General features: G+C 38.9%; 6 protein-coding genes, 1 long non-coding RNA gene and 1 pseudogene across 7 annotated transcripts; 6 read left to right on the top strand and 2 right to left on the bottom strand.

Moving 5' to 3' along the window:
* The first annotated feature begins 6,087 nt into the window (after window positions 1-6,087).
* Window positions 6,088-8,967, top strand: LOC140168771 (uncharacterized). The gene has a single exon (XM_072192181.1). The coding sequence runs from the start codon at window positions 6,088-6,090 to the stop codon at window positions 8,965-8,967; it is 2,880 nt and encodes a 959-aa protein (XP_072048282.1).
* A 348-nt stretch (window positions 8,968-9,315) lies between these two features.
* LOC140168770 (uncharacterized) lies at window positions 9,316-9,723 on the top strand. The gene has a single exon (XM_072192180.1). The coding sequence runs from the start codon at window positions 9,316-9,318 to the stop codon at window positions 9,721-9,723; it is 408 nt and encodes a 135-aa protein (XP_072048281.1).
* A 5,734-nt stretch (window positions 9,724-15,457) lies between these two features.
* LOC140168769 (uncharacterized) lies at window positions 15,458-17,076 on the top strand. The gene is made up of 2 exons (XM_072192179.1): window positions 15,458-16,000; window positions 16,042-17,076. The coding sequence occupies exons 1-2, from the start codon at window positions 15,458-15,460 to the stop codon at window positions 17,074-17,076; spliced, it is 1,578 nt and encodes a 525-aa protein (XP_072048280.1).
* A 168-nt stretch (window positions 17,077-17,244) lies between these two features.
* LOC140168768 (uncharacterized) lies at window positions 17,245-19,634 on the top strand. The gene is made up of 2 exons (XM_072192178.1): window positions 17,245-17,747; window positions 17,789-19,634. Exons 1-2 carry the CDS (start codon window positions 17,245-17,247, stop codon window positions 19,632-19,634), a joined length of 2,349 nt encoding a protein of 782 aa, XP_072048279.1.
* A 9,419-nt stretch (window positions 19,635-29,053) lies between these two features.
* Window positions 29,054-29,156, bottom strand: LOC140168805 (small nucleolar RNA U3; annotated as a pseudogene).
* A 13,308-nt stretch (window positions 29,157-42,464) lies between these two features.
* LOC140168767 (uncharacterized) lies at window positions 42,465-44,963 on the bottom strand. The gene has a single exon (XM_072192177.1). It carries the CDS (start codon window positions 44,961-44,963, stop codon window positions 42,465-42,467), a length of 2,499 nt encoding a protein of 832 aa, XP_072048278.1.
* A 10,166-nt stretch (window positions 44,964-55,129) lies between these two features.
* On the top strand, window positions 55,130-62,478 carry LOC140167898 (uncharacterized). The gene is made up of 4 exons (XR_011861087.1): window positions 55,130-55,530; window positions 58,940-59,019; window positions 60,796-60,963; window positions 62,424-62,478. It is a non-coding gene; the product is annotated as an uncharacterized lncRNA (long non-coding RNA).
* Window positions 62,479-76,237: 13,759 nt separating this feature from the next.
* LOC140167166 (uncharacterized) lies at window positions 76,238-118,769 on the top strand. Its single transcript, XM_072190538.1, has 4 exons — window positions 76,238-76,351; window positions 86,547-86,895; window positions 111,378-111,532; window positions 115,661-118,769. Exons 2-4 carry the CDS (start codon window positions 86,624-86,626, stop codon window positions 116,944-116,946), a joined length of 1,713 nt encoding a protein of 570 aa, XP_072046639.1. The 5' UTR covers window positions 76,238-76,351; window positions 86,547-86,623; the 3' UTR covers window positions 116,947-118,769.
* The last annotated feature ends 20,449 nt before the right edge of the window (window positions 118,770-139,218 follow it).

Here is a 139,218-nt window from a genome sequence, read left to right as displayed (position 1 = left end):
TTTAAGCACTTCCCAGCAAGTCTTGCGGTTAGCCCAGCTGTGTGAGTGAACATGACACCACTGCCCGCCCACTGCATTACACACGTGCATAGTTAAATTTGAATTTGGACAGATATATTTACAATAAAAACACCTTCAAAAGGTTGGTCGATTTCACATTTTATGTTATCTACAGAAGGTGTGAATTATCCTTCATGCATACATCACTTTAGATCTGAAATCGACCAAGTAATAATGACACACGGGCAATTCTAAAACAACATCTTTTGCACAGATGGGATTTGAAAAGTAAAGTGGCAGTTGAAACTCTAGTGATAACACTTTTACAGTGCATGATGGGGCTTCCTTAAATCATCCTCTGAGTTCTGACAAACAGTATGTCAATGGATATATGACAAACAAATTATGTGACAAATTAAGACCCGTAAAGAACATATCCCAACCCCTGCAATCTATATATGCACCACATCTACCCCCATATCATACACCAACTACAAACCTTCACCTAACAAAACAACACGCAAGCAAACATGCACATTATATAAAGAGTTGAAACATTACATCAATGCTTGCCTATATATGTTTGACATTAAAAACAAAATTTAAAGACACAATCTTAACCACTTCTGAAAATAGAAATTGGTGAAGAAGTCAATGTCATATGCACACCTTGTTACAAATGACAGTACAAAGTTAAAACAATCAATTAGCTGCATATTAATACCACAATGAGTTCATTATGAGTAAAAGTTGAGTTATGGGATTTCATATTTCCCCTACCCAATAATTTTGCCTTATTTTCTTGATTTTACGCTATTACACATCCATGTATAAAATGATCTGTAGAAAAATAGTGATAAATATAGCCCCTCTGTGGTCTTGCTCCGTGACTATATAAAGACGATCAGTGAACTAGGGACTACTTTACACTAATAGCCAGACTAGAGTCAAGTGACTCGATCTCTAAGTGGAATAAATTATCACTGACTCTCAAGAGTCACCCGATTGTCACAGGAGAGTCAGTTGACGCTACTTGTGGAGTCAATTGACTCTACATTCCGAGTCGTCGACAGAGTCAAGAAATTTAATACTCTTCAAGAGAGTCAGACTCTGGAATAGTTTGGCTGTTGACACCATGGAATGTATATTCTCCCATTCCTAAGGGATGGTGGTTCAGCCTAAATTTCTCCATCCTGTCGTCTGACGATCGCCTATATGGCGTGAAACGCAAAGTAAAGTCTCCCATTCCGGTAGGTATACACTTTTAATTTTTATCTTGATGTACATCTATGTGTATCATTATTTAGTGCTATTTCCGAACTGTCGGAGTGACCCTGTAATGGAGTTAGGCTAACTCTATAAATGGAGTCTGGGTTACTCTAGAAGCAGAGTCCAGCCATTACGCGACTCTATGTCTAAAATGACTCCATATTGGGAGTCAAATAAAGGGGGCTGTATTTTTTATTCTAAATGTGGGGGCGGGGGTCCGTGAATATACTGGCGTTCATAAAACTTTTATACCAAAAATAGGGGGGTCATCATATTTAATACCAAAGATGGGGGGTATAAAATCATTAAGGGCTGCTGACTCAAAATCTTTAATTATACAGGGTTCAAAAGAAATACCCCCCTAAAATTACAAAACATTTCTTTGAATAACCTGACATACATTTTGTTGATTTGAAAAATTCAAAAAGCTGTGAATACAGAGATCATTTTTTCACCCTCTCAAAGTTGTTTCATTTGCAAAAACAATATTTTTGGTCAAAAATAATCACATTTTCCAAAATTGATGCATTCACAAAAAGTTGCAATTTACCACATTATGTACAAAACGTTCTTGATATTACAGTTAAGGTTGATATAGTTCTTATTTTTATACTTCAACTCTCTGTCTCTAATCCTTCAGGCACCCATGCAACCATCATTCAGTGCAAAACAAAGATTTGCTGAACTTAATTTTGACGTAAAATGAGATTTTTCTTTGAAGTTTTTAATCAGCAGTTGTTTCAAAAAGAAAAAATCACTAGCAAGGAGAAATGTGCTCTCCACGCATACATTTGAAAAAAAAGGTGAACATTTACCTGTATTGGGTCGGTTGAAGCATCTTGCATTTTGATTTAAAGGTGTAACACTCATGATGTGACCGAGAGATTGGCTGCTGCAGTTAATTGGCTGGATGCTGACTTCCAACCTCCAATCTCTGTTGGCCATTATTTTCTTCTTTGTCATATACGCCTTTATTGAAGAGAGCCATTGCTTTATATCTTTGCAACTATTTCAGTGTACAATTTGCTTGTAAATTTTTCATCACTACTAGCCAACGAAACAAATAAGCATCACACTACAAACCTTATTTCTACTGCTAGTGATTTTACCACTTTTGAAATACCGACTGAAAACCCATGTCAAAATTCATGTCAGTGAATCATTGTTTTATACTGAAAGATGATTGCATGGGTGACTGGTTAATCGGATACATGAAATTTAAGAAAATAAACTAATAATTAAATCACTTAAAACATTGATCACGTTGATATCGAGAACGATATCGATATCGAAAAAGAAAATTGGGAGGGTAGCAAAAAGGTTCCTCTATTCACAGTTTTATAAATTTTTCATATCAACTAAATGTATGTCAAGTTATGCAAAGAAATGTTTTGTAATTTTAGGGGGGTATTTCTTTTGAACCATGTACAATGCGAACTTTGCGTGCGCTTTCAAATTTTTTGCACACTCCACGCCTGTTATAGTTCAATATTATATTATAAGTGTAACGTCCAAAACACCTTTTTGACTTTTAATGGTGTCCTTCGCCTCTTGGAGGCTCGTTCACGATTTGTTTATTTGCGACTGGTAAAAAAGACTGTTGGAAAATGGCAGCTTACAGCAAAGTTGTGTGACACGATAACGTTCTTACGAAATTGCTTATTTTAGCTGATTAAAGAACATTGTTGCAAAAAGAACCTGAAATTCGTGCAACGGAGTGAGTATAGTAATGAGTCATCAATAAGCTAATGTTATGACATGTCGTGGAGCCAAGATATAGAGCGTTTCCAACCCGGCCTTGCCGTAAAATTGAACTAAGATCCCTGTGTATCTTACAGTAAGAACGTACGCGTGCATTACGTATTTTGACAGCCAGTCGATGAGGGCGGTATGCGAATGTCAGAATTCGTCTCAGACGGTGCCGGACCCGATTTGAACTTGCTGATTTCACAATCAACTCTCAAGTGAACTTCAAAGTCAGAATTTGCCATGGTTTACAGAACACTTTGAATTGTTTCAAGTAACATTCTGACACATCAGGAGTAGCATGATACCATTTAGACTAGCTGAATAGGCGAATTGGAAAGACAACAGAAAGATTAAAATAACTGGATGAAATAATTGTGAGTGATAGTGTAGACCAGCAAAAACTGTTTCTCATCCTCATCTATAAATCTTGATCACCAAACCAAGTCTTGAAAGTATCTACGTGGTAAACTAAACTAAACAACGACAAATAAACCGTACCAGTATTTGATGATCAAGTGGCACGGATCAACCTCAAACAAACAAAAACACCATTGCGTTGTCATTAGTCCAGCCTGTGGCCCAACACTTGTGCCGGCTCATTGGATGTGGAGATCCGGGAAGTCGGGGTGTAGCACTTGCTAATGACAACTGTTCGTGAAATTTGGTTTGACACAGTCGTAAGTGAGTGACGTGTTGGAAACTAAAAGTATGAAGCCATGAAATTGTTCCAGAAACAATTAAAGAGACACGGTAAACAATAAGTGTTGACCGTTGCGTTGTCATTAGTCCAGCCTGTGGCCCAACACTTGTGCCGGCTCATTGGATGTGGAGATCCGGGAAGTCGGGGTGTAGCACTTGCTAATGACAACTGAAGTTGAAATTTGGTTCGACACAATCATAAAAAGTGACGTGTTGGAAACTAAAAGTATGAATCCATGAAGTTGTTCCAGAAACAATTAAAGAAACACAGTATTTCACACAATAAGATCTGACATTAGTCCAGCCTGTGGCCCAACACTTGTGCCGGCTCATTGGATGTGGAGATCCGGGAAGTCGGGGTGTAGCACTTGCTAGTGTTCAGAATTATCCAGTATAAAGCTGAACTGTGTTATCAAGAAAGAATTATTGACACTGAAAACAGTTTATAGTAAACAGAGGATTTATGTGATACACAAATCGTGAAATGGATCCAAGAAAGATCAGTATGGCGTCAGAACCTGAAAGTAGGCCTATAGCCAGCAGAACAAGATCAAAATATGAAATGTATTCTCAGGTGAATCCAGATGCTATGTTACAACAAACAGTAATGTCACCGTATACAAAGGATGAGAATACCCTACCAGATGGGACACTTGAAGAAATTCAAGAAGCTGTTCGAAAGATGGAAGAAGAATTGAGCTTTGCCAAAGAAAGAGCACGCCGTGCACAGCAGAGACAGGAGCAGAAAGATGAAGTTAACCCAGATGACAGTGCCTCCAACATTTCATTACATTCGTCCACATCTTCTGTGCAGAAAGCAAAGGTGAAGGAAATTGAGTTAGCAGCAAAAATGGCAAACATTAGAAGAAGTAATGAAATCAAAGAAAGGAAGCGTCAACTACAGCGAAGACTTCAAGAGGCTGTTATACAACAGGAACTCGAAGCCGCAGCTTGTAGAAACAAAGGAAGAATTGAGGTTAGCACAACAAAAGGCAGACGAAATGAATTTACGCAAAGAAATTGAGGAAGAAGAGGAACGCTTGAGCTGCTTAGAACAGGAAATGGCTATAACAACAGACTGGGAAGCGGCGAAAGCAACTACATACGCACTTGGAAGCTGCTCGTCTGAAGTTACCAGCATTGGAACCAGAAACTCAATTTACCAAGCCAGTGATAGAGATAGGTCTCCAACCGTGACAGCACCACCACAGTACATGTATGCCGCTGGTATGCATACATTTAGTACGCCTACAGCTGAGGATGGTTTCATGTATAGGCCAGCAACTTCAAAGCAAAGATTGGAGAAAACAAGTGATGCGATACAAAGACGAACAGATACAACTGAAGAAAGGAAACCAGATACAAGGAATCAAGAGGGAGCAAGAGTCAGTGGAGAAACAAAGTCAAATTTAGCCAAGCCTACTGTAAACACAGACACAGAGAGTAAAGATCTGTTAGTAACATTGCTGGATAAACTGGTGACTTATCAGCGAGAAGCAACACTACCACCAACAGAAGTGGAGTGTTTTGATGGTTCACCGATGCAATACAGCCGGTTCATGAAGAACTTTGAACATGCAATTGAGAGAAATACAGACGACACTTCAAGGAGACTTGAAATGCTTATCAACCATACATCAGGTGAAGCCCATGATCTTATCAAGAACTGCAGATTGATAGAATCACCTGAAGAGGGGTATAAAACAGCCATGCAGCTTCTGAAACGTGACTACGGGCAGCCAGCGCTCATTGCAGCATCATTCAAGAAGGCTGCACAAAAGTGGCCAAACATACAACCAGGTGACCGCACAAGTATAAGAAAATTCTCTGTCTTCTTGATCAATTTACTGAATGCGAAGCATGGGAACCCAGACATGACATCTCTAGACGGGAATGAATTTGTACGGGACCTAGCCACGAAGCTACCCACCCCAATCCAACAAAGATGGATAGGACAAGTTGGGAAAATAAGGGAAAGGGATATGAGATCCCCAACACTACAGGACTTTGAGAACTTTGTAGGCAAATTATCCAGAGATGAAAACGACCCGTGGGTCACGGACTGGGTTACCAGAAGAAACACAACACAAGTGAAAGAAATCAAGCACAGTGCCAAAAGGAGGAAATAAAAGGAGTGCCTTTGCAACCTCAGTGCAGAAAACAGAGACAAAAACTCCAACAAGCAGCAGTTACCAGAATGGCAGACAACCTAACACAAACAAAGTAAAGCCATCATGTGTATAGTGTGGCCCAGAGACAAAACACACACTACAAGAATGCAGAAAATTCAGGTCAATTCAACCTGAAGACAAGTCCAAATTTTGCAAGGAGAAAGGACTCTGCTTCTCCTGCTTGAGATCTGGACATAGAATGATTAAATGCAAGAATCGTGAAAAATGTGGCATTTGTGGAAAGCAACACCATACCGCACTGCATGATGACTCAAGACTACAGGAATCTGTCAGCAAGCAAGAAGTTTCAACAACAAAGATGACTTCAGGCTGTGTGAATGGAGAATGTGCATCCACGAGAATGACCATATTACCAGTGACAGTGACATCCGCAGGAAACCCGTGCATCACCACATATGCCTTTATGGATGATGGCTGTGGAGGCGTTTTCATGTCACCCGAGCTCTGCAAAAAACTCAATCTGAAAACAAAGAACACAAAATTAACCCTGAAGACCCTGTCAGATGAAACCACATGTGATACAAAGATGGTTTTAGATGAACTGCAAGTGGGAGATCTTAAAGCACAATCCTTTGTTGACCTTCCCACGGTGTATGTCAAAGAGATGCCGGTTACAGGGAATGATATCCCCAAACAGACAGAGTTGGAAAAGTGGAGTCACCTGAGGGACATCAAGTTTCCGGATTTGACACAAGAACCATCAAGGCATTGTGTCCCCAGAGTGAGCTTGATGATAGGAAACAATGTTCCGGCCGCATCACAGCCGATGGAAGTCAAAACTGGCAAAATGGGAGAACCCTTTGTAATTAAATCCACCATAGGCTGGAAGATCCATGGTTTAGTGTCAGAAGAAACTCGCGAGCATCTAGCAGCCCATTTCTGTACAGCGGTTGAAACCAGCAATCAAAGGCTCGAGGAACTGTTCAGGAGCTACATACACAAGGACTTTGATGAAATAGGAGATGAAATCAAACCTTCGGTAGAGGACAAAAAATTTCTACAGAAAATGAAAGACACTATACACCAAGAACCAGATGGCCATTACACTACAGCACTTCCTTTTAGAGATGCAGCTGCTGTGATGCCAAATAACAGATCACAAGCAGAGGCTTATGCTAGCAACCTCAGGAAAAGACTCGCCAAAGACAGCAACCTGTGTGAACAGTACACCCAGTTCATGGAAGACTTAGAAGTCGGTGGATACAGCGAGAAGATTCCAGATGACGAGCCAGAACGAGGAGATGGTCGCTGTTGGTATATTCCCCATCATGGTGTGTTTAATGTGAACAAACCAGGAAAAATCAGAGTAGTGTACAACTGTCCTGCCATGTACAAGGGCACGTCCTTGAATGCCCAGCTATTCCAGGGTCCTGACCTTACAAATGGATTGACTGGTGTGCTGATGAGGTGGAGGAAGGAGCCGGTAGCTGTGCAAGCGGACATAGAAAAGATGTTCTATCAAGTTAGAGTAGCTGAAGGAGACAGAGATATGCTAAGATATCTGTGGTGGTCAGGTGGTGACTTAAACAGTAAATTACAGAGCTACCGCATGAAAGTACACGTGTTCGGAGCAGTGTCATCACCAAGCTGTGTGAATTATGTGATGAAACACATAGCCAATTGTGAGAGTACAAAGCCCAAAGCGTCAAATACTATTTTGAATGCATTCTATGTTGATGACATGCTGGACTCATTTGCCACTGAAGAGGGGGCTATACATGCGTCAGAGTGTATTCAAGAAACACTCGCAGAAGGGGGCTTTCACCTTACCAAGTGGCACAGCAACAGAAGGAGAGTAATAGAAGCTTTCCCAGAAGAAGAGAGAGCCAAAGATCTCAAAGAGATAGATATTAATGTGGACAACCTTCCTTCAGACAGAGCATTAGGAGTAAGATGGGATGCTGAAACTGACAAGCTTGGATTCTTCTACAATGAAGACCAGAAATGGAATGTAAACAACAGGAGAAGCATGCTGTCAATTGTAAGCAGCATATATGATCCCATGGGCATGGTAGCACCGTATGTTGTCAAAGCAAAGATGATACTTCAGACCCTCTGTCAGCAGAAGATAGGTTGGGACGAAGAGATTCCACACCAACAAGCCCATGAATGGAACCAATGGACCAAAGAACTTCCAAAACTCCAGGAGGTAAAGCTAGACAGATGTTTGAAGCCACCAAGATCTGATCAACCTACAAACATTCAGTTCCACCACTTCGCAGATGCCAGCGAACAGGGATATGCAGTGGTGAGCTATGTGAGGTACATGTACGGAACACAAATACATTGTTCCTTCTTGTCAGCAAAAGCCAGAGTAAGACCACTAAAGAAGGTGACAATACCACGACTGGAACTGACAGCTGCTGTCACTGCTGTAAGAGTGGATTGTAAACTAAGAAATGAATGGAAGAAAGGCAGTGAAGACGAGGAGATAGAGAGTCATCTTTGGACAGACAGTATGACAGTCCTAAAGTACATAGAGAATGAAACATCCCGTTTCCACACCTTTGTAGCCAACAGGGTGGAAGAAATAAGGGAAAAATCAGACCCGTCACAATGGCATTATGTGCCATCTCAAGAAAATCCAGCAGATGACTGCTCCAGAGGGCTCACCATAGAGAAACTGTTGAAATCTGAAAGGTGGTTTAATGGACCACAGTTCCTTTGGAAGCCAAAGAGCGAATGGCCAACAAGCCCAGACAAGACAGAAGAAATATCAAACCAAGATCCTGAAGTCCGCATCAAAGTTGGAGTTGGACTAGTTGAATGCTCTGATGGAGTACAAGACCCTATCACCAAGGTGGTAAATCACTGTTCTGACTGGATGAAGGTAAAGAGGATAGTAGCATGGCTGCTCCGCCTGAAACGAATGCTTCAGCAAAAGGCCCAGAAGAAATGTGAAACCAGAAGTGAGTCCATGGAACTCTCAGTGGAAGAACTGCAGCATGCTGAAGAAATCATAGTAAAGAAAGTTCAGCAGCAAGCTTTTCCAGCAGAAATCACAGCCTTGCAGAAGTGTAGAGTGTCGACCCAGGAAGATGCCAGCAGTGAAGAGTAAAAAACAAAAAGAGCTGAAGTCAAACTACAGAAGGAGATTCACAGTAAGAGCCCAATACTGAACTTGGATCCTGTACTACAAGATGGACTTTTAAGAGTAGGTGGTAGACTTAGTGCAGCAGCAATACCTGAACACTCCAAACATCAGCTGATCCTACCGAGAACCCACCGAGTCTCTGACCTGATCCTACAGCATGTGCACATCCAGAGCAATCACCAGGGCAGGAATCATGTTCTTGCTGTACTGAGAGAGAAATACTGGATACTGGGGGCCGGCGTGACAATTAAACAGTTGATGAAGAGATGCATTGTGTGCAGAAGACAACGTTGTAAACTAAATGAGCAAATGATGGCAGACTTGCCAAGCAACCGTGTCAAGCCAGATGATCCGCCCTTCACCTATACAGGTATGGATTATTTTGGACCCTTCAACATTAAGCATGGAAGATCCATAAGAAAGCGCTATGGTGTACTATTCACCTGCATGAACAGCAGGGCAGTCCACATTGAGATTGCGGACTCGATGGACACCAGCTCTTGTATAAATGCGCTAAGAAGATTTCTTGCCAGAAGAGGACATGTGAAAGAAATCACATCCGACAACGGAACCAACCTAGTGGGCGCTAGCCATCAACTAGTTGAAGCCATAAAGGAGCTGGATGAAACAGCCTTGCAGCGATTTGCATCCAGCCATGAGATTCAGTGGAAGTTTAACACACCTCCGCTTCCCACCATGGAGGAGTGTGGGAGCGCATGATCCGCACTGTCAGGAAAATACTACAAGCCTTACTTACAGAACAGCACATCAAAGTAGCAAGATCAGATGATGAACTGCACACACTGATGTGTGAGGTGGAGAACACCATCAACAGCAGACCACTGACAAGAATGTCGGAGGACCCAACAGACCTGTGTGTACTGACCACGAACCACTTGCTACAGCTGCAACCCAGAAACGCTCCCACCAGGAGTATTCACAGAGAAAGATGCCTACTCCAAAAGACGTTGGAGACAAGTACAATTCCTAGCCGACCTATTTTGGAAAAGATGGGTTGCAGAATACCTACCAATGCTCCAAACACGTCAAAAGTGGCTGAAACCCAAGAGAAATCTTCTAGTCGGGGACATAGTGCTTGTGGTAGATAATTCAGCTCCACGCAACTCTTGGCCGATGGGTAGAATAGAGAAGATTCATGTGGGAAACAAAGGCCTAGTGCGCAGTGTGACAGTGAAGACACAATCGACCACCCTGGATCGCCCTGTTAACAAACTGTGTCTTCTTCTTGAACAGGATAACTAAAGAAGTTACAGTTACAGTATGTGAGAACTATAAACTAATCAACCCACTGAAATGTAGCCGGACAAGTATCATCTCAATGTATTGACACTTCTACGGACAGAAAACTACTGAAAATCAGCCTATAGCCCTGCCAAGTTGAATAATTATTGACGTCATGTTGTGATGAACAATGCCAGTAATGAACCACACATATTTTAGTGTGCACACATCAAGTGAAGTTAGGTGCCTGTGCACACATCAAGTGAAGTTAGCTGCCTGTGCACATATCAAGTGAAGTTAGCTCCCGAGTTAGCTACCTGTGCACACATCTAGTGAAGTTAACTGCCTGTGCACACATCAAGTGAATCTAACTGCCTGTGCACACCTCTAGAGAATCAGCCCTTGTGAACCACATAAAGTGAATTTCAGCCTGTGGTAAACTCATCGAGTGAATTCAGCGTGTGTGATGGAGCCAGACTGTGCAAGAATCAGCATGATGGACAATTTGACATTGAACTTCTACAGCTTGAGCAATAATATAATGTGCCTGATATGAACATTTGCGGTGGACTTTGCACCTGTCTGTATTGTTGGAGCTACATTGTGATGTGACTGATTGTGAGACCTGAGCGAACCAGATGACAGCAGAATTGGCAGTTAAAGCAACTTAATAACCAAATTTACCAAAACAAATCATGCTGGTAACATTTTTGATGGTTGAAAACTGCCATGGTACATGCGCTGGCAGTCCAAATAGTGTAAAATTTATGTGAGAAATTTGATCAATCTAAAATTCAAGATTTGCTAAAGGTTACTAATTATCTGAAAGAACAGTTTCATGATTGAAATTTTTGATTACCAAAACTGGTTTACAATCCTAGTATGACACTCACATACCAGCTATGTTTTTGATCATTCATTATTTGAAGGAAAGTAACTTCATTATTGATGCATGCTAGTTAAAACATTTCTTCATTCAATATTTTATATTGCAAGAGCATGTATTCAACCAATTTGTTTTGATTCAAAGTGCCAAACCAGCACTTATAGTTAATAGTGATTAGACAACTTACAACCAAATGTGCCAGGGAGCACAATGAACATTGTAAATTTGAACTTACTGAAAGTCCTAACTGATTGACACTTTAAAAACAAAGGACACTTTGAACATTTTAGTTTTCATGCCAAAGAAGCATTGACTTTATTGATATTACATGACAAGTTTTATGACTTGTGAAGTTTAGAACATTGTTGTGTTACACACATTGCATTCCCAAAATTTAGGTACCAAAAATATAGGTTTTTTGGGAGGTGTGTTTTGAACTTAGATTATTTATCGTCGATAAGATCCTCGACTGGGGGCCGGGATGTAACGTCCAAAACACCTTTTTGACTTTTAATGGTGTCCTTCGCCTCTTGGAGGCTCGTTCACGATTTGTTTATTTGCGACTGGTAAAAAAGACTGTTGGAAAATGGCAGCTTACAGCAAAGTTGTGTGACACGATAACGTTCTTACGAAATTGCTTATTTTAGCTGATTAAAGAACATTGTTGCAAAAAGAACCTGAAATTCGTGCAACGGAGTGAGTATAGTAATGAGTCATCAATAAGCTAATGTTATGACATGTCGTGGAGCCAAGATATAGAGCGTTTCCAACCCGGCCTTGCCGTAAAATTGAACTAAGATCCCTGTGTATCTTACAATAAGTATGTAATGAGAGTTGATCTTTGAACCCATATATTGAATATTTAGATGGGATTTCTTTATGATCACATAAAGACTGTATCTTTATCTTTCAAACCACACGTGTTAATGATACCATATACTTGATTACGTAACAGCATTAACATAAAATCAATAGACTGGGAACACTGCTTTTATTGAGGATTTAGAACAGGTTCCGTGGGGTACGGTTGAAGACTCGGATGACCCCGGCTTGGCATGGGGCATGTTTGAAAGTTTATTTATTCCCATCTGCGATGTTCACGCCCCATTTAGGCAGCTTAAAATTCCAAACAATCCTCCTCAGTGGATTGATGATGATTATATTGCGTGCAGACAAGACCTTGTGCGTACAAAATCTCATGCCCAAAATACCTGCTCTGAGGTTGACTGGGATGCTTTTAGGTACCTCAGAAACAAAACTAACAATCTTGCTACCAAGCTCAAGCGGAATTTCTTTGAGTCTTCAATCAATGAAGCTGGAACAAACTCACATAAATTGTGGAAAACAGTTAAAACTGTGCTTCCCGGTTCTAAACAACAATCAATCAACAGCATAAGAATAGGTGATGAAATTGTCAATGATGGTAATTTAATTGCTAATCCATTACTCGTTGATGGTCGATACACGTCCCAATAAATCGGACTTAGTCACCGGTCAGTTCTACAGCATAGATATCCATGGCTAACGATGGTTAACCATGGTTAACTATGGAAACATGTTAAAGGACATCAAGAAAATTTTCTAAGTTATTTATTTTGAGCTCTTTCGAGACGAGTAATGGATATATTCTGTAGATTTAGGTTTTGTCTGTGACTGCTAATGTGAGGCCGTCGTAGGTCGTACGGGGCTCAAACTCGGTGGGTGGGTGTAGTTCTGTCCTGGCAAGAAGAAGTTTATGTTCGTTAAGTCATCCGACCCCAGGGCCCCCTCCAAGGGGTCATTTGAGGTCAAATGACTAAAAACTGCCATATGGGCATGAAACTAGGTCCTACAGGACTCAAACTCGGTGGGTGGGTGTAGTTCTGTCCTGGCAAGAAGATGTTCATGTTCGTTAAGTTATCCGACCCCGGCCCCCTCCCAGGGGTCATTTGAGGTAAAATGACTAAAAACTGTCATATGGGCATGAAACTAGGTCGTACGGGGCTCAAACTCGGTGGGTGGGTGTAGTTCTGTCCTGTCAAGAAGATGTTTATGTTCGTTTTAAAGTCATCTGACACCGGGGTCCGCTCCCAGGGGTCATCTGAGGTCAAATTACTAAAAAGTGTCGTATGGGCATGAAACTTGGTAGGTACAGTCAACATTTAAAACAACATTTTTTGAAGGTCATTTTGGGGTCATCCAAGGTCACCACGGTCATCTGAGGTCAAATTAGTAAAAACTCATATATGGGCATGAAACTTGGTGGGTACAGTCAACATTTAGAGTTATAAGTTTAGATCATTTTGGGGTCATCCAAGGTCACCCAGGGGTCATCTGAGGTCAAATTACTAAAAACTGTCGTATGGGCATGAAACTTGGTGGGTACAGTCAACATTTAGAGCCAAATTTTTGGAAGGTCATTTTGGGGTCGCCAGGGGTCATCTGAGGTCAAATTAGTAAAAACTGTCATATGGACATGTCACCATCAGCCTGGTAATCGCGCCCAGCCGAGAACCGCCAAATATGGTAACCGCCTAGTCTATTTTAAAACTGATGCATCAATGACTATGTTCATCATGTCATTATTGTATCATTCTCACATACATTAGGAAATGAATTTGGAGAATAGAGGCCTTGCATGTGACATATCATCCCGTAAATAAAGTCTCAATTTTTAATTTAAATTTATTTGATAATTTTCTAACCTATATTTTCTTTAGAGCAGGGGCAAATATTTCCCCTTTTATCCAATTTGGCCGCTAAATAAGAATGTACTTCTTTTATTACTGATTTAATTCCGCGATTTGTTCCATTCAGCAATATCAAAGATTAATGTCAAGCATCTCACGACAGATATTTAGTTGGCTTAGTGGTTTTGCACAGTGCTTTTTAACCGGGAGGTACCGAGATCGATTCCCACCTCTGCCTGCAATTTTTTTTTCAAGACTGGGAAATAATAACCTGACATTCGCCGCTGACATTCGTACTGCAGAAGCGGAGTTGTAACTTGTTAAACTTTGCTCCTTCTGTAAAAGGGAACATTATTTTGGCACTACATTATTTCATTTTTTTCCACATTGCTGGTAGGCCCTATTAAATATCAAATGGTCATAATTGGCGGTCACTTCAAATCATCGCCAACTGAACGAGGTTCAGGAATGTACTCTCATTGTTAATTGTTGGTTAATCCACCACTTGAACAGGACTTAACCAAAGCAAACCAAGACTTAAGCTTTTTTACGAATGCTATAGGCCTACATAAGTATAAGCTTATTATCCTCTTCAACAATAGGATTAAAGATTGGTGCTTGACTGGAATTACGTGCTAGTGTCATTGGTTATTGTTAAAAGGCAATAAGGTGTGTAATTGCAATATTTCCTCTGAATAGGAAAGACTCTCTACATCAAACCATGGAAGTAAGAGACATGGAAGCTGGTCAAATACTACATCAAAGTGAGTATCATACTTGCCGCGATACTGAACAAAAGAAGTACAGGTGGAAGGGGAACAATTGAGTCAACGCATGGTCAACGTGTACCATGTCTAAAATCAAAGTTCCCGCTTAAAAATCAATAGCAGTACGAAGTCGTGTACTAAGTCCTGACAATGGGCTGTGTTATATTGCCGCAGTGCATGACTAGTTTTATGAACACAAACAGATTTGATAAAATCCCTACGTAATGATCAGTATGCTATTAGTTTAATTTATACAATTTTATTAAAGGTATGTAATTATGTAAAAACCTACCGATTAAATGTATATATATGCAACCAGGTGACCGCACAAGTATAAGAAAATTCTCTGTCTTCTTGATCAATTTACTGAATGCGAAGCATGGGAACCCAGACATGACATCTCTAGACGGGAATGAATTTGTACGGGACCTAGCCACGAAGCTACCCACCCCAATCCAACAAAGATGGATAGGACAAGTTGGGAAAATAAGGAAAGGGATATGAGATCCCCAACACTACAGGACTTTGAGAACTTTGTAGGCAAATTATCCAGAGATGAAAACGACCCGTGGGTCACGGGACTGGGTTACCAGAAGAAACACAACACAAGTGAAAGAAATCAAGCACAGTGCCAAAAAGGAGGAAATAAAAGGAGTGCCTTTGCAACCTCAGTGCAGAAAACAGAGACAAAAACTCCAACAAGCAGCAGTTACCAGAATGGCAGACAACCTAACACAAACAAAGTAAAGCCATCATGTGTATAGTGTGGCCCAGAGACAAAACACACACTACAAGAATGCAGAAAATTCAGGTCAATTCAACCTGAAGACAAGTCCAAATTTTGCAAGGAGAAAGGACTCTGCTTCTCCTGCTTGAGATCTGGACATAGAATGATTAAATGCAAGAATCGTGAAAAATGTGGCATTTGTGGAAAGCAACACCATACCGCACTGCATGATGACTCAAGACTACAGGAATCTGTCAGCAAGCAAGAAGTTTCAACAACAAAGATGACTTCAGGCTGTGTGAATGGAGAATGTGCATCCACGAGAATGACCATATTACCAGTGACAGTGACATCCGCAGGAAACCCGTGCATCACCACATATGCCTTTATGGATGATGGCTGTGGAGGCGTTTTCATGTCACCCGAGCTCTGCAAAAAACTCAATCTGAAAACAAAGAACACAAAATTAACCCTGAAGACCCTGTCAGATGAAACCACATGTGATACAAAGATGGTTTTAGATGAACTGCAAGTGGGAGATCTTAAAGCACAATCCTTTGTTGACCTTCCCACGGTGTATGTCAAAGAGATGCCGGTTACAGGGAATGATATCCCCAAACAGACAGAGTTGGAAAAGTGGAGTCACCTGAGGGACATCAAGTTTCCGGATTTGACACAAGAACCATCAAGGCATTGTGTCCCCAGAGTGAGCTTGATGATAGGAAACAATGTTCCGCCGCATCACAGCCGATGGAAGTCAAAACTGGCAAAATGGGAGAACCCTTTGGAATTAAATCCACCATAGGCTGGAAGATCCATGGTTTAGTGTCAGAAGAAACTCGCGAGCATCTAGCAGCCCATTTCTGTACAGCGGTTGAAACCAGCAATCAAAGGCTCGAGGAACTGTTCAGGAGCTACATACACAAGGACTTTGATGAAATAGGAGATGAAATCAAACCTTCGGTAGAGGACAAAAAATTTCTACAGAAAATGAAAGACACTATACACCAAGAACCAGATGGCCATTACACTACAGCACTTCCTTTTAGAGATGCAGCTGCTGTGATGCCAAATAACAGATCACAAGCAGAGGCTTATGCTAGCAACCTCAGGAAAAGACTCGCCAAAGACAGCAACCTGTGTGAACAGTACACCCAGTTCATGGAAGACTTAGAAGTCGGTGGATACAGCGAGAAGATTCCAGATGACGAGCCAGAACGAGGAGATGGTCGCTGTTGGTATATTCCCCATCATGGTGTGTTTAATGTGAACAAACCAGGAAAAATCAGAGTAGTGTACAACTGTCCTGCCATGTACAAGGGCACGTCCTTGAATGCCCAGCTATTCCAGGGTCCTGACCTTACAAATGGATTGACTGGTGTGCTGATGAGGTGGAGGAAGGAGCCGGTAGCTGTGCAAGCGGACATAGAAAAGATGTTCTATCAAGTTAGAGTAGCTGAAGGAGACAGAGATATGCTAAGATATCTGTGGTGGTCAGGTGGTGACTTAAACAGTAAATTACAGAGCTACCGCATGAAAGTACACGTGTTCGGAGCAGTGTCATCACCAAGCTGTGTGAATTATGTGATGAAACACATAGCCAATTGTGAGAGTACAAAGCCCAAAGCGTCAAATACTATTTTGAATGCATTCTATGTTGATGACATGCTGGACTCATTTGCCACTGAAGAGGGGGCTATACATGCGTCAGAGTGTATTCAAGAAACACTCGCAGAAGGGGCTTTCACCTTACCAAGTGGCACAGCAACAGAAGGAGAGTAATAGAAGCTTTCCCAGAAGAAGAGAGCCAAAGATCTCAAAGAGATAGATATTAATGTGGACAACCTTCCTTCAGACAGAGCATTAGGAGTAAGATGGGATGCTGAAACTGACAAGCTTGGATTCTTCTACAATGAAGACCAGAAATGGAATGTAAACAACAGGAGAAGCATGCTGTCAATTGTAAGCAGCATATATGATCCCATGGGCATGGTAGCACCGTATGTTGTCAAAGCAAAGATGATACTTCAGACCCTCTGTCAGCAGAAGATAGGTTGGGACGAAGAGATTCCACACCAACAAGCCCATGAATGGAACCAATGGACCAAAGAACTTCCAAAACTCCAGGAGGTAAAGCTAGACAGATGTTTGAAGCCACCAAGATCTGATCAACCTACAAACATTCAGTTCCACCACTTCGCAGATGCCAGCGAACAGGGATATGCAGTGGTGAGCTATGTGAGGTACATGTACGGAACACAAATACATTGTTCCTTCGTGTCAGCAAAAGCCAGAGTAAGACCACTAAAGAAGGTGACAATACCACGACTGGAACTGACAGCTGCTGTCACTGCTGTAAGAGTGGATTGTAAACTAAGAAATGAATGGAAGAAAGGCAGTGAAGACGAGGAGATAGAGAGTCATCTTTGGACAGACAGTATGACAGTCCTAAAGTACATAGAGAATGAAACATCCCGTTTCCACACCTTTGTAGCCAACAGGGTGGAAGAAATAAGGAAAAATCAGACCCGTCACAATGGCATTATGTGCCATCTCAAGAAAATCCAGCAGATGACTGCTCCAGAGGGCTCACCATAGAGAAACTGTTGAAATCTGAAAGGTGGTTTAATGGACCACAGTTCCTTTGGAAGCCAAAGAGCGAATGGCCAACAAGCCCAGACAAGACAGAAGAAATATCAAACCAAGATCCTGAAGTCCGCATCAAAGTTGGAGTTGGACTAGTTGAATGCTCTGATGGAGTACAAGACCCTATCACCAAGGTGGTAAATCACTGTTCTGACTGGATGAAGGTAAAGAGGATAGTAGCATGGCTGCTCCGCCTGAAACGAATGCTTCAGCAAAAGGCCCAGAAGAAATGTGAAACCAGAAGTGAGTCCATGGAACTCTCAGTGGAAGAACTGCAGCATGCTGAAGAAATCATAGTAAAGAAAGTTCAGCAGCAAGCTTTTCCAGCAGAAATCACAGCCTTGCAGAAGTGTAGAGTGTCGACCCAGGAAGATGCCAGCAGTGAAGAGTATTTGACAAAAAGAGCTGAAGTCAAACTACAGAAGGAGATTCACAGTAAAAGCCCAATACTGAACTTGGATCCTGTACTACAAGATGGACTTTTAAGAGTAGGTGGTAGACTTAGTGCAGCAGCAATACCTGAACACTCCAAACATCAGCTGATCCTACCGAGAACCCACCGAGTCTCTGACCTGATCCTACAGCATGTGCACATCCAGAGCAATCACCAGGGCAGGAATCATGTTCTTGCTGTACTGAGAGAGAAATACTGGATACTGGGGGCCGGCGTGACAATTAAACAGTTGATGAAGAGATGCATTGTGTGCAGAAGACAACGTTGTAAACTAAATGAGCAAATGATGGCAGACTTGCCAAGCAACCGTGTCAAGCCAGATGATCCGCCCTTCACCTATACAGGTATGGATTATTTTGGACCCTTCAACATTAAGCATGGAAGATCCATAAGAAAGCGCTATGGTGTACTATTCACCTGCATGAACAGCAGGGCAGTCCACATTGAGATTGCGGACTCGATGGACACCAGCTCTTGTATAAATGCGCTAAGAAGATTTCTTGCCAGAAGAGGACATGTGAAAGAAATCACATCCGACAACGGAACCAACCTAGTGGGCGCTAGCCATCAACTAGTTGAAGCCATAAAGGAGCTGGATGAAACAGCCTTGCAGCGATTTGCATCCAGCCATGAGATTCAGTGGAAGTTTAACACACCCTCCGCTTCCCACCATGGAGGAGTGTGGGAGCGCATGATCCGCACTGTCAGGAAAATACTACAAGCCTTACTTACAGAACAGCACATCAAAGTAGCAAGATCAGATGATGAACTGCACACACTGATGTGTGAGGTGGAGAACACCATCAACAGCAGACCACTGACAAGAATGTCGGAGGACCCAACAGACCTGTGTGTACTGACCACGAACCACTTGCTACAGCTGCGCAACCCAGAAACGCTCCCACCAGGAGTATTCACAGAGAAAGATGCCTACTCCAAAAGACGTTGGAGACAAGTACAATTCCTAGCCGACCTATTTTGGAAAAGATGGGTTGCAGAATACCTACCAATGCTCCAAACACGTCAAAAGTGGCTGAAACCCAAGAGAAATCTTCTAGTCGGGGACATAGTGCTTGTGGTAGATAATTCAGCTCCACGCAACTCTTGGCCGATGGGTAGAATAGAGAAGATTCATGTGGGAAACAAAGGCCTAGTGCGCAGTGTGACAGTGAAGACACAATCGACCACCCTGGATCGCCCTGTTAACAAACTGTGTCTTCTTCTTGAACAGGATAACTAAAGAAGTTACAGTTACAGTATGTGAGAACTATAAACTAATCAACCCACTGAAATGTAGCCGGACAAGTATCATCTCAATGTATTGACACTTCTACGGACAGAAAACTACTGAAAATCAGCCTATAGCCCTGCCAAGTTGAATAATTATTGACGTCATGTTGTGATGAACAATGCCAGTAATGAACCACACATATTTTAGTGTGCACACATCAAGTGAAGTTAGGTGCCTGTGCACACATCAAGTGAAGTTAGCTGCCTGTGCACATATCAAGTGAAGTTAGCTCCCGAGTTAGCTACCTGTGCACACATCTAGTGAAGTTAACTGCCTGTGCACACATCAAGTGAATCTAACTGCCTGTGCACACCTCTAGAGAATCAGCCCTTGTGAACCACATAAAGTGAATTTCAGCCTGTGGTAAACTCATCGAGTGAATTCAGCGTGTGTGATGGAGCCAGACTGTGCAAGAATCAGCATGATGGACAATTTGACATTGAACTTCTACAGCTTGAGCAATAATATAATGTGCCTGATATGAACATTTGCGGTGGACTTTGCACCTGTCTGTATTGTTGGAGCTACATTGTGATGTGACTGATTGTGAGACCTGAGCGAACCAGATGACAGCAGAATTGGCAGTTAAAGCAACTTAATAACCAAATTTACCAAAACAAATCATGCTGGTAACATTTTTGATGGTTGAAAACTGCCATGGTACATGCGCTGGCAGTCCAAATAGTGTAAAATTTATGTGAGAAATTTGATCAATCTAAAATTCAAGATTTGCTAAAGGTTACTAATTATCTGAAAGAACAGTTTCATGATTGAAATTTTTGATTACCAAAACTGGTTTACAATCCTAGTATGACACTCACATACCAGCTATGTTTTTGATCATTCATTCTTTGAAGGAAAGTAACTTCATTATTGATGCATGCTAGTTAAAACATTTCTTCATTCAATATTTTATATTGCAAGAGCATGTATTCAACCAATTTGTTTTGATTCAAAGTGCCAAACCAGCACTTATAGTTAATAGTGATTAGACAACTTACAACCAAATGTGCCAGGGAGCACAATGAACATTGTAAATTTGAACTTACTGAAAGTCCTAACTGATTGACACTTTAAAAACAAAGGACACTTTGAACATTTTAGTTTTCATGCCAAAGAAGCATTGACTTTATTGATATTACATGACAAGTTTTATGACTTGTGAAGTTTAGAACATTGTTGTGTTACACATTGCATTCCCAAAATTTAGGTACCAAAAATATAGGTTTTTTGGGAGGTGTGTTTTGAACTTAGATTATTTATCGTCGATAAGATCCTCGACTGGGGGCCGGGATGTAACGTCCAAAACACCTTTTTGACTTTTAATGGTGTCCTTCGCCTCTTGGAGGCTCGTTCACGATTTGTTTATTTGCGACTGGTAAAAAAGACTGTTGGAAAATGGCAGCTTACAGCAAAGTTGTGTGACACGATAACGTTCTTACGAAATTGCTTATTTTAGCTGATTAAAGAACATTGTTGCAAAAAGAACCTGAAATTCGTGCAACGGGTGAGTATAGTAATGAGTCATCAATAAGCTAATGTTATGACATGTCGTGGAGCCAAGATATAGAGCGTTTCCAACCCGGCCTTGCCGTAAAATTGAACTAAGATCCTGTGTATCTTACAATAAGTATGTAATGAGAGTTGATCTTTGAACCCATATATTGAATATTTAGATGGGATTTCTTTATGATCACATAAAGACTGTATCTTTATCTTTCAAACCACACGTGTTAATGATACCATATACTTGATTACGTAACAGCATTAACATAAAATCAATAGACTGGGAACACTGCTTTTATTGAGGATTTAGAACAGGTTCCGTGGGGTACGGTTGAAGACTCGGATGACCCCGGCTTGGCATGGGGCATGTTTGAAAGTTTATTTATTCCCATCTGCGATGTTCACGCCCCATTTAGGCAGCTTAAAATTCCAAACAATCCTCCTCAGTGGATTGATGATGATTATATTGCGTGCAGACAAGACCTTGTGCGTACAAAATCTCATGCCCAAAATACCTGCTCTGAGGTTGACTGGGATGCTTTTAGGTACCTCAGAAACAAAACTAACAATCTTGCTACCAAGCTCAAGCGGAATTTCTTTGAGTCTTCAATCAATGAAGCTGGAACAAACTCACATAAATTGTGGAAAACAGTTAAAACTGTGCTTCCCGGTTCTAAACAACAATCAATCAACAGCATAAGAATAGGTGATGAAATTGTCAATGATGGTAATTTAATTGCTAATCCATTACTCGTTGATGGTCGATACACGTCCCAATAAATCGGACTTAGTCACCGGTCAGTTCTACAGCATAGATATCCATGGCTAACGATGGTTAACCATGGTTAACTATGGAAACATGTTAAAGGACATCAAGAAAATTTTCTAAGTTATTTATTTTGAGCTCTTTCGAGACGAGTAATGGATATATTCTGTAGATTTAGGTTTTGTCTGTGACTGCTAATGTGAGGCCGTCGTAGGTCGTACGGGGCTCAAACTCGGTGGGTGGGTGGAGCTCTGTCCTGGCAAGAAGAAGTTTATGTTCGTTAAGTCATCCGACCCCAGGGCCCCCTCTCAAGGGGTCATTTGAGGTCAAATGACTAAAAACTGCCATATGGGCATGAAACTAGGTCCTACAGGACTCAAACTCGGTGGGTGGGTGTAGTTCTGTCCTGGCAAGAAGATGTTCATGTTCGTTAAGTTATCCGACCCCAGGCCCCCTCCCAGGGGTCATTTGAGGTAAAATGACTAAAACTGTCATATGGGCATGAAACTAGGTCGTACGGGGCTCAAACTCGGTGGGTGGGTGTAGTTCTGTCCTGTCAAGAAGATGTTTATGTTCGTTTTAAAGTCATCTGACACCGGGGTCCGCTCCCAGGGGTCATCTGAGGTCAAATTACTAAAAAGTGTCGTATGGGCATGAAACTTGGTAGGTACAGTCAACATTTAAAACAACATTTTTGAAGGTCATTTTGGGGTCATCCAAGGTCACCACGGGTCATCTGAGGTCAAATTAGTAAAAACTCATATATGGGCATGAAACTTGGTGGGTACAGTCAACATTTAGAGTTATAAGTTTAGATCATTTTGGGGTCATCCAAGGTCACCCAGGGGTCATCTGAGGTCAAATTACTAAAACTGTCGTATGGGCATGAAACTTGGTGGGTACAGTCAACATTTAGAGCCAAATTTTTGAAGGTCATTTTGGGGTCGCCAGGGGTCATCTGAGGTCAAATTAGTAAAAACTGTCATATGGACATGTCACCATCAGCCTGGTAATCGCGCCCAGCCGAGAACCGCCAAATATGGTAACCGCCTAGTCTATTTTAAAACTGATGCATCAATGACTATGTTCATCATGTCATTATTGTATCATTCTCACATACATTAGGAAATGAATTTGGAGAATAGAGGCCTTGCATGTGACATATCATCCCGTAAATAAAGTCTCAATTTTTAATTTAAATTTATTTGATAATTTTCTAACCTATATTTTCTTTAGAGCAGGGGCAAATATTTCCCCTTTTATCCAATTTGGCCGCTAAATAAGAATGTACTTCTTTTATTACTGATTTAATTCCGCGATTTGTTCCATTCAGCAATATCAAAGATTAATGTCAAGCATCTCACGACAGATATTTAGTTGGCTTAGTGGTTTTGCACAGTGCTTTTTAACCGGGAGGTACCGAGATCGATTCCCACCTCTGCCTGCAATTTTTTTTTCAAGACTGGGAAATAATAACCTGACATTCGCCGCTGACATTCGTACTGCAGAAGCGGAGTTGTAACTTGTTAAACTTTGCTCCTTCCGTAAAAGGGTACATTATTTTGGCACTACATTATTTCATTTTTTCCACATTGCTGGTAGGCCCTATTAAATATCAAATGGTCATAATTGGCGGTCACTTCAAATCATCGCCAACTGAACGAGGTTCAGGAATGTACTCTCATTGTTAATTGTTGGTTAATCCACCACTTGAACAGGACTTAACCAAAGCAAACCAAGACTTAAGCTTTTTTACGAATGCTATAGGCCTACATAAGTATAAGCTTATTATCCTCTTCAACAATAGGATTAAAGATTGGTGCTTGACTGGAATTACGTGCTAGTGTCATTGGTTATTGTTAAAAGGCAATAAGGTGTGTAATTGCAATATTTCCTCTGAATAGGAAAGACTCTCTACATCAAACCATGGAAGTAAGAGACATGGAAGCTGGTCAAATACTACATCAAAGTGAGTATCATACTTGCCGCGATACTGAACAAAAGAAGTACAGGTGGAAGGGGAACAATTGAGTCAACGCATGGTCAACGTACCATGTCTAAAATCAAAGTTCCCGCTTAAAAATCAATAGCAGTACGAAGTCGTGTACTAAGTCCTGACAATGGGCTGTGTTATATTGCCGCAGTGCATGACTAGTTTTATGAACACAAACAGATTTGATAAAATCCCTACGTAATGATCAGAATGCTATTAGTTTAATTTATACAATTTTATTAAAGGTATGTAATTATGTAAAAACCTACCGATTAAATGTATATATATGCTAGACTCTCAGATAGCAGTTTTAAAACAGAAAATGAAATGAAATACAATTTATTTTACGCAGAATGTAAAAATAATACCCGACCCTGGAACATTCTGGTCAACAGCAATTTCGGGCAGGCCCGGGCACACAAATAGATGCTGGATTAATTTTATAATGTAACGCATGTGCCAAGTGCGCATATCAAATTTTACGGCTAATTAGCGGTTTAGAAGTAAATGCATGATTTCCAAAATTTTGAAATTTAAGAAAATCTGTAAGTATAGGGTTGAACTCGATATTTTGATTGGATTTCTGTAACTATGGATTACAAATCTAACATCCTGTGAATTTTTTCCGAATATAAACAACATACTTGAAACATAATCAAGAAAAAACACGATTTTTGCTCATAATAATAAACCTGTAAAAAAACGAACTGGCAATAAAGGCGGCAAGTATGATCCACATCAAAGACACGCTGACTACATTGTTATCACAATAGCTTGATACGTACCATCTATAGAATGTTACGTAAATAATTCAATAGGTGTTGGATCGACCAGCTTCCATGTCTCTTACTTCCATGATCAAACCATGGATGCTGGTGGTTCGAATTAAGCCCGATCCTGACTCCACTTCGCAGCGGTATGCGATGCTGCGATGCTTTTCAAACATCTCAGCATCCCGCGATGAAATTAAAATGTACAGGTGGAGTCAGTATCGGGCTTTAGGAATAAAAACCCAATTCGAAATGATGCGCTTGAGAATTCAACAATATAAATAATGGTAGCTCTATTATAATACACATTAATGATAAAATTCCAAAATATAATACGTTTTCTGTCTTTGCTTGTCACGTGGTAGCGATTATATTTTTAAATAAGTTTCAAATGAATAACAACAAGACTTAGTGGCCGAGTGGTCTAAGGCGCTAGGCTCATAGAGTACTAAGCGTTGCGCCGTGAGTTCGAACCCCGCCTCTGCCAAACTTTAAAAGAAGTAAATTAAAATTTGACTTTTTTTAATTTCATATTTGGGAAATGTGACTGGGAGAATTTATGTATGGTGTGGAGTGGTGTGATAGGGCATGTACTTTATTGGGCGTTTTATCGGCAGTCAACGAGTAATGCATTTCAATGTTTTCTTCTCAAACATAGGTCAAAATCTAGCCGATGCCATTTGTTCCAACCAAACCCCTATGAATGTCAATCTACCTTGCACTGAAGAGACGATACCGGAGGAGAGTCCTTTTATTTTCTCTAAGATATCTGAGGAGGATGCTCTTAAGCTTCTCAAAGGTATTGATAGTAAGAAAGCCACTGGTCTGGACAATATCAGTCCAAAACTCCTCAAAATTGGGTACGTGCAATTATGTAGGCCACTAACCTACATCATGAATCTTAGTCTCTCCACCGGTGTCGTACCTTCCGCATGGAAGAAAAGCAGAGTTTCTCCAATATTTAAAGAGGGTGACCACATGGACACTAGCAATTATAGGCCAATATCAGTCATACCGGCCTGTATGAAGGTGTTTGAAAAGTTGGTCCATGGCCAGCTTTACAGCTACATCACAGATTGCAATCTTTTGTCTCCTAACCAGTCAGGCTTCAGGGCCATGCACTCTACTCAAACATGCCTTCTCGGTGTTACCGACTACCTTCTCGACAATTTTAACTCTGGTTTTTTTACTGGTGCTATCTTTTTAGACCTAAAGAAGGCGTTTGATACGGTGCACCACAACGTCCTGATTAACAAACTTCATAGCATAGGTGTGCATAGCACTGAACTTGACTGGTTTGGATCCTACCTTAGAGATCGCCAACAAGTCACTAAAATTGGTGATGTGGTTTCCAGTCCTGCTCCAGTAAACTTTGGAGTCCCGCAGGGATCTATACTGGGGCCCCTCCTCTTTACCCTGTACATCAATAATTTATCAAGTGTTATTACCCATCCTGACTCCAAGGTAGCATAATATGCTGATGACACTGCTATTTTTGTCAGAGCTAAAACTATCAGGGCCATTAATGACATTCTGAACTATGAACTCACCCATGTTGCTGAGTGGCTAAACCACAACTTCCTCACACTCAATGTTAAAAAAACCAAAGGGATGATTTTAGGTACTGCCCAAAAACTTGCTCGTAAAGACATGGAGCTTGAGGTTTACATCAATGAGTCTGTCATCGAGAATGTTGAGAAGTTCAAATACTTAGGTGTTTGGCTGGACCCGTCCCTCACTTGGTCTTCTCACATTGAGAAGATTTCAAGCTCCGTTTCTAAACGTAATGGTTTGTTAAGAAGGCTGAGAAACATCTTGCCCAAGGAAACTCTCATTCTTTTGTATAAAACGCTCATCATTCCGCAACTTGATTATTGCGATACTGTGTGGGGCAACGCTGCTAAGACATCCCTCAGTAGACTTGATAAACTTCAAAATGCAGCTGGTAAGATCATTCTGGGGCTCCCACGCAGATATCCCACCGAAGTACTTCTCAACAACCTGAAATGGGATAAACTGGATTGCCGCCGTAATTTCCATCTAAATATAATGGTGTACAAAAGCCTTTGAAACCTACTCCCCTGTGCAATATATTCCACACAGTTGCTTCGAGTCACAACCACCTGACTAGAGCAGGGTCACAAGGTAATCTGGTCATCCCACTTAGTAAGAGCGAGTCGGCTAAGCGAAAATTTACATCCAGAGGCGTGGTCTCTTTTAATTCATTGCCAACCCAGGTTAAAGTACCATTACCTCATACACTAGGCCGTTTCAAAGCGATGTGCAATTAAATTATTAATTTATTCAGGTTGTTGCATGATGGTCGGCTGCAGTGCGGACTCTGTCTGCGGGCTGTCTTAGAAGCCTGCCGACATTGCTGCACTGCAGCCGACCTGCACAGATGTGCTTCCTTGGTGTGTTCATATATGATGTTATTTGTTAAATTCATGGTATGTAATTCTTTTGTATGTATTTCATTTGTATTTTTGATGTATTTTGTTTGACCCCTGGGCCAGACTGGAAATCAGTGTGGACCACTGAGTTTGTTCACTAGGCAAAATAAGATCTAATAAAATAAAATAAAAAATAAAATAAAATAAATCAGTCACGCAAAAGGCGGGCCTTTTAAATTTTGGGCAGCAATTAGGTCTTGGGTGGAAATGGGACGTGTTTGAACTTCAACAACTTAGCACTTGAAGGGAAGCAACATTATTCTGCAACAATGTACCACTACTCTTTGTATAAATGCAACAAAATATGGTGGGGAAAAAATGCACTTTTGGGACTAAAAATGGCCAAATATAAGGTTAATTGGTCAGAAACCCACATACAGGCACGGCGTCAACATTGGAGGATGATTGCATGGACCATCCCATCTGGCAAAATATGGGGAGATTATCCCCCATCCCCCCGGGATCTACGTTTTTGGTTTTCCTTCTTTTCTGTATGTTTTATCCCACTTTTTGTTATTCATTGGCACATAATGTTTTCTGTTTTTGTTCTCCTCTCTTCCATTTTTTCTTTCTTCCTTCTGTTTTTTCCGCCCATTTTCATCTTCCTTTTCTCCCCCCGTTTCTTCTTTCTTTTGCTGGTCGCAAAAGAAGTAGAACTTAACTCAACATACTTCGTCATACGTACCTCTTTGGAAAATCCGATATTAGGTGATCACTAAAGGTATACTACGCACAAAAAGTAACACTTAAAATAAACGAAATATCTGAAATACACTAAGCCTAAATTTACCAAATGAAGTAATCAATTATAGATTTAGCATTTTGTTCTGCGTATTTTGATACTTCATTTCCTCAAGTTTTACCAATTTGAATAAGAAAGAGAATATTTCAAAAATAAGAACTTTTACCCTCGAAACACGCTAATTGACTGTTATTTTATGCGTACTGGTCTTAACTTTATAGATCTGAATAGTGATGACGTCAGGCATTTTTGAGCAAAACCCGAAATCGTACGATACTTACATGCCGTAGGGTAGATTTTGGATTGTTGATCGAAGCAGCAAAAAAAAAATTTCATTATCGAAATCAATATATATATATTATTATAAATAACACGTTGATGTTTTGCAAAAGTTCAATCAACAAACCATATACTTTGAAACCTTGCTTGATTTATTGTTGTTTATAATGAGATGAACGTTTAACAAAAAATTTTTGTTTCAGCCCTCATTACAACATAACGCAGGAACCACAAGACCTACGTTATTTGAATTATTCTACACGCTCGCTATATTTGAATGCGTACGTTTTCAAGATTTTGTACACGTTGGACTTTGGAACTTTGGATTTGAAGGAGTCCGCAAAGTACCTGAACGCGTAAGTACGCGTGTTTTGTGCGTTAAAGTAAACCCTGCTTATACCGTGGGCTTTACTAAGGTTAGCCAAGAAAGAAATTTATATGATTATTGCCATTTAAGATTTTGTTGGTTTTGTACAGGATGCGTGATTTTTTCCTCCAAAGATTGCGCTGGCTTATGCAGATTACTACACTGTAAATTAAAATGTTTAGATAATCTAAACATCCCCATGCGTTCCATTGTTACATTTTTAAACACTACTCCGTGGTTAGTTTCAAGATGGATAAACACCATGTGTAATCTATAAACACATCAATGAGTTTAGATTATAGAAAATCATGCTTAGACAATTAAAAACACATTTAAACATTCTGATTAGACTAACATCAATACATTTATTGAAATAAACACTTCAATTCATTTACGAACTAAACAACTCCAGTTACAAGTTGTAATACTTTTAAAACACTTTTGTAAGTTACTGACATTTTCTAAACACTATGTTTATACTGGCACTTTCTAAACACTTAACTATGTCTATACATCGTGGTGTTGGAAAGCCATCAAGTGTGCTTGATAGCATGGTGAAACGTACTCTAGAAATGATCTTTAAAAGTACGGTCTTAAATGAATGGGCAGAAAATTCTAGTGTATTTGTTTGAACATATTAAATCCATGGTGTAAAATGGCGTTTGCCATGCGTTCTATCATTCGTGGTTTTGTTTCAATATTATTTCATCTGAGTATATATAGGATTTAGGGAACGTCCTCCAAAGACATGCAGAGCAGTCTATCCAAAGACTAGAAAAGATCGCTGATCAAAACGCTTGAAGAACACGTCAACTTAATTTTGGTCACATGTTGGTTTCTTTAAGCATGGGGAATTTACAAGCTGTAAACACATTAAGGGTTTAAAGACGCGTTTAATGCGTCTTGCTGAAATTAAACACATGTTTAGGTATTATTCTTAGCTGTAACCGTTAAAGGGCAGGTCTATTGCAAAAACAAGTTTATCTCTATTCGAAGAGAATAATTATTACATTACAAGTTGACACTCGTTGCAATTTATGCGTATTCTCCTGAAAAAAGAGAAATTGTGTGGGTAAAGTTCGGGCTCGTAAGTTTTCTTCCTCCGTTTGAAGCGAAATTAATGTTCAAGGCCGGCAGCGGGCTGATGATGTAAGTAAATGAAGCGGATACTATATCATGCTCTCATTTACTTGTGTGATACAATTCCAATCACTTTGACTAGTTTGACATTAGCAACAATGAGTTGTACTATTATTTACCATAACAATGCTGCATAACAAAATGCAGACAATTGTTCTCATTTGGGAAACAAAGGTTCATAATAACCATAAATATAGCATTGCAATATCGCACAGGGAAATCAGATACATGAGTTTGTGGACTTAACACGGTTTATATGCTAGTCTCAGATTGATCACGCTGAAACTCTAAGCTCAAATTTTTTTTTTTCCAAATATTTCTCCTGATATTGATATACATATGAATTGTAATATCACATTATTTACTAATATATAATAAAGAAGCGGCTGATTCTATCCATATGTTTAAAAACCATTAAATATGCAATTCTTAATTCAGAGTTTTTTCTGTGAACAACAGCAGTATACGTTCTGTTTATTGAGAATGTTTATAGTCCCATCTCGCAAAGCAGGTACAGTCATTTCATGAGGTCAACTTTTTCTAGGTCAAATCTGTCTCGTTTGAAGGAACTCATCGCTTAAGTTGTTTTTTTGCGGAATATCAATTTTAAACGTCTTATTTTCTCCAAAAAAAAAGAGTCATTTTCATTGTCCTCATAATATTAGTTTGCCAATGATATGATGTTGTCCGAGCAATATATTTGACCTTTAAATTTAAATTGATTTGAAACATGCCAAGTTGAGTGATTTTAATGTTTTGTAAAATTGTGATTAAACCCGGATTACCATTTACATTTTAGTATCAAGAGTTTTCAGAGATATGAAACCTGGTAAAATCTTGGTAATTAAAATATCCCCTGCAGGATGAGCTATGTGTTTATCATGGTATCCTTTGCAATACGCTATTTTTTCTATTTTTGTTTTTCTCCATATTTTGTGAGAAAAAGAAAAATCTTAATTAAACACATATGTTTATATATATCTTGGCAGATTCTGAACAGAGATAAACACAGGCATTTAAGTTCTACGCACTTGTATATCACTTAAACACTATTATAAACACTTAAACACCTAAACACTTCAATTTACAGTTTACTCATAACGGGATATCCAAAGATTGACTACAGCACTTATATCTAAGGTTCGCTATGTCGAAATTCGTTTCGCTATGTCGAATATGAAAACACGTTCGCTTTGTCGAATCTAACCCTAGCCCTGGATCATAACTCTAACCCTTAGCTACCCTAACCATATCCTTATCCCTAACCATAAACCCAGCGACCCTCCCAAGTTCGACATATATAGCGGGCAGACACCGAAACATTTCAATGATAAACTTTGATATTTTGTGATTTTCACTGGCGACATTGTTTGTTTTGTTTGTTTGTTTTGTTTTATTTTTTGGGTGGGGTGGGAGGGGGGGTGGGAGGGGGTGGTTGTGGGAGGGTTGAGGTTGGCACCGTCACTGGTGATTTTGCCAAAAATTGTACTGTGGTTTACCTATTATTTCATTGGGTTTGCAGGAAAACGACAAATGCGCGGACAAATGCGCGGGTTTTGCAGGAAAATTGAGTCGTGAAACCCCCTTGCCACTAATTTATACAGTTTATATCAATTTGTAAGCAACAAGGACTAAATTCAGCATGCTGATTACCACAAACGTGGTTGGTAACACTCCTGGGCTACTGTTGCAAAAGTCCGAAGAGCACGTGCATATTGAACCAGAGAGCTCTTCTTCAAAACCAAAATCAAAGCTCAGCTGTGTTGACGAAAAATCGTTGAAACCTTTCCACCAGTTATCAAATGCAGTGCCAGAGAAACAGCTACCGACTGCAGGAACGTCTTGCGAACCACCTCCCAGCGAAAGATCATCTGTGCATGTCCTTAGGATCGCTGTTACAGTGCTTGTAACACCTGAAAGTTGGTCAAAATATACAAAACAAATAATTGTAAGATTTTCGATTATTGACTCTATCGTTCCGTGGGGAATGGTTGAACTTTATACAGGGTCAATTGCCACTAGTCATAAGGATTTAGATAATGCATTGTTTGACCTAACTACGACATACCATGGGTGGTTCAAAAACATGAAAATGCTTTGACGAAAGCGGTGTCAAAATGTTTGTTTTGGTATAAAAAATAGTTTGCACATAATCTAGAATGGTTTTTTTACCAAGATAAACGCAGCACAATAGGTCAAGATAATAGACCTTAATAACATGATGATCTTGAAACGTCCCTTCATGACACCCTAAGTGGACGGCTGATTATTAAGATTATTATCGATTTCTGATCCACGTCTCATAGTCGAGTAGACGCCTTTTCCTTTCCCTTAGTGTAAAGTTGCGTATGACTAACATTTTCTTGTTTCAAGTTGATGGCTGAGAGGTCAAAAGTTCTAGGTCAGTGCCCAGTGGGCACTCTTGAGCAATAAAAGAAATATGATGTCAAAGGTTATATAGGGTCAAAATTCAACATTGCTCCAATGTGGTTTAAATTTATACCAAAATATTCCTCAGGTCACAAGGGTTCAGAAAATATATAAATATCTCAAAAAAATAACTGACCCCCTTAAATAATGACTATTATTCAAAAATCTGTAAAATTCGTTGGAAGCAGAAGTTATTTCTGCACATTTTGACACCTCATTTGTAGCAATTGACTAAATATTGACGTCACAGCGTACATTTAAATCAATGTAACCCAAGATTTGAAAGTTGCAGTAAATTGTATTGATTTTGTATTCAGTGTAATGGAAGGAAATCTGTGTAATGATATCTGAGTGTTTTTATTGTAAAAATTTGTATGTAAGTGCAACTTTCAAAATCTGCACCTCGCTACATTAAATTGGCTGGTGTTTTATTGTTTTCTGAGCTATCGTATCAAATGAGGTGTCAAAATGCGCAGACATAAATTCTGCTTCCAACGCATTTTACAGATTTGTAACACAATAGGCCCTTTTTGAATAATGGCCATTATTTAAGGGGGGTTAGTTACTTTTTTTGAGATGTTTAGTTTGACCTACCTACGACAAATCAGGCTGTATTTATTAGTAAAAATGGCAAAGGTTGAAATTTGGGCTCCGTAGGGGTCAGACACATGAAGTTTATCCGATTTTGATTTTTTTTAAATGGTCTCAAAATGTTTGACAGGTTATATGTGACCCGGCAGCACAAATGAGCCGAAAATTCCTATTCTGAGTTTCGGTGTAAAATGTGTACGAAGGTCGTATTCATCCGTAACTTAAGCTGGCCCGACATCCTACTCATTTTGAAAGTCAAAAACTAATCAATAATCCTATTGTTGAAGTGGATAATAAGCTTCTACCTTAGATGGCTATAGAACTTTTAATAGCTCTGGTCTTTGTTTGCTTTTGCTAAATCCTGTTCAAGTGGTGGGTTACCAGGCATTGTATTTTGTACAGGTATGCATAACCAACAATTAGCAATGAGAGAACTTTCTTAAACCTCGTTGACTTGGGGATGATTTGAAATGACCGCCAATTATGACTGTTTGATACTTATTGCCAGCAATGTGGAAAAAGAGACACATAAAAACGTAAAAACTTATAATTTTGTTGAAGGACCAAAGTTTAACAAACCATAACCCCGCTTCTGGATATCGTTTGAAGTCAAATGATATACCATTTTAAGTTTATGATGTTTATTTTTAAACAGGAAATAAAACAAAATTGACCGGGGGAGGAATTTACGGCTCATTCGCCGTGGACTGTCACATATTAATTCAGTAAAAGAATAGTTGCACATTTCGCTATCTCCGAAATACGCGGGAAAATACATCAACCTCAATTGGACTCAATGGGTGATAACTCCCTGTGGTGTAATGTGTTACCAAGTCGTCTGCACAGTTTTTGTATTTTGTAAGTATATGCAAGGTTAGTGAGAAACTGATCATTGAACCCATTGCTTTAAAAAGTACATAATGACGAATTACCCTTAAACGTCTAGTCGAAATCTGACAAATTTCACTAACATTTAAGTGTCTGTTGAACCTTTCGATAATTTTTTTCTCAAATAAAACAGGTTTTATTTTGAAGTCATGTCAGGGAGCTCAAGTAAGCTCATGAGTAAGCAGTAGGACAACCGTGTCTTAAAATTATGGATATTATCGAAACCTATACTATGATACTTACTTAATCTGTATTTGCTTTTACCAACATATCTAAACAACTAGAATTCAGATTTTCATCAATTAACTTTGACTTTGTAGCCTAGATGTAAGAGTATACTCATGGGTAATTTCAATATCCAGAGATGTTATGATGGAGGTAGAACTTTTTGAATGGCCATCGTAAGTACGTATTTTCTTACTCACTCACTCACTCACTCACTCACTCACTCACTCACTCACTCACTCACTCACTCACTCACCCACCCACCCACCTCACTCACTCACTCACTCACTCACTCACCCCCCACTCACTCACTCACTCACTCACTCACTCACTCACTCACTCACTCCCTCCCTCACTCCTCTCCTCACTCATTCACTCACTTACTCACTCACTCACTCACTCACTCACTCACTCACTCACTCACTCACTCCTCACTCACTCACTCACTCACCCCCACTCACTCACCCCCCACTCACTCACTCAGTCACTCACTCACTCACTCACTCACCCACTCACTCACTCACTCCACTCACTCACTCACTCACTCACTCGCCAGCGAGCAACTGCCCGCAGGCGCAGCCCTGGGGCATGAGGACCCAGACCCAGCACTAACTTACGATGAGAAGAAACTTTCGTTGACTTTAGGAGCGGCGTTGATTGGAACAGCCGTCGTATATTTTTTGAGGTAAATAAAATGACCGATGAAAAAAAAATCAAAGCGGAACTTGCTAAAACGAAGGGCTTGGAAGGATCCTTCACAGAGCCCCCCAGTGAAAGGAAGAAGCTCGTAGAAGAACGAGAAAAAGCCGCGCACAATGCGAAAGTCGATCTTGCGTTTACTTTTGTGTGGATAGCCTGTCTCGCGGCAAAACTTTGGTGGCTGAAGTAGGGAGCAATTTTTTACACCCGCGGCAGGTTGCCGTAAATTTTTTTTTTTTAAATTTCCTTCGCAGAAGCGTACACAATTCCGCCGACGGCAAGAGCAAATACCCAAAGGTGCTCGGCAAGAAATCCGGCCACGGATCCTGCGGCTTTCAAAACGAAGTTCACGACGGCTCCGATGATTGCCGGCAACGCGACCAAAGCTTTGTCCCCGAGTTTTGCGAGAAGACTCGCGATTTTTTGCAGCTGAGCTTTGAACCAATCCGACCAAGTTTTTGGCTCTGGCGGCTTTGGAGACGGACCTGGTTCTGGCGGACCTGGGTCTGGCTTTGGAGGCGCTGGCTTTGGCGCGGCTGAAACTGCCGATTTGGTAGCCGCAATTATCGACGCGACGATTGTCGATATTGCCAGTCCGATGGCTGTGATCAAAGATCCGATTGTGACTCCCTCTCGTCGAAACAACGCGCTGATTCGATCGCGCAAACTATCGTCGCTTTCGATGAAATTTTCGATAGATTGCCGCAAACGCTCGAGAGAATTTCTGACTTTGGCATCTTGGTCGGCTATGGCCTGGTCAAATGTTTTGATTTCCTCTTCCAGTTCTCTAGCTTTCTCGGCATCTTCTTCGCTTACGGGCAAAGGGGTTCTCCTTCGTCACCTTCGTAGGTTGGGTTAACGAAGCTAACGGAACTGCGACCTTGGGATTTCAGATTTGCTAACTCTTTCGCTTTTTCGTCTCTTCTTTTCACCAAGTGCTCGTAAACAGACTCTTAAGACGTCCCTGCGCATCCAAAAAAATCCTGACTTCCTCTTGGTTAGCAACGGGATCACTCGCAAGGTCTACTCCCAGCCCCTCCATGTCGGCATTCGCCATTTGTAGCCCTCGCAACGCTCGAGCCGTGCCTGGTCTCCCCGTTGGAGTTGCCTGCAAGGCGTCTCTCGCACTCGTCGACGCCCTTACCGCTTGTTGTTGCGTTTTCTTACTGGTACTTTTGTAATCCGCAACTCCCAGCGTCTTTCGTAAAAACAACGAAGCTCCCTGCCCATATCTTCCTTTAATAGTTTGAAGAGCGAGAAATTTTCGCGGATTTCCTTCTACGGTAAGCCTAGTTCTTTTACCCCCGCGTTCGACAAAAATAGTATCATCTTTAAGCGACCAGATTGTGTCCTTGCGAAACGTATCCCCTTCTCTCGCAACGTCGTCGAGAAAGAATTTTTGCATTTGACTCTCGACATACTCTTTCCAGCGCGTGGAAAGTCTCGCGTTAATATCTACCTGTGTTCTAATGTATATTGACGTCTCTGGAATTCCTCTTTCAATAGTACTGGCGCGAATAGATTTGAGTCGGCGTTCTAAACCTGCCACGCTGTTTATGTCATCTTCAGTAAGATTATTTTCCCATTCGACGCTTCCTCTGCGTCTGGTTTTGATCCTCCCGCCTCCAAAGTTCGCCTCTTCCTCTGTCAACCCACCAACTGCCCCAGTTGTTTCACCGACCGTTGACTCAAACTGATCTTCGTCAATGCGATCCATCGGTATGTCTTCACCGCGGGCCGCCATTTTTTGCTTTCTTTTTTTATTGAAAGAGCAATTTAAAAATAAAGATGGCAACAAATTTCGGATATAAACTAGACCCACATCGCCAGCTTCGCGAAACGCGAGGCGTCAAAGGAATTCGGAGAACGATGCGAAATACGCACGTTCCCAGCGAGATCGACGAGAACGAACTTCTCACTCACCGTGCGATTCCCTAATCTCGGAAGCAACGATGTTATCGTGCCCGGGACCAGCAAGCTCTCTTTCAAGGTGGACCTGTCTTCGACCGGTGGAAACGCGGACGCGAACAGGAAGATCGTAAATAACCTCGGAAGAGCGATCGTGAGCAAGATAGAAGTGAAGCTCGAGGGACAAAGCGTCTTCAGTCTGAACGACGCGGATATCTTCCTGTGCTACCAGGACCTCTGGAAAACTTCCAAGGAGCGGGAGAATGCGGCTTACCAAGGCATCCAGTCGGAGGCCGTGCGAAAAATCAGAATCAACGCGGGGGACAAGGGGGCAATCGCCGCCGACGTCGCGATCGGAACCGCTCTGGGCAATATGTTCTTCATCCCTCTCGACTTCGAAATGCTCTCCTCCCACAACCCCTTTTTCCAGTATGAATTGAAAGACCGACTCTCCTACGAGCTCACATTCAATCGCTACGGACGGGTTGTCACGAGCACCGACACGGAGGCTTCGTATTCGGTGAGCAACATCCATCTGGAGTTCGAGGTAGTGAGCTCTTCCGAGCTGGCCACGGCGATATGAAACCGGTACAACGGAAAAAGCAACATCGTGTACGACAGAGTCGTTAGACACAGCAAGGAAAGCCTGAACAAATCGGACACCATTTGGAATATCAACATGGCCCCGCGTGCCCTATCCATGAAGGGCATACTCATTCTTTTCGAGGATCCTGCCGACGGTGGAGCGAGTTACGCTCGGGACTCGGAGAAATTTTACAATCAAAAAATCAAAAAAGTTTCCGCGATGATTGATGGAGTCCCGAACCAAATCTTCGCTAGTGGGATGCTTCCTCATCAGCACTTCGAGGAAATTCAAAAACATTTTGCCGATGGGAAGCATCGCACGACCCCGCACTTCATCAAGGAAGCCGAGCTGTCGGACGTGACCCTTCCCGAGTACCTCACCACGAAATATGGGCTCTCGATCGACATGCGCTCGAGCGATGATGATTCCCTTCATGGGTCCGGTAGAAAGGTTGAAGGAGTCAGCCAAAGCATTCAAATCGAGATGGAGAGGGATGCCGAGACTGCCGGCGCGCTGAATGCCTACGTTTTCTACGTCCAAGATGCCCAGCTGAACTTTGAGAATGGTCGGCTGATGAAATGCGTGTTCTAGTGGGGGGCAAGCCCCCATTCAGGACGCGTGCTTGGGCATTGAAAACGGGAGACTGGTCGACGTGGCATTCTAGCGGTAAAAATAAAATGTTTCCTAAGAAAGCGCACTCCGCGATAATTTGCGGAGCTACCGGCTGCGGCAAATCCGAATTCGTTTTGGACTTGCTCGAAACGGAGTACAGAGGATTCTTCGAGTATATCATCGTTATCTGCCCCCACCTGGATGCACAACAAAGCGTATTTGAACAGGCCTTGGTTTTCCAAGGATGATTGCGTCATTCCGATGGACCCCAGCTGGGTTTCTGGGAGCGACTGGCTGAACGATTCTTTGAAATTTGCTTACGAGACGTTTGGGATTCAAGACGGTCACGTTCTTTTTATGATCGACGACTGCAGCGCCGACCGCTCGATGACCAGAAAAAAACAGATGCTGTCGGAACTGGCTTTTTCCGGCAGGCACATGGATTGCTCCGTTTGGGTTCTCACTCAAAAGTACAATTCCGTCCTGACCGATCTCCGAGAGCAAACCAAATGGACGGCGTTGTTTTACACGAAGGATCGCGACAGTTTCATCGAAACTCTGAGAGAAAATGACGTGATCTCAACTTCGGAAGAAAAAAAAGAAATTCAAAAAAAGCTAGCTCAGCACAAGCATTCCAAACTGATTCTGATCACGGAGCAACCCACGGCGTACTTTTGGCAAGAATGTGGCTAGAGTATCTCACGAGCGTCACGAGCGTCATCGCGAACGTAACGATAATCCTATCGGCAACTTGGGTGTATCTTAAAATAAAAAGAACGATGACAACGATCGACGAAATAGTTAAAGCCGCTGTGGCGGAACCTCCCCCGCCGGAAACCGCCCAAGAGACCCAGTCAGATTTGCGCGAGCGTTTAATCGAGATAGCCGTAGCGGGAAAGATCAGAGAGTACCTCGGAAAAATTATAACGTCGGATATAAGGGTCGCCGCTGGGAAAGAGCTTGCCGCAAAAAACAAAGAAAGGGCAGCCAAGCTAAAAGACTTCGAAGAAAGCCATGCGGGGGCCTCGCCCCCGCCCCCGCATTCAGAACCCGCGGCGGATTCTAGCGTGAGTTGGACAACTGTCGCCGGGCTTGGTTTCGCCGTTGTAACAGCCGGGGGCTATCTGGCGTATCAAAAACTGTCGTCGCGGGTTCCAGAAGTGGCAGCGAAGAAATCGAATATACGTCAGGCTGAAGTTAAAGAAAAAACATTTGACTTTGACGATTTCTAAACGCGCGCAAACTCTCGCTACGGATTATCCCGGCGCGGATTTTGAATTCGTAACGACCGCTGCCGCGGGGGCTGATTCCTAGCCCTACCTCTTAGATTTCCGGCTTCATTTTCGCGCGTGCTTTTTTTCTCGAGTTTGAAAATGAAAAGTTCGGGAATTCAAAACGCGCGCAAATTCTCGCTACGGATTATCCCGCGCGGATTTTGAATTCTAGGTATAAATAAAAGAAAAGATGTCGCAATCGGATGACACCGCAAAGATGATCGTCAATGGCGTCTACCACGCTGGTACGCTCAGCGTCTTGACATTCGCCAACGCGATGGCGATGAAAAAAATTTTGAAAATGAAGCCGGCAAATCTAAGCCAGCTCGATCTCAAAGAGTTCGCAAAACTGGCTGGAAGTCTATGGACGTCCACAATGCTGAGAGACTGGCTCGTCACGCAGGGTTGGCTGCCTGAGAATATTATGGCCGACGCGTAAAAATTTTTGCGCAAAATAAAAGGACTATGGCTTCGATACTTATGTTAGCTGGCGGTGCTCTAGTAAACGCACTCGCATTTTCTGGCTCGAATTATCTTTTCAGCACTCTCTCGAGTTCTGCCGAGCGCAAGCGGCACAATCTAGCCTTGGAGCAAGTTCAACACGATCGTGATTCTTGGAACCAGGCTCGTCTTCAGCGAATAGACTACATTAATACTCAGCTTAAAAAACAGGATCACGCGGATCGCACCTTCGCGGACGTCGACGACGCGATGCGACAGTATTACAATCTCACCGGGGTACTCCTGGACCCCCTACCGCCTGAACCGCATTTGTACGATTATCTCGACGAGGGGCAGACTGAGTCCATCAAGAACGGAGAATAGGCCTTGGTCGGAGTTGGCATGCTCGCGACTGGAGTTCTCGCGTATAACTTTGCGTAAGGGGCTACGCCCCCTACCCCCCGTAGAAAAAAAAAATCGCGTAAGTGCGAGTTTTTTTTTAGATTTTAGCCACCAGGGCTCGTTCGTGAAATACAATTCCGATTGAATGACGCCGCTGTCCAAGCATGTAGGCATGTCATCAACAAGAGCGAGACTGCAAACCTTTTTTTCCGCGCTGTACGCGAATGGACGGTACTTTTCCGCAATTGCAGCGTCGTACTCACGCCTGTAGTAGCTTCTTACAGGCCTGTAGTCGTAGGCGATCCTGTAGAATGTTTCCGGGCTTAAAATATTGTACGCGAGTTTACGGAATTCTTTCAAAGGCACTCTCTCTCTCTCTCCAAAGTCGCAAAACGAAGGGTCGCGATTTGCGATTTACGGCAAAGCGAGCAATCGTTTCGGCTCGCGCAAACGCAGCCCTTGCACATGATAGCGTTTTTACGTTCAAAAAATTCCCTCGACACTCGAGGGACTTTTTTTGGCAGTTCTTCGAACAGACGTCGAAAGGGGGCCCGCCCTCATACCCGGCCGAACTCTTGAGCGCTTGGCTCTTTTTTTGGCCCTGGTTTTCTCTTTTCGCAAATATCACAAGCGCACCCGCGCGGGGGACTTTTTTTTAGCAGTTCTTCGAACAGACGTCGAAAGGGGACCCCGTTCCCATTGTAGGCCGAACTCTTGGGCGCTTGGGCTCTGGTTTTTCTCTTCTCGCAAATATCGCAAGCGCACCCGCGAAAATTTAGTTTCTCAGGCATCCCAGTCTTCTTCATCGGACCCGAAGTCAACTCTAGATTCTTCTTCGGATTCTTCCTTGGGTTCCCAGACAATGTCGACCGAGTAATACGGTTGCCCCGCATTTTTTTTTTGACGCAAAGAGTCCGTTTGACATCATATAGCAACGTGAGTGCCGAAATTTTACCCTTCCTTTTTTAAGATCTTTTTGCTGCGTAGACGGCGCCCAAAATTCACGGCCATCCGCGAGCTCAATTACACACGCTGAGTCGTCGAACTTGGTTGCGATGTATTTGAACCCCTTGATTTCGACAATTTTGCCTTGTTCCAAGTCGCGCCATTTCAAGATGCTCGATTTCTGCTCTTCGCGCAGTTTTTCGAATTTTTCAAAATTCATTTTTCCGCTTTTATTTTCGCTCTATTTTGCAAATTCACAAGCCGATTTTTTTCCGCCTCGCGAGCTAAGTTGTACTTTTCCAGCGCTTCGGCTATGCGCCTGGCTTCCATCCTGATTCTTCTTTCCGGGGTGTCTAAAAGACACGCGGCGCATACCCAAAATGCGACGATCATGTTTGTTTATTGTAAATAAACCGACGAAATGGGCGATTCAATTTATTTTGAGCTAGCCGACGACGAAATCTTCGAACAGCTGGAAGATACGTCCGTGAGCGATTTTTTCGCGTGGAACGGGACGAGTCTCGGAAACCTGCGAGCGGGTACAACGGAAAGAAGGTAAGAGTTCAGGCGCACGCCTTGCTGCTGTGCTTTGCCGCGTGGTACAAGGATCGATACAAAATGAGACTGTGCTTGAGACCGCCTTGGATTTTCCCGGGAAGAACGGAAGAAATTCAGATTTTGAAGAAAACGCTCGATTTTCTTCGGGAAAACTCGGTCGATCGGCGAGATATAAACCACTGGAAGAATACGCCGAGAAATTCGGGCTGCTAGAAAAATTTCGCGAACTCGCGTGAAAATAAAGAAAATGGAAGGCAAACTTTCAAAAAAGGAAGGGAGTTCATGGGAAAAGTAAACGAACTCGTGAAAAAGCATAACGTCAGCGTGCGGAGAGGAGAGCCCGGTCAGCATAGGGCTCAGGCCATCGTGGAAAGATTCAATCGAACTTTGGCCGAAAGATTGTTCGGTCACCAATATTCCCAGGAAATCTTGATAGAAGCTAGAGGCGGAAACGCGAGGAGCACAGAGTGGGTAGCTAGGCTGCCGGAAGTTATCCGAGCGGTAAGCAACGAAGAAACGCGCCTCATCGGAATGAAACCGTCGGACGCGATCAAGAAAGAAAAAGTCGAAGCCTCGCACTCGGCGCCGCAGCGTTGGAAAAATGAAGTTCGGCTTCCATCTAACGTAGCGGTGAGGTATCTGTACAGACCGGGAGAGGACGAGGGGGGAGAGCGAAGGAGAGCTACCGATCCCATCTGGTCTATAGAGACGTACGGGGTCGACAGCGGTGTCGAAACTCCCGGCGACCCTGTCCTGTACTACCTATCCGAAGGCGCGCCAAAAAGAGCGTTTGTTCGGCAAGAATTGATGATCGTGCCCGATGACACTCAGCTGCCTCCGGATTCGGTGCTATGACATCTTGGTACTCTCACCAATTACGAGATATTTCAAAAATGAATTATTTACTTTTCGAAGCTTTCTCAAAAATTATTGGCATGGAATGCAAAAGTAAACTTCATTACGCCATCGATTACGCCGGAATGTCCACATCTAAATGTAAAAAATGTGGAGAACTCATCGGCAAAGGGCTTCCAAGGATGTACCGAGTGAAGCACTGGTCCGACGTCTACGGACGCAAGAAGGATTATAAAAATTTTTATCACGCTGTCTGTTTGAACGAATATCTCTCTACGGCGAGAAGCAACGTTTTGCAAATTTAGAGCGTCGACGACATTCACGGCTTTCATCGCATGAAAACGATCGATCAAGAATTTGTATGCAATCTATGGGGATCTCTGTAATGACCGTGCGCCAGAGTGTGGATTTTATCCGGCAAGACGATTCTCTTGCCATCATTCGCAGAGAGCGCGATCTTGTTGACCTCTTCGGTGTAAACTTCATGTTTGTAACTTCGAATCACGTTCATTCTTCTCATCTGGGGCTCGCCGCTTAGAAGGCATTTTTTGTAATCGTCGAAAGTAATTTTCTTTTTGACGACGGCCTTCTTCACGCCTTTGCATTTTTTTTCTTCCGAGCCCTTGTGCATTCTGAAAGCGTACAGCTTCGCTCGAAGACCGACAAGCTCCGCGATCTGCTTGCCGCCAGCCTCGTCCTTGAACTTGCCTAGCACTTTCTTGTTTACGCCGGTTCGAATCCCGGACGGATGGTCGGCCGAGTAGTTCGAAGTATCGAATCGAGCGTCAAGATCCGGGGCGATGTCTCGGTAGAAATCTTCGGTTCGAATTTCGTACGCCAGAGAATCCGTGTCACTAAAAAGTAGCTTAGCCCTGTCGCCGTACATTGGCTTGACGTACCCGTAGTGGAAATCGTATATCGTCGTCTTGGAAATGTCGAGGATAGACATGCCTAGGTAGATCGGCTTGGTCCTCTTCATGTGAATGGCTATCAAGTTTTCGTCAAAAATCGTGCGCCGCTCGAAGTTTGGCTTTGCCGCGAGCTTTTTAGCTTTCTTTCTCGAATTCACCAGGTGAATGTCGACCCTATTCCGAATGTTTTCCATCGTCTTGCCGAACACGGAGTTGTTCATGAGCTTGAAGAAGTCCTTCTCAAATTCGTTCGCGGCTTCCTTGCGAAGTCGAGTGTTCAGGTCGATGTACCCCTCCATGAACGCGCTTTCCTCGAACCGAATCCCGCGATGAATTTTCTCGAGTCGAAGTCCCAAGCTCAAATACTGCTTCAAAGCCGCGTAGTGAATCACGTACTTTTTTTTGCCCCGCAGATTCGGAACGAGCTTTTCAGCCTTGTCGATGACGAGTTTTTCAGGCGCGAGCGGGTAGTCGTTATGGAGGTCGTGAAGTTCCTTCGGATACTCCAGGTCAACCTCAACGATGCAAGGCCAGAGTCGCCAGTCTCGCAGCTCGCTGGCGGTCATCCACTTGAATCCTCCTGTCGGCAGAGGCTGGCTCATCGCGTGCCCGTAGAGATTGTTGGCGTCGAGGTACTGGATGAATTTTGAGGGCTTCGTCGGGTCAAAATCAGGGCCCATGTACTTGTTGTTCGCCTCGGAATGCCGGGTGCTTATCATCGAGACGCCTCCTCTGATCCCCTTCTCGATCATTTGCATCATGTCAACGTCGTGCAGGAGCTCGAGCCGCGCGCCAGTCTTTTTTAACATGGCGTCGTAGGCGAGTCCAGGCGCCGTGAAGTACCAGGCCGGGTCCAGCTCGTAATTGTTTTGACAAACTTCTCGAAAACTTTCGAATACGTCCGCCAGCAGGAGAACATCCGACTCAAGATACAGGTCGTGGTACTCTCGAAGGGTTTTCATTTCGAAGCTTTCCCACACACTTTGAGCGTGCTCGTAATCTTCGTCGGAAATGCTCTCTTCGTTGAGCCTGGAGTAGAAAGCTGCCTTCGGCGGAAGACAAGTTTCCTCCAGTTTTTTCAAAGAGTCGACGTGATCGTACGGGTAGACCCCTTTTCTTACGAGAAGTCTTCTTTTTTCTTCGCTCGGGAAGAATTTTTCCATCGTCGGGAAGTTGGAGAGATTGTCGACGAGCTTGGATAGGCCCGACGCCATAAACTTGAAGCTGTCGATGAATCGAAGATCGCGCTTGACCTCGACTTCTTTCCCCTCTTTGTTAACGAAGGAGTCGACGACGATCTGCTTGGTGAAGGAAATGTACTTTTCCTCGTTGTTCGGAATGCAATCGATTTTCCCTTCGGTCTTGCCCAAATTTTTAACGAACAGGTGCGCGTCGTAGCCGGCGAGGTTGTGGAAAATCACGGGGAAGAATTTTGGCTTCCTGTACCGCAGGTTACACTTGTTGTGCGCCGCTCCTCGAAACTTGCCCGTAAAATGGCAATGATCTCGAACGGTGCGGTTTTCTTCGTCTAGAGGGGTCAGGGGCTTTTTGCAAATTTGGCAATTGCTCGACTCCGCGAAGATAGCTCGTTCCCGCTGGTCAAAGACCATATTTTGGGGGAATTTAAACCGTCGGTAAATGCGTCGAATGTCTTCCTCGAGGCGCTCCACAAAAATCTGAGCCACGTCCTCGTCTTCCGATCTTTTGGTATACACGACCGGGTCTTGCCTGTACAGCGAGTCGTCGAAGCATTTGATGTAGTAGCAAAATCCCGAAGGGTCGTGCTTCTGGTACTTTTGCGTGTAGCTGCCGTTAGGATCGGGCTGACGGGTGTGGATGGGCTTCGTGAAGGACTCGAAGTCGGCGTAGACGACAAAGGGAACATTTTGCGATCTGAAATGGTTCTTGAACTCCTGAACGGAGCCCTTTTCGGACATCTCGATCCTCACCGATTCGTGCAAGCGGCAGAGATCGATGTGCACAGCCAGTCGCTCCTTGGAGGTGTAGGACGAGTAGCACCGCCTGCAAAAGTGGCGAGCGTGTCCCTTTTTTGACACTTGTGTGCTCAACAATCTGCTCAAACTTTTCACGACGCAGTAGTGTTGCTTTTCTTCGTCGGATATGAGAAGCAAATCAACCTCGCGTTGGCAATCAAGATCGCTGATCCGAAGAGGGTAAACTTTATTCTGTCAAAACCGTGCACGTTCACCGAAATGGTCGGATTCCTTCTCTCAAATTTGCCGATGTCGGAAAGGGGAGTCGGAAATGTCACGCCGTCCCAATTCAGCTCGGCGGCTTTTTCTCGAAGGGCCTTATCGATTCGTTCCAGGTGCACGCCAACCATGTGCGTCGCCCTTGTGACGGCCCACTTGAAGCACGCGTCGTCCTCGTTTTTGAGATTGACGATCGCTGTCTTTTTCGCTAAAAACTCCGGGAGAGGGATGTACGAGGAGCCGCCCAACGGCTCGTACTCCACCGTGTGAAGCTCAAGGCTCTGAATCGACTCAAACACCCACCCGCTTCCTATGTTTATAAAGGTAGAAATGTTCTCGAGAATTCTGGCCGACCAGGTATCGTAGACCTCGACAAGGTCGGTAGCCTCCAGAATAATCGTTTGTTCAGAATGAAATCACGGTTGTTTGATGTATATAGAATTGGCTTCATTATTAACTAAATGCAAACTATAGATGGCGCTATTTATCCTAAATCATATTATATTGATTTGCAAGGTTAGGTGATCAATACTGCCTTTAAAACAGATGAAATAGGTGAAACAAGCAGCAAAGACATTTTATTAACATATTTCTTCAAAAAATAAAAGAAATTGTTTGCATTAAAAGCTTAAAAGAGTAATTTTCAGTAACTAAATAGCGCCACCAATTTTGTCATAAATAGATACATTTTATATCCGAAAAGCTTTAAAAAATGCGGTAAAAGTGAATAATTTTGTAAAAGAGGGGAAATTTAAAGTTGAAAATGACTCAAAAGCATCTGTATACATTAGCATGATATCGCTTTTAGCTGTTTAAGCCTAAAATTGGGTTTTTCATGATGTTTTGTTTGAAAAACTAATAAATGATCACATCGAACAGCCGTGAAATACGGCTTCCTTTCTGACTTCTAGCCCAGTCTCAAGTCTGGTCTTCACCATCCAGCAGCGAAGAATCATCTTCGCTTTTATCCCGCGGTTTTCTACAAGGACACCAAGGACAATTAGTAAAACATCTCCGGCGCAAAGCCAGGCAGCCCCGGCACCGTGTACTGAATCGCAAACCGTCTTAGCGCGGACTCCGATTCTTCAATATCGAGTAAGTCAAAAAACTCCTGCTCTGGGTTTAAACGCTCCGGCGCTGGGTGGAGACTCCGATATATCGCGTACTCGATAGGCTCCTGATCCAAGTCAAAAAGCTCCTGCTCTTGGCGTAAAAGCTCTGGATCTGGGTGTACAGGCACCCAATCTATCGGGTAGTCGAAGGGCTCCTGCTCCAAGTCAAAAAGCTCCTGCGCTGGGTGTAAAGACTCCCGCTCTATCGCGTAGTTATCTCGCAAAAAAGTGCTCAACAATCTGCTCAAACTTTTCACGACGCAGTAGTGTTGCTTTTCTTCGTCGGATATGAGAAGCAAATCAACCTCGCGTTGGCAATCAAGATCGCTGATCCGAAGAGGGTAAACTTTTTTTCTGTCAAAACCGTGCACGTTCACCGAAATGGTCGGATTCCTTCTCTCAAATTTGCCGATGTCGGAAAGGGGAGTCGGAAATGTCACGCCGTCCCAATTCAGCTCGGCGGCTTTTTCTCGAAGGGCCTTATCGATTCGTTCCAGGTGCACGCCAACCATGTGCGTCGCCCTTGTGACGGCCCACTTGAAGCACGCGTCGTCCTCGTTTTTGAGATTGACGATCGCTGTCTTTTTCGCTAAAAACTCCGGGAGAGGGATGTACGAGGAGCCGCCCAACGGCTCGTACTCCACCGTGTGAAGCTCAAGGCTCTGAATCGACTCAAACACCCACCCGCTTCCTATGTTTATAAACGTAGAAATGTTCTCGAGAATTCTGGCCGACCAGGTATCGTAGACCTCGACAAGGTCGGTAGCCTCCAGAATAATCGTTTGTTCAGAATGAAATACGGCTTCCTTTCTGACTTCTAGCCCAGTCTCAAGTCTGGTCTTCACCATCCAGCAGCGAAGAATCATCTTCGCTTTTATCCCGCGGTTTTCTACAAGGACACCAAGGACAATTAGTAAAAACATCTCCGGCGCAAAGCCAGGCAGCCCCGGCACCGTGTACTGAATCGCAAACCGTCTTAGCGCGGACTCCGATTCTTCAATATCGAGTAAGTCAAAAAACTCCTGCTCTGGGTTTAAACGCTCCGGCGCTGGGTGGAGACTCCGATATATCGCGTACTCGATAGGCTCCTGATCCAAGTCAAAAAGCTCCTGCTCTTGGCGTAAAAGCTCTGGATCTGGGTGTACAGGCACCCAATCTATCGGGTAGTCGAAGGGCTCCTGCTCCAAGTCAAAAAGCTCCTGCGCTGGGTGTAAAGACTCCCGCTCTATCGCGTAGTTATCTCGCAAAAATTGAACCAATTCCGCTTTCCGCAAGCGAGAATAACCTCGAAGGCCGGCATCCCTCGCCTGTTTCCGCAGATCTTGAACCGTAGGGGGGTTGGGTCCAAAACGTCTCGGACGCATTTCCCTTCTCCGCTGATTAATTTGAGCTCGCTGCTCCTGAATTCGCCAACGCCGTCGCTCCTCGGAAGTTGGAAACGGAAAATGATTCTCGTTCATTTCTTTGATGTTTCAATTTTTTTTTAATCAATTTTTTCTAGGCTCGCGAAAATCTTAAGCCAATTTTTTTTGCGGAGTACGGGCGTTTTTCTAGGCTCGCGCAAATCCTAAGCCAATTTTTTTCGCGGGGCGCAGCGGCTTCCGCACTGCTGCCGCAGGGGCTTCCGACGGGAACTGCTGCCGCAGGGGCTTCCGACGGGAACTGCTGCCGCAGGGGCTTCCGACGGAATTTTCCCGTTTGGTCGGGGAAAAGTGTCGAGCACGTTTTTTCGCAAATGAGGTGTTAAGCGGGGCTCCTGAGTAAAGGTGCTTCTGACAGGGATTTCCCGTTAGTCGAGGTAAATTAGCTGGGTGCTTCTGACAGGGATTTCCCGTTAGTCGAGGTAAAATGAGCTGGGTGCTTCTGACAGGGATTTCCCGTTAGTCGAGGGAAATTGTCCTGGAATCGGCCTTATACAACTACTTTGGTATTTTTGTAAACCCCAATGAGTAATAGTTCAACTGCAAAAAGATTCATCCATGTGTCTCATCAGCTGAATAAATCAGTTATGGGACATGGGCCCTTTGAGGCTACTGTCTGGGCCCCGTACAGGAAAAAGTTGCTGTCATTGGTATTTTTGTAAACCCCAATGGGTAATAGTTCCAATGCAAAAAGATTCATCCATGTGTCTCTTCAGCTGAATAAATCAGTTGTTGGACATCATGCCCTTTAAGGCTACTGTCTGGGCCCCCGTACAGGACAAAGTTGCTGTCATTGGTATTTTTGAGCACCCCAATGGGTGATAGTTGCAATGCAAAAAGTTTTATCCATGTGTCTCTTCAGCTGAATAACAGCATATGGGCGGGCCCTCTGGGGCTACTGTCTGGGCCCCTGTACAGGCCCAAATTGCTGTCATTGCTATAGGCATGAAAAGTATAACAAAGGATTTAATGTATTCTATTCATGTATTCTACTTGGACATGTTCAATAGAATAAATTATGGTTTGTTATGAAACACACATACCAGGATACAGTAAACAAAAAAATATATAGGGCTAAAATGATTTTCTAAAATGGTTTAAAACCACTTTTTATGTAGAGATATTTTATAAGTTCAGGACATGAGATGATGAACATATTTATATACTTTATAAATTTGCAACAAAAAAAAGAAGATGGGTACTGATGAAATCGGGGTATTAAATCGCCTTAAGAGAAGGTATCTTCCAAATCGTCGTGATTTAATTAGTCATTTACGTGAATTACTAATTAAATTACCACGTGAATGACTAACTGTTGACTAATCATTAATCAAATTACTAATTGAATGACTAATTATTGATTAATTCGTAATTACATATTAGTCTTTTAATAAATAATTAGTCATTCAATTAGTAATTTAATTAGTAATTCACGTTAATGACTAATTAAATCACAACTTCTTAAGTCAATGATTAGTCATGCAATGTGATATTTTTTACAAATTGACTATTTTAAGTCATGAAAATATTATAAAATGATGCAAATTGATGTGAAATGTTATTAATATTCTTTTGGCATTACAAATACACAATTTCAGCAACATTTTTGAATTAAAAAAAAATATCTTGCATGACTAATTATAAATAATACTTTACAGTGTTTGGTACCAATGTATAGCTATGGGTCTCCTCTATCCAGTGATACCAACGAATTTCAAAGGAGGGAAATGAAAATCATTGATTTTACTGTAAAAACCAGTGGTGGGCCTCACCAACCCCCCCCTCCATCCTCATCTTTGACGGCCGGTCCTACTATACCCCCGGTAAGGTCCTGGGGTAAAAATTGTATCACTAAAATGAGCGCAAAGGATAGATCTACGATTAGGTTTGGGCCCGGGGTTTGAGCCGGCGTAAACGTGTGCATTTTTTGTGACGGATAAAAAATCATGGGGTGGTACAACCCCCCCCCCTTCTCCTTCGTAGTTCTAACTTCTAGGGTTAAAAATATCATAAAATCAGCCATCTTTCTTTTGTGTGAAAATGTTTAATAAATCATAGACAGTAACCCTGTCGAAAGATAAAAAAGTCTATCCGACTCGGGTCCCCTTTTTATGGCCTCACCCAATCAGTTTTTCTAGAATTGTGTCTTCAAATTGCCATACAAAAAAGCATTACCGGTATGTATTCAAAATAATTATGGCAAAATTTTGCTAAATTTTTTTAACATTTTGGCCACTAGACTTATTTCAAATTCGTATGGCCCCCTAAATGATGAGTCGTATCCAGTGACACCCTTTTCATTTGTTTATAGGCCTACATTGCCCCAAATTGCTATAGGGCTGCTAAGAATACGCGATTTTGGAGGCCAAAAAACGCACCCCGAAATTTAAAAAAAAATTGTTTGTTTTTTAAATATCTTGCGGATTTGGAGAGTCCCTTGACCTAGATTGAAGTCTATATCTTAAATTAGCAGCCCTCAATGGTCTCTACTTCTCGACGCTTGTAGGCACCATACCAGACGGCTGCCCCCCCTCCCTCCCGTGTGTCACGCCCCCCCCCCTTCGACCACCCCTCATAAATGTATTAAAAGGAGGAGCAACCTTCATTCTCTTCTTCTCTGATTCTAGGCATTTAAATGTTGCAAATTGTGATATTACAATTCATATGTATATCAACATGATAAGAAATATTTGGTCTAAAAAATTAAAAAAATACTTTAGATCAATATATTACCGTAAAAGCTTAGAATTTGAGTGTGATCAATACGGGGATCAATATTGTATTTATTATGCAAATCAAACAATGAGCCGGGAGCTAACCTTTTGTGTCCATTCCCAATTTATCGCCATGAAGGTCGCGCATTTATACATGAACAAAATGAAAAGAGCTCTAGTGTACTACTCGTGAACATAGGGGAACGGCGGGTGATATCGAACGCGGGTTAATCCCGAATGGTGCTGTTGTAGCTAACCTGGGAAAGGTGACGCTATCACACTACTCTGCAGCAAAAACTACTACAAAGATACACTTTCACAGAATGCACATTTGGGTCAAGAGGTTGGGGGCTCTTCTCACAAAATATTAAAAACGGAATTAGACACTATTGACTTTTGATCATCGGTTTTCGGATGCGTAAGAAATATTGTAGTGAAGAAAATGGGTGGATTGTACAATTAATAAGACATTAGGACGATTGCTTAAAGATATGACGTGACCTAAATAGCTTATCAGTGCAAGTAAGAAAAAGTAATATATATGAGTGGTGGGGTCATCTTGAACGGCTATAGAAAACAGTAATGATATCGTGTGCGGGGTAATCGCGAACGGCCGTCATGAGCATGATGAGTATGATGTTTTTTATCTGCATTGATCTACAGAGCTATTTGTATCATGAGCTGGATATGAACTTATCTTTAACACTCCAAATTGATTCTTCAATAAGCTTTCCAATACCGTTCGGGATTACCCCCAGATCGCGGGGTAATCCCGAACGACGCCATTTTCGTTGTTTCATCATATCTTCTAACTAATTAATTAATGTCTAATGAGAACGTGCTTATAATTAAAGTATTACCCACTCTTGATATTGGTATGGTTTATTCTATCTTATGTTGTTTTAATATGTAGTAATAGGCTTATATGAAAAGGTATTCGGGATTACCCCACTCTCCCCTATAGTGTCCTCTTCATTTACTTACGTCATTTAGCCCGCTGCCTTGAACATCAATTTCGCTTCGAACGGGAGAAGGACCCGTACGAGCCCGCATTTTACCAACGAAATTTCTCTTTTTCAGGAGAAATACGAATAAAAAAATTGTGCAACGAGGGTCAACTTGTAATGTAATAATTATTCTCTTCGAATGGAGTTAAACTTGTCTTGCAAAAGATATGCCCTTTAAAGGCAATCAGGGAGCATTGCCGCTTGTGATGTATGGCATTGCACGCTATTTTGGCCAATGAGAACAGAGCGGCCGCGACATCTAAAGATTGAATGAACCTTTCATTATTATTAGAGACATTGCGATTTCCAAACGTAGACATCGGACGTACGTTGATCTATTCAAAACCACTCTCCTGTATCGAAGCGAGGTCACGTATTTAGCTATTTTTGAAGATATTCCACGTGCGAAATCGACGTAGATACATCGTTGAAAATGCACAAAATTTGTCCATTTTACAATATGTTAAAGACAGTCAAAGATAATGAACATATGAAGGAAAGTCTAATTATTATTATTATTATTTTTGTTTGTAACAAATCATTATAATAAAGGTACAGCGATGTGTTAAAAATGGGCTAAATTTAAACGCAATATTCACACGCAGAGATTGCCCATTGAAATGTGTGTGATACTTTGCGTTAAAAAAATGACATTGCGATTTTCCATTTTGGATTCCAACGTAGAATAAAAACGCAGATGCTACGTTGAAATATGCTGATTTTACCTCATGTATAAGTCCATGCAACGCGCTCAATTTTCAGGACGAAAAAGTCTCATTTTGAAAGTAAAGTCATGATGTATGTATGAAGTGATCTTTAATCTACCAAAATATATGTTTTTGGGCAACTATAATATTTGGGGAGCACAAAAAAACAATTAGGTTTAATCAGCATGTAGGTCAAAATTGTAATCAAAATCAAAAGCGGTCTGTTTGAATTTAGGCACAGACTCAGCTCACTGTTATTTTTCTGCCTCCGCAGGAGGTAGTATGCTTTGAAATTTACACCTAAAATGCCGCACATTGCGCGGCATGTAGGCCGATTGTACAAATTTATATTCTGACAAGTACTCTAATTTCCGCCCAATGTCGAGAGCCCAATAAATATCCCCCACCTCTTTGCGCCATACATAAATTCGCCTATCGCCATTTCCGAATGTTCAAAAAGGTAATCACGCTTCCTCAGCATGTGCAATAAATTAGCATTAAAATTAATCTTATTCTATAGGGATTCTAGAAACACCTAGCACGTGGCGCCAATGGTGCGGGTCTATCAAGCTCATGAATTATGCATTAGAATTTTTTTAAACTCATATATTGTATAATTGAAGACCGAATTAAAAAGAGTAGCTTGCGTATGCCGTCCTGTCAACCAGACCAAAAATGCCATACTGCGCAGGTCAGCAACCAATCACAGCGCGCCTTTGTCCTGACGTCAGACGCAAACTAGTATTTTTTTAATTCGGTATTTAATTATGGATTGCAGCCTCATCACATCAGCAATATCGTAGAAATAAAGTCGGACAACCGTTATGCTGTGTGTGGCAATGGGAATACACATTAAACAAGGTTTAATTTCATGATTACATGAAACCTGATTATCAATGGAAAAACTTTGGCTGGAGAAGTTGAAGCTGACGTTCATGGCGACACTTTGGATGTGATAATTTGACATCATGGATTGTTTTGTGCAAAATTGGAGGTATTTTTGCGGCGAGTCAGCAGACCGACTGACATGCAGGCTAGCATGCTAGGCTCGACTAGGCCGCAATCATCGTGTCTACATCATAATAATAGTTCATACCCGCTGGACAGCAGGAAGAATGTTTATAACTTACATTTCAATACAATCATGTTACTTTTATCTTGAACTTGGAAGAAACTGATTTCAATAACAATTTCAATATTGCAAACTCATGACCATCAGTGACAGTGACCATACATTACACTAAACAGTGAGTTCCGTGCCGGTTTATGACTAGAAAGTAGAATGGATTATTTATTTCTGTTCATCTTGATATCAACATTTAAATGGTAAGTTCATGAGTTTGACCTCAATGTCAAATCTACATTGTATGTAGCACAATTATGTGTTGTGCATGACTGAGTGCATGATGCTAGCATATGACTAGTCTAGGGCTAGGCCCGGGGCTAGCAAACTGATTTCAATAACAATTTCAATATTGCAAACTCATGACCATATACCATCAGTGACCATACATGACACTAAACAGTGACATCCGTGCCGGTTTATGACTAGAAAGTAGAATGGATTATTTATTTCTGTTCATCTTGATATCAACATTTAAATGGTAAGTTCATGAGTTTGACCTCAATTAAAATACAAAACAGAACCCGTGTCAAATCTACATTGTATGTCGCACAGTTATGTGTAGTACATGACTGAGTGCATGATGCTAGCATGACTAGTCTAGGGCTAGGCCCGGGCTAGTCCTTTACTAGCCCTTGGCAGTTGGCAGTATCTGGAAAACACTCCTCCGACACAGCGCTAGTCCAAATCTAAAAACACTCTGCCAGTCGAAACTGAAAACCACTGCGCTAGTCCGAATTTGCAAAACATGGCGCTATTCCGAATCTGAATTTAGGAAACACTGCGCTAGTCCGATATTCGGACTCGGACCAGCGCTGTGATTTTCAGATTCGGACTACCGCTTTGGTTTTCTGCAGTTTCGGACTGGCGAAGTGTTTTCCAGACTCGGACTAGCGCAGTGTATTTCGGACTAGGGGTGTGTCGGACTGTTAAAGTGTTTTTAGATTCGGACTAGCGGTGTGTCGGACTGTTGCAGTGGTGTTCAAATTTGCTAAATGCATCCATGGGTTTTATATCTTATTTTGTAGCCTATCTGAAAATTTTACTTTGCATAATTCTTGCATATATAATTAGAAAATAAGGCCTACCTGACAACATTGCATAACAAAAATAAAAGAAAGTTGTTGCCAACGACTTGGTTTCGCTCCATTTTGACAGGCCATATTTTGGTAACCGAATATCCGATTAAAATAAAAGTTTCAGTCTTGTATTAGGAGAAAATGGACTCACATATTTTAATCAGACACAAATCTATATCCAATAGCGGTACCTTAAAAAAGATTAAAGCTAGCATTATAAGTATCTCCTTAACTAATAACAAAAGGTGTCCACTGGTATCTTGGAGGCATTGTCTTTTTTAAAGACATTTCTTGTTTCAATCACTATGCCCTCTATCGACCTAGGTTAGAAGCTGTTAGATTAGATCAAATATTATAGTCTTTATTCTAGCTGTCTTGTTCTCCTTCGTGACGAATGAGCACAATCCAGTCTGGAACCGAGACTAGCAATATTTAACACCGTATTAACGTACGTAAAAACGTACGCGAAAACGTACGTTACACGTGCTGCGTTTGGAAAATCGCAATGTCTCTAATATCCAGTGATATTAAATACAATCAGATGTCTAACGTGCGTACTGAAGAATAGTACGAGTGCGTAACCGCATTTTCGAATAAAGTTCCACAAATTATGATAATGAGTTCCACAAATTATGATAATCAGTCAATATCTGTTAATGCGCATGTGCAACATGTACAATATGCCGTACATTGTACATGCAATTTGATGAAATCTTATGACGTCATTTTTTGTTCGTCCGATCAAAAAATTAATGGCGACCAATTTTCACCGCTTACATTGAAATTTCCGGGTTTTCATCCAAAATAACTCAACATCAGCTGATGTTTATGACTTGGTACTTTGTCACCCGTGAACATTTGCGGACTTTTACCACTTGGATTACATTGGGCACACGCAGCTCTTCGATTTTAATTGATTTTGGACAAGAAACTCCGTCTCCAAATCGGTGTACATTTTACACGCAATTTTCGCATTGGGCAGTGCACTGCAATGCAGTGTGAGTTGAGCTGAGAGGTTCTACTGCAATGTCTGCAATGGCAACAACCGTGTCATGGATAATGTAGTCTGTAGTTCTCTGACCGGGATCTCTGATTGATTTCATCAGCTACTTCTCCTGTCACTGACGGGTAAGTAAGTTTAGCCCGGATTTTAGCTCATATTTGGACAGGAAATCTACTGTTACAGACGGTCATATGACATGATTTTTAAACCGTATACCCATCATTCAATCATGCCCATGCCATGCATGCATGATTGCATGGTTACATTTTTCACTTACATGCTTGTCAATGCTCATTGCTGAGACTAGTAAACCAACAGGTCAATGTCATACTCATAGTCGTTGATAGCAGTAGTTATGCATAGACTCTGGAGTTTAACATTTGTGACATTCTATTAAATCACCGACGACACACCGAGTAAATGTTCGCGCCCATGCCATGCCATGGGTTTGAATTTGATCTTATTTATAGAAAAATTATTTAATAGAGGCCGTCAGCGTGACGTCATCATATGTCGCCATCTTGTGGGTACACGCTGCGATGGTCGTTCGATCTCCATGCGTAAACAGCAAAATAACGGCGTTGTTGCGTGATAACAGCTGCGTGGCAAGCTGCGCCCTGCGCGTAGTGTCCGACGCATGAACACACAGATCATTTGTACCCGCAAGATGGCGAAAGGCTGACGGCGTGGCCTCTATTTGTGTACATCGTGGAACATTCAACTACGATTGTTACTCACAACTAATCATGAAATAATACACGAGTGTACAGTGCTACTCTACGCGAGTACGCGTCCATATTAGCGAGGTTATACTATGATCAGCTCTTAATAGGCGGGAATTATTCGGTTTTTGTTACTGCGCGAGTCAATAAAGTTCCAACTTACGCACACGTAAGTTCACAAAAGCACGCGTCTTCACGCAAGACGCAAAGCGCAGATCGCGTAACTGCTGCGCCCAGCTGTGTGTACGCCGTTCTATATCAATCCACGATGTTATGAGTCCCCGATCAGAGTATATCTGTGTACAACAGCTTACTACGCATAGCCACGCAATAAAGAGTACGGTATGTTCCACGATGTACACAAATTAAATAATTTTTCTATAGCATATGCTTACAAAATGTAGTACTAGTAGGCAGGCATATGTACAATGTAAATTTGACGAAAATTTAAGTACAGGGCGTTCATGCGTGGTCTGACGTGCCGCTATACCATTTTTTCACCCTGATGTAGCAGTGACGTCAGTGCGTATTTCATTGGGTGCAGCTTCAAGTCGCTAGTTTTTGCTCTAAAGCGCTGGCGGCGTACATGCACATGCTCAAAGCAGGAAAGACGTGCGACGTCGCATGGATGCGTGTGAGATACAGATGCCACAACTCGTTCATGTCACTGTCACACCAGGCTGAAAAATGGCACACACGACACCGCTATTCCGACCACACAAATCAGGGTCTTAGGCAGGATTTGAAGGTTTGGGTGTGTAAATTTAAAAAACTGGGTAGGCCTACTGTGTAAATTTAAAATTTGTGTGGGCTAAAACTGGGTGGTTACAAATTTGGGTGTGTAAAACATAAAAACACTCCCTATATGGCTGGCTGCCTAATCCATTGTACTGTACATGCTGTATGTCAGTCCGATCAATCACTGCACTCATCTGACACTGACACTGTCCGAAATTTAATTCTAAAAAACATGTAGCTAGTCCAAATGTTTTTCAGACTAGTGCAGTATTTTATTAAAATTCTGAAAATCATGTCACCAGCCCAAATCTGAATAGCACAGATTTAGATCAATATGCAGCTAGTCTGAATATGAAAAGTGTATACTGCACAAGATGGCAAGAAAAATACTGCACCAGTCCAAAACTGAAAACCATTGGCATTGCTCTAGTCTGAATCTTAAAAAAACCCACTGCGCTGGTCTGGATATGAAAAACCCGGGGTACTCAGTACAAATGACCATACGGGACGTGCCGCAAATATGGGTAGCATTTTCAGCCTTTTGGTATATCAATGACCCCTTTTTCAAAGCCTATTTTGGTATATGAATGGGTCCTTTTTCAAAATGTTCTCAATTTTTTTGAAAAAAATAGCCCAATTTTCCCCTAATCTAGCCAAAATTTGTAAAAACTAAGGCAATTTGGGTTAAATTCGGCCGAAAATTTTGACTTTTGGTATATCAATGGGTCCAAATTTCTTGAAAAATTGGTATATGGGTCCACTTTCAAATTCTCAGCGGCACGTCCCTACCCAAACCAAACTTGACTTGAGTACCCCCCCCCGGTGAAAAACACTGCGCTGGTCTAAATATGGGAAATATTTGGACTAGCTATGGACTATGCAGTGTTTTCAAATTCGGACTAGTAAGCAGGGGCGTAGCAAGAGCATCAGGGGCCCATGGACAAGGAGCAGTACCGGGGCCCTTGTAACCAGGGTGGGATTTATCTTATGTTGGCCCTGGGCCAGGCTAAAATTCGGAGGCCCCGAACTCACGTGCCGAGGAAGGCATCGTGGCCAAGTTTTAGTTTAGGCCTAATATAGAGGGGGAATAACATATTGGGCTATTCCAGAAAATAGATGCACACCCCCTATAGAGGAGTGCGGATATCCGGACTTTTTGTCCAGTCGAGACTGTTGGAAATCCAGACTTTTAAAGTGTCCAAAGGTAAAAATATCCGGTAGAAAAATAGTTCAACATCAGAAATCCTAAATTTAAGAGTTCATTTTGGACATTTCCGTGATTTTTCCTTCATTTAATTGGATTTCCAAGCTTTTTCAAGTGATATTGGCAACTGGAATTCCAGTCGTTTTCAGAAAGCAGACTTGGAAATCCGGACATTTCTTTGATTGAAAATTTACTCCTCTATAGGGGGTGTGCAATTATTTTCTGGAATAGCCCATTTTGTTACGATGTTAATAGGACATTTGCGCGCAAAGCACGCGAAAAAAAATTCAATTTCAGACTATTTTAGCCCAGATCACTGAACATAAATTTTGCCATTTGAATGCGCGCGAAGCGCGGACAATTTTACAATTTCACCCTATTTTGGCCAAAAAACATGCTGTTATCGGGGTTAAAAGAAAGATGCATAGGGCAATTTTGGGGGGCCCTGGACACGGGCCCATCTGACCCAGTGGTAAATTTGGCCCTGCTCTCCATTATCAGCCCTTATTTAATTTTTTGCTTTTGGGCTCGGGGCCCTGAACCCTCGGGGCCCATGGACTTCGTCCACCCTGTCCCCCCGCTTGCTACGCGCCTGCTAGTAAGTCCTGTGGTTCTCAGTGTCGGGCTACAACGCTATATGGTTTCAGTTTCGGACTGGCGCTGTATTTTTCAGATTCGGACTAGCGCAGTGTTTTTCAGATTCCGACTAGAGCAACACGCATACACTGATTTGAACTCCTTACTATAGGGCCTGTGGGCTATTTTGTTGACAGGGCCCTTATCCTTAAATCCGCTGCAATATGCTAAAAAAATAATAATTAATAACCACAATAACACACTCGTGTTTCACTTTTTTATTTCACAAACTAGGTCGTGACGGTAACCTGGATTATGATGATAGGGAGAATGAACGAACAATAGTACACCATGGATGGAATATAATTAACCTGGTATGTAGGCCTACACTACAGTAAATTTGATTTAAAGCCATAAATGTACATTGTAAGTACCTACATCAAATTTTAATTTTATTATTCTTAACACAAAATGTGGAAATAGTATTAGAAATAACTGTCAGAAATGGGGTCTGTCCATTTTAAGCCGAAATGGCCAATTCCATGCCAAAAGTGCCTTTTGTAACGTCCGTAACAAAATTTTGGAACATTATTGCTCAAAACAGGAGCATTTATTTCAAATTTGCTAATCATGCCTCCAAAGATTGATGTCAGACCTACATCAAGATAGTAAAGAAAAAAATCTGAGGAAGCACCTTGACAGTTTTTTTTTCATTATGAAAAACGTTACGGACGTTACATTTGAGATAAAATGTAACGTCCGTAACACTAAATCAACAGTGTAGGACGATACAGGAGTATTAATTTCAAACTTGCTTTTCATGTTTACATAGAATGGAGTCAGGGCTTGCTCAATATAGTTAACAGAAAAAAATAAAACACAGAACTGAATGGAGATTTAAAGATATGTACCATCTGTCAAAATGGCAGGCACTTTCGCGTAACGTCCGTAACGCTCGTTTCTAATTTCTGTAGCTAATTAACTAAGAAAGCCAAAACAAAATTACTTCATTATATTCAACATTAGAGTGTGTACTAGTGGCATACTAAGATATAAAGTGTTATCCTAACAGTAAACATGTGTGCTATTCACTTAAAAGTTGCAAGTTGCATGTATCTGTAACGTCCGTAACGGTGGAATTGGCCAAATAACAAGATAAAGTTAAAGAAACCCTGCTGGCTATTTTGGCTGTCACCTACAACATGGAGTTCTATGGGGAATTAAATGTCTGATTAGTTTGAATATCGTACGGCATTATGTCAAAATTACATTTTGATCTGACCAACACAGTGTAAACATTACAAATATGCATTTTTACTAATTTCATAAAATTTTACAAATATGGCTTTAAATAAAAATGCAAACAAAATTGTATAGTAGTATATACACATTAGGCCTAAAGAATTGTTTGATTGGGGTAACATAAAAAAAAAAAAGGGTAGGTCAGTTGGCAATTTAAAAAAAAAAAATTTACTCACACTTGAACTGTAGGCCCTATTTAATTGCATGATAAAGGCCTTGGAACTTTTTTTTTTTTTTTTTTTTTAATTTAATTTTTTTTTAATTTTTAAAAACTTTTGCAAAAAATAAGAAAAAAAAAAGTCTAGGGTCGGGCTTATTATTAGGGTCGGTCGGGTTACGCAAATCAAACAATTTTTTTAGGTCTTGCATGAATCAAAATATATATGTACATTTATGGACTACACTTTCCATGTAAAACATTTTTAGCTTCAAAATGTATCACTGATTCTGATTCACTGTCTTATTAGTAGGGACAGATACAAATGTACATGGCGAGTTAAAAAGGTGAGTTAGGAAAAGCGAGGTACCCCTACAAGGCTACAAAGTTTCAAAGTGACCACCTGCTGAGATTGTAGCAAGTCCCAGTGGTGAGTTAGGTTCTTATGCCAAGTCCAACTTAGTGTTGGGGCATGCACTTTCCTGGAGTGGACAGTCGGTAGCTTGAAAGTTGCAAATTTGACTTAGTCTGCGACTTTTATGGATACAAAATTTCAAGGTTGGATTTTTAAAATATACATAAAAACAATCTATATTTATGCTCCGAAGTGTATCACTTGTACATGTACAAAATGTATACACTAATAAATTTTTAACAAATATTTGAACATTTTTCTTCCTTCTTTTTCAAGGCAATGGAGATTGATCAATTTGGCGTAACTCACCAAGGACTTGAATTGCTATGGCGTCATTCGCCGGTGGGACTTGGTTACTTTGGCGTAACTTGCCAGTGGGACTTGATTGCTTTAATTGGCCTAACTAAACTTGCAGACTGTGACTTGATGGACAGCTCCATGGGGGTATGTGACAAATTGTGTATCTTTGTGGGCTGTAACTCGCTTTTTCACTAACTTGCCTTTTCTTAACTTGCCAAAAATATATTCCCCTTGTTGGTAGATGAGCTGTGCAAAACAACAACAATTCTGCAATTTTGAGTGTGCAGGTAACTGATGATTTAAAAAAAAGGCAGGTTTACAACTTTACAAGGCGAGTTTAATCATGACCCACACAAATATTTACTCTACCCCCTCACAAATATTTTCGTCAGTGTGCGAAATAAAGAAAATACGGAGGTTATCCCAACGATAACTAAAGAATAAATTCTGTTTGTCCTCAAAACATTTTGGTTGTCCCCAAAATGTGTCATATCTTTTGGTGTGGTAAATCTGTAGCCACAAATTGCTAAACCTGAGGCCTGATTTCAAGCACTGCCACCATTGGGTAACTCAGTGAAATGGTTAATTAAAAATATTCAGAACTGCCACCATTGGGTAATTGAGTGAAATGGTTAATTAAAAATATTCAAGAGTGGACATGCTAAACAAGTGGACATCACACCATATTATTATACTATGTTCTAGCAGTGGTAAGATCTCGCTTAAGGGAACTGGAATGAGCGTTTTGAGCGTTTCGACAGCATTTTTTTGTGGGACATGAGAGCACATCAGACCTATCGAATTGCATTCTTAATACGAAGAATGTTTTTCTGATATCAAATAATTTTCATTTGATGAAATTCACGATATAATACAAATTTTATGACAAATTATTAAAATTTGATATTTTTCACATTTTGGAGATATAACAGTCCTCGAAGTAAATTTTATAAATTTAATGATATAGTCTTTTAGTGTATGTAGCTGGGAGTCTTCAATACAAAAGGTCAAAATTTTCAATTGATCATCGGCTTTTCATCCCACCTACATACACTTTAGGTAGAAATCATCAGATTTATAAAGTTTACTTGAGAAGTACTGTGAAATATCAAAATATCAATTTTAATGATTTGCCATAAAATGTGTATTACATTGCAATTTCAAAAATCAAAATTATTTGATCTATCAGAAGGCCATTCTTCGTATTCAGAATGCAATTCGATATGTCTGATGTGCTCTACTGTCCCACAATAATACTGTCCAAACGTTCATACCCCTTCCCTTAAGGATACAAATTACAATCAATTTACATGAAGTCAAAAGTCAAAATTTCATGTCAAGTTTATCATGATTTTGGAGGTAAAATATAGTGGTTGTCCCCAGTACATAGCTCAATATGGTTGTCCCCACTCCCCAGTAATTCTTGGACAAGAGGACAGACAAGTGCTTATTTCGAACACTGATTGACATCCAGAGGCTTGCCTATGTGATGAAGCTAAAATGAGTGTGTACTCTCTTTAACCAAAATTACGTGTACATACATGTACTGTTGGAACTGCAAGAATCACAATTTTGTCTCTGTCTTCAATTATTTTATTTTACAGATGAAAACAAGAACTTGCACTGGAAGTCTGGAAGGACCGTGGAGATGGAAGGACCGTGGAGATAGGAGTACCGATCTGTATACAATTTTATACATCAAACCTATCAGACACAGAAGGGGTCATCCAATTTGAAATGACAGCCACCAACAGGACAGTTTTATGCACATTCGCATTCCCCTGTACTACATGTATAAAGCACACATCCTGGAAAGAACTCCAGGACTGTGTAAAGACATGGAATGGTGATGGTCTCCAATCTTTGGCAGTCACACAAGCAAATCCATCTAAATTCAAGGCTACTGTTCTTCTTGAAAAACTGCCCTTAAATTAGTCATGCATGCCACCATGATGCCACATGCTTGCTGCCACCACTAGTGGAAACTTGATAATGGGACTGAGTATTTTGGAGGACAACAAACCATGAACTCAGGGGTAGCAATAAACCAGTGCTTGGAGGTCCAGGACCGCCATTGTTAAAGCCATATTATAACATTTGCTGAGGAGGACTCCTCAATATTTTTCAAAATTCTGTTTTTACACAATAATATCCAGCAAAAATCAGGACTCTAGGTGCTGCAGTTTTAATTATTACAATGGAATGTGTCCCCAGAACAGTGGCATAGATTTCTTTGTGACATGGGGGGATGAGGTTGGAAAAATTGTCTTGATAGTGAATCCAACACATTTTGGCGACAAAAGAAGTTTATGGTACAAATGCGCTCGAAATTTTTTTTTTTTTTGGTTTAAGGGGGTTGAAATTTTCTGGGGGGGGAGGGTTGAGTTAGCAAACCAACTCATTTTGGGGGTTCATTACACCACACTGGGCTATTACTTAACTAATACTATATTTTTATAGTGCGCCTTTTCCATTAGCTTCAAAGCAAAATGTCAAAAGAATACCAGAAATGATCAAATACAGAAAAAAAGGCAACATTATCAGCTACATGTCATGGAAAAAGATATATCTTGACCATGGTTTTGAATGATTCCAGGGACATAAGCGTAGATCCCAGGGGATATCTCTCCCCCAATATTTTGTTGGGGGTGGTCCATACAATCATCCCCCAATGTTGATGCCTGTATGTGGGTTTCTGACCAAATTAACCTAATATTTGGCCATTTTAGCCCCCAAAGCCCAATTTTTTTGTGATATGCGCGAATTTATTCCACTTTTGCACTATTTCATCGATTTTACCTTCAAAATGGCAAAATTTTTCGCGCGCATTTGTGCCATATACTGGTTCTGTTGCCAAAAGTGGCGGATTCTCTATATTTCAAGAATTTTTTTCCAACCCATCCCCCCAATGTCAAAAAGAAATCTACGCCACTGCCAGAGGAGCAGCATTCCTGTTATGAACCGGTAAGGTATTCCACAAACGTGGATCTGCCACTGGTAAAATAGCAATGTGGTGGTACAGGTGTGCCAAAATATTCCTCTATCCAGTCAGAATCATTATCATACATGTATCAGTAATCTTGGTAATGAGCTTTTAATTTGATGGGGGAAATAAAACAATTAAAAAGATACCGGTACATGTTTCATTGCAAATCGCCTAATTAATGATTGTAGATACTGAATGTTAATTTTATTATTTGAGTTTCTCAAACATTGCTAGTATATCTTTAGTATCTACCCTATGGGGTTTAATACCCCAGGTTACAAAATGATTTTCAAAACATAAACTGTAGCGCTTGCTAAACTTTGGTTCACCTCAAGTACAGTAGTGACGTCAATGCTTTTTCGCGGTTGCGCTGCAAACAAGCGTCGCTTGGACTTGTGCGGCTACGCTCTCTGCGATTAACTTTACGCCAAGCACAGTTAAATCCTGCACATAGTGAAATACGCACCTACGTCATTACCAAACTTGAGGCGAACCATGTTGCAATTGGATAAACAAGTTCACCTTTTTGTGTTGACTCACTTAAAGAGTGACAATCTTGGTTCTAGCAACAAAGGGTACCTAAAAAAACCTTTTTATTTCCAAGAATCAAACAGAATTTTGAACCATTTTGCTTTCAGGTCATAAATTTGTGATTTTTGAGTTTTACATAAAAGAACATATCATGTGTTTTCATTTTTGCAATAGCTGTGTGGAGCACAAAAGTGCAACTCATCTTCTGCAAAAATTGCCACTTTTACAGGACTGTGCCCCAAAAACTGAACTGTTTATGGCCAACAACAAGTTCAGGATTTTGTATGTCAAACCCCGAAACTGAATACTTTTTTTACACCTACAGTACACTTGGACTTTAATTTGGACACTTTCGTCATGTGTGTGCGACAGGAACCAAAGAGGTCCAAATCCACTGAGTTGGACATAGAATTGTTAAACATTATAGGTTACATATGATTTTTGCTTCATACTAATAGAAAATTAGAAATAGGCCTAAATAAATTAAAAATGCTAGTGTCAATAATGCATGTGATAAATCTTCTCGCCAGTTGAAAGCCCAAGCATGTTTTGTTTAATAACTTTTTTAGCAACTGCTTTATCTCCTCAACAAATATTGAATGAACTTGATTCGATTTTTGTAGCTTTTTCAGGGCCAGATCAGAATTTCGTTTCACAGTGCGAGAATCTGGTTAGCACATTCTGACCCACTTTTTTCATCACTTAAAACATTAAAAATTCATGATTTGTACATCCTTCAAATTGTAATTTTTATGTATCAATTTTATCATTGTCTCCTTCTTAACGACCTGCTTGATCAAAATTATTTTACTATCAACAGTGATGTGCATAAATACAACACTCGTCATGCAGGTGATATTCATATTGAGCAAACTAACACGTGCCTTGCATATAACACCATCAGAATCCAAGGTGCATTACTTTGGAATAATTTACCACCAATTCTGAAAAGCGCACCTTCGGTAGCTGTTTTAAACAACACATGAAAAACATCTCCTTGGAAAATATTTGCCAAGTGAATCGTAATTACATTCATGTTTCATTGCTTCTTTAAAACGGTTTCTCATTTTTTGCTATCAGATCAGCTTTATGTCGGCACCCTAATTTTTGGTACATTATTTAGTTTACTATCAGTTTTATATTTTCCAATTATGTATCACTTCACTCCAATTTGTGTGCTCAGTGCATGGACAGCCTTGTGGCCATAACTGCTTGCTTTCACTATCTCGTCCATAGGCACTCAGTGCACGATTTTTAGTGAAAACTGTTAACTGTACCGAGCATATTTTATTTTTTGGTAATGTTGTTTATGTATGTTGTAACTTTAGGCTGAGGGCACTGCACCTCACGCTCTGCGTTTAGCAGTGTCCTCATCCATCTCATTGACGTTTTTCATAAAAATTAGTTGCTTTTTCCATTATATTATTGTATATAAAATACATCCTTATTGTAACTCATTGTATCATAATTATATTGTTGTATATGAATGGATGAAATAAATTGATTGATTGATTGATTGATTGATCAATCCTGATTCTTTCAGAATAAATTTGCGGGAATCATTTGATTCTCGCAAATCAACTCATCTATCTCATTTATTCTGACCCTGTCTTTATTGTTTGTCCAAATAGAAATGAGAGGGTTTTTTAGTAGCGTCTATGCGTATAGGTTAGGAGACTGAAGGATTTAGCCTAATGCCGAAATACAGGCAAAAACATGGATCTTTCCCAAGTCCCCAAATTTGAGATATATTTAGTATTCGGACACGTTATAAAGATTTAGGTGACTAGGCAAGATCCAGGCTACGTACTGCACTTTTATTGCAGTATAAATCATGAATATTAATTAACATGCCCATATAAGGATCGTACATCCGGGCGATCATGCCCATATTAGCGTTCCTCATTAACATTATTTGTGGAACTTTATCTAATTAACATTATTTGTGGAACTCATTAACATTATTTGTGGAACTTTATGCAGTACTTCCGGTTACGCCGTATATCGAAAGCATAGGCTTCTGGTTGTTAAATAGACTTCAGTGCTAATATCACACACCATAGCGCGTGTGTGTCGACGCGATACTCGTACTCGCTATTTGAACCAATCGGAGTCGCATAGCAACGACGGGACTGATCGATTCTCAGCCCCAGGTAATTCCTTGTAAAATGTAGGATTTAATTTGATTAAAATTTGGTATGCTAATGATTAAGATATTTATTTGAATTGAAGTATTTAAGAATGAGAATAAAGGTATTGTTTTTAGCCGCTGTCGTGCATCTATCGTCTCATACATCATTATTTTAAGCGTAAAACAACTCGGCTTCGCCTCGTTGTTTTACTTAAAATAATGATGTCGCCCGTGTTATATGAGACGATAGATGCACTCCAGCAGCTAAAAACAATACCTTTATTCTCTAATTATTATTAGTGGTATTAGGGATTTACGCCGACTAATGAATAGAGAATACTTTGTTATTTTGGTTTCATAGATCACACAAAATGATGGATTTTTATGATCTATAATCCATTATGAAAAAAAAAAAAAAAAAAAAAAAATAGCTTTACGTGCAGTATAAATGTAATAGTTTTTAATCATCAAGTTGGGTAATTTATTTTTATGTTTATTAATTTGATCTTTAAAGGTCCGTAACCCGATCGACAGCATCATCCCCCGATTTTTTTCATTGTTGATGAGGTTTTGGTATCACATAATAGATACTATTTTTCTCATTACTATCCTGAAATTTGACGCTCCAAGTCGATGTATTTCCGGAGAAATCATGAATCACAGCGGTTTTTACAGGTATACCAGTTTGTAAACAATAAAAATTACTTCGGATCATGGGAAGAGAAAAAAGCGAACTACGCTAAGTGCTGAGGAGACGGTCCGCCGTATATAATTAAAACAATTCCTCGATTATTTCAGTTGGTGAAATAGCTCAATTGGCTAGCGCGCCGTTCTTTTACCCCAGAGGTACCCGGTTCAAAACCCGGTATCGGAAGGTTTTTTTCCTCTCCATTTTAACCCAAACTTTTTTATATTCATTTGAAATGTACATATTGCAAGGGGAAATATATTTTGTTTCCTTTTTTTCTGAAACGGTACGAAAAAACAAAAAACAAAAAACAAACAAATATTTTCCGTTCAATACGGGCCGGGCATTGCAGCATGTCAGCATTCGTCATACGAACGGGAATTGTTGTTGTTGCATGCCTACCCAGAATGCAATTCACGTATACAAGGTATTGGATTGCAAATTTGGCTATTTATTCACATTTATGCTGAAAATGCTCTCGTTTTTTCACAAAGCAGCATAAAGGGGGAGATATTTGATATTATTATGTAATTTTAAAGACAATCCATATCCAAAACCAATAGGGTTACCCCCTTTAAGTTAAGTACACTTAGTCAATTTCAAGTATGTATTGTTAGGGAATATTGTTTAGGGTTTAAGCCAATCAAATTAGATTAGGTTTAGTCACCTTGGTCAATGGATTTTTAATTTTACTGTCAGTAGTAGAGATGGTTTTGGCTAAGTCAGGTATTTTGGAATTATGTCTTGACATCTAATTAAAACTTCCTTGTGAATACACTTGAGATTGGCTTTGTATGAATATTTATGAAAAAGGTGTCTAAAAATTATTATGTTTAAGGTATAACCACAGAGGAGGAAGAAACAGAGCGCGTACAACCAGTCAAAGTCCCCGTGTATTGTATGGTGTAAGTTCTCGCATATTCATGAGGGCCTATTGTTCGATCGTGCCGTGTCTAACTATCACGCCAGCGCTGCGTGCCTTCGCGTATACGCGATAGAGCGTCGTGTGCTTTTTGATTACGCGATAGACCGTGTAAATACGCGGTAATTGCGTAGCAATGTCGCCTGTCGCATTTCATGGAACAATCGGCCCTCATTATCGGGTGATGCTGAGACTTTGACTGGTTGTACGGGCTCTGTTTCTTTCTCCTCTGTGGGTATAAAGTTAACCATGGACTATTTCCATGGTATAACTAATACACCCAAATGTATTAGGAATACACCCAAATGTTTTAGGAACACACCCGAATGTATTAGAAATACACCCACATGTATTAGGAATACACCCAAATGTATTAGAATACACCTAAATGTATTAGGAATACACCCAAATGTATTAGAATACACCTAAATGTATTAGGAATACACCCAAATGTATTGGGAATACAAATATCTTGTACAAGTTATTGTGGTAATCAATAGTTTTCAATGGAAGTGTTTTGTTCACATTGTGTAGGTAGTGGTTTGATTTTGTTTTTGGTGTGGGGGAGATAAAATTGAATTGAATTTTTCTAGATATGTTTGTGCTGTCGCCAGGCAATTGCAGTCTTTGTTTAATTGTCCATAAGGGACTGTGCAGTAATTATGAGCCCCAAACAATGCTTTCCCCTGCTCGGCCTGCGATAAATCGCTTGTGCCCAATAGTCTTTATGTTCTCTCTTTGCACATGCCAAATTTGTGCAATAATTCGTTTCTGTACCGTTTTCCTAAGTAATGGGTTTTTTTTTAATTATTTTAAAGGCGCCCTGTAAATGTGTGCCAAATATCGTTTAACCCCCTCCCGGCTTGCCAAATATTGCCTGCCCCCTTTCAGCTGGCCAAAGAAATCATGCCTACCTGAACCCACAAAGGACTCATAATTATCATTGTACAGCCTCTAAGGATTTTATAGATACTGGACACTTCAATCAAGGCAACAACTCAACATCATATGTGACCAGATCTTGGCCAATAAGGCTAAAGTCGGCAATAATGAGATGTAAGCAAAAAGTGAGGAGAAAAAACAATAAAAACATAAGAAAATGGACATAATTATAAAAGCAGTTTATAACTTTGCAACCAAGTATTAACGACAGACCTGGGGAATCAACATAAGTAAGTGTAGGTACTGAGCAAATTAATAATGGTAGTAACTCAATTTTCAAACTTTCCGACTTTTAGCCTGAATGGATCAGATTGGGTCACATGTCATATAAACCAGTGCTCTATCTACAAAGTTGTTTATCAATATTGATTACAGTTGTCATTCCATCATTTTGCACATCATATTATTAAAGTTTTATCATCAAGTTCAATTCAACATATCAACGTGTGTGTCGTGTATTTTGTGTTTAACGTCTGGCGGGAATTTAACAGTTGTCGCCCGGGTTGTCGTACGAGTACAAGACCCGAGTTTTGTTGAAATCCGTTATCGCAAAAATAATAATCATCTTTACACCCAAACTGTTAAACTGCAGTAGGTAATGGGGATACGCATCCTACACACGAACAAATAAAGACAATGGGGAACGAAAGCAAGGGAATATGCCGGCATGGGAATCGAACCCATGCCGGCATATTACCTTGCTTTTTTTTTTTTTCAAGTTGGGTTGTGTGCCGGTTGGGATTTGTATTTATTTGTTTTCATGTTTAATTGTAACACTTTGGGTTGGTAAACAGTTCATTCTTTCTTATTTAATATATTCTGTTTCCTCTCGTAGCGAGCAATCGTTCCCCATTGTGTTTATTTGTTCTTGTGCAGGATGCGTATCCCCATTACCTACTTTAATTATATTATACTGGGGAAACGATTAAGCATCAGTAATGATCTCCTTCACTTGTGTGCTTGCGTAATATTTGTTTGTGTGTATTGTATACCTCGACTGCTTTACATTAGACCCAGTTTTAACAACCGTTTATCAGTGGGAGCTGATAAGGCGTCCGTCTAGAGATCGGAAGGTCGTGGGTTCGATTCCCATGCCGGCATATTCCCTTGCTTTTTTTTTTCAAGTTGGGTTGCCGGTTGTGATTTGTATTTATTTGTTGTCATGTTTAATTGTAACACTTTGGGTTGGTAAACAGTTCATTCTTTCTTGTTGAACTGCACATAATGTACATGCTAATGTTTGTTTAAAGGTGTTGAAAAAAAATCATTTTGAAGCTTTAAGGCTACATGCTCTTTTTGGTTGAAATTTTTGGCGGGAAATAATCCCGCACAAATATTAAAGTAATCTTTTCCCACAACTAAATATCATAGTCAGAAAATTAATGATGCATCTGGTAGCTTAGATCATAACTTTCATGTAATTTAGTTGCAATTATCCCAGAAAATTCTTGATTTGTTTTTACAGAGTCTTGAATTGACGAGTTTATAATCAAAAAACGTCACTCGGTGTATTTTGAAATTCGAGGCCATAACTCTTCTCAAATTAGTCCCAAATCATAATTTATTATACGAGGGGCAGTCAGTATGTTTTAAGAGTTGACTCGTGACGTCATTTGTGGATTGTTTTCATGGCATTTCTCAATGATTACATAAACACTGTACCTTTGTCTTTCAAACAACACATGTAAATATTATATCATACACATGATTACGTAACAGCATAAGTATAAAATCAATAGTCTAGGGACACTGCCAAATCACGCAAAAAGGCGGGCCTTTTAAATTACAGAAAAAACACGTGTTTACAATGTCCGAGAACAGCAAAAGTACAAGGTGCATATGGCTAGTTTTGGGCATGAATAAACACTAGGTCATCAGTTTGCATTTGGTAAAATATGAGACTTGCCATTAAACTTTGATAGAAATAGGACGTCTGGAAACTTCAACAACTTTAGGGCTTGAATGGAAGCGAAATTATTCTGCAAAAATGGCGATTATGAAAAAGCAGTTATTACAAATTACATCAATTATCTCCAAAATGAAACAGACTAAAATATAATGACTGGTCATGTGTGAGAGCTGGTACTCAGTGCGATGATAACTGGTGCAAATCAAACAACAATCTGCGCATGCGTAGGTGGGATGACCGATACAACATGGTGGAAATGCACGAAAATTGCAAAATTCCATGTAAATAGGGCCTAAAATATTACAAAATGCTATGAAAATTGTAATTTAAATATTCATATGAATTTTAATGGATGATCTCAACCTGAAATGAACAGAAACGTTTTAAAAATAAATTTCTCATTCAAACGATGGCCTCTCTCTTTGTACCACTATTTTTTGTATAAATGTAACAATGGTAGAATAACAGTTATATTTTAATCATGGATTCAAATATTTTCTATGGAGACTCCCGTTTAAATGTTTGGAGATTAGTCAACAGAACTGGCAAAAAAAATTAAATTTCCACGTTTGCTATTTTTGGCAATATCAAGATTTTTAATGAAAGAAAAGCCTTGTTTTTGTCAAAAATAAAACATATTTGACCACGCATTTTAAATAAACTAAAACCTTTACAGCCCAACAAACATGGTTTAATGAACTGGTAGTTTGTGTTCTATTACTGTTCCAAAAGGCAGCATTCTCCATTCTTTAATTCCCGAGAAAATATAGAAAATACAACAATACCTCATTTCAGCCTCTTATTTCCCTTAACAAAAACGACTCAATTTCACCAGGTGACTCTAGAGCATTGATTTTATGCTAATGCTGTTACGTAATCATATGTGTGATATAATTTTTACATGTGTTGTTTGAAAGACAAAGGTACAGTGTTTATGTAATCATTGAGAAATGCCATGAAAACGATCCACAAATGACGTCACGAGTCAACTCTTAAAACATACTGACTGCCCCTCGTATACACGTGTAGCAAACATCAATGGGAGTAATTGGACGTTGTTTGCGGAGCCTAAATTTGATTTGATTTTATTTCACAATATTTCTAGTGTGAGAATTTTGACCTGTCAATCCCTTTTCGGATTTCGCATCCGAATTCATTAAAATATGATATTTTGAATAAATAATGAGTACGCTTACCTTTCTGCAACACTTCCCGGTACCATTGCGCATCTGGTGACAGCCAATATTTTGGCTGAAAACAGTCCCTTCCTATCATTTTTGAACAAAATATGCCTCGAAATTACGTCCGTGACACGTATAAATTGGCACAGCGAGGAAATGAAGGGAGCTATTTACGGTGGGGTAGGCTATTGGAAGCTAGTATCAGAGAGTTGATATTCTTGAGAGGGCACTCTATTCACGTGGTTTCTTTTCCAACGCTAAAAGATCACGAATTTTGGTGGTTTGCAAATAAAAAGTGTCCGCACTATCGATTGATTACGTAACTGTTATGAATAATTTATTAGGTTTTTCAATGCAATCGCCTCGACCCATTAATACATATTATCTGTATTATCAAAGTACTTGGAATAGCAATCCGGTGAGTTCACTGAACTACGCCCTAATACTGATGGCGTTTTAATGGCGTTTAATGGCGCTAATCCTCTCCATACACAGATGAACAAATACAATAGATGAAGGTCAACACGTATGACCTCCCATGTGACATGTTATATGTGATGTACAAAAACCTGAATATCATAAAGATCAGTATTCGTTTGTGCATATGAACTGCACATTTACGTTGATAGATATTACTCATTATATATAATGACAAATATTGGTATTATGACAATACGGTATATACATTTTTGTACATTGTATATAAAACGACTAATAGATCCTACTATCATGGCGTCAGGTCAATGTTCATCATACCCCGTATGTTTCTTAAAATTCATTCATATTTGAGACAAATTGCTGTGCCAATTTTATTGGTGCACAAGTAGATCCGTGTTTTTTTAAATTTTCATTTCCTTTTAATGAAAGAATTAAGGTTTTCCACTGCACGGTGGCCACAAGGGTGATACTAATTTTAATGCTATATATATTTTCAAAACGAATACGTGCTCCCGGTTGGCTCTATAGCGATTTCACAGAAAAGGTATTTCTAGTGCAATGCAGCGTCGGACTCTAGCTGAGAGCGTAGCCTAAGTCATTCCGGACTCCAAAAGGGCTCTCCATACACAAATGAACAAACACAAAGGAGGGTAGTCTCCTCCTTGACCGGCTTGATTTCGATGGAGCGGAACCAAATTGGCTGCGGAGGAGACGGGTCATTTTTCCATGCAAATTTTTCAGTGTCAGCCGCCTGCTAGTATGGTACCAGGCATGTCATTGTCAAGCAGATGCATACACAGGGCGGTATATTCAAATGCTATTGTCTGGGTCATTGAGTATCGATCGCGCAAGTAGGCTTATACACGTAGAGGTGTGTTGTCGCTCCCCTGGTTTTGACATAAATTACAAGGACGTCTTGCATGACCTAGCGTTTTTATTATATTTATTAGAAAATTAATCGTCGTTTATAACGAGTCCTAAGAGTCATACCAGTTCAATTCATTAAAATTAATTTGTATTAAATGAAAAACAAACAGACAAGTAGAGTCCAATGTCTTACTATGACTGTATTCCTACCAAAATTTGCTTTTCAATACACTAGAAACGTGTTGATATGTATATCTTTGAAAATCGTCAGACATTAACCACAGGTACCGCCGTGGCACAGTGGCATCGTTCACTGTTCAGCATCCATAGTGTATCGGCAGTGGTTCGAACCCTGGTGTAAATTTTAGTATTTTTTATTCTTTTTACGAATACGCTGTGCCGTTTTTCAAACACGCCCCTCAATGAAATTCATGGGCAAGTACCCTTAAAAATCGGTATTTTAAGGCTTCACTTTGCACGTGATCTTGCGGATTACCGTGCAGTTCTCATTTTTAGAAACATACCATTTTACACTTCGGAGAAATCCTACTTTTACTTGGTAGGTGCAAGAAATCGCTTCTAGACTCTTCCCTGCTAACTTCATAACTATAATGTGCTATGTGCATAAGGAGATTGTAATTTTGGCAGCCATCTTGAATTGATGCAGGAAATTATAAATATTGTTTTTAGTGTAAAGCGGGCAAAAACCCTGTCAAAATTTTTTCTAGAAAGACTCACAATGAGTTACTGAGTAATTCTATAACAAAAACATGAACCTAATAACCATAATCAGCTTTGTTCTAGAATGATTCAAAATGACTCAAAATGAGTTACCGGGTCAATATAAAGTAAGTTTATAGCAAACAAAAAATGCAACTAATCACCACAATTTGCTTTAAAAATAACCATAGCCCAAAACATAACAAAAAAGTAAGTCTAGAGAAAAAACACTGTCAAAATTTTTTTTCTAGAAAGACTCAAAATGACTCAAAAGGATTTACTGAGTCAATATAAAGTATATAACCTAATCATGATAATTTCCTTTTAAAATAACTATAGGCCAATACGTAACAAATAAATTCCAAGTCTAGAGATAAAACACTGTCAAATATTTTGTTCTAGAAAGACTCAAAATGAGTTACTGGGTCAATATAAAGTACTTCTATAAAAACACATGCACAAAATATCCATAATTTGCTTGAAAAACAACCCGAGCCCAATACGTAACAAAAAAATGTATAGAGCCCAATACGTAACAAAAACCACTACAGAGGGAGGGAGTATGAATAAAGTAATTTTAATCAAATTTTAGTTTTGTTACGTATTGGGCGGGATGGTTGTTTTTTGCCACTTTTTGTTCTAGGTAGAAGAGGTTGAGCCCAATACGTATCAAATTGTTACGTACTGGGCTTTTGTTACGTGTTGGGCTCTTACAGCCAATTGTCCTCATTTAAGGGATCTAAAATGAGCGTTTATTCCGTTTCGACAGTATTTTTTGTGGGACATGAGAGCACCTCGGACCTATCGAATTGCATTCTGAATACGAAGCATGTCTTTCTGATATCAAATAATTTTCATTTTTGAAAATCACAATATAAAACAAATTTTATGACAAATTATAAAAATTTGATATTTTTCAAATTTTTGATATATAACAGTCCTCGAAGTAAATTATATAAATCTAATGATATATTCTTAAAGTGTATGTAGCAGAAAGGAAAAAGCCGACGGTCAATTGAAAATTTTGACCTTTCATATTGAAGATATGGATTTTTTTCCCAAAAAGACCTTTTTTTGTTGGTGTTTTGGGAAAAAAATAATAATAGTGTAAAAAGGTCAAAATTTTCAATTGATCGTCGGCTTTTCATCCCACCTACATACACTTTAAGTATAAATCATCAGATTTATAAAGTTTACTTCAAGTACTGTTAAATATCAAAAATATCAATTTTAATGATTTACCATAAAATGTGTATTAAATTGCGAATTTCAAAAATCAAAATTATTTGATATCAGAATGACATTCTTCGTATTCAGAATGCAATTCGATATGTCTGATGTGCTCTGATGTCCCAAAATAAATACTGTCCAAACGTTCATACCCCAGCCCTTAAAGAAGAAATCTCGTTATCACAACTTTTTACACGCAAGGTATGAATACATTTAGATTGATATTTTGATAAATATAGTTTTCACAATTAAAACAAGTTAACAAGTTCGACAATCCAATTGTGTTTTAAAGGCATATTCAGTGATCCTAGCGCAAGTGAAAAAAAAGTGTTTTAATTCCCTAAAAGTGAAGGTTAAGTCATTAAAATTGTCATTAGGTATTTTTGAAATAAAAACTTTGGCAAAAAATCGAGGAAAACAGCAGTATTGACCAAGTTGAAACTCCATTCAAATACAGATTCGTGCAAATTTTTTTATTCTGTCTTTAACTAGCAGGCTATGTTAGCTCATGCTCTATGGCACTAACAAAGATACCAAAATCTAAATTATATTTAGAATAGGCCTTTAAATTAAATAATAAACCAGCCAAAATAGTAGAATTGGCAGAGAAAACCAAACGTTGGATTTTCCCAGCTATTTATATCATGCATGATATTAGTCTTTTACACGTATAGTCAACGCACAATAGACTGTATTTTTAGTATCAACCAAATTGAAGTTCAAGGAAGTTAATGTATAGTTTTGTGGTTAAAAAGAGATAATGACGTAGTTTATGAAATATTTATTTCAGACGGAAAATGTTCAGTACAGTGTGCAATGACCTGTTAAAATTTTGTATTTATACAAATAACCCTTCATTACTTGAACCTGGCATGCTACAGCAAATGGTAGAAGGTAGAAATAGTTGTAAGCCTTTTGTATACTGCGAAGATTACAATATTAACCAAACACCTGATCAACTTTTTTGAATGGGAACTTGGACTTAAGGTAGGATAATATTCTGAAGTCTGACTAAAAGGTGGGACTCCGACGATTGACTTTGACTTGAAGTATAGAAAATATATTTTAACTTAGATATTTTGGGGTAATAATCAGGGGCGTAGCCAGCTTTCTTGGTCGGGGGAGGGGGTGGGGGCAAAATAAAATTTCAGGGGCACAGCCGAAAAAAAAATTGCAGTTGCAGAGAGACTGTACATGTCTTCTAGCTTCCAAAAAAGGCTTTATTGGGACGATGTGAGCGCGAGCGCGCAAAAATGTTGTATTTTACACTATTTTCGCCCATGATCGGGATGAAAATGGCTTTATTGTGGCAGTCTGCCCCCCCGCCGACAACGCTACTGGTAATAATGTTATCCCAGAAACTCTTTTTAAATGTGAATTTTCACAGTACCACAAATGGCGGGCTCTGTTGTCAGGTGCTTGGATTGTTATCAGTGCTGAAGATTTTGAAATGTTTGTGATGATGGTTGTTATTATAATTTAGGGAGCGATCGTTATTTACGACAGGGGGAATGGGCATTTTGAGGGGGGAACCCGAAATTTTTTTTGGTCTTGAAGGGGGAACGCGAATTTTTTCGTTGAACCAGGAGGGGGATGGTTAAGTTTTAAATAGAGAAATTCGGGAAAACAAGGGGGGAATCCGAAAATTTTGAGCGGACGCGAGGGGGGAACGCGAATTTTTTGTCGATATTTTTTCCAAAACGCCCATTCCCCCCTGCCTTAAATAACGATCAGTCCCTTACGAAAAGAAAGGTTAGGGAAACTCCCTTTTTAGTTCAGCAAGTAAAACTATGACGTTACCATTAAAATGCGACCTGAATGAAGTGATAGCATTTACTTCCTGTACGAATATTACAGCGTGCCCCAATCAAAATTTCTCTATGGTTTTATTTTGTTATAATTCGAAAAGTACACAATGGAGTCACAGCATTTAAATAGGATACATAGCACAACCTGTTTCTAAATATCAATAATAATAACACAAACTTTATACTTTATAGCGCATTATATTAGAAAAGCTCTCAGTGCGCTTTGCAAACATTCCCGCTAAAAAGTGGTTCTTTTAATTTAAGAAAAATGCATTAAAATCAGTCTGGAGTTTTTGTACTGATCATACTCTAAGATGATCACCAGACTATAATGTTCTGGTCACACTATATATTGGGTTGACATGTGACGTCATTGCCAGGCTATATGTCTGTATTGTTCCTTGCCCGGAAATATGCCAACGCATTACGTTGTGTTCAGGGCCCGGAGGGGGTTCTGGTTCTCCCTGGTTGACATGGGCAAAAGTTTTTGGTGGAAAATTGGTATACTGATGGGTGGCAAAATCAGCAAAAAGTAGGTATAGAGAAAGTTACCATCCGAAAGTCTGCGTGGCACATCCCCGTAATATTTTGTTTCAAAGAACCCCCCCCCGGGGTTCAGGGCCCGTGCCTTTTATTTTCCTTTGGCCTCCAGATTTTCTCTTTAAATTTTTTGTCAAAGGGGCAATTTTTTCTTTCATTTTTTGTCAGGCGCTTTACAAAATGGCCGCCAAATCCGCGTTCCCCCTTGTTTTCCCAATTTCTCCATTTAAAAATTTAAAACTTCACAATCCCCCTCCTGGTTCAACTAAAAATTTCAGGTTCCCCCCTCTAAAGACTCAAAAAAAATGTGTGTTCCCCCTAAATTTTCCCATTACCCCCCCCTGCCATAAATAACGATCGCTCCCTTAGTACAGGGATCTATTCTATACGATGATTTTTATTTTTGGGTGGATCATCTACCCGGGATCATCCAGAAAGGATAAAATTCAAATTGAGAAAATATTCTAGGTATGACTTGTACTATAAAATCCAGATCATAAAAAAATGATAAATAGCCCAAATTCCATGTACTGGCCTACTTTCTCACCTACTGAATAATTATAGCAGCAGTACTACAAGCAAACTTGAGATTGCCGCAAATTTATTAGTTTTATGTGAATGGAGCCATGAATGTCAAGTGTTCAGAATTCGGCAGTCTTTCCACCAGGCTGATAGATCGAAAATCACTTCTAAATTCACTATTCGGGCCAGCCAATGAAGTGTACATATTTGAGGTACTATATTCATAATATTTACTTCCCGTTTTATTCCCAATGATGGTCTCAATTCATCAAAATGTTCATGTCACCATCAGCCGAAAAGTCCGATGATTTTCAACGTCATGACCACAGCACAGCTCGCTCAAGTTTCAAGTGATGTTTACATTAATTTTTTGAAAACAATCACAAACTGGCCCAGTGTTGCCTAAAAAGGAGCCCAAAATTCACCTTATTCCTTACAATGTGTTAAATGGGGAAGAAAATGATGGCAAATCCCCATTGAAGGAAGCTTTTGGGCTTGCAAAAGTAGCTTTTGGGCCATACTGCAGTTACTGTCCGTTTTCCTATACACAATACACAGTGCTCTCACCATTGACGCGTGACCCCTACAAATGATGTACGTTGCAAGAATGGGCACTTGCCTAGTTAACATCACTGTGTGAAAAATAACCAGCCAATATGTTAGGTATTCTCCAAACTTCTAGCAAATATATTTCTCTAACATGACCTAAAATTACAGCTAGGTTAGATGTTCAGAAATAGTCGCACTTTTGTAAAATATGAGTGAGGGCAAGGCATAGCTAGCCAACTCCCGTGTTAATTGAATGGAGATTTGACCGAAAATATTGGTATCGGACTGCTCACTTCTGAAGGATGCCACAAAAAAACGGTACAAGCTACATCTTAACTATTCTCTGGCAATCATCATGATGAGTGTCTTATATAGTATGCCGAAATTGGGTACTGTATGTGATTGACAAAGGGTCGCACTTTTCTGATAAATAAGTGACAGTGAACATGAAATATCAGCGCCCATAAACCCAAGTTAGTAGCTAGTTAGTGGAGGCCGTCACGGGACTGATTATTGATTATTGAAGTGCCTTATTAATAGATACGCACGATTTAGGGCAAGAAAAAAAACCGGGACACTTTTGGAGACATCATCATCATCATCATCATCATCATCATCATCATCATCATCATCATCATCATCATCGACATCATCATCATCATCACTTTCTACATTTTTCTAAACAACATAGGGCCTACCGTTTTAATAAGATTTTTTTCTTGAAATGCATGTAACTATAATTATTGTTTAGAGCGTGATGAAATAAAACATCACGATTTTCATCACAAAACAAATATAATGCATAAGAAATCGTTTGTTTTAGAGCGTGATGATGAAATAAAACATCACGATTTTCATCCCGAAACAAAGTAATACATAAGAAATCAATTTTTCGTGAGTGATGAAATAAAACATCAAAATTGTCATCACGAAACAAAGTAATACATGAGAAATCGTTTGTTTTAAAGCGTGATGAAATAAAACATCACGATTTTCATCACAAAACAAAGTAATAGACCTACAAAAGAAATACATTTTCGAGAGTGATTAAATAAAACATCACGATTTTCATCACGGAACAAAGTAATACGTAAGACATCGTTTGTTTGATTGCAATCAACCGCGACAGTTCGTCTCACACACATAACAATGCACTGCGATCAAATAGGTTGATGACAACATTTGATTGAATGGACTGCACTGCGCCATGATTACGTGCACCGGTTCAAATCCTTTGTTTGGAGCCAATCAATAATTTCACGTACAGCCTCTATGCAAATTAGAGTTTACACACGCTGCAGCTGGGGTAATCGACCGAAGTTGGTTGCCGTTAGTGATCGAATGCATGAGCTTATTTGCTTTACTGAATCGATTTACTGGATTAATTTCCTGTTAACTGGGTTTAATGCCACAAAGGTCGAATCGCCTTTGCCATGGACCATGACTGCATCATGCTTGTAAACGTAGCGCGGAAAACATGCCAATCTATTGTCAATGAGAGCGGAGATGATGAATTCTGTGAGTCTAGCGAACGGCTAGAAAAAAATTGAGTCATCAAGAGCGGCAATCAATGAATTTAGGGGGTCTAGGGAACGGCCAGCGGCTCTGAAAAAGGGGGTCGTCGCCGCGGCACATACCCGTATAGCTAGGGAATGTGAGTGCCCCCCCCCCTGGATCCAGGTCTGGGTGCCCCCTTAGCCCGGGTGCCCGGGGGCGCGGCCCCCCAGAGCCCATAGGAGTTACGCCACTGTATCAGTGCATAAATAACAGTAGTAGTAAGATGTCAACTGTTCCCACACTCAAATCTACTTTCAACTTTCGCGAACTCGAAATTCCAAGATTTTCATCCTTGCCCTTCGGGCTCGGATTTCAAACTTTCCATTTCTCATTCGCGAAAGTTGACACCTTACTACTGCGACGTCATTGTCCTTAGCCCTAGCAACCGAGCTGATGCCATTAAGCATCAACTAACTGAAATGACCAAAACTGATTCGCGGATTTACTGCTCTGCTTCTTTCCACACGACAGAAGATGCTTTGGCAATTTATCATCAGTTTTGAGCTTCTTACACAATCCCGAGCAATTCCAGAAACTACGGCCATCTTCAAGAGTAATAATGCATGACTCGCCATTCTTGGTATTTACAAATCTGAAATTGGTAATTGTGTGAACTTTGTCTTGCTCAAGGTTTACCCATTTGTCGGCGTTGGGATGTTGCTCTTTGTATTTTTGCTGAAATTGGTCGAGTGTAATAGTGGCCATGAGTATATGCTATGAATTTATTTGTTCAAAATGAAAAATAATTAACTCATCATGCAGCTATAATGTACACCATCACTACAAGATATGGCTATATGCAGCTGTTAATTTCCAGCCTCCCCCCCCCCCTCATGGCCAGGGTACCAGGGGGAGGGGTGGCTGGGACTTATACCAGGGCTAAATTTAAAAATGTTAAAACTCCCGGCCAAGTCCACGACCGACGGGGGTACGACACATAGCCGGCCCTACAGGGACTAATTTTGTGTCAATGCCCGTCTGTTATAAACTGCCCAGCTATTTTCCGTGTACTCTGCAGGCAGGGGCTGGGGTTTCAATTGACAAGTGCATTATCAACAGCCTTCATTTTCACGTGCATGAAATCTATAAGCTTAACTACTGAACATACAGGCCTATGTACACCCCCCACAATCATAATTACTCACATCACTAGTATCACAGACATTCAAATTCCATCATGAAATCTAACCGGCTTTCATAGTACACTGACTTTCTAGTTAAAACGCCAGCTCTTCCACGGTGCTGAATTCGACCATCATGCATGAGCAAACATAAGGGCGCACATCATTGAAAAGGATGCCAGTCTTTCGCTATAGAAAATGCTGGTTAAAATCATTAAACATTTCTTGATATCTGCCTTCTGCGGTACACTTGTAGGATTTAATATTACTAATCATGACCAATCCAAATTTAGCCAAAATTATGCACATTTCTGCTCATTTTAATGCTTACTTTAAGATTTGTTCCAAGTCTACCATGTTACAATATTGATAATAACAATAAAAAAACTTTTTAGACTGCAACAAGTCTGTCCTAAAACATTGTATTTATTTGGATAATGATTTGGAAATTCAAAATCATATTTGCTACACAAAGTTATAACTTTATCAACATTCCTCGTGATTATAACAAGTGTGGGGGACTTGGTATCCTTTACAGGTCCCTCCTGAAGTTTCAGATAATACCGTTTGATTTCAAAACTGTCAATTTTGAGTACTCCATTATATCCAATAATGAACGTAAAATCTATTATGTACTCATTTATAGACCTCCTCCATCCAAGGAAAATCAATTGAAAACTTCAAACTTTCTGGTTGATTTTGAGATCTTTGTTATGTGTGTAAACTCCTTAGCTGGTAAGATCATCATGCTAGGTGATAATAACATTCATTGTGACTGCCCTGAAAAGTCTGAGGTCGCCAGGTTCCTTGAAATTCTTGAAAGTACTGGCTTCCATCAATATGCTGAAGGGCCAACTCACATCAGTGGCCACACAATTGATTTGGTTATTGCTCGTCCAGAAGAGAATCTCATAAAGGAGTGTTCTGTTGGCGTCAGGCTTTCTGACCATCACATGGTTCATTGTCAGATCTTATTACAAAAACCAAGTGAACAGCAAAATGTGTCTGTTACACGAAATTTCGGTAATATTGATACCATTAATTTCCAGAAGGATCTTAATTCTTGTTTTGTCGATATACTTACTCGTGATGACAATGTTGACTATTTATCTGTGGCATTTGAAGAGTCCATTATAAAATCTCTGGACCTTTATGCCCCTGTCTCAAAGAAAACGCACAGTGCCAGATTAAGACAGCCCTGGTATAATTCGGACATTCATAGTGCTCGTAGAATTCGTCGTACTTGCGAAAAGAAATGGCGTAAGACACGTTTGGAAGTGCATCATGACATGTATATCGAACAGAATAAAGAGGTTAATAAGTTGATTGATAGGGCAAAGAAACAGCATATTTCTGAGAAACAAACTTAATTCTGCTCATGACTCTAAATCTGTATATAAGATTGTTAATGGTCTCTTGAATAATTCAAGCAAAGTGTTACCTGCATATGAGTGTGCAAATACTTTAAGTAATTCTTTTGCTACATATTATCAAGAAAAGGTTTCCATTATATACTCTGATCTTGATAAACAGCAATCAGGTAGTGTATGTAGCGATACCTATAGAGTTAATGTCACATGTAGACTCTCCGAGTTCAATCAAGTGTCTGAAGAAGATGTTATTAAGCTTGTTAATGGCACTGCAACAAAAGGATGTGTATTAGATCCAGTGCCTACATGGTTTCTTAAGGCAAATGTGTCTATTTATGTACCTATCATAACCCACATCATAAACATGTCTCTTTCAACAGGTGCATTTCCGGACACTCTCAAACATGCTATTATCAATCCTCTCATCAAAAAACAGTCGCTCAATCCTGAAGAGCTAAAGAATTACCGTCCTGTAGCTAATATCAAGTTTATGTCAAAACTGATTGAAAAACATGTCATCAATAATGTGACTAATCATATGATTGAACACAATTTGGGCGAGAAATTTCAATCTGCCTACTGTTCTGCACGGAGCACTGAAACCGCATTGCTGAAAGTCAAAGATGACATCATGGGCATGATTCATGACCAGAAAGGCGTGTTCCTTGTGCTTTTAGATCTAAGTGCCGCCTTTGATACTGTGAACCACAATATCCTCTTTAACAGATTAGAGTGTGAGATTGGCATAACAGGAACTGCGCTTGACTGGTTCAGATCATATTTCAGCAACAGAACAACTTGTGTTTTGGTTGACAATGTTCACTCCGTTCCTCATGATATGCGCTATGGACTTCCACAGGGGTCGATCGTCGGACCAAAATGTTTCACGATTTATACCATACCTATTGGAAGGATCATCAATAAGAACAATTTGTGCTATCATATCTATGCAGACGATATTCAAATATATAGTTCTTTAATACCTTCGGATTTAGCATCTATTCAGTCGACTCTTTCTGCACTTCAAAACTGCATTGATGAAATACAACTCTGGATGACTGAAAATATGCTGAAGCTGAACAGTGATAAGACTGAATTTTTTGTTTGCCACCTCGCCTCATTTTAAACGTTCTCTACCGGACATTCAGTTGCAAGTTGGAAATGACATCATCAAACCATCAGGAAGTGTGCGAAATCTGGGCATCATCTTTGATGATGTTATGTCTATGGCTCCGCAAATAACATCTCTTTCCAGTTCTGTTTCATACCACTTGCGTAACATCACTCGCATCAGACGTTTCTTGGATTTAGACACCTGCAGCAGTATTGTAAGATCGCTTATTTTATCCCGACTGGATTACGGAAATGCTCTTCTGCTGGGAGTAAACACAACCCATATTGACAGACTTCAGCGCCTTCAAAATTGGGGTGCAAAACTCATTTTTTCTGCATCAAAACGCGATCATGCGACTCCATTTTTAAAACAACTCCACTGGCTCCCTGTGAAAGAACGCATTCATTTCAAAGTACTGCTATATGTGTTTAAATGCTTAAATGGACATGCTCCAGGTTATCTAGCTTCTTGTTTCACACCTTACCATCAATCACGTACCGGACTTCGCTCTGCTTCAGATACAACTCGGCTTACTGTACATAAATTAAATGCCAAGTCTCTCCACTCTGCCGCAAATAAAGCTTTTTCTCTGGCTGCTCCCGGACTGTGGAACAATTTACCCATCACCATCCGTACTGCAAACTCATTGCCAGTCTTCAAGAAATTACTGAAGTCATATCTCTTCCCAAAAAGTTGACTGTTTTTATTGCTCACTTTGTTTGTTATATTGTGTTTATGCTTTGAATTTGTTTATGCGCTGTGATCTAGACGTAACGGCGCTTTATAAAAGAATTGTGTATGTATGTATGTATGTATGTATGTATAAAGTAAAATTATTTGAAGTTTGAAAAAAAAGTGGATATAATAATGTCCAATATGAACGAATTCAATGTTATTTGTAATCGTCAGACCACGAAAGCTTTTATTGTTGAAATATCTTGCCCATTTGATGCTTTTGTTAACACATGTTATAACACCAAATTCAATACCAACCACTAAATGAGCACATCACCATGGACACACGTATTCATGCAAAACAATTGTTATAAGTTGTAATTGCAAATTAGTTGTTGTTAATTATAATTATTATAGTATATCTCTCAGGTCTATAATGTGCATGTTAAAAAAAGTGAGCACATCACCATGGACACACGTATTCATGCAAAACAATTGTTATAAGTTGTAATTGCAAATTAGTTGTTGTTAATTATAATTATTATAGTTCATCTCTCAGGTCTATAATGACCATGTTAAAGAAAGTAAACAATTATAGGACTTGAATTAATAACTTATGATGCTTCTGGCGAGGTGTCACAAGACAATTCTCTAAATAAAAATGTATTGATATTAATCCACGATGTTAAAAGTCCCGCCAATTACGAGTTGATCTAAGTTTAGGTAGTCTCGGAAGTATCCACAAAAAAGTCACTTCCGGACTAAAAATGCTTGGATTTTCAAATAGACAATGTAAGGCTATAGCTGAATTTATACTAAAGTCTGCACAAAAAGTAACGCATCTGTTATAAATACGCCTATAGCTTCAGATCTAATAATTATTTTCACAATATTTTAACATATATAGAAGGATGATTTATTTACGCGCATTTTGATACCCTATTTGTAAATTTTGTTCAATATTAACAACACAGGATTGGTTTGAAAGAAATATACCCGCATTAAAAAGTTGCAGCTATTTGTATTGATTTGAAGTCAGCGCGAAGATAATGGAGGGTTCTGCATGCCACAATACTTGTGTAATAACCATTGATCGCCGCTGTAAACTGCAACTTTTTAGTTCGGGTAATTCAATTTAAAAGCACTACTGTGTTGTTAATATTAAACGACATTTGACAAATGGGGTATCAAAATGCGCGCAAATAAATAATCCTTCTTACTATGTTGAAATATTAGTTCTGAAGCTAAAGGCGTATTTATAACAGCTGCGTTACTTTTTGTGCAGACTTTACATCACAGAGCGATAGGCCTAGCAATTGGTTTTTAGCCAATGAGATAGGACTCATTTTCTTGCGTTCGGAAAAGCGAGCTACCTTATTGGTGAAATACCAATCGTCCGTCAATTTCTATTGGATAGTTTTACGCCTGTATAAAAAATAATTTACCAGCTGTTGACGCTGTGCCCCACCCCCTCTTTGTCAACCCAAACATTTTGACCCCCTCTTATTGGACCAAAAACTTTTTTTGACCCCCACTCATATTAAGTACAAAACTATTTTGAACCCTCCCCGCCCATTATTATGTACAATTCTACATCATAATCTGTACTACATGAAACATTGTTAACATGTAGAATGTCAACACTAAACATGAAGCTATAATGCATAAAGAAGAACAAAGATATTGCAGCCTTTTAGAGATTTAAAGGGCAGACCAGAAGGAACTGACACATACATGTAGCTTAAAATTAAGTTATAAATAATGTTGCTAAAGTTTTTACACCCCCTTCTATGTGCCAAAACACTTTTACCCCTCCCCCTGTTTACACACCCAAAACTCCAAAAATTTTATGACCCCCTACATAATTTCCAGCCCTCTACCAAATTATTTCTGAACACTCCCTTATTTTCATCTTTATTTCCACAGAGTTGTCAATGTGATTTGTGTATTCGTGCAGGGAGGGCTATTTTGTTCCAAAACCGGTACTCACTATTAGATTAGCCATGCCGAGTCTTGGATTTCTTAAAGATCTCTACGCCCTTGTTCTATACCTGTTTGACGTTGGTTCAGACATTGCAGTAGGCGTGTTGTACATAATGGATGGAGACACCTGGTGGGGATCGGTCACCTTGACTTTTGCAGTTGTGGCATTGGTACTTACAAACATCATAGTTGTCAAACAGCCTATATATAGCAGCGCTCGTTACGGTGGCTCATCTCAGAGGAAAAAAGTGTTTCGGGTATTTGCCACACTACAACTTGGAATGCTTTATGTGTAAGTATATCCACATGGCTGCTTTCTGTTTTATAATAACTGTTCCTTTTTGCATTTTAAATTTCAAGGGAGTTTTAGTTTTCAAGGGAACATTTACTGTACCTCATGATCGTCGTTGTTTCGGTTGCTGAAGGTGTATCCTGGTATAATTAGGCACTAAGAAGGTTTCTACGATGACAATAATAGATGGCTTTATAGTTCATGGCACAGATTGGACAGCTCACCGATGTTTGAACGTAGTCCTCTGATGTTCACTTCTAGTAAAGTCAGGTCCATTTCACATAGTTGTTGGGCAGGCATGGTTCGTTTCCGTTTTTATCCGTCCATTCGAGGCTTCTTTAATTTACTTGTAGCGAGAGAAGTTGCAGAGTGGGGGTGCACTATACATGACCTAAACTGAAAGCATCCTGAGATTTAGAACAGTTCGGGCATCCAGATGGCAGACGATACCTCTCGGTCAAGGATTGGGTGGTCAGTGCTTTAGGTTACACCCCTTTACCCTCGACGTTTGACCGACCACCCTACCCCCGGATAAGGTGGCAGTTCAATCTTTTCCCGCTAAAAGGATGGACTTAAGATTAGCCCAAGTCCTTTGAGTGCCTCATTTGAGCAGTTCAGTACACCGGGAAAATATTGTTAGAAGGGTATCCCCCGGCGACAAAAAGTGCGTGTTTACACGAAAATACGGAAAAAATATTGGTCCATAGTATTAATTACTTTATTAATAGTCTCTAATAGTTTACAAACCTTTGTTAGGCCCTATTTACAAGCCCTTTGTTGTGGGGGCCACCTTAAATGCCTATTCAGTGATTTGCTCATCCGGACGATCGTAAAAATGATCAAACTTCAGATTTTGGTACCTTTGTCATTCGGTCATTTCAAATGTTGAGTTTTAGTTTTGGTTTTAGTTTTAGTCACGTGGTTTCCTATTATCCTGCCTAACCACTTGACTCACAAGATATTGAATTCTTTGTTTCTACCTTTTGTTAAAAACTTAACATTTGTATCATGCAGATTCGGTTTTCGTTTCAGTTTCTTATATGTGGTGTGAAGAAGAAGATTATTTGGTTTGAAGTTACCTGATCTAAATATACAAAAGAAATGTTTAAATTTCGCAGTGCAATATTCACGAGGAGAAAAATCGAGCATGGCAATCTACATTGAAAGACGTGGTTTACAAAATCGAATAAGCCATGGCTATTTTAGCTGTGAAAATATATAGACCATCGAGATATTTGCATTCGACATTACAAAAGGGGCGACTATTGTAATTGTAGGTGTTATAAACAAAATCGATTCATGTCCTTAATCCCATTATATGACTTCCAATAAGCCAACGACTTTTACTGAAGCAATTTTTACTGGAAAAAGTAGAAGATAGAGGGAGAAGAGATTGTGTGGTGTGTGTGTTTGGGGGTGGGGGTGGGAAGAGAGTGTGTGTGGGGAGGTAAGGGCAGGGAGAAAGAGAACAGATGGGAGAGAGCATTGGAAGTGAAAAGAGAAGGGGAGGAGAGCTCGAGATAGAGGAGATATCAAATGTAGGGGAGGAGGGGAGAAGGAGACACTTAGGGAAGAAGTGGTTATAGGTGGGGAGAGGGGAGCCTAGGTAAGAGGTATGGGTTGTGCTTACCGGGGATAATAAACTAATTCATAATCAAATCATCTCCATGCATCGTTTATGTTTCATACAAACAAACAAAGCCCCCACCCCGCCCCATCCTTCAATATACGAGCATGTATATGATTTCTAGGCCTAGAACTCGTGAGTGTAATATGCCACCTTCGACAGAGAGCATCAACTGTCGTCCGCGGGATAGATTTCCGATATCAATCATGATAATAAGTATGTTAGCACAATAGGCTATTGTATTTTTCTGGTTATATACCCTATACTGTGTCCTCCCAGCATAATAGTGTTATGATTGCAGACCAGATCTGCTCTACTTTTTAATCCCTTGATTTTTGGTTTCTGAACAAAAGAGAAACCAAAACTAATGATTTAAGAGAGTTTATCCGATAGACTCAGATGGTAGGTGGAAGATGGGGGTCAGCAAATTTTGTTCATATTTTGTCAATCAAACATGTGTCCATGAGTATTAACAGTGGAGGTATTAAAAAATTTTGAGGACCCCCCGCTGGGAGATACTGGGCCCCCTCAAAATGAACCCCTGGGATTGTCTTCTCAGACACAAAAACTTCGAAATTTGCGCTAACTTTCGACTAGGGCCACGTAATAACACCAATTTGCAGACAATTTATTTATACTTCACAGTAATTATGCACATTTTGTCTCGACAGAGCAATTACAAATTCTTTAGAAAAAGTTTGGATTGTTCCATTTTCAGAGAGGGGTGTAATGGCCTTTTCAGCTATTTTATAAATGTTAAAAATCCCAATTTTGAAGCCAAGTTTACAAGATGATTGTGAGAGTTCCCCAATATTTTTGTAAAAGTTATTGATATGTTGGATAAAGTAAATATAGGCCAAACAATTGAGCAAATAAAAATCATGGAGACTTTTTCTGTTTTAAAATGAGCACATCTTATTTCATGCCCTTTTTCAGAAAATGCAACCGCGATGTTTCTAAGCTATAAACTCATGTTCGGTGATTTTCCATGTTTGAAAAGAAATTGGATAAAAAGTGAGCATATTAGAAGTAAACAACATCAACAATACTGTTGCCTAATAAGTTTGGGGCCTAAATTTTGCTGTAGAAATGCTTAGAAAAGGACTATTCCATTATTTGTTGGGTGCCCAATACCCCGTGTTAGTACTAAAATTCCCTTTGTTTTGATTTAAAAATTGCATCATGCTTATATGCATCCTCAAATGAATATTATCTCTTTCTTTCAAGGTAGATATAGCCTACAATTATTTTCTATCACATGTAGTGAACAACAAAGACAATAGTAATATTGGAATGATACATTCATCAAGTAGGGGTGTTATTATGATTAACATAAAAATCTATCTATGATTTTTAATTTTTTATTACCAATCATGCTGTTGACATTCAATTGATTTTGGTATTTGTATTTAGGTTCCTATGAGTGCTCTCTCTCTCTCTCTCTCGCTCTCTCTTCCTCCTTCTCTCTCTCCCACTCCTCTCTCTCTCTCTCCATGCTCCATCATATTGCATAAAAATCAACATTTTTAAGCGGCATTTTCTACCATGCGTGGCAATATTTGTCAATTTTTACATCCTCTCTAGTTGTATTAAATAAAGAATACATTTCCATTTAATATAAGGGCTCGGATTTTTCCCAAAAAGACCTAACCTGCTTTGGTGTTTTGGGGAAAAATCTATATCAGATTAAGGTCAACATTTTCAATTGATCGTCGGCCTTAAGGTGGTACTACACCCCTGGCCAATGTTGTGCCTATTTTTGCATTTTTCTCACAAATTATAGCGCATTGGTGACAAGTAAGATATGTATATTATAGGGGCAAGGAGTACTAACTACTGCACTGAAAATTTTATTTCAGCACAGACAACAGTTGTGGAGTTACAGTCAAAAATGAGGGAAACCAATATTTGATCAGTAAATCAATAACTACTTATCTTGAGTCACTGAAATTCCAGTGTAGTAACTGGATCCCTTGCCCCTATAATATACATAACTTTTGTTACCAGTGTTTTATTAGTTTTTGAGAAAAATGCAAAAGTAGTCACAAATTTATCAAGAGGTGTAGTACCACCTTAAGTACATATCATCATAATTATACACTTTACTTTGAGGACTGTTAAATTTTAAAAAATATATAAATTTTTTAATAATTTGCCATAAAATGTGTATTATATCGCAAATTTAATATATATATTTTACATTATTTAATATCAGAAGGACATTCCTCGTATTCAAAATGTTCTACACTCTCAGAACATTGGTTAAAATTTTAACCAACTTGGTTAAAATTTTAACCAACCATGTATTTACAGGTGAACAGCCCAACAGTTGGTCATATTGTTAACCAACCTGGGTTGGTTAACAATATAACCACAGGTTGGTTAAAAACATTGACCAACTACTGGTTAACATTACGGTAACCAACCAGTTGGGCAAAGCATGTTGGGCAAAATATAACCAATAGTTGGTTAAACACTATGAATGGGAAGTTCATTTCATTGTTCATATTTTAACCAATTGGAGACATTTGAAGGTAGGAAATTATATTATAAACATTTTATCGGGTATAACACTTAGTTTAAGTGTGTGCAAGGCCAGACTGTGAGCAAGACTTACAATGCTTTATCGACGCCAGCTACCACCACAACCGGTAAGCTTAAGCTTACCGGTTGTGGTGGTAGTTGTCGTCGATAAAGCATCGTAGCTACCACCACAACCGGTAAGCTTAAGCTTACCGGTTGTGGTGGTAGTTGTCGTCGATAAAGCATCGTAAGTCTTGCTCACAGTCTCGGCCTCGCACACACTTAAACTAAGTGTTATACCCGATGAAATGATATACTTTATAATATAATTTCCTACCTTCAAATGTCTCCAACAGATCTTGAAGACCCTGATCCACAGCTTTGCAGCAAGCCACTCATATCGGCCATCTTGTTTTCTGAAATGCATTTTTGCCCAACACAATGACCAATCACAGTTCGCAAAGGAACACCATGTGACCATGGTTGGGCAAAACCATACTTTGCCCAACTTTATTGGCGGGAAAAAGGATGTTTTTTACCAAGGTTGGTTAACTTTTAACCAACATTGTGTAAATACCATATTGACAGGTTTGACCAACCATGTATTAAACTGTATTTTGCCCAACTTCAAGAATCTTAACCATTGTTGGGCATTTTTTAACCAACTGTTTTCTGCCCATTCATTTTTTATCCAATGTTCTGAGAGTGTAAGGTCCCAAAAAATAATTAAAAACATCCCTATCCGAGCCCTTAAGCTTTAATTTCATGGCTATCTTTACAGAATCAGATTTTTTATTGAAACTGTTGGAAAGTGACGCTACTATTTTGATACCAAAACTATTATCAAACTGGCTCCGTTCGCAGTAATTCGGAGAAGGTCTACCTTTCTTGTATTAAATAATTTCATATCCATTTGAGTGATTAATGAAATAGCATGTTTTATTTACCGGGACATTTGCTCAATTCACTGGGGAATTAAAAATTAGTATAAATGACTGCTGCCATGGAAACTGTCTTCTCTTTGAATTCTCCTAATATATGTAGCCTAAAGTTAAAGAATCCATGTATATCAATAACATAAAGTGTAATACAAACGTTTGTAATGCAAGTAATATGAAAATGGGTCAATTTTTGGCCCAAATTCCCCCAAATTACTAAAAACATGCATTTTATGCCTAAAGAGTACTTATGAATTTCAAGAGGTCATATGTCACAGAAAAATATTGTTGCTGTCATCTGGAATAAGGGAGGCAACAAAAAGATGGCATAGTGGGGTTTATCTTGATGATAATGGGGATGGAACCTTCCGAGTGGATCGAGCAGCAGATTATGCCTGCGCCTGTAGCAGTTACCAGCATTTATATCCAAAGGGCAATTTTTTGGAAAATTTACCAAATGTTACGGGGAAATTCGCTTAAAATGACTGAATGAGTATAAATGGTTGTTGCCATGGAAACTGCCTTCCCTTTGAATTATTCGAATAGCTTACACTGTATATCGAAAATATAGAATAAACCAAAATATAAAATGTAAAAAAACAATTTATCTACATGTTTCATTTTTAACAGTATGTTATTTTTCTATTTCATCATTAATATCAATATTGTTATGTAATTTTTAAACTGTTGTCTAGCTTTTTTCTATAATATGAGGTTTACGGGCATGGTTCAAAGTCTAGAGTAAAAAGGGTAAATTTGGTCAAAATGGATTTTTGCCCGGTAGGCCCACCTTTTTGTGGACCCCAGACCATTTTTTCATTTCATGTTGAGATAGGCCTAAGTCAAATAAAACACATACACGCACACCCCCACACCTGTCCTAAGAAAAACAAGATATGACCAATTAAAGCCCACTACTAGTATTATGATTTACCCCCCCCCCCAAGGTTACTAGGTTTTTGTATTTTTGTGTCATGGGCCCTTTGTAGGCCTAGTTCCTATACCCAAAGTGCTGATACATGTAAAATGATTAAAAGTCAGAATAGGAGCTTGTGATCATCATAATAATCGTGATAACACTAAAATATATGCCTATATGTTCATGGAGCATTATTTACTGGTGATTTTACCAATATGCTGTAAAAAAAAGAAGCACCCATGTACTTGGTTTGTATTCTTAATGTGGTGCTCAACTCATCAAAGCAATAACTGACTCAAGATAACTGACTCGAGATAAAGGACTGATCAACAGTGAAAAGATCATACGTTTGATGTTTGTGTAATATATATACAGCATCATTATACCAATGCCATACCGGTTTATAGGGAAAATATATGTTTGTGTTTTCTGAAAAGTAAAGAAGTCTCCATAATTTTTATTGCATGATATAAATAATCTATGTACAGAGCTTCTCTCCTGTAATGAACAATATGAATAAAATTGGGGAACTCTTACAGTGACGCCACAAAGTAGAGGGATATTTCACTTATTTTTTCAAAAGTTGTAAAATGTGAAATATGGCCCTCCCCTGTAAATAAATGGAACATCCCGATATAAATGTTTGCTGTTTTATACTTTTTAAGAAGACGAAGGATGAAAGATTTGGTGTACAAAAATTTACTTTCATAAATGCTCGTCTTAGGTGCAAAAATATTGTTCAAAAATGGTATAAAACCGCATTTTACAAGTCAGGGAAATGCGCGTTTGGGAGTTCATGGAGCATTATTTACTGGCGATGTTACCAATGTGCTGTAAAAGAGAAGCACCCAGTTACTTGGTTTGTATTCTTAAATGTGGTGATCACCTCTTCAAAGCAATAACTGACTATTGACTCAAGGTAAGGGACTGATACAGTGAAAAGATCATACATTTGATGTTGGTGTAACCAATGTATACCAATGCCATATATTGGGGAAATACATGTTTGTGTTTTCTGAAAAGTAAAGAAGTCTCCATGATTTTTATTGCATCATATGAATAACCTATGTACAGAGCTTCTCTCCTGTAATTAACAATTTGAAAAAGATTGGGGAACTCTTACAATGACGTCACAAAGTAGAGGGATATTTCAGTTTTTTTTTTTTTTGTAAAATGTGAAATATGGGCCCCCTCCCCTGTAAATAAATGGAACATCCCAATATAAATATTTGTTGTTTTATATTTTGTCAAGAAGATGAAGGATGAAAGATTTCGTGTAAAAAAATTTAATTTCATTAATGGTCGTCTTAGGCGCCAAAATATTGCTCAAAAATGGTATAAAACGGTATTTTACAAGTTAGGGAAATGTGTGTGGGCTATTCCCACTTGGTCCAATCCCATTTGGTCCAATCCCACTTAGTCCAATCCCATTTGGTCCAGATCCCACTTTGTCCAGACCCAGTTAGTCCAATCTCACTTAGTCCATGTCCCACTTGGGCCATGTCCCACTTAGTCCATGTCCCACTTAGCCATGTCCCACTTAGGTCATTCCCACTAGGGCCAAGTCCCACTTAGGCCATGTCCCACTTAGGCCATGTCCCACTAGGTCCATGTCCCACTAGGGCCATGTCCCACTTAGGCCATGTCCCACCAGGTCCATGTCCCACTAGGTCCATGTCCCACTAGGTCCATGCCCCACTAGGGCCATGTCCCACTTAGGCCATGTCCCACTAGGGCCATGTCCCACTTGGTCCATGTCCCACTAGGGCCATGTCCCACTAGGTCCATGTCCCACTTGGTGTCCCACTTGGTCCATGTCCCACTATTGCCATGTCCCACTATGTTATAATATTTGTTTTTGGTCATTTTCAGTACTTGTTTTAGTTTTCATAGTAGGGCCTATAGTTGTAACGGGGGGGGGGGGCTGATGAAAAAGTGGGTCCTCATTAAAAATCACCAAAATATTTTCTCGCAGAACATGAGTTTACACTATATTTTCTATGGGGTTGACATACATTTTTCATGGCCAAAAGGGGGCCCTGAAAATAATTTTAGGTCCCCTAACAAGTGTTTGTGAACGGAAAGATAGTCAATGTCTAAGTTCTTCTGTTCTTTGGTGTAGGATCACAGTCGTCTAAGTATATCCAGTAATTGAGAATATAATGTAAGATTGGATAAAGTTGCACTGAGAGTGGGTCCCATGCATGACCATGTCTTTTTTTTTTTTTTTTTTTTAAAGGTGTTGTATTCAAGAACGAGACTTAAAAGATTTCTAAATTGTTCAGTTGGTGGTTTGTTAAAACATGTTATTAACCTGGAGTTTTCAAAGGCTTTGCATGCTATATCTATTGCTTCAGATTAATAATGTTTCAGTATATAGCTGTGCCAACTATTATTTCTAGTGAGATATTAAAGTGGGACTGGTTTGTTAGCCTCTAGTTTGTTTATGATGTCAGAAGCATCGTTCACATAATTATACAGATTGTTTTGAGGTTATAAGTTTTAAGAAATAGTCATAACATGTGGATATTTTGGATGTAGGTCCATTATGACTAATAATTAGTAGGCCTATATAATAGGATGTGCATGGAAGAGTAAGTTATCTGGAGGTGGTTTATGGACTTCTGGTAAAAGGCATGTGTAGTTTGTTATATGGGTCAAGAAAGGCCCCATCTTCCTTGATATATTTGGAGTTGTACATATCTACGAGTGTGTTATGTACATGTTGAGCTTTATCATGCATTTTTCGGGGGTTTTGATGACTATAAACGTGGATGTTATAGAGTTTATTGTAAAGAGCATTTCTTTCTTTTGTTGCAAGATTTGGTTGTAGTCATGTGAATCTTAGATGACAAATTTCATTTTTGGTTTTCAAAGTCTAATGGTACCCATTTTGATTTGAGTCTGAAAGGAGCAATTTTGTTTTTGTTTTTAGGCAACGAAAAAAGAAAACCCTGTTCTACGGGCCCGACCGACCCAGAGTTTGAACGAATTGGGAAAAATTTTTACCTGTACAAATGAATGCCGACCCAAATTTCGGAAATTTCAGGAACAAAAGTTTTTATTTGTATTTTCTCAAATTGCAAATTATTTGCAAATTTTGGTGATTTTTTGGGTCATTTAAAAAAAGAAGAAAAACAAGGCCGACCGACGTAGAACAGGGTATCTTTTTTTCGTCAACTTATGCATGATAGAAGATACTCTCATTTTTCTTGCAAAATAGGTGTGTGGCGATGTGCGTTCACACAATTTGCAAACCTTAAATGGTCTATATAATATAATGCGAACTATGCAAATTACATAGGCCTATGATAAAATTATCTTTTTATGTACATCTAGGCCTATGTATGGGTCCAAATGGGATATGGCCTAAGTGGGACATGGCCTAAGTGGGACATGGCCTAAGTGGGACATGGCCCTAGTGGGACATGGCCTAAGTGGGACATGGACCTAGTGGGACATGGCCCTAGTGGGACATGGACCAAGTGGGACATGGCCCTAGTAGGACATGGACCAAGTGGGACATGGCCCTAGTGGGATTGGCCAAAGTGGGATTGGACCAAATGGGATTGGACCAAGTGGGAACTGGACCAAGTGGGAATGGACCAAGTGGGATTGGACCAAATGGGATTGGACGAAGTGGGATTGGACCAAATGGGATTGGACCAAGTGGGAATAATCCCACACATAGGGGCATATTTTAGGGGTCCCATATTTCCTAGGAGGGGGTATACCAGATTTTTTAAACCTGATTACTGTGAACACTTATCCAAACTTACTAAATTGCCAAAATATGGTTGAAATTTGCTGACCCCCATCTTCCGCCTTTTTCCCATTTCATCGGTATTTCTCAGAAAATCTCTTTTAAATGAGGGATTGTCACAGATGTGCTAAGCCTGCTAGTGATTCAGCCGAAAGCTGTGTATTTAAGACAAAATAAGGCATTAACTTGAATCTGTAATTTATATACTGACAGTATGTAAATTAGCTACATGAATTTGAATGGGACTTCAACTTCGTCAATACTGCTGTTTCGAAATGACAATTTGAATGACTTAATCTTCACTTTAAAGCAATTTATAAACAATTATTTTTTGTACCGGCCAGCTACTTAATTGGCTCAAGTTTGTTGTTGTTTCTAACTTTCTATTAGATAGTGTATGAACAAAACAGAAAATATTGTCATAAAATTATCAAGTTGTCAAGGCAAATAGAAATACCAAAATTGGTGTGTGAAGACAACAGAAGTTTTGTGTTGATTTTGCATTACTAAGGTAAAATCAGTATATATTTTAGGAACTTTCTTTCTAAATTGAAAATTTGGCAAATTCGCTGGTCCTCTTACCATGCACGTTGACCTTATTAGAATATAAAGCACAGGGGACAATATAATACTCAATACAAGTTCCAATATCTGTGTGTCTGTCTGTGGTCATAGTGCTTTTCAAGCAGGGTCAAGGTTATCTAGCAGCGGTCTTGCTATAAGTTAATGAAACTGTTTTGATGTCATTACACATCTATTCCAGGAAACTTACACATATGACAATTAGTTGGTAATTGGTGGGAGAGAATAATTGGCAGGACAATTGGTTCTACATTTTAATAGGAGTTTCACAGGATAATAATTAGATGTTATGATAGAAAAGGGTGTAATGTTATGCCCTTAATCAAAAGTCTGCTATCAAAACCTATTTGCACACATGATAAACAATTACCTTTGTTACGAGTCGTACTTGACTCAAGGCCAAAATCACCTTTTACCCGAACTCACACGAATGCACAACACAAATACACTGTTCGTTTAAGCTAACAAAATCTAAGTCTTTAATTGAAAGCAAGTTTCGTTTGGTACAATATAATGACTACAAATGCACATATACATTAATCAAATATAATCACTCTTTATCTATTTTGTACTTAGCCAGCATTCTTCTTCTTGGTGATCATAAAGTTCTTGTAATGTTCTGGACGACTGATGTAATATATCCCTATTCACTTGTCCTGCGACAATCAGCGAAGTCCTTTGTACACTTGCATTGATAACTCCTTGCGTATAAAATCCTTACACGAAAATGGTGTTCTCCAAACACGTTTACAACTCCTTGCGCAATTCTCCTATACTACACTCCTTGCGCCGTTCTCCTATGCTAAACTCCTTGCGCCGTTCTCCCATGCTAAACTCCTTGCGCCGTTCTCCTATGCTAAACTCCTTGCGCAGTTCTCCAAATTTGACTCCTTGCGCTGCTTTCTCCAAACTTGGTGCTATTTCCACCTTTCACACAATATCTTCAGGAAGCAGGACTGCGATGCAGTTGTCCCCACTTATTTTGACAGTTGCGTTGAATCAAAATACCAGACTTCAGCAAGTCGACAGAAGAATATATTTCCTTTCTTGGAAGAATAACGTTCTTTGACGTATTCTAGATCTTCTCCGACAACACTGGTAAATAGTAGTACTTTGACTACATAAAATATTTCTGGTTTGTAATTTCCTTTCTTTCAAGGAATTGGACTGTAAGCATAGCCCAGATCAACACTATCAACTGTGACAATAATTGTGTTTACATTTCTTATATATCAAGCATGGGAAAAACCCCATTCTATTATGGGCCATTTACTACCTTCACATTATGCTCAATCTGGGAAATTCCAAAGTCTTAATTATAACATTAACCTTTCACATGACATCACTTCCTGAGGGGAAATCCCATTACATCACTTCCTGAGGGTTTTTCCCATGATGTCATTCTTTCTTTATACAGTCTCAGGGATTTCCCCTTGACATAAATAATATTCCAGTGTAGTAACTGGATCCCTTGCCCCTATAATATACATAACTTTTGTTACCAGTGTTTTATTAGTTTTTGAGAAAAATGCAAAAGTAGTCACAAATTTATCAAGAGGTGTAGTACCACCTTAAGTACATATCATCATAATTATACACTTTACTTTGAGGACTGTTAAATTTTAAAAAAATATATAAATTTTTAATAATTTGCCATAAAATGTGTATTATATCGCAAATTTAATATATATATTTTACATTATTTAATATCAGAAGGACATTCCTCGTATTCAAAATGTTCTACACTCTCAGAACATTGGTTAAAATTTTAACCAACCATGTATTTACAGGTGAACAGCCCAACAGTTGGTCATATTGTTAACCAACCTGGGTTGGTTAACAATATAACCACAGGTTGGTTAAAAACATTGACCAACTACTGGTTAACATTACGGTAACCAACCAGTTGGGCAAAGCATGTTGGGCAAAATATAACCAATGGTTGGTTAAACACTATGAATGGGAAGTTCATTTCATTGTTCATATTTTAACCAATTGGAGACATTTGAAGGTAGGAAATTATATTATAAACATTTTATCGGGTATAACACTTAGTTTAAGTGTGTGCGAAGGCCAGACTGTGAGCAAGACTTACAATGCTTTATCGACGAAAACTACCACCACAACCGGTAAGCTTAAGCTTACCGGTTGTGGTGGTAGTTGTCGTCGATAAAGCATCGTAGCGTACCACCACAACCGGTAAGCTTAAGCTTACCGGTTGTGGTGGTAGTTGTCGTCGATAAAGCATCGTAAGTCTTGCTCACAGTCTCGGCCTCGCACACACTTAAACTAAGTGTTATACCCGATGAAATGATATACTTTATAATATAATTTCCTACCTTCAAATGTCTCCAACAGATCTTGAAGACCCTGATCCACAGCTTTGCAGCAAGCCACTCATATCGGCCATCTTGTTTTCTGAAATGCATTTTTTTTTTTTTTTTGACCAATCACAGTTCGCAAAGGAACACCATGTGACCATGGTTGGGCAAAACCATACTTTGCCCAACTTTATTGGCGGGAAAAGGATGTTTTTTACCAAGGTTGGTTAACTTTTAACCAACATTGTGTAAATACCATATTGACAGGTTTGACCAACCATGTATTAAACTGTATTTTGCCCAACTTCAAGAATCTTAACCATTGTTGGGCATTTTTAACCAACTGTTTTCTGCCCATTCATTTTTATCCAATGTTCTGAGAGTGTAAGGTCCCAAAAATAATTAAAAACATCCCTATCCGAGCCCTTAAGCTTTAATTTCATGGCTATCTTTACAGAATGAGATTTTTTATTGAAACTGTTGGAAAGTGACGCTACTATTTTGATACCAAAACTATTATCAAACTGGCTCCGTTCGCAGTAATTCGGAGAAGGTCTACCTTTCTTGTATTAAATAATTTCATATCCATTTGAGTGATTAATAAAATAGCATGTTTTATTTACCGGGACATTTGCTCAATTCACTGGGGAATTAAAAATTAGTATAAATGACTGCTGCCATGGAAACTGTCTTCTCTTTGAATTCTCCTAATATATGTAGCCTAAAGTTAAAGAATCCATGTATATCAATAACATAAAGTGTAATACAAACGTTTGTAATGCAAGTAATATGAAAATGGGTCAATTTTTGGCCCAAATTCCCCAAATTACTAAAAACATGCATTTTATGCCTAAAGAGTACTTATGAATTTCAAGAGGTCATATGTCACAGAAAAATATTGTTGCTGTCATCTGGAATAAGGGAGGCAACAAAAGATGGCATAGTGGGGTTTATCTTGATGATAATGGGGATGGAACCTTCCGAGTGGATCGAGCAGCAGATTATGCCTGCGCCTGTAGCAGTTTCCAGCATTTATATCCAAAGGGCAATTTTTTGGAAAATTTACCAAATGTTACGGGGGAAATTCGCTTAAAAATGACTGAATGAGTATAAATGGTTGTTGCCATGGAAACTGCCTTCCCTTTGAATTATTCGAATAGCTTACACTGTATATCAAAAATATAGAATAAACCAAAATATAAAATGTAAAAAAACAATTTATCTACATGTTTCATTTTTAACAGTATGTTATTTTTCTATTTCATCATTAATATCAATATTGTTATGTAATTTTTAAACTGTTGTCTAGCTTTTTTCTATAATATGAGGTTTACGGGCATGGTTCAAAGTCTAGAGTAAAAAAAGGATAAATTTGGTCAAAATGGATTTTTGCCCGGTAGGCCCACCTTTTTGTGGACCCCAGACCATTTTTTCATTTCATGTTGAGATAGGCCTAAGTCAAATAAAACACACGCACACCCCCACACCTGTCCTAAGAAAAACAAGATATGACCAATTAAAGCCCACTACTAGTATTATGATTTACCCCCCAAGGTTAATAGGATTTTGTACTTTTGTGTCATGGGCCCTTTGTAGGCCTAGTTCCTATACCCAAAGTGCTGATACATGTAAAATGATTAAAAGTCAGAATAGGAGCTTGTGATCATCATAATAATCGTGATAACACTAAAATATATGCCTATATGTTCATGGAGCATTATTTACTGGTGATTTTACCAATATGCTGTCAAAAAAGAAGCACCCATGTACTTGGTTTGTATTCTTAATGTGGTGCTCAACTCATCAAAGCAATAACTGACTCAAGATAACTGACTCGAGATAAAGGACTGATCAACAGTGAAAAGATCATACGTTTGATGTTTGTGTAATATATATACAGCATCATTATACCAATGCCATACCGGTTTATAGGGAAAATATATGTTTGTGTTTTCTGAAAAGTAAAGAAGTCTCCATAATTTTTATTGCATGATATAAATAATCTATGTACAGAGCTTCTCTCCTGTAATGAACAATATGAATAAAATTGGGGAACTCTTACAGTGACGCCACAAAGTAGAGGGATATTTCACTTATTTTTTCAAAAGTTGTAAAATGTGAAATATGGCCCTCCCCTGTAAATAAATGGAACATCCCGATATAAATGTTTGCTGTTTTATACTTTTTAAGAAGACGAAGGATGAAAGATTTGGTGTACAAAAATTTACTTTCATAAATGCTCGTCTTAGGTGCAAAAATATTGTTCAAAATGGTATAAAACCGCATTTTACAAGTCAGGGAAATGCGCGTTTGGGAGTTCATGGAGCATTATTTACTGGCGATGTTACCAATGTGCTGTAAAAGAGAAGCACCCAGTTACTTGGTTTGTATTCTTAAATGTGGTGATCACCTCTTCAAAGCAATAACTGACTATTGACTCAAGGTAAGGGACTGATACAGTGAAAAGATCATACATTTGATGTTGGTGTAACCAATGTATACCAATGCCATATATTGGGGAAATACATGTTTGTGTTTTCTGAAAAGTAAAGAAGTCTCCATGATTTTTATTGCATCATATGAATAACCTATGTACAGAGCTTCTCTCCTGTAATTAACAATTTGAAAAAGATTGGGGAACTCTTACAATGACGTCACAAAGTAGAGGGATATTTCAGTTTTTTTCAAAAGTTGTAAAATGTGAAATATGGGCCCCCTCCCCTGTAAATAAATGGAACATCCCAATATAAATATTTGTTGTTTTATATTTTGTCAAGAAGATGAAGGATGAAAGATTTCGTGTAAAAAAATTTAATTTCATTAATGGTCGTCTTAGGCGCCAAAATATTGCTCAAAAATGGTATAAAACGGTATTTTACAAGTTAGGGAAATGTGTGTGGGCTATTCCCACTTGGTCCAATCCCATTTGGTCCAATCCCACTTAGTCCAATCCCATTTGGTCCATATCCCACTTTGTCCAGACCCAGTTAGTCCAATCTCACTTAGTCCATGTCCCACTTGGGCCATGTCCCACTTAGTCCATGTCCCACTTAGCCATGTCCCACTTAGGTCATTCCCACTAGGGCCAAGTCCCACTTAGGCCATGTCCCACTTAGGCCATGTCCCACTAGGTCCATGTCCCACTAGGGCCATGTCCCACTTAGGCCATGTCCCACTAGGTCCATGTCCCACTAGGTCCATGTCCCACTAGGTCCATGTCCCACTAGGGCCATGTCCCACTTAGGCCATGTCCCACTAGGGCCATGTCCCACTTGGTCCATGTCCCACTAGGGCCATGTCCCACTAGGTCCATGTCCCACTTGGTGTCCCACTTGGTCCATGTCCCACTATTGCCATGTCCCACTATGTTATAATATTTGTTTTTGGTCATTTTCAGTACTTGTTTTAGTTTTCATAGTAGGGCCTATAGTTGTAACGGGGGGGGGAGCTGATGCAAAAAGTGGGTCCTCATTAAAAATCACCAAAATATTTTCTCGCAGAACATGAGTTTACACTATATTTTCTATGGGGTTGACATACATTTTCATGGCCAAAAGGGGCCCTGAAAATAATTTTAGGTCCCCTAACAAGTGTTTGTGAACGGAAAGATAGTCAATGTCTAAGTTCTTCTGTTCTTTGGTGTAGGATCACAGTCGTCTAAGTATATCCAGTAATTGAGAATATAATGTAAGATTGGATAAAGTTGCACTGAGAGTGGGTCCCATGCATGACCATGTCTTTTTTTTTTTTTTTAAAGGTGTTGTATTCAAGAACGAGACTTAAAAGATTTCTAAATTGTTCAGTTGGTGGTTTGTTAAAACATGTTATTAACCTGGAGTTTTCAAAGGCTTTGCATGCTATATCTATTGCTTCAGATTAATAATGTTTCAGTATATAGCTGTGCCAACTATTATTTCTAGTGAGATATTAAAGTGGGACTGGTTTGTTAGCCTCTAGTTTGTTTATGATGTCAGAAGCATCGTTCACATAATTATACAGATTGTTTTGAGGTTATAAGTTTTAAGAAATAGTCATAACATGTGGATATTTTGGATGTAGGTCCATTATGACTAATAATTAGTAGGCCTATATAATAGGATGTGCATGGAAGAGTAAGTTATCTGGAGGTGGTTTATGGACTTCTGGTAAAAGGCATGTGTAGTTTGTTATATGGGTCAAGAAAGGCCCCATCTTCCTTGATATATTTGGAGTTGTACATATCTACGAGTGTGTTATGTACATGTTGAGCTTTATCATGCATTTTTCGGGGGTTTTGATGACTATAAACGTGGATGTTATAGAGTTTATTGTAAAGAGCATTTCTTTCTTTTGTTGCAAGATTTGGTTGTAGTCATGTGAATCTTAGATGACAAATTTCATTTTTGGTTTTCAAAGTCTAATGGTACCCATTTTGATTTGAGTCTGAAAGGAGCAATTTTGTTTTTGTTTTTAGGCAACGAAAAAAGAAAACCCTGTTCTACGGGCCCGACCGACCCAGAGTTTGAACGAATTGGGAAAAAATTTTACCTGTACAAATGAATGCCGACCCAAATTTCGGAAATTTCAGGAACAAAAGTTTTTATTTGTATTTTCTCAAATTGCAAATTATTTACAAATTTTGGTGATTTTTTGGGTCATTTAAAAAAAAGAAGAAAAATAAGGCCGACCGACGTAGAACAGGGTATCTTTTTTTCGTCAACTTATGCATGATAGAAGATACTCTAATTTTTCTTGCAAAATAGGTGTGTGGCGATGTGCGTTCACACAATTTGCAAACCTTAAATGGTCTATATAATATAATGCGAACTATGCAAATTACATAGGCCTATGATAAAATTATCTTTTTATGTACATCTAGGCCTATGTATGGGTCCAAATGGGATATGGCCTAAGTGGGACATGGCCTAAGTGGGACATGGCCTAAGTGGGACATGGCCCTAGTGGGACATGGCCTAAGTGGGACATGGACCTAGTGGGACATGGCCCTAGTGGGACATGGACCAAGTGGGACATGGCCCTAGTAGGACATGGACCAAGTGGGACATGGCCCTAGTGGGATTGGCCAAAGTGGGATTGGACCAAATGGGATTGGACCAAGTGGGAACTGGACCAAGTGGGAATGGACCAAGTGGGATTGGACCAAATGGGATTGGACGAAGTGGGATTGGACCAAATGGGATTGGACCAAGTGGGAATAATCCATGTGTGTTAGGGGCATATTTTAGGGGTCCCATATTTCCTAGGAGGGGGTATACCAGATTTTTTAAACCTGATTACTGTGAACACTTATCCAAACTTACTAAATTGCCAAAATATGGTTGAAATTTGCTGACCCCCATCTTCCGCCTTTTTCCCATTTCATCGGTATTTCTCAGAAAATCTCTCTTTAAATGAGGGATTGTCACAGATGTGCTAAGCCTGCTAGTGATTCAGCCGAAAGCTGTGTATTTAAGACAAAATAAGGCATTAACTTGAATCTGTAATTTATATACTGACAGTATGTAAATTAGCTACATGAATTTGAATGGGACTTCAACTTCGTCAATACTGCTGTTTCGAAATGACAATTTGAATGACTTAATCTTCACTTTAAAGCAATTTATAAACAATTATTTTTTGTACCGGCCAGCTACTTATTAATTGGCTCAAGTTTGTTGTTGTTTCTAACTTTCTATTAGATAGTGTATGAACAAAACAGAAAATATTGTCATAAAATTATCAAGTTGTCAAGGCAAATAGAAATACCAAAATTGGTGTGTGAAGACAACAGGGCTGATATTCATAAAACCACGCTAGGCCTAGTTGACAGCTAAAATTGACTTTAGCAAGCTGCTAAGCCTAGCTGATTGCTAATTCTTATTCATAAAACCCAGTTAGAGTTAGCAACATTCTAAAATTTTGCCAAAACTTAGAGTTGATCTGGGGCAGCGCTAAGTCACTAGTTGACAACTAGTCTTAATGATTTTGAACTAAGTTTGACATGATTTATTGTTTTAATTTCATATTAACTGTTGTCAATTATGAAAAATAATGTTCTCAGAATATTCTGTTTCTGAGGTCTTCAGTGTGTTTTACACATAAGAAACTGTCTTAAACACACACAACAAATTTAGGGTGAATGAATAAACATTGAACTAAGCCAGTATTGTTTAACCAAATTTGCACAAGAAAAATGATTATGATATAGCAAGTAATCTTTAGTTAAGCAGATATGTTCAATCGAAGCAATTCTGTTCAATTGTTTGATACGTAAAATATATATTTTGGAGACATGTTACCAATGTTCTCTTTGGTAAAGATGCATGACTTATTTTCAATAACAAATTATATGTCAATTTGATAAAGATAAATCATGCTTGGCTTTTGTCAGGACAACAAGCAAGATATATCATATGCTATTAAATTATCTAATATTATTTACACAGTGTTGCTCATGAAGCTAAATGAGCAGCGTTAAGTGGATGCATGTTGTTTTCTATTTGATGAAGCAATATAGTATGTATAGTATGTTTTTACAACAAACCAAGGACTTAACATGTATATGAACTTTACTTGTTCAGAGTATCGTTTTTAATTTAATTTGCCGTAACAACCTTGTAGGCCTATATAGCTTACAAAATACACATGTAATTTTATTAACGAAATCTCAATGAAGACCATCAGCAATGAGTCATTACATTTTGATCATTTTGACTGTGGTTCAGAGCTCAAGTATAATAGACATGTATTATATAAGCCTATTGTATTAGATGTTACACAACTGTTGAAGGCCATAGCACCCAAAACACCCAAATAAGTTATCAGCTAAATATTTCTAGTTGATAGCTAGTTAGCAAAGTGTTTAGCAAGGTTTTATGAATAAGAAATTAGTTGATTGCTACGTAGCTATCAACTAGTGGATTTAGCATCTTGCTAAGCACTAGTTGGTTGCTAATTTAGCAAGGCTTTATGAATATCGGCCCAGAAGTTTTGTGTTGATTTTGCATTACTAAGGTAAAATCAGTATATATTTTAGGAACTTTCTTTCTAAATTGAAAATTTGGCAAATTCGCTGGTCCTCTTACCATGCACGTTGACCTTATTAGAATATAAAGCACAGGGACAATATAATACTCAATACAAGTTCCAATATCTGTGTGTCTGTCTGTGGTCATAGTGCTTTTCAAGCAGGGTCAAGGTTATCTAGCAGCGGTCTTGCTATAAGTTAATGAAACTGTTTTGATGTCATTACACATCTATTCCAGAAAACTTACACATATGACAATTAGTTGGTAATTGGTGGGAGAGAATAATTGGCAGGACAATTGGTTCTACATTTTAATAGGAGTTTCACAGGATAATAATTAGATGTTATGATAGAAAAGGGTGTAATGTTATGCCCTTAATCAAAAGTCTGCTATCAAAACCTATTTGCACACATGATAAACAATTACCTTTGTTACGAGTCGTACTTGACTCAAGGCCAAAATCACCTTTTACCCGAACTCACACGAATGCACAACACAAATACACTGTTCGTTTAAGCTAACAAAATCTAAGTCTTTAATTGAAAGCAAGTTTCGTTTGGTACAATATAATGACTACAAATGCACATATACATTAATCAAATATAATCACTCTTTATCTATTTTGTACTTAGCCAGCATTCTTCTTCTTGGTGATCATAAAGTTCTTGTAATGTTCTGGACGACTGATGTAATATATCCCTATTCACTTGTCCTGCGACAATCAGCGAAGTCCTTTGTACACTTGCATTGATAACTCCTTGCGTATAAAATCCTTACACGAAAATGGTGTTCTCCAAACACGTTTACAACTCCTTGCGCAATTCTCCTATACTACACTCCTTGCGCCGTTCTCCTATGCTAAACTCCTTGCGCCGTTCTCCTATGCTAAACTCCTTGCGCAGTTCTCCAAATTTGACTCCTTGCGCTGCTTTCTCCAAACTTGGTGCTATTTCCACCTTTCACACAATATCTTCAGGAAGCAGGACTGCGATGCAGTTGTCCCCACTTATTTTGACAGTTGCGTTGAATCAAAATACCAGACTTCAGCAAGTCGACAGAAGAATATATTTCCTTTCTTGGAAGAATAACGTTCTTTGACGTATTCTAGATCTTCTCCGACAACACTGGTAAATAGTAGTACTTTGACTACATAAAATATTTCTGGTTTGTAATTTCCTTTCTTTCAAGGAATTGGACTGTAAGCATAGCCCAGATCAACACTATCAACTGTGACAATAATTGTGTTTACATTTCTTATATATTCTAGCAATTTGACCTGCGGGTCACGATTAGAGTTTGAAATAAAAATAAAAAAAAAAAAAAAAAAAAAAAAAAAAAAAAAAAAAAAAAAAAAAGCATGGGAAAAACCCCATTCTATTATGGGCCATTTACTACCTTCACATTATGCTCAATCTGGGAAATTCCAAAGTCTTAATTATAACGTTAACCTTTCACATTACATCACTTCCTGAGGGGAAATCCCATTACTTCACTTCCTGAGGGTTTTTCCCATGATGTCATTCTTTCTTTATACAGTCTCAGGGATTTCCCCTTGACATAAATAAATAGTCTTCACAAATGATGTTGTTATTTCCATCATAGGGGTTTTCCAGAAAAGTCTTGGTAAACAAACTATTGCATGATTATAAAGGTAAATTCCCCTAATTTCATGAAATACAATTATACAGGGTACATCACACCCTCCCCCTTAAAAGAAGAAAGTTTGAATGTAATGAACACTTTCTTAAAGTCTTTTTCATTCACATGAACTTATAACAATGTCAACTTGGAAGTTACATTATAACTTGTACATTTTACACAGTGACTACTTGCCACACACATGTTCCTTTTTAAAGAAATTTTTTGTTTGTAAAAACATACAGAATCTTGATCTGCTTGCTTTCTTGAATCTCTGAATTTTAATCTGTACGCTTCAGGCACCAGTTCATAGGCCTTGAGAACTGCCTGTTTGACTTTTGTTTTTCAAGTTCCAATTTTGCTATCTTTTCCTTTTCTTCTGTTTCAAATTTTTGGTGCTCCAGCGCCATCTTTTCTTGGCGTGCTTTGTCTTCCATTGCTAGTTTTTGTTTTTCAATGTCTAGCCGTTCTTGTTTTTCTTTATTTTCATTCTCTAACTTGATCATTTCCAGTTTTTCTTTTTGGTCCATTTCTATTTTCTTTTGGTCCATTTCCATTTCCTTCATTTCTAATTGAATTTCCAACTCTTTCAATTTAAATGCTGAGTCTCCACCAATTTCAGTTTCTACTGCAAGTTTCTCTTCCAAATAGGATTCATCAAAAATGTCCTCCCCGACCAAAACATCAATCAAGGCATTTTTGATTATTTGCTTTCTTGTAGCTTGCTTTACTTTCAAGTCATAATGTTTGGCAAATGCCAATAAATCAGGCTTCTTCAACTCATCAAACTTCTCCCAATTTATAGTTTCAAGAAACTCTTCTGCATTGAACTCTGCCATACTGTACTTTCACTTTCAAGACTCAGTATATTAATGTCAACTTTTTTACAGTGTAAATCCCGGACGACGAGCCCCCAATTTTGTTACGAGTCGTACTTGACTCAAGGCCAAAATCACCTTTTACCCGAACTCACACGAATGCACAACACAAATACGCTGTTCGTTTAAGCTAACAAAATCTAAGTCTTTAATTGAAAGCAAGTTTCGTTTGGTACAATATAATGACTACAAATGCACATATACATTAATCAAATATAATCACTCTTTATCTATTTTGTACTTAGCCAGCATTCTTCTTCTTGGTGATCATAAAGTTCTTGTAATGTTCTGGACGACTGATGTAATATATCCCTATTCACTTGTCCTGCGACAATCAGCGAAGTCCTTTGTACACTTGCATTGATAACTCCTTGCGTATAAAATCCTTACACGAAAATGGTGTTCTCCAAACACGTTTACAACTCCTTGCGCAATTCTCCTATACTACACTCCTTGCGCCGTTCTCCTATGCTAAACTCCTTGCGCCGTTCTCCTATGCTAAACTCCTTGCGCCGTTCTCCTATGCTAAACTCCTTGCGCAGTTCTCCAAATTTGACTCCTTGCGCTGCTTTCTCCAAACTTGGTGCTATTTCCACCTTTCACACAATATCTTCAGGAAGCAGGACTGCGATGCAGTTGTCCCCACTTATTTTGACAGTTGCGTTGAATCAAAATACCAGACTTCAGCAAGTCGACAGAAGAATATATTTCCTTTCTTGGAAGAATAACGTTCTTTGACGTATTCTAGATCTTCTCCGACAACACTGGTAAATAGTAGTACTTTGACTACATAAAATATTTCTGGTTTGTAATTTCCTTTCTTTCAAGGAATTGGACTGTAAGCATAGCCCAGATCAACACTATCAACTGTGACAATAATTGTGTTTACATTTCTTATATATCAAGCATGGGAAAAACCCCATTCTATTATGGGCCATTTACTTCCTTCACATTATGCTCAATCTGGGAAATTCCAAAGTCTTAATTATAACATTAACCTTTCACATGACATCACTTCCTGAGGGGAAATCCCATTACATCACTTCCTGAGGGTTTTTCCCATGATGCCATTCTTTCTTTATACAGTCTCAGGGATTTCCCCTTGACATAAATAAATAGTCTTCACAAATGATGTTGTTATTTCCATCATAGGGGTTTTCCAGAAAAGTCTTGGTAAACAAACTATTGCATGATTATAAAGGTAAATTCCCCTAATTTCATGAAATACAATTATACAGGGTACATCACACCTTCTTTTGGATAAGTTGATTAACTTCATATATTTTGGTCTATAATAATGATGATATAAATCAGAAAAATGGAGCTTTAATGCAGATGTAACGAATTATGTTCCTATACGTATATCACTAGTCTTTAACCATGCTAACAAAATTAATACAATAGCTTTGGGTTTCAGTATGTGTAGTCCTATAATATATTTGTTGTTTATATATGTATTCCAAAAATAATTATTCTTGATATAGTGTTTAATATTCTGTGTGTTTAAATTTTAAAAACTAGATTGTTATGAATTAATCTATGCTAAAAGATGCGAATGTTGTTTGCTTTGACAAGTTATACAATTATACTATAAAGACAGTTTTGACGTAAGTGAGAGAAGAATACATAAACTATTGGGCAAAATCGCTAATGAATTAGCTTCCGAAATTCTTAAGGATGTAGAATGGATCACATCAAATGATCACATTTGGTACCAAATGATCACATTTGGTGCTAAATGTTATTAAATGTTTGGAATTTATTTCATCTTATTTCAAATTTATGTAACAACGTAAAGACTGATTTTGAGAGAATAGCCCCAAATGAATTTGGCTCAAAATACAACCATAATCTTTACACTTAAAAATTATTTTTACTGAATATTTATATTTTAAAAACGAAATCTAATGTTACTCATTGTAATTCATCCTTTTGCCGGTACATCCCTTTTAAAGGGATTTTTATTACACTTGCGCTGGGATCACTGAATGGGCCTCTAATTACGAACCGTGTAATTCTAGTTTTTAATGGTTCAATCTTGCGATGATATTCCTGCAGTCAATGGTACGGTACTCAATTTAAATTAGGTATCTCCTTACAATGCGAATTTATGACGCAAGCTTGTATTTCTTAGCTTTGTCATGTTTGTCAAAATATCAGTGTTTTGAAATAAAAGTGTCCCATTTATTGTTTTGGTGGACATGATGTAAATAGTATTTGTGGTTTCTGTTTCAAATCACTGAATCACTAAACATCAATAATTGTTTCTAAATTGTTTCTAAACAGGTTACTATACAAATTTATAAAGAGGCGCCAATATGATTCATACGATGTTCAGGTGAATGTTGTACGTCTAATTGAAGCCTTCGTGGAATCTGCACCGCAGCTTGTTCTTCAGTTGTACATCATGACACAAATGACAAGTGTTAAATGGCTAACAGGTGAGCTTGTGTGTCTAGGGGTGCATGAGTGCGAGTATAATAATCTGCTCCATACGAGGACAAACACGGGATCTCATATTTAAACCGAAGCCCGAACCGAAGACCGTCCTCAGCCTAACAGTAGGAAAAATGACTGCAAATAACCTGAACGCGTATTTAAAAGTACGTCCCGTTCCTGGTTTTTTTTATCTAATCTTTCTTTATCGAGTTTATTACTGCATTCAGTGACTAGACTAGCACTGCTTTCCAAACAGACCCGAATGTAAACTTATACATAATATACATATATTGCAAGTAAATATAAATCCTATATCGGCAATGTTCCCGGCCCTTTTTACTGGTTGGAAAACCCCGGGTCATTCACTACCAAAACCCAGCTCTCGCCCGGCTAAACTCCCCGCCTAATTTCCCTGGGCATTGGCCATTGTCAATTTTTAGTCAAATCCCGTGTTACATGATGTTAAGTTCTGGGCCATCCCTGGGTACCCAGGGGCCGGTGTTGCAATTGACAGGTGCATTACTTTGAATTTATGACTTTGATTAGGCCAAAAAAAAAAAAAGGTTTGTCTCAAAGCTGACGAGTGATCTGAAAACAAATGCGAAATGCGATTTTTTTTTTTTTTTTTTTTTTTCCAACTTGATATTTTTATGGTGTGTCAAAATTGAAAATTAGTGTGGTGGCTGTCGAATTCAGCAGTGCCAGTGTTGTCTATACCCATCATTTCCAACACACAAGCTATCGGAGCACATGGATTCTCGCCGTTAAGTATTTCTAAAGCAACATCTTTTAGTGTGTTCGTAGTTTTGGTTTTGTGTAAAACCATCCTTTCTCTTTATTTTTCCCGGATAATTTGATTTTCAAGATCACAAACTCGGATGATGCTGCCGCTGAATCCATGAAGACTTCGGGTGGGAGGATTAATACTCGCCATGTATTTAATATTTAAATTAAACAAACGTCATCGTGCGTCATAGTCATTCATATTGCCACGCACGTAAAATGACAACATTAAAATGTTGATGAATATTCAGCGAGTACTCGAGTACATGGTGTACAATTAAGATTTTTTATTGTAGGATCGGTCTTAAAAATAGTATGATTTAAATACGCATGCAGGTGTGTCGTTCAGACTACAACAGTGTCATCGTAGGTGACTTTTTAGTTAGGCTGTTTTAAATTCTTGATCCAGGAGACGCACTGTGCGATGTTCGATGTTTTTTGATATTTTTATTTTGAGAAAAAAAATCTGATTTTCGCCGAATTTTTCGGGAAAAAAAAATAAAAAAAAAAAATTTGAAATAAAAAAAATTTCCGCATTTCTTTTTTTTCCAAATCGCGCGATTTTACAAATGCGCGCGTCTATGGCAAGCCAAGGGGGCCAAAAGCGTGGAACAGCTACGCGTAGCTTCTTTCTCGTTACGAGCAGCTGTTTGACCAATCAAAATAGTCAAATTTAATCACGTGGTTGGGTCGTTAGCTGCGCGTAGTATAGTTATAGGTATCCTCTTTCACAATTATTATCTTGTAATTAATTTACGGAATTAGCATAGATAACGAACGGGTAAAGGAGGCCAAATCACAGCACGTGTCAAGAGAACATGTTGCTAATGCCTGGCTAAAATGACACAAAGCATATTTATTTAGTGCTTCCAAGTTTACACCGTGTTTAATAGCAAGTAACTTTATAATACTCGGGCTGTATTAGCGGTGCAGGGGATATGAAGGTCAAACAACAACTATTACTGATGTAAAGCGCTGTGTAAAGATATTGCAGGGAAAGCGATATCACATGCCACTGTGTAAATATGGAGAGAATAAAATGGGTCATCATTTTTTTTTCGGAACGGGGGGTTTCCTAAATTTACAAAAAGTCGGCGTCAATAAATTGCGGCCCTCACCCCCGACTCCCACCACCGATACACCGTACCCCTAGACAGGCTAAAATTGTATTGAAATCAGTCTTTTGAATACAATAAACACACTATCTGTAGTCATCTTGTGACTCCCTACATTTTGTCATTATCAATAAACCCTTATTTTTCTTTCCAAAAAAGTATGACCCCCTATATTTGGGATCCCCACCCGAAGAAAATGATAGCCCCCTAAATATAGAACAATCATCATTCTGTTCAGATATTACTTTAATAGCACCTATACCATTTTTTGCTGATATACTACAGATATTTTCATTTACAAAAATTAACAACGTAATATTTGTGAGAGAGGATGTTTACATCAGCTCCACGTGTTTAAAACCGCGAATCTGATTGGTTAATAAGCTGCACGTAACGAGAAAGAAGCTGCGCGTAGCTAGTCCCACGTTCTGAGCCGCTTAGCTTGCCATACGCGTCAGCTTTGAGACGAACTTTTTTTTGTTTTGGCCTTACATAATTAGGTCATAATCATTTAGAGTATTTTTTTGGTTGCACGCGTTATTAAAGGGGGTGGGTGCATGGGAGTGGGGCTTGTGTGCACACTGTGGATTTCATATACATGTATATATTTCTTTCACTGATCATTATTACACTCAGAACGGTGGTCACCAGCTTCCATTGTTATGCGTAGTCGCGCTAAAAGTCAATCGATACATGTTGAAATCAGCACAATTCAGAGATACACTTTTTTGCTATGAAATTCATTTTCTCGGTCAAATATAAAGCAATATTTTTTTCAGTTAAAAACATAGTGCTTGGATATACATTTTTTTTAAATCCTGGTGTTAATTTGTTTTTTTAAGATTCTTGATTTTTATAGGCCTTAACCTCGCCCGCGAGCTTTTTTCGGAATTCATTTTTTAGCGTTTCAAACTAATATAGTTTGCTAAAGAAAGATATTTCCCACCTTGGTAAGGCATATCATGTGGGTCTATATATTTTAAAAAACTTTAAAAAGTTTCGTCAGAATTTCCGTTTTGATTTCAACCTTTTTCACTTCATACTCCTAAAATGTCAAACTCAGTACTTTTTATTTCGAAAGCAACCAGCAGAAATAATCGATATTTCCATTGTTGTCATCCAGGTCCTTTTTGTATTGAAAGCAAGGGTTACTCAACCAGCGATTTGGTAGCCCAAATTTTCCAATTGGGTGCTCTGGTAAAGTTAAATATCATTTACATTTCTGGGGTCAAAGAAACACGTTAATTAAAAACAAAACAAATAATAAACATCACTCACGTGACATCGTGCTTGGGTCAAGTGTCATGTCTGAGATTTTCTTTGCCATGTTCAACACTGTGGCTTTTCACAATCTTCTTACGGTATCCCAGGGAAATCGATTCACAATGCTACCGGTACTAGCCTCAGATTTCATGCGTTGATTTTGAAAAAAATTCAGCCGGAAGTAAAAAATGGTGAAATCAAAACGGAAATTTTTGACAAAACTATGATATATAGGTCACGGTGATGTGCGTTAGAAAGTTGGGGAAAATCCTTCATTAGCGAACTATATTACTTTGAAAAGCTAAAAGGTTTATTAAAAAAAAAAAAAAAAAAATCAGTATCAAGCATTATAGTTTTTCCTGAAATTTACTGACAAAATTGCTTTTCATTTGACCGAGAAGATTAATGTTACATTGAAAAGGTGTAACTCAAAATTGTGCTAATTTCAACACCAAATGCGATCGTTTGTATTGCCTTATTAAATGACTGAGTGAGCCTTGTACAACAGTAGCCATCGGTTGACCACCGTTCTGAGTGATTAGGCTATACTCACTTATAGTATTTTCACCGGTTGTGTACAAATTTGAATTCTCTGACCTCTTGTATCTATTCAAAGACACTAAAATCGTCATCATATCCGCTTCAGAAGCTGAGATACGGTAAATTATATGTTATGACGGCCATTTTGGCGGCCATCTTGGATAACAAAAATTCCCCACAGCGGATTTTTGCGGATTTTGGATTTGTTGTTCTACAATGCATTCTGCTTATCTGGTGCAAAAATCAGCTTGTTAACAATTGTTTCCGGGCAGGACCTGTTTTTTTTTATATCTTCAACGACCTCACTAATTGTACATGTATAAAGTGAACATGTCGACCTCTAATTTATCACTGCGTCGGTTAGGCAAATGTTTAAAAAGATGTACAAAAGTACTAATTATACTAATATTTTTTAACTTTCTTTCTCAGTTGTCAGTGTTGTCTTCTCCGTGTCGTCGTTGATGTGGGTATCCAGATCAACGTACGCATTGACGATTCAGCCATTGCGTAGCAAACACACTAGGCCTAGATTGGAAGGATATAGATTGCTTGCTGCTCACGTCTGCCTGTCGGCGTGGCTTCTACTGACAATTTTCCCAACTGCGATATCAATGGCACTCTTTGCTTCCTACTACACGTGGAGAATTGTTCCTGTCGTTACAGTGTATTATGTAATGAATATGATAGAAAGAGCTATGCTACAACGTACAGAATGGACCTGGGTTGAATTTTTTCATTTGCTCATGTACAGCTTTCCTAGCATGTTTATAACGTGGCTTTTTATATCTACCACAAGGGATAGCCTCACCTCAGTGTTAGTTTTCCTTTGCACACAATTTATAGCCAACACATCAATGTTCCTTCCTTGGTTTGTTGCTGGTGGTTATGATACCTGGTACGGAATACCAGTAGCCGTGGTAGTGTGGTGTGGATACATCGCAGGTATCGTGTTCATGGTAATTCTATTTCACATTACCGGAGAAAACGATAAATTAAAGCCTCAGTTGCCTTGCCTATGTTGTCTATCTAGTCATGACAGTGTATGCCTACATACAGGTGAACAACAAGCAAATTCAGTAATCAATGGTATAGTCGACTTCACCAAAGACAAGTCCGAGTCCGCACCCATACAAGAACAGGAAAAACACCCTGTAACCAGTGGTGAGGTCGTGACCGCCAAACCCGAGTCCGAATCAGTGCACAAACGAGAACAAGGAGAACATCCAATTACCAGTGGTGAGGTCGAGACCACCCAATCAGATTCAGAGTCAGTTCACACACGAGAACAAGAAGAACATCCAGTAACCAGCGGTGAGATCGAGACCACCCAATCCGAGTCCGAATCAGTTCACACACGAGAACAAGAGGAACATCCAGTAACCAGTGGGGAGGTCGAGACCACCCAATCCAAGTCCGAATCAGCTCACACACGAGAACAAGAAAAACATCCAGTTACCAGTGGTGAGGTCGAGACCAGACAATCCGAGTCTGAGGCAGTTCACACACGACAACAAGAAAAACATACAGTTACCAATGGTGAGGTCGAGACCACACAATCCGAGTCAGAGTCAGTTCAAACACGACAACAAGAAGAACATCCAGTTACCAGAGGGGAGGTCGAGACCATCAAATCCGAATCCAAACCAGTTCAACCAGTAAATGTGGTACAGACCACCAAATCCGATTCCGAATCAGTTTACATAGGAGTGGTATAATACAGGTATAGTACAGTTGAGTCCAACAAATCCTAGTCAGTGCACATAAGAGAACAACATGAATATCCAGCAACCTATGTACTGTTCTATGGGCCGTTGTGATATGATTTTCATATGTACACCCGGGCCCCGCTGGAGCAATGCAACTCGAAACTTGGAATCATATTTTTATTCGGTAATAGGCCTCCGTATAATGTAATTAGACAACACCATAAATTAAACCTTACACGGAGTCCTATCAAAACCAAAATTTAAAAAAAAAATCCAAGTTTTGTTCTACATTACATGTACTAGATGCAAAGGTGCGTATCGTGTCTCAATGGCCCATAATAACATAGGCCTGGTCCATGAGGGAGAGGCTGTCACTTTTTTTTTTGTTCATATCATTAAAAGAAAACTTTTCATGCTAATATTTACCGGGGTTATGCGAAAAATAAGAGATTTCTTTAGATGTCAAGGGTGAGAGGAGCTGTCTTCTTGGTGCTTTTAATAGATAGGCGGCACGATTTAGGGCTAGAAATTATTCCTCTGTTTTGAAAGAGAGGGGAAAAACAAAACATTTTGAAAATCGATGCTTTTCTTATGGTGTCCAACTGAAAAACATTCGTCCGTCATGTTATAAAGCCCGCATATTTTGCACTGATCGAGGTATAGTTGAGTTTTACCGTAATATATGTGATTGTTAATCTGTTCGAAATGTTATCTGTTATAGATTAGACTTTACAAGTTCACCAATAGGATCAAAACAGAGAAGAATTATATAATACAATACAAAAGAATGTGAAAATCTGGGACTATGTATTGTTTTCAGTAAAAAAGAGGAGAATAATATAAAACAAAAGATCTGGACAAATATGGTGCTACTTTTTCAAACAGATGGATAAAACAGAGAAAAAAGTTTGTAAACAGAGAAGAAATTTCTTGCCCTTAATTATGCCATAGACACCGTTTTTAGTATGTTTAGGTATGTTCTACAACATCATGGTACGCAGGCCCGGATTAACCATTGCGCCAGATTGGCCTGTGCACAGGGCCCCAAACTTTGCGAGGCCCCAAAATGAAGATGTTAATATTGAAATGCTTGGTTATAAAGAAATCATATTTGCTAAAAAAATTATAAATTAATAATATAATAATTATTACTAATAATTAAGGTACCAGTTGTGTTCACCCCTGTATATCCTAAATAAAGACAAAAGTGTCCAAATTGAAACAAACAGCCAACACCTGTACTCTTTAGCTCTGATTTGGGACCTTATTTGTTGAAATTGGTTAATAATTAAAGGAACGGTGATCTAAAACATAATGAAGAAACGAAATCAAAAGTTGCACTTTTGTGTTCTAATCAATGAAAGCATGACGCTAATTTTAACGTGCTTCTCTTGTTTGCGAACGCTTTCTGTACAAATCAATAGGGCATGCAATGGAGAAGCGGGCCTGTGGACAACACGCGCGCATCACATCTCGCCCTACGCACTTCAACATCACCTCACGGAGTTTGGGCCCTCCAAATTTTGGCCTTGACCAGGGCCCCCAAAAAGGGAAATCCGGCCCTGATGGTTCGACATTTTGTTTATATCATTTTGCTGGTATTATTGTTGTTTCAGTTAGTTTTGCTTTTAATTTTTAAAATGTGCGTTTCTTTTAATATTAATTTGTTCATGCTACTATAGTGTGCAGTGCATAAGGTACCAGTTTTTGAATATGACCCCACAATCAAAGTACGTGAAAGTTGATTTAGAAAAAACAGTGTTGGCCAGAATGTTCTCTTATTGCTCCTGCTTGCTACAATTTCATTGTTAATTTTTGTTTTTTGAAATTTGTTCCCCTTATTTTGTCAAAATGATTCATTTAGTGCCCCCATTGACAATTTGTTGTTAAATTATAAACACGACGCAAAATGTTATAAACATGTATCAACACGTTCGCGTGTTCAAAATATTCACACTTTTACGTGTTACTCTAGTAAATCTACGTATTTTCAGGCGTTAATAAGACAGTGAACACTGTGTATACGTCATTGTAGAAGCGTTTACCATTGATGTTTATCATGTTTATTTTAACTAAGTGTACTGTTACTCTAGTAGGACCTACAGTGTGCAGAAGGTGCTTCGAAGTCAGGGGCGTAGCAAGTGCCTCGGAGACCATGGACAAGAAACAGCGCGGGTAGCAGGGCCGGATTTACCATTGGGCCAGAGGGGCCCCAAAAATGGCCCAGTACATGTTCCTCTTAGCCCGACAACTCCATGTTTTGGACCAAAATATGGTAAAATTGCACAATTTTGCGCGTATCATACAAGCCCTTCACATAGCAAAATTCACCTTCATTTTGGGCTAAAATGGTCTGAAATTGAACATTTATTTCGCGCGTAAATGTTCTAGTAAGATCGAAACAAATTATGCTTATCTCACTCTTATTTGCAATGCTTCTGCCACCACTGTCGATCTTATAGTAGGCCCCCAATTTGTAAACAAAACCAAAGCCTTCCTCACGGTGAGTTTGGGGCCTCCAAATTTTGGCCTGGCCCAGGTAAATTCGGCCCTGCCTTTGAGCATCTTCTTAATCAGCGCTTATTTCGTTTTTTCTTTTGCTTGGGCCCCTGAACCCCTGGGACCCATGGACCTCGTCCCCCCTCTTGCTACGCCCCTGTTCGAAGGTACTTTTTCGAAGTCCCCCACCCCCATCCCGAAATCCTGCGTACAGGTCTGGTCATTATTCCAGGCTACTGAGCCGTTTGATATCACAGCTATAAATATGGTTGTGTACCTATTCCAATTGATCAATAGAATTGAGTGACTTTTTATATAGGATCATAATAATAATGGTTAATATACCTTTAATGTATAGAATGTTGCTTTTAATGTATATGTCTTTTATTGGCTAATATTGCTTTTAATGTCTATGTATATTGCAAGGCCCAATATATTGTTTACTTGTCCTCGCCCGACCAATCCTAATCTTGAAAACCTAGAAAAAAGTTTTTACTTAAATAAATACCGAACGCTAATTTCGGAATTTTTTTAAAAACGGGTTGTTTTTTGTCAAAGATTTAAAACCGTTACTTTACACTCCTATACTGTTTTTAATAATGGAGGAAGTGATACAGCAAATTACACAGCAAATTGTGCTTTTTGGCTATTACGATTGTGAGGATTATCATTCATTAATAAATAATATTAATAACTATAATTATGAACTTGAGATTATAATCTGATCTACTGGACTTACGTTTTATGCGTGCCGCGTAAGTTGTTGGTTTTTTTTTCTTTTGCGTACCGCGTAAGTTGGTTGGCCTGATGATGCATCCCAGATAGGATGTGAAATATTGCCACTCATAGAACGTAAGTCCAGTAGATCAGATTATAATCTCAAGTTCTTTTGGCTAGGACAAGCCAACAATTGGTTTGAGCTTAATTAAAACCATTAAACAAGTTAAAAGATAGAACATAGTAATGACAACTATAGGACTTCAATAACAAGGATATCGTCGGTCGCAACACATAGTGGCGTACGTGAAGCACAAAATACGTTTCCGAGCAAAACGTTTTTGAAGGATATGCTACTAGTAACGGTGTCGATACTTCTCCACTGTTATCTATCAGTGGTACGATTCTATTTGAAATTGAAGTTTAAGGTTCAAACTATTAAACTATATCTTTAATAGTTAAAAAGGAATAATTATTACAGGATAATAGCCAGCTCTAATCCTATACGCCACTATGTGAAACGGAAAATTTGGAAAATCACTCTACGCCACTATGTGTTGCGACCGACGATAATTCGTTATGAACACGGCAGAGTGCCGAATACGCAAAATTGCTGTTCTGAGTAAACGGCGTTTGAAAATCTTGGTACCATTCCATTGGTCCTTCTAAAAATTTAGAACATTCGTGAGCACTCATTTGAAATGTATATTATAGAAGTGAATGTACACGAATTATTGGCAATACTTGCATGTTCTGAAATAATCGATATATCCTTCAAAACGCATTTTAACAGCTATTCGGCTTTATGCTGTATCCAAAATGTCTCTACCACTGTGCAGAGAGAGGTCGAATACGCATTCAACTACGTGTACACCAAAGCACGCATTTTTGATTTGGGGCATTTGTGTAGAAATTACTGGTTGTCCTAAGGCTATGTAAACTTACCTTGCTATATAAGTTATAAATAGTCATCCCTGTAATATTTACCAAAAACTCGAGGATTTTAAAGCAAAAATAACAATATTGGCATATATTTTGCGTATGATTTTCCGGGATTTTCCCAATTTCACGGGCACGCACTCACATTATTAAACCACAGCAATATCATGTGGGGAATGTTTGTACTTATTTTGATATCACTAGATAGAAGATACCAACAGCTATACGTTGGTATCAAATATATTAGTATAGGATATGTAGTATAGAAAATTTGGGGTTTCCCGCTATACAATACTATAGATCAACATGATTTGTACAGCTAAGTATACGATTCGTCTCTCTGCCGAATTCATTTATTGCACTTAGGCGCGATTCGTCCAAATCAAAATTTCAATAACTACGTCGGTGAGTAAGATTTACCATTAATTTTTGGTGGAAATACAAGATAACCTGAAACATAATCATAAGCATACAAAAACTCAATTTGCTCAAAATTCTCGATTCGTCACTCTGCCGAATTCATAACGATATGTAACGCAATGTAAATGTGCTATTATGCAATGTACATCAAAAGAAACATATGTTAACTAACTTAATCTAGGGAAGGGTCTGTATATAAAATGTGTACGGGGTGCGCCGACCAGGGGCTATAGTCATATTGGCTATAGGCTTTTGGCCAAAATTAGACTCATCAATATTAGGTTTCGATAGCACTGTAAAAAATTGTCCCCGTTTGCTATACTCAAAACCGGCATACTATATTTGCCGAAAATGCACCCAGAAACATGGAACAGGGAAAATCGTGGGATCTGTCTAGCTTTGTATACTCTAAAACAAATAATTGTACAGTAATCATGGTAACGCTGGACTCTTTGTCGCAGCAGTTGCCGTAATAATGAATTATGTTACTTAGAGCAATAAAATAATCAAGTAGAAATCAGCATACGTTCTCTGGTCATTCGTTTTGTTGTAGTTTTATTTTTTTACTCCAAAGAGTATGGCTCCGGGGAGCATCACCAGCTGGCTGTAGAGTGTGCATAGGCCTTTAGTCAGCAAACACAAAAGGTTTCACAGAAAATGTTTAAATGTTGGGTTTTATAAAGGGCATAAAACTTGCTGCAAAACATTCTTACATAATGTTATTTAAACGTTGACAAAATGTTTGCAAACATGTTTGCCAAAATGTATTTCACCGCAACATTTTGACAACATTTTTTAAGTGTTGTTGCAGTGTTTTTACATACGTTTAAAAATATATAACCCGACATTTAAATGTTATTAATACGTTAATAAAACGTTATAAATGTGTTTTAAAACGTTTTGATAACATTTAAAACCAAAACCAAGAACCCGTTTTATAACGTTTTAAAAACATTTTTGTGTTTGCTGGGCTTTACCTGGAAGATACGGGTCGTTTTAAGGACATAATTGACAGCATTAGACAGCTGCACTTAGTGAACATGAACGCGACACGTAGACGCGCGATGACACTACGTGTTCCGAGTGCTGTCTAATTGTTTCGTACATGGACGCGGTACGTGAACACGTGACGTCATTATAATATGCGCGAACCGCTAGACCCGTGGATTTAAGCGTTTATTCCCCAAAATTGACATTTTCGGTAAATCTCAATTCTTTGCGGTTATACCCGAAATGTCACGCCGATGTGTGCACATCGTTTAGCAAACATCGTTAAGTACTGCATATTTAAAAACAATGAAGTGCGCTGTATTAACGATGTGCACATCGGCGTGACGACATCTTACTTCTAACCGCAACGATTTTACCGTGTCAGACTGAAGTAATATTTAGTGATGTGAAAGTTCACTACATTTGATTACGTCACATTATTTTTTTTTTTTTTTTTTTTTACAAATTCGGCTAAAATACATCACAAAGCAAAGTAAAATTACGCAATACATAAAAAAGAAAACCAAAAGTAAAATAGACCCAATGGGCTAGCCAGGACAAGACACTGTCACCAAAAGGTGTGACTCCCCCAACCCATTGGGACAATTACATAAAAAGATATACTATTGCACTATTTAAACACATTGTGTGTACATCCACATCACAAGGATGCACCCACCAGCCACCACATGTGCCTCCCCCCACTACTAGCCAGGAACAAAAACCAGACCCATGCCACGTGGAGGCCACTCCAAATCATCCCCAAGCTACATTGCCTACATGAAGGAATACAGAAAACATTCCCAAACCAGGCAACCCGGAGACGACCCCAAGCGAGTCCGGCATCCACCCAAAGACAACAAATGAAAAGAGACACATGCAGCAGCCGACAATCCCACCCTTCCGATATGGATGTACACATTATTACAGGATGGAAATCTGCTCAGTGACCCGTACCTATCAGACACATGGATTTACCCCCCTCCTCCCCGGCCCACCTGAACCCAACCAACCCACCCAGCAACACCCCACGCCCACCCACCAGACCAACACAGGCCATAAAGACGGATAAAGTAGGTCACCGAGCAGAAAACCGAGACAACAAAATTTAAAAGTCCTGCTCTTCAGTACTATTATTCACTAAATAAGTTTTCAAATGTTTTTTAAAAGACTTTGTGCCCATGTACAAGATAAAATGATCCTTTACAGAATTTGGCAAACCAGCCCACAGGCGAGGGAAACTTACAGCAATGGTAAATTTGAAACTGTCAATTTTGGGTGTGATATTATGATTAAAAACTAAGTTTTCTGAGTGTCGTGTGTTTACAGACCAATTGCTGAAACCAAAAGCGTTACAATTTAATATACAAGTACAGGTAAAACAGATCGACAAATAGTTCCTTCTGTTGTTAAGATCCGTGATGTTGAGTTGACTGAGACGTTCCCTATATGATTGATCCCCCCGCCGTTGACCCAATATGAACCTGGTGGCACGACGTTGAATAGTTTCCAGGGTGCTAATGTGATTTTTGCGATAAACAAACCAAACTGGGGAACAGAAATCAATAATAGGTAAAACAAGTGAACGATACAGTGTAAGGAGAATATTTTGTTTTTGATTTCCAACCACAGTTCTAAGAAAACCTAACAATCTATTGCACTTGTTGGTTACATAAGATGCATGTACATTCCGTGTGAGGTCAGAAGAAATCTGAACCCCAAGAAGACGAAGGCTGTTAGCTTGAGAAAGCTTAGTATTTGACACAATATAAATTGGAGAAGGCTTATTTTTACGACGGGTAATACACATAACCTGACACTTTTGGGGATTTAGTTGGAGAGCATTATTCTCTGACCACCAGTGAAGCGTAGTAAGATCAAAAGAACTGCATGCGAGAGTCAAAAGCGCGACTGTAATCAACTGAAACTATGTCAATACGCGGTGTCGGGGATGTACGACGATCCAAAATTTTGTTCCACTCACAAACGGCTTCATTTAAAGCAGTGGTACACGATTTCCCAGGAGAAAATCCATGCTGGTCAGTGTAAAGAAGACCGTTATACGAAAGATGATTACGGATGTGATCAGAAACAATACTCTCCAATATTTTGACAATAATTGATGTGAGTGCAATCGGACGATCATTTTTGAAATCACTCCGATCACCTTTTTTATACACAGGAACAATATTAGCGGTCTTCCAACTTGAAGGAAGATTACCAGTTGAAATGGATATGTTAAAAATGCGAGTGAGAACAGGGCAGATGAGGTTTGCACACAATTTGAGCATACGACATGAGATTTCATCAGGACCAACTGCCTTGTCAGGGGAGAGACTCCTGAGTTTTTTAAAAACCATGTCATCAGATATTTTAATATGACTTATGGTGGGGACATCAAGAACAGGAGAAGTTACCTCCCTGACATGACTGGAATTGGTAAAATAACTGGCAAATAAGTGATTGAAACCATTTGCAATTTCAGACGGGTTGGATGATTGAATACCATCAATGACAAAAGAACAAGAATCTGGCTCAGCACGTTTAGAGTGAACAAATGACCAGAAAATTTTTAAGTTATCATTTTTGGCAAACTTAACTTCCCAGTGAGAATTGTAGGCTTGTTTCTTAGCATAGGTAAATTCATTATTCAACTTACGATAAGTTTCCCAATCAGCTTTTCTGTCACTACATTTAGCTTTATGATAAGCTTTCTGTTTTTTAGTACTCATACGCTTCAGATCATGAGAAATCCATGGTTTAAATTTACGTGTTTTAGTAACCTTAGGTGTACATTTATCTATATAAGAGAAAAAAGTCTCTGTGAAGGAGTCCAAGACCCGATCAATGGGCCAGTCATCTTTGAAAACATTGTACCAGTCAGTATTTGAAACCAGATAATTTAATTGCTCTACATCAGGGCGATCGTATTGATAAAATATACTGCGAAGGTTGGGTAAACCCCGTGGTTTCCCTCTAATTTTAAGACTTACCATATGATGGTCCGAAGTAGCAAGTTTCTCAGTTACTTGAACATCAAACACGTGATCAGATCTTGAAGCGAACACAAGGTCGAGCATCGAGGGAGGACCATTTTCTGGCGTGCGTGTGTAATCGTTGACCAACTGATGAAGACCAAAAATGTCAGAGATGGCAGTGAGCTTTTCATAGAAATTGCTATTGGGAATGTGATTAGGTCCAAAATTTACATTAAAATCACCAAGAAGCAAGGTACCGGCAAAACGCTCAGGATGAAGGTTTGCAATAGTGTCCTCAAGACAATCGAGAGCTTCCATATCCCTGGGTTGCGGGCGATAAAAAGCCCCACACAGCCATCGTTTATTTGCTATGCAGATTGAAGCCCAAACAGATTGTGATAAAGTGTTCGGGTAACTGTGCCGAGATGTTAATTCAAAATTTCCAAATTTGGAGAGAGGGCTAACAGAACCCCACCTCCATTAGTGTTTCTGTCATTTCTAAAAATAATATAGTCATTAAGTACAGATGAGCTGGGTATATGAGAATCTAACCATGTTTCGGCTATACCAACAATTTGAAATCCACGGGTATAGACATAAGTCTGCAAATCCAACAGTTTGTTTTTAAAACTGCGGGTATTCAAAAAAATACCAGAAATACTCTGGGAACAGTGAGGCATCCTTTCCTCATTTGAAGTATTTGATTAAAGGCTGGAGTTTATATTTGACTGAGGTCCAGGGTTTTGATGAATGTCCCCTGACAAAAGTAGTAATTGGAAACTAGCGGTGTGATTTGCGTAATATGCGATGTGCCTGCACAATGACGTTCACATACAGCGCAAACGTACGAGAAACTAATGCTGTCAATGAACATATTATAAGCATCATAGGGCTAAGTGTATTTGGTTTCTGTTTTGGGTTGAACAAATATTGACCAATACCAATCAAACAAAATAACTTTCTTTCTAAATTAATTGTCTTAGATAATAGCCCAGTCAAATTAAGAAAAATAAGGGGTTAACCCACCACTAATTGCAACAGAATCCAACGTTCATTTCAGAAAAGTATAATAAATAACACATCAAAATCCAACAGTGACTAATTTGCATGAATCCAAAATGGCCGCTTATGCAGGGGGTGAAATTAAAAAAAGTATTGTTTGACTTGTCTCCGTCATACAGTTATAGGCAAAAAGATCTAAATCAACTTTTGGGTCCACATGGGTAACATCACAAAATGGGTCAAGGTTAACATGGCACAGTGGATTTTTTATCTTTTTTCCCACGTTACCAAGGTAACAAACCATCTGATATATGGCAAACTATTCCTTTTTTAAATGTTTTTGCAAGGGGAGGAATCTAAGACCATATTTAATAAAAATCAGATAACTTTCGATTTTATCCCTGTGGAATCTAATATTTGACATTTGACCTTTTGCCCCTATAACTCTAGAAGTGTATGTAACCGGCATCAGAATGGTTGGTTTTAATAATAAGGGTAGGGTGTGAAATGTTAGGACTTAAGGTAGTATCATTATTAACCATGTTTATTATTTTGTTTATTTTGATTATGTCATTCTTAATTAATGTAGGTTTTTGGTTTCATATCAAATTATATTTCTATCTGTTGTGTAATTAATCGATCATAATCATCATCAAGTAAACTTATTTTCCATCATAATCATCATTGTCTTTGAAATTGTTTTTAATAGATCATGGTTTATCTTTCATTTGAAAAGGTCATTTACCCCATTGATTATGAAAATGTATAGGCATCCTTTGATTCTCAAGTTTATGATTACTTCAAATATTTATGTCTTCATTGTTTATTGTCTTCCATTCATAGAAGTTTTAAGAGTACTTTAGCAATTGATCCCTTTTATATGAGTGTGTATTGTCATCCCAATTAGTTAAGTGTGATGGAATTTATTGCCACTTATCTTTTAGCTTGAGATGGTAAGTGATCTACTTATGAATTATTCATGAGAAAGTTTGATCTCTTTATCGTGTTATGTATTGTTAAGATTTGTCATAAGGTAAATGCTTTGTTAGGGATATTATTTATGCTGTTGCAGAGATGGTACTTTAAGCTGGTTTCCATATGAACTTGTTTCTTAGATCATTTTACTTCACTTCCATCCAAGATTCCAACTTGTAAACATCAAATCTTCCATCCAAGATTCCAACTTGTAAACATCAAATCTTCCATCCAAGCGTTCAACTGATAAACATCAAATCTTCCATCCAGGCCTCCAACTTGTCAACATCAATTCAATCGTCATCGTATTCATTAAATATATTTATATTATTGCATCCATCTGCATTGTTTCTACGAATCATCATATATTAAAGCCGGAGTATAACATCGTATATCTACAAGTCTTCCATCGTGTCTATTTATTTTGTGTAACGGGATTGGACATTTGATATCGCCCGAATAAGTCCCTGGATCCAAAGTTGAACAAAAAGAAAATTACCCTAAAAATCTTCACTGTTACATTGGCGTCTTCAACGTGGGGCTAAAATTGGCGATAACTTTTCTTCAACAAATTGGATCAGGGCACCCACGACCCTTGGACTATATACATCATGATAACTGATATTATCTCGCGGCTGGAAGCCCTGGAAGCTGAAGTGAATCATCTTCGTCATCTCCATCACCTTAGACAGCATTCATCTCCATCATATCTTGCACATCAAATATCCGGACATGTTAAGTGGTTCAACGTCAAGAATGGATATGGATTCATCACCCGCGATGACACCAGAGAAGATGTGTTTGTGCATTGGCGAGGTATCACCAAGAACAATCCAGCAAAAGTTCAAGCGAGTGTAGGCGACGGTGAAGCGGTTGTATTTGACATCGTGCTTATTCCAGGACGCACTCCTGAAGCCATTCATGTCACCGGCCCTGGAGGCGTATGTGTTCTTGGAAGTAGCTATGCCATGGACAGACCATACTTCAACCATAGAGTCCAGCATCAATCTGTTACGCATACTGTTCCTTCTGATGGATGTCATGCAACTGAACCAGAAAGTGAACCTGATCATGTTGACACTGATGATGATATGTTTGAGTATAACTCTGACGATTTCCCATGTGATACTAGTGATATAAGTGAGAACTCTATACATGTACCTGATGACTTGCCATCATGTGATGATACTATTGCTCCCCAAGTTGATATTTCTCCTGAAGAACCATCTGGATCTGATACATGTTGTGACTCTGAGTCTGAAATGATCCAACCAAAAGCAGCAACTCTTGATAATCACCTGGTTAGTGAACATGATAAAATTGCTATGTCTGAAGCTTGGGAGAAACTGAGCAATTTCCACACAGATGATTGCTGCGATGAATTACTTGATAGAAAATTTGATTTCCTCATATTGTGTCAACTGGAAGATATTTCCCGTCGTGTTCCATCCCAAGATATCTTGAAAGTATTATTATGTTTATGCCAACACCTTCTAGACATTGACCACCATGGACATCTTCGTGATATTATACCACCATTTGTGACAGTACTTAGGAAGTACCATGCTTTTATTTCCTGTGGATATGTAGCCATCAACTCTCACCCCTCATATCACAGTTTATATTCTGATGATTCTGCCATCCTTACATCATATTCAGACTCAGAAATTGCAAATGCAACTAGTACACATGCAAGTAAAATACTGTTGAACTTTCAAGGTAACAACCTAGAACAATATGGACATTTGCTGGATAAATTATGTCACCTATTTTACATTAGTAAGGAACAAGAACTCATCGCCACTACGTTATACAACTGTTATCGAAGATGGAAGATATATTATCAGCGAGCAGCAGAGCAACAAAAGTAAACTGACTTTTGAAAAACACTTCAAATGACATTATCATAAAAATTATAACATTTAAACTTCTAAGTATTGTGCAATTTGCATGTTTTTGTCATCTGGACAATATCTCTCAAATACTGACTCTATCAAAATATCATATAAAGTGTATGTTGCTAAAATCCAAATCAAACATTATTGTCATCATGTTTTAAAGTGGCATAATTATATAAATGTCGAGGACGCCATTTCCTCGCAGCAGAGTTGAATGTAGCTGTCACCCCTATAACTTCATATTATGTTTTTCAGATAATGTTTTTGAATGCTTCATTTTATGATCATGATTAAGTTTGTTGTCTTCTTCGTGTACAACTTAAATTCTTAAATCATTATTTTATAGGTATTTATCATGTTTATATAGTTTTGCAAAGAGTAAGTTTGAAGACGTGCACTTATTCAAACTTGGTTCCTCTTTCAAATTAAGAGTTGCGGTCCTCTTTTGTGATTCTATTATTTTGCTCATCAAAATCTGAGTATATCATGGCATTTTATTTTAATCATATTATTGCTTTGAGTTTGAAGCCATTGTTTGCTTCATTATTTTATTTCACTCCATGTTTTATGTAGGCCAAAGGAGTTAAGTTGAGCGTAACTGCTCAATACCAACATGACCAATTTCTCTTAAAAAACAGAGTTTTTGATATTCTCCTGTTGTTTTACATGTTTATTGATTTTCATTTTGCAAACTGATGTTTTATTAATTGATTTGAACAGGTTTCTAAACTAAACCTATTGTTGTGATATTTTGTGTTTTGGCATATTTTAGATCATTACCAAAAGTGATCCAATTTGCATGCTATTGTCAATCCAAAATTATCATCAAATCATCTGAATATTTGTTTGGCATCAGTTATTTAAACAAAGGTATTTTTCATTTCCATCATGATACCATCTTGAGTAATTTGCCAACCAATTTATCTCATAATTTATTTTTCTTTAAACATGTCATTTGATATTCATGACCTAAGTTATGAGCTTTAACATTGTGTTCTATTATTTTGTTCAATAATCATATCATAAAGATTATTGTTTGCCAGGACCTATTTGGTTCACTATTTTGCTTGAGTAGTGTAGGTTTTATAAATTAACCTATATTTTATTAATTATGTTTTTGGCATGAAGATCACAGGAAAAGATGATCTTAATTTGCGCAACATGTCATCACATTTTTCCAAACAGCTACTCACTGGCCAAATGTTTTATTATTTTATGATATCATGTCTCATTCATCATCATGATATTGATTTTATTGATTTGTCTTCTACATGAAAGAATTACGTGTACAACCATCAATCATGTGTTCTATTTTGTTCTTGACTTCATTTTCAGGAATATTAATGATTTGTTAATTATGTATCCTCCATCTTAAGTTCATTAAGTTCATAAATTATTTTGTCATCTTATATTTTGCTTTATTTCTATCATAGTATTTATCATGCAAAGTTATTCACTTGTTTATTTTTGATCTGTGTCATTTTCACATGACCAAATTAAAAGTAGAATATCAAAATATATTCTACATGTCATTGATGTAGGCCTTTATTTTCTTCCAAATTAATCTTGTTTTAATATCATGTTTAATTCAAAATGAGTCATTGCATTCAAAACATTGTGAAGTTTTGTTTCTTCCAAAGTGTTAATTGGTTTATCATGAAAAGTTTCTTTTGATTTGTAAGTCAGATTTGGATGTGGTCATGAAAGTCGAAGTGTGGTTATTGATTCTTTTGCATTGTTTTGTATTACAACAAAGAGTACCTTTTGGATTTCACACCAAATTAGCAGGTCATAATGCACTTTAAATTATAAAGAGAGAGTTGCATCACTTAAGTATGTACATGTATTTGATCCTTATGTTTTTGTTGAAATTTGCAACATTCTTCAAATTATCATCTTCCAAATTTCATGTAAAATGCCGCGGACGTCATTTTCTTTGCAGCAGGGGTGAATGTAACCGGCATCAGAATGGTTGGTTTTAATAATAAGGGTAGGGTGTGAAATGTTAGGACTTAAGGTAGTATCATTATTAACCATGTTTATTATTTTGTTTATTTTGATTATGTCATTCTTAATTAATGTAGGTTTTTGGTTTCATATCAAATTATATTTCTATCTGTTGTGTAATTAATCGATCATAATCATCATCAAGTAAACTTATTTTCCATCATAATCATCATTGTCTTTGAAATTGTTTTTAATAGATCATGGTTTATCTTTCATTTGAAAAGGTCATTTACCCCATTGATTATGAAAATGTATAGGCATCCTTTGATTCTCAAGTTTATGATTACTTCAAATATTTATGTCTTCATTGTTTATTGTCTTCCATTCATAGAAGTTTTAAGAGTACTTTAGCAATTGATCCCTTTTATATGAGTGTGTATTGTCATCCCAATTAGTTAAGTGTGATGGAATTTATTGCCACTTATCTTTTAGCTTGAGATGGTAAGTGATCTACTTATGAATTATTCATGAGAAAGTTTGATCTCTTTATCGTGTTATGTATTGTTAAGATTTGTCATAAGGTAAATGCTTTGTTAGGGATATTATTTATGCTGTTGCAGAGATGGTACTTTAAGCTGGTTTCCATATGAACTTGTTTCTTAGATCATTTTACTTCACTTCCATCCAAGATTCCAACTTGTAAACATCAAATCTTCCATCCAAGATTCCAACTTGTAAACATCAAATCTTCCATCCAAGCGTTCAACTGATAAACATCAAATCTTCCATCCAGGCCTCCAACTTGTCAACATCAATTCAATCGTCATCGTATTCATTAAATATATTTATATTATTGCATCCATCTGCATTGTTTCTACGAATCATCATATATTAAAGCCGGAGTATAACATCGTATATCTACAAGTCTTCCATCGTGTCTATTTATTTTGTGTAACGGGATTGGACATTTGATATCGCCCGAATAAGTCCCTGGATCCAAAGTTGAACAAAAAGAAAATTACCCTAAAAATCTTCACTGTTACATGTACATCGGAGATATGTCAAACTATACTTTTCTTATGACAAGAGGAACACATTGGTATGGTTTTGAACAAGATTTGACCAACTTTGAAATTTCACCAACTGCATAAGCGGCCATTTTGGGTTGATGGACCGGGACTTTTGGTATATTTTTGTATGAGCTTTTGGAAGATGGACGCATGTTGTAATTAGTGGTGGGTGATTTTATATTTTGACTGGGCTACTAGCTGTCTCAGTTTCTCACTTCAATGCATAATTATCTTTTTGGACCCACCAATGCTGTGTCAATATTGTAAGGAACAATTGAGGTTTTGACTTTTAAAACCTGTTCTTTGAAAAAAATGTTCTTGACCAGGTAGTTTTCAACAGATTGACCACATTCGCCTGGCTATAACATTGAATTGCGTTATCTGTTGATCTAGTGACGGAAAGTATTTTTCGGGGGAAGTGTTAGCTTTCGTTTGATATAAAAAAAAATCTGATTAGATGAAGGAAACACTTGAGGTTTCGACAAAAACCAATTACAGAGGCCCATTTTCCAGCTATAATCTCCAAGGCCCATACCAGGGCAGTGACACTATCTCATTTGCATATCCAAATGACCCGTCTCCTCCGCAGCCAATTTGGTTCCGCTCCATCGAAATCAAGCTGGTCACGGAGGAGACTACCTCCTTTGTGTTTGTTCATTTGTGTATGGAGAGCCCTTTTGGAGTCCGGAATGACTTAGGCTACGCTCTCAGCTAGAGTCCGACGCTGCATTGCACTAGAAATACCTTTTCTGTGAAATCGCTGTATGAGCCAACCGGGAACACGTATTCGTTTTGAAAATATAGCATTAAAATTAGTATCACCCTTGTGGCTCCCGTGCAGTGGAAAACCTTAATTCTTTCATTAAAAGGAAATTAAAATTAAAAAAACACGGATCCACCTGTGCACCTATAAAATTGGCACAGAAATTTGTCTCAAATATGAATGAATTTTAAGAAACATACGGGGTATGATGAACATTGACCTGACGCCATGATAGTAGGATCTATTAGTCGTTTTATATACAATGCATATACCGTATTGTCATACCAATATTTGTCATTATATATAATGAGTAATATTTAGCAACGTAAATGTGCAGTTCATATGCACAAATGAATACTGATCTTTATGATATTCAGGTTTTTGTACATCACATATAACATGTCACATAGGAGGTCATACGTGTTGACCTTCATCTATCGTATTTGTTCATCTGTGTATGGAGAGGATTAGCGCTATTAAACGCCATTAAAACTCCATCAGTATTAGGGCGTAGTTCAGTGAACTCACCGGATTGCTATTCAAATTACTTTGATAATACAGATAATATGTATTAATGGGTCGAGGCGATTGCATTGAAAAACCTAATAAATTATTCATAACAGTTACGTAATCAATCGATAGTGCGGACACCTTTTATTTGCAAACCACCAAAATTCGTGATTTTTTAGCGTTGGAAAAGAAACCACGTGAATAGAGTGCCCTCTCAAGAATATCAACTCTCTGCTCATACGATGCTATGCACTCAACCGTGTAGTGTAATCAAAGACTGTGGTGGAGACAATTCACTGCTTGCTGTTCTCTGCTTGGAAGCTCTTGGACGAAAATGTGGGCTCAAGTGTATCGAGGTGGAAACTGTGCGTAGATGGTTTATAACAGAATCGTTTTTGTATAGAAACCTTTCCATATGTTTAGTGGTGGGGTGGTACCCTCTCAAATATCCCAAAAAAGACATCACAATCTTCTTGAATTCCCACAAATTGGTCCCAAATTAGCCCAGTTTTGTGCCCCAAATCCCCCCAAAATAATAGAGAATGTGGCTATAAATGATAATTACTACAAATACAGTATGAAGGCAGCGCGTGGTATTTTTAATCTCCCCTCCCGAGTCTGTTGAAAAGACAAAAAAAAAAAAAAAAAAAAAAGTGGGAAGAAAATACAGAAATGAGAGAAAATAGAAATAAAACATGAATAGATTTAAAATGGGAACGAGCGTTGCGTTCAAATATTGTTATTTATTATGAAATCAGTAAATTTACTCCGCAAAACCAGGCTCAAAACTAAAAAGATTAAATCATACATTGAAACTTGCGTAGTACAAAACAACAGACAAACACGAAAAATCAATAGGTTTATATTACTCGGCTATCCCTCAAAGTATCATATTTAGATATTTATCGTGCACAGCGCAAGGTATTGTGACGGGACCGAGCGGCTAGGTACGAAGCAAGTGGTTTAATTGGTGGGTTTGCCGAAGCTGGAATCCGGCTACGCACTGGAGGAGACTGTGATGGACCACAAAGAAATCTACGGTGATACCTTGTTTTTACTTTCAACTGATACTTATTTATTCTTAGCACTTCTATATCTATAACATTCTACTGGTTCTCAGTCTACTACTATCTTCAAAACCAATAGTCATCACACGTGCTAATCAACAACAGGCTGTTAAGATCTGTCAAGGAAGGCAGCAGTACAAGTAAACACGAGCTACTGCGCCAGCAATAGCACACGGGAGTGAATAATAGCTAACAGACCAACAGAGATCGATCGAGCAACTTATTCCAGATCCATTGGTAACAACAGGCGAGCCAACATGACAATAACAGGCTGTTGATATAAAGAGAAATAAGAAAACTATTTAATATAATTAACTACTTAATATCTACACATACTTTAATATAACATTGCAACACGAGTGACCTTAATGACTTGACTAAACAATCTGGTGTGTAACTCCTTGGCGAGCCTTTTTGTAACTCTCCATGTATAACTCTCCTTTGTAATGACTGTCCAGCACAAGCGCACTCATGGTCACTATTGAGCATTGTACATTATGTTGCAATATTACAAATATATTTATTACTGAGGAACATAGATCATTAATTACTTTGAGTACCTGCTAATTGTGCACCATGTGAGAAGTACAATGATATTTAAACCTTGGCTATCATTAGTCACTTCACAAAGAAATAATAAAAGGAGTTAATTTGGGTTCATGTGTGTATTTCCCCACAACATGATATAGTCTAAACCAACTCGCTCAACAACTCTACAAAGAAAATCAAAACTCGCCAACACACGACTCTCTTGGCACGTGAGAACTTTGAAATAGAGCAATTTGCAACAATTGACAAAATAGTGCACATTAATAGCAAGGATTCATTTTTATAACACACAATTTTAATAAGACATGCAAAAGTATTTTGTGCTACCTGTATAATATATCAAAACATGGTTAATGAGTTACCTTTCTTTTGGAATGTACTACTAATTAGTGAAGGCCTACTGGGCTCACAAAATAAATAATAATTTAATAACTTCCAAATAGAGGACCTACATATTTGGTTGAAATAAAAGGAATAAATGATAACTCGCCTGAACTCGACTTATACCTCGACTTCAAAAACTCACAATTTGGAATAATATTTTTGGTTAAGCAAGAAATCACAATATAAAAATGTACCTACGTATTTGGTCCTGAATTAGGTACACAGATTGGTAGCACACATTATTAAGAACACATATTTTAAATCTGACTCACTTTATGTGATCAGTTGTTGCAAACATAATTATATATAAAAATAGCTGGCTGGCTTTTATGCAACCAGACACACATTTGGCATATAAAATGAACGGTTTCCAATATAAAAATATGACGCATGGACACACATAATTATGATACACAATAAAATTGGCATAATCAGCACCATATAAATATATGACACTCGAGTAAGGTACCACCTTAATTTCTAGCACACTGCTGTAGCACCTCATGACATTAGGCCTATTTGTACATGCCGAAATTATAGGCCTTGTTTTTAGGAAAGCACCAATATTTCTTTTGCAACCCCCTGGTTCACATTTGTCCTTAACTCGCTCGCCTTTACACTAAATAAACAAATGTTGTTCCTTTACCACGTCCACCACCATGTTCATATCCAAACAATTGCAAATGGAATACGGTAATCCAAAATATTATGATTTAAATACTGTCTCATTCACGCCAACCTACAACCCAATGAAACAATAATATTTACTTGACACATGAATAATCTCTGGACCATGACTATAGTTCCATTTTGCATTGCAATGAGCTACAATAAATAATGGCACTTCTGCTCAAACCTGATGCCATTTTGCATAACTGACATTTATACACCTACACACAAGTTTATATAAATGCATAATATGAAGACACATCATTATCACCTATTTACTTGAACTTCACATGATTGAAATGTAACCATCACTGACATGAAAGACTGATTTCTTTTAATCTGAAAATAACATTTGTAAGACATACACTCCTTTTGGCAATTTTGGTCACTTGAATTGACATCATGACAAACAGAAAAGCAATTAATCAATTAATTATGAACATCCAAATAATCCATGCCAACAACATTTTGGTCTATTATTTTGGTACATGAGTTTAAATCTCAACAATGGGCGAGCAATCACTTAATTAGGAGCATCTGATACAATATAAACAAAGTACAACATTCAATCTATTTTATACATCCTACACAATGCTTTGTATGGCAAACCGTACTTGTACGTGTACCGCAGCAAGCATGTACCTTGTCCTATGACCCTATTGCTTACGCGACAGATTGTAAAATATCAATTTCCAAAATGTAGATAATCTAGAAAATGACTAAGTTTACGGCCAATCACCCATGTCTTATTCTAACGAAGTTAACATCATGATAGATACACATTAGTGATGACCCCTACACACAAATTAGCACTTGACATTATGTCAACAAAGACGATTTCGAACCCAAACTCAAGATTGTCATGTCAAAAATACGCAAATCTGCAGGTATGCCTTGTTTACATGCAATTTTTGAATGCAGATCTGAATGCACAGCGCACCCGAAAAACATTAATTTCTATCATTTGAGAGCACTTAAAACACACGCCAGCGGGCTCATCGGGTGCTATAAACCTTTCTTTACTTCAATTAATTAACCAAATTTATTATTACCTGAATCCCCAGCCCTGTTTGGCGATGAAATATCACAATCCTCAGAGCTTCCACGTTTCCATTTTGTACGGCCTCAACAATCCCAGTAATGCATTGCGCGGCGCGGATCACGAGACACAAGCTTAAGGTCGCGCACCACTAAATATAAATTTCGAATCCCGTTACACAGCCCCCTCCTAACATTTTGACGTCCCGACAAAAATGTGATCTTTGAAATACTAAACGGGGTTCGAAATTTCCTTACACTACGCCTATATATACAGTTTGTTTTTAATATATAACATCTTACTCTACAACATTTAAAAAGGTATAGTGTCCTTAGGTTATCTTCTTTCCGCCCTAGTCCTGGATTGGCAATGGTAGATCTGCACACATCTGGCATGCCTGAAGCCAAAGTTGTTCTTTCTGTTTCCTCCTTGTTCATCTATTTTCCTCTACTTGACGCTTAATTTCTCAAGTTCCACTACCTTGTCACTATCTGTTGCACCTCCACTCTCTCCTAAGTAAGTGGGTCAATTTCGGTCAAACTCTGAATCTCTTATACTCCTTGTTACAATACTCTTAAGTTCACCTTGAGCTTCTTTATAGTTGCCAATCACCCTATTGCCAACTGATTCTTCTGCAACTCTTCATGACAAGCATCTACTAATGTCTTGAAACCAGTATCTCCCATTCGTCCACATGTGCTACGATCGATTGGTTCTCCGACACAACCTGACATCGTATGTCATTGCAAGACCATTACTACCACTTGTAACACAGGCACTGTAACCACCATGCTCTGATGGCATAGTAACTCTCACAAAAACTGTCCACTCGACTTCTGGGAATAATGGTTAAATTATCTAGCTTCTCTTCTTCTGCAGGGGCACTACTGAAACACATAATCAGCCTAAGTCCTGCATAATCAGCGTCACCTTCACTTGCTGTAACAGTCACTTCCTGACCATAGTCCAACTTTAACATCTCCTTCAGGTCTCAAATCTCTGGAAATCCATTCCTTCCATAACCAGGCTACATACAACACCGTAGTCAACTCATGAGGACTCTGCTCAACCTCATCCTTAGCATAGGATCATCAACTCAACTCTGGTAACACAACTTTTAACTCATAACATATTTACAACTGCAACTGATGCATCACACTACTCTGGGGCTTAATGGAACTACAGGCACTCTGCACTGCACACTTCTGTCTGTGCCTCTGCAGCCTGCATTACTCTCTTATATACAGCTGACCCCACTCCTCCTGGTCTATTACATAGTTTCACTCTTGTTCTGCTGATTATGGCGCTTCCATCTCCTATTTCAATACAGACGGCTCCATTAGGCAACTGAACTATCACCTGATATGGTCCTTGCCAGCATATCTCTTGCTCTGTACCACTGTCTTGTCTAGGATCATCACGAATGTATACAAGATCACCTGTCCTGTATACAGCATCTGCTACTTGATTGTCAGGATTCTTCCTCTTTTCACCCACTCGCTTGTTTCCTACATCACTCTCACTCTTCTGACTCTTGCAAATATCCTCTGTACTCGATCCTCTCCGACATGCTTTCCTATCAACTTCCTGTACTCGCATATCCACCACACTATCACTATCCGCCTTTATCTCTGGTACCGCTCTATCATATTGAATCTTCAATCCTCTCATAAACTCCTGTGCTCCATCACGCTCCACTTGAGGTGATCTCCTGGCAACTTGAGGATAACATTCATTGTCAATTCCTATCCTCTTTCTCTTCTTGACATTATCTGCTACTTCACCTATGCCTATAGTGTCCTTATCTACTACACAGTCAGATTCACAACAGTCATCTTCCACCATCAACTTCTGTGTAAATTCTG

This window comes from Amphiura filiformis, chromosome 13 (genome assembly GCF_039555335.1).
Source record: "Amphiura filiformis chromosome 13, Afil_fr2py, whole genome shotgun sequence".
NCBI classification, from domain to species: Eukaryota; Metazoa; Echinodermata; class Ophiuroidea; order Amphilepidida; family Amphiuridae; genus Amphiura; species Amphiura filiformis.
The sequence above is the reverse complement of the archived record's forward strand: the minus strand, read 5'-3'. Positions and strand labels throughout refer to the sequence as shown.

Coding starts and splice junctions, on each gene's coding strand:
- LOC140168771 (XM_072192181.1), top strand. CDS start 6,088: ATGATTAAATGCAAGAATCGTGAAAAATGTGGCATTTGTGGAAAGCAA.
- LOC140168770 (XM_072192180.1), top strand. CDS start 9,316: ATGGCAGACTTGCCAAGCAACCGTGTCAAGCCAGATGATCCGCCCTTC.
- LOC140168769 (XM_072192179.1), top strand. CDS start 15,458: ATGATTAAATGCAAGAATCGTGAAAAATGTGGCATTTGTGGAAAGCAA. Junction 16,001..16,041: donor CAAGGCATTGTGTCCCCAGA/GTGAGCTTGATG, acceptor GCCGCATCACAG/CCGATGGAAGTCAAAACTGG.
- LOC140168768 (XM_072192178.1), top strand. CDS start 17,245: ATGCTGTCAATTGTAAGCAGCATATATGATCCCATGGGCATGGTAGCA. Junction 17,748..17,788: donor GACAGTATGACAGTCCTAAA/GTACATAGAGAA, acceptor ACACCTTTGTAG/CCAACAGGGTGGAAGAAATA.
- LOC140168767 (XM_072192177.1), bottom strand. CDS start 44,963: ATGTCCGAAAAGGGCTCCGTTCAGGAGTTCAAGAACCATTTCAGATCG.
- LOC140167166 (XM_072190538.1), top strand. CDS start 86,624: ATGCCGAGTCTTGGATTTCTTAAAGATCTCTACGCCCTTGTTCTATAC. Junction 86,896..111,377: donor CAACTTGGAATGCTTTATGT/GTAAGTATATCC, acceptor GTTTCTAAACAG/GTTACTATACAAATTTATAA. Junction 111,533..115,660: donor AAGTGTTAAATGGCTAACAG/GTGAGCTTGTGT, acceptor TTTCTTTCTCAG/TTGTCAGTGTTGTCTTCTCC.